The sequence below is a fragment of the Filicampus tigris genome, chromosome 5 (genome assembly GCF_054856515.1).
Source record: "Filicampus tigris isolate MCC_2025a chromosome 5, RoL_Ftig_1.0, whole genome shotgun sequence".
NCBI lineage: Eukaryota > Metazoa > Chordata > Actinopteri > Syngnathiformes > Syngnathidae > Filicampus > Filicampus tigris.
In genome coordinates this window covers 24,041,825-24,185,946 of record NC_141221.1, presented here as the reverse complement: position 1 = coordinate 24,185,946, position 144,122 = coordinate 24,041,825, and the positions used below count along the sequence as shown (strand labels likewise).

General features: G+C 40.5%; 7 protein-coding genes across 9 annotated transcripts in view; 6 read left to right on the top strand and 1 right to left on the bottom strand.

Moving 5' to 3' along the window:
• The first annotated feature begins 28,692 nt into the window (after window positions 1–28,692).
• Window positions 28,693–45,753, top strand: ncaph (non-SMC condensin I complex, subunit H). Its single transcript, XM_086030803.1, has 18 exons — window positions 28,693–28,870; window positions 29,833–30,055; window positions 31,189–31,279; window positions 31,392–31,484; window positions 33,372–33,489; window positions 33,622–33,761; window positions 34,667–34,856; window positions 34,986–35,068; window positions 36,507–36,700; window positions 36,858–37,003; window positions 37,406–37,512; window positions 38,254–38,373; window positions 38,685–38,792; window positions 40,630–40,767; window positions 42,354–42,464; window positions 42,633–42,709; window positions 42,952–43,027; window positions 45,206–45,753. The coding sequence occupies exons 2-18, from the start codon at window positions 29,838–29,840 to the stop codon at window positions 45,263–45,265; spliced, it is 2,070 nt and encodes a 689-aa protein (XP_085886929.1). The 5' UTR covers window positions 28,693–28,870; window positions 29,833–29,837; the 3' UTR covers window positions 45,266–45,753.
• A 4,961-nt stretch (window positions 45,754–50,714) lies between these two features.
• On the top strand, window positions 50,715–63,273 carry LOC147147846 (vesicle-associated membrane protein 8-like). The gene is made up of 3 exons (XM_086031773.1): window positions 50,715–51,052; window positions 60,052–60,219; window positions 61,608–63,273. The coding sequence occupies exons 1-3, from the start codon at window positions 51,038–51,040 to the stop codon at window positions 61,791–61,793; spliced, it is 369 nt and encodes a 122-aa protein (XP_085887899.1). The 5' UTR covers window positions 50,715–51,037; the 3' UTR covers window positions 61,794–63,273.
• A 7,523-nt stretch (window positions 63,274–70,796) lies between these two features.
• LOC147147845 (vesicle-associated membrane protein 8-like) lies at window positions 70,797–81,870 on the top strand. The gene is made up of 3 exons (XM_086031068.1): window positions 70,797–70,936; window positions 76,903–77,070; window positions 80,094–81,870. Exons 1-3 carry the CDS (start codon window positions 70,922–70,924, stop codon window positions 80,277–80,279), a joined length of 369 nt encoding a protein of 122 aa, XP_085887194.1. The 5' UTR covers window positions 70,797–70,921; the 3' UTR covers window positions 80,280–81,870.
• A 7,453-nt stretch (window positions 81,871–89,323) lies between these two features.
• On the top strand, window positions 89,324–95,173 carry vamp5 (vesicle-associated membrane protein 5). 2 transcript variants are annotated; one of them, XM_086030395.1, is made up of 3 exons: window positions 89,324–89,897; window positions 92,705–92,848; window positions 94,582–95,173. In XM_086030395.1, the coding sequence occupies exons 1-3, from the start codon at window positions 89,895–89,897 to the stop codon at window positions 94,720–94,722; spliced, it is 288 nt and encodes a 95-aa protein (XP_085886521.1). In that variant the 5' UTR covers window positions 89,324–89,894; the 3' UTR covers window positions 94,723–95,173. The 2 variants fall into 2 exon arrangements, with proteins under 2 accessions (XP_085886521.1, XP_085886522.1); XM_086030396.1 differs by having other exon boundaries at window positions 89,328–89,897; window positions 92,708–92,848.
• A 1,455-nt stretch (window positions 95,174–96,628) lies between these two features.
• Window positions 96,629–126,320, top strand: gcn1 (GCN1 activator of EIF2AK4). The gene is made up of 57 exons (XM_086030394.1): window positions 96,629–96,706; window positions 97,368–97,470; window positions 97,575–97,638; window positions 97,738–97,869; window positions 98,624–98,732; window positions 99,065–99,163; window positions 99,269–99,403; window positions 99,491–99,668; window positions 99,753–99,827; window positions 99,991–100,119; window positions 100,207–100,257; window positions 100,333–100,431; window positions 101,209–101,382; window positions 101,458–101,610; window positions 101,705–101,797; window positions 101,886–101,961; window positions 102,390–102,549; window positions 102,664–102,853; window positions 102,969–103,093; window positions 103,258–103,436; window positions 103,508–103,601; window positions 103,674–103,787; window positions 103,883–104,081; window positions 104,179–104,331; window positions 106,862–107,040; window positions 107,148–107,228; window positions 107,576–107,719; window positions 108,055–108,179; window positions 108,392–108,581; window positions 108,691–108,761; window positions 109,758–109,923; window positions 110,039–110,233; window positions 110,778–111,024; window positions 112,109–112,230; window positions 112,362–112,476; window positions 112,551–112,730; window positions 113,439–113,659; window positions 113,773–113,841; window positions 113,918–114,056; window positions 114,135–114,331; window positions 115,552–115,694; window positions 115,792–115,909; window positions 116,055–116,270; window positions 116,379–116,543; window positions 116,631–116,792; window positions 116,919–117,011; window positions 117,092–117,235; window positions 117,332–117,601; window positions 117,689–117,802; window positions 118,111–118,341; window positions 118,431–118,624; window positions 120,734–120,848; window positions 121,560–121,656; window positions 122,434–122,582; window positions 123,509–123,619; window positions 124,624–124,845; window positions 124,943–126,320. The coding sequence occupies exons 1-57, from the start codon at window positions 96,689–96,691 to the stop codon at window positions 125,066–125,068; spliced, it is 8,013 nt and encodes a 2,670-aa protein (XP_085886520.1). The 5' UTR covers window positions 96,629–96,688; the 3' UTR covers window positions 125,069–126,320.
• A 936-nt stretch (window positions 126,321–127,256) lies between these two features.
• Window positions 127,257–137,712, top strand: rab35b (RAB35, member RAS oncogene family b). Its single transcript, XM_086031283.1, has 6 exons — window positions 127,257–127,622; window positions 129,349–129,399; window positions 131,451–131,574; window positions 134,871–134,995; window positions 135,905–136,029; window positions 136,101–137,712. The coding sequence occupies exons 1-6, from the start codon at window positions 127,571–127,573 to the stop codon at window positions 136,227–136,229; spliced, it is 606 nt and encodes a 201-aa protein (XP_085887409.1). The 5' UTR covers window positions 127,257–127,570; the 3' UTR covers window positions 136,230–137,712.
• Window positions 137,713–139,162: 1,450 nt separating this feature from the next.
• bicdl1 (BICD family like cargo adaptor 1) overlaps window positions 139,163–144,122 on the bottom strand; it is a 25,686-nt gene continuing 20,726 nt past the window's right edge. For both annotated transcript variants that reach the window (XM_086031074.1, XM_086031076.1), the window contains one exon: window positions 139,163–144,122. This exon is cut by the window's right edge. The gene's annotated coding sequence lies outside the window, so the exon portion shown is untranslated.

Genomic DNA, 144,122 nt, shown 5'->3' with positions numbered 1-144,122 from the left:
TGAGCCAGGAATGGAGTCCAGACAGGAGCTGCTGATAGCGAGCCTTGCGCACACCTACCACGGAACATCAGTCATGTTGAAACGGTACTTGGACTTAATGTTTTCATCAATGGCCCAAAAATGCTGCTTCACATTCCTTCCTTTGGCCGGCCAGCAAACGCCCCAGGCGGACCAACCAGTGTGATGCATTGGTCAGCCGGACGTACGGGCTGAAATATGTGCCACCAACAGGGGCGGAGTGGCCATCAGGAATTTCAGCATTATATATGTATTTTCCCGAATGGCCGGTGTATTTCCGGGCCAGTCCTGGCTATCACGGCCGCCAGCAGCCGTGTTACTGTTACCAGTTCCAGTTACTGTCTCAGCCTTTTGACCTTGCTGTCTAAAAGACAGACCTTTTACATTGCTCAAGGTCAGCTCACCCACATGAATGCAGTCAATGTTGGTAGGTCCGCCAGCTGGCCAGCTTGCTTCATTAAACTTACATCTGCGTAGCAGACTCATTATTGGATTATTGATTACTGCTGCAAAATTTCTTCAACAGTCAATTCGATATTGCAGTAGTTAAATTGTCTTGCGGAATGTATATATTTTCTTCTTTGTCATACCGTCTCACTGTTAAACATTTTCAAATAAAAAACTGAAAATAATGGCCGTCAAAAATCACTCCTTCGGAAAACATTTCCACCATGAAAAGCACCAGCTCCGAGCTACAGAGTATACATAATACAAAAAAACACAAGACAATTTTTAAGAATGAGGTTATTTTTTCGATAGCTTTGAATAAATGGAAGCCGGAAGCTTGAAGGCCTCCGTAATAAATTTTTATTGTTCAGTCGGTTGGACCTCTGAAAGAGGCTTTTTTTTTTTTTTTTTCCTTCTTCTTCTCCAGTGACAAATAGGTTTGATTTAGAAGTGCAGCGATGCCTCGCAGAACCCAACATTGGCAAAATTGCTCATTATGAATGAACTAATAACTAAAAATTAAATTTTAAAAATAACATACAATCCCCTTACAGTAAGGCAAAAATGCATATAACAAAGCCATTACAGGAAGAAAAAACGTTCTTTTTAACAGAAAACGGCTGGGATAGGCTCCAGCACCTCCCCGCGACCCTGTATAGGATAAGCGGTTCGTAAGATGACGACATGACATGTAACAGTCAGTTATTGTGGTATGGTGTCTCACCACACGGTGGTGCCTCGTTGGTTTATTATGTCAGTTAGTCACTTCTTTTTCCCTGAACTTCAGTGCACCTTTTGTCATGGACTCGGTCGGGTGTACCCGACTGCTGTGCTCTTAATAACGCGTGGTATGCTGGGGAAGTATTGTTTTGTTGCAAATTAAACAACGGCTTGTGGAATATCAAGAAGTCTTTGCTCCTTCGGCTATCCAAAAACACCGGTTCATGACTAATTATCCCCTCAGCTCACCACCACTCCTTACAACTGGCTGAAGTTTCTAAAAAGTTTAACATGTGGCTTTTTGACTAACACAATTTGAAGCACCAATTTGATTTTGTACACTGGTAATTTACTCTCTCTGATTGTCCTCTGAATGGATGAGCTTTGGGAAGTTCGTTCTGATTCAAGCCTCGCAGTGGAGCTGGCCAAGCTGTGAAGACAGGAGGTGGCAGGAGGAAGTTGGAGGGGAAAACAGTTTATTAATTTTTACTACCAATTTTATCAACATCCGTCGCTACTCAAGTCCAAATCTGTAATGGCAGCAGGCGACTGAGTCAGAGAATGTTCTCCAAAAGTTTTAAATACTGTTTTAAATAAATGATCAAAATCACACGTAATCTAAAAAAATCTTTGGTCCAAACGAAGCGATTACATTTGGTGCCTTTCTTTAAATCAAAGTTTGAAAAAATAAAAAATAAACATTAATATAAATTAGAGAATGCAATTTCTGTAGAAATTGCGTGTGAAGGCGAAGGAAGCTAAAAGAAACTGCGGAATACGTTACAATGAAGCTGACTAAAGTGGAATAAAGTTGAATGAAGATGAATGAAGTTGAATGATACTGAATGAAGTTGAATGACCTCGAATGATGTTCAATGGCATGGAATGAGGACATAAAACACTTCACTTCTACACTACCATTTTTTGCCGGTCCGGCAGCGACCCTCCACCCTTGACTTGGATACCCTTCCCGCCCGCGATCGGCCTTAACATCTTAATTACGATTGGTGAATTATGACATTACAGCCGCACGGTTTGATTGCACAATGCGCATAACCTGCAAAATATCAGAAACACAAAAACACTCTTATCATGCCTCAGACCAAAAGATAATCTTAGGACAATGTTATTAAACATAAGATAGTTGAGCATTTGATGTCCTTGGTCAGGAAGGGAAATAATCGGGACAAAACAGCCAGATTGAATTCATGTGCGTACCAGGCCTAAAACTGGTGATTACACCTGTTTAAGGACACCACTCTGAGTTTTGATAAAATTACCTTGACCAAAGTGACTCAGCAAAAAATCTGGAAGTTGAATTTGAGTCCCTCCCTTCGTCTGTACATTAAGAACCAGACTAGAACTGCATTTATTTCATCTTCGCATTATTGCTAAGATACGGCCCATTCTACCCATGAGTGACTCTGAGACAATCATTGACTATCGTAATGTTTTGCTTTCTGTTTTCCCCATGTCTAGTAATCAAGCACCACATATAAAGGGAATGAGTGGAGGCGCTTTGATCGGATGATTGGAATACAGGCCTTGGAGTCAAGGGTACCCAACAACAACACGGATTGCATAGGACAAGTGCACTCGGAAAAGCCATCCAATCACCGTGGGGACTAATTCATATATGCTGACCAAGTACATTTAAATGGCTGGAACCAAATGGCTCAGGTGATATAATGGAAGATTTCTCTTGGTGACCGCTCATTCCTGTCAAATGATCCTTTCATAAGATAGTCAACTGCCGTTTACTTTTGTTGCTGTGTCATCAGTATTTGAATGTACTTTTCTTCCTTAGCTACATATGCCACTATTACTTTAATGAATAAGTGAATGAGGTGACATAAGTAAATGTTTCAATGGGATCATCCAGCCGGGATGGTCCATTTTTTCAGGAACAAGCTCAATTTATGTTTTGTATTAGTTTGCAGTCAGACTCGCTGACGGAGGCTTATAGGCGGGACTATTTTTTCCCCCCGAAAAAAGGCGAGTGACTGAAGACGGATGATGAATAACGGATGCTCAATTTTCAATTTTTAGTACAATGCCCAGCTCTGGTAATTGTAAATACTTCGCTAATATTGTCAACATAATGGGGATCAACTGGACCTAAAATGTGTGTGGACGTCTCTACTTCTCCAAAAATTACACGTCGGATGCGGCCACACGCCGCTGTAGAGTCGGCCTCCTTGCTCGATGAAGTGTTCATGCGAAATTGACACCCACTCGTACCGCGACGCTGAAGCGGTGGCGGACACGAGTGTACTCGACGGCATGGAGCCGCAAGTCTGGACGGTAAGAAGCTCTTTTTGTTGCGTTCACCTCATCTGTTTAGCGATGGAAAGCTAATTGCTACCTTGCTACCAAAGTGGGCCGAAGCCCGCTACCAGTCCGCGGCCCGGTGGTTGGGGACCCCTGCATTGAATACAATACCACTGAGTGGTGTACAATTGCCATTAACAGGATGTGACTGTAGGTGGAGGAGTTCAACAGGTGAGGGCGCTATGCACTCGGTTATGAATTAGGTGGTACATATGTAGAAGTTAAAGGGATGCTTGGGTCGGGATGGCCATGTTTTCACTAACAAGTTCATTTTAAATATTTCTTGATCAGGAAAATGAAAAGAGTTGTCATTTTCTATTTTATCAATTCATGTTGGAGAAATTTGGAAATAAGTAACTCCATGAATATCGCCCCTTGATAATGAGCATAATGGCCGCGCCCCCTACCGTTCTATCCACGTTCGGTCGGAGTCACTGGAGGAACTGATTACAAACGCTCCATTGGAAATCATTGTACTTTCATTGCTCATAACGTCGAAAACGGTGATCAATTGGCACCAAAATGTATTTGGACATCCCTACTTATGCCTACTTCAACATATCAAAAGGATTCACCTCTCACCACAAAAATAGGGCACTATGTATTATCACTAATTCTATGATTTAGTTGAACATTTTGGCGTTTAAATAAACAATCTTAAATTCCCTTTTTTTATGTGTCACTTTAACAGTGAACTTCAAATGTGACAAACAGCTTGAAGCAAGCAAGCAAGCAAGCATGCTTTGTCTCTTATTTTGAGAACTGTGTGAGTGAGAGTTTCGGACACATGCAGAAACGCCAATTAAAGACACAGAAACTGCAATATGTTGAGTATTTTGTATACCGGTACATTATGCTTGCAATTTTTTTGATGCTCAGATACATTTACAATGTGTGTAAAGCATGTGTTTAAAGCAAGTGGGAGGGTTAACACTAGTTTTTCTTTTCAAATGGTCTCTCATCATCATCATCAAGGACCTTCACCTATACGGGGCCAGGATTTTTTTTCCCTCCTGCGGATTTGGAGGGGTTGACTGATTCTTGTTCAAATTTCTTGTACTCCCAAACTAGAATAGTACTCGTAAATCATGAAACATCTTTGGTATGTGTGCATTCAACTGCGGCAGACCATTCTCGCTGATGTCTTTGACGGGCGGCCATCACAACCTGACCAAGGAACGAGAGACAAGCAAGAGTGCACACCTCTAGTGTATGAAAATTTCATATCAAGCAATGCTCACAATGTAATTGCAGATGAGTACCAGAGGTCAGGTAGAGGAAGCTTGATTGAAGAGTGTACTCTCCATGTGAGTAATGAAAGGGCACTGAGATTTCACGCATGATGAGGAAATGATTAGTGAGAAGATGAGAGTTCAGGAAATCAACCTATTGAGATGTTGATGAGGTGACCATGTTTTCAGTTTTCATTTCGGCATATCTAAGTGATCTGGAAAAGCATATTTGGGGATATGTTGACATGCAGCTGTGAGAGAACAGATGATGTCTTCTATCTAGAGCGTTTTTTCACAATTTAACTCTCAATTCAGACTTGGCAGTACTTAAAAGTTTAAGTTGTTACTTTTGGTATTTGACCATACAGAATTCTGTGACAGAATTTGAGTTGCTTTTTGCTCTACACAAAATCATTTGTCACACTTCCCTATTCCCCTGCTAAATGTCAAGACTTTCTGCCTTGAGTCTTGAGAAGACACTGTTGTTAACTAAAAGACAGTCACATTAACTGAATAATGGCAGCATAATTCTTGGCCTGTAAACAAATCCAATTAAAGTGGAAGTCAACCCTCTTCTTTACAAGAATATGATCTATAGAGGCCCACTAGTCAAAACACGGCATTCTGATTAATATTGCGTGTATGAATATGAGTTAAGTAGCAAAACCAAACAGTTTTTGTCCATCTCAAGGGCCGGCCATACCTGAGCCCTGTGAGTGACCATGATGTCATTTTTAGTCGACAGAAGTGACAAAATGGCCGCATACATACCAGACCGTATGCGGGGGGTTCAGCGAAACGATGCTGGCGAGCAACTTTCACAGCAATATTAATTTTGATAAGATATTTTAATTCAGTTTTAGTTATAGTCTTTTGACTAAAATGAATGAATAAAAGTTTTAGTCATAAATTAGTCATCTGATTGTATTTTAGTTTTAGTCCAATTTTAGTCGATGAAAATAGAGCTTTTTTTTATTCATTCTAAATTAATCATTAATTTAGTCAATGTTTTTCCTTCAGCAACATATCCAATGCCAACGGTGTCAAACTGCTGTAATTTACCAGTGTAATGCACGCAATTTTTTTTCAGTTCTTCACAGTTTAATGCTACAACAACGTCAGCAAATCCAGCAAATTTACCTTAAGAGAACTTCTTGGGATGTACATTCTGTTTATGTTACTTCAGTTCAATTTCATGACTTTCTTTCCACGAATGACCGTTCCACATTAGTGTAGCGACCTTGTACAGGTATGTTGTTCATGAGTTCTGTAGTTTCCGACCATGAAGGCAACAGGAGGGTGGACGTGAAAGGGCGGGAGAGAAAGGGAGAGGAGAAAGCCAACTGCTGAGCATCGCACTAGTGAGCATGTTGCTGTTGTTGTTCTCTTGTTGTGGTTACGGCCAACAGTAACCATTCTGTTTTTCATTCAAAGATAGGCGGTAGCTCACGACTTGGCTTGATATTTTGCAACGCTACATTATTTAGACTTTGTGTTTTTTCTTCAGCATTATTAATATTTATATATTTATTGAACATACAAACAGATAACAGAGGGAAAAAACAGTAGGAGAAAGAGGATACGATTCAAAAGAAAAACAATAAAACAAAAGAAAAACACTGGTTGCACTTATACTTTTGCATACATATGCCTACATACATGCAAAACATAGGCACATCTATCATTATACTCTCATGCACATTGTTGTCCGTTCTCAATCTTTCATTACATTACAATCAATCTGACATATTTCAACACTTATGGAGCAATTTACTAACTTATAACTGATTTGTCTAGTTTTTTTTGTACTTCACTTTTGAATCTGTTTTTGAACACAGCCAATGATTCACCCCATTTCAAGTCAGTTCCAAAATTATTCCACAAATTAACACCTCTTACTGAAACACACCTTTGCTTAATGTTTGTTCTTAATATACTATGATCTATAGTATCAAATGCTTTCTTTAGATTTATAAAAATCCCAACGGTAAAAGCTCCATTACTGCCATTGAGGTGGTTCGTTTTCCTCTGAAGCCAGATTGATTTTCACTGAGAAGCATATGTTTCTGAATGAAGTTATCCATAATAGAGAAAGTTTTTCAAAAATCTTTGAGAACTGTGGTAATAGTGATATTGCTCTATAATTTGTGAATAGATGTCTCACCATTTTTATCAATACTAATAACTTGCAATTTTCATTTTTGATGGAAAGATACCAGCTTTGAATGACAAGTTACATATATTTGTGAAAGGTTGCACAACATCTTCTATAGTAGTTTTTACTAATGTCATGTCAATATTAAAACAATTTTATCAATAACAGTATTATCTTTTATCAAATATTCTGGATAGCCTATTTTTTTAAATCCGATTTTGATTATGTGATTTAGTATTTTCCAGGTTTCTTGTGTATTGCTTTTATTCTGCTCTAATAATGCATGATAATGTTCTCTCTTGTTCTTATAATATTTACTAATTTATTTTTGTAGGTCTTATATTTGATTCCAGCATCTTTAGTTCTCAGTTTTACAAATGTTTTACATAACATTTTTTTTTTTTTTTACATACGTTCACAATACCTTTTTTCAGAGCTGGCCATCGCCTTACTGCCACCGCATTCTGTCCTGCATATTTAATCGACCACGTGGTCCTGGTCCATCCGTCGTCGGCGACAGCCAGTCTCCGTCGAGAACGTAATCTTCACGTCACAAGCAAGCGCCACAAAAGCAGACATGCCGCCAAACCAAGAAAAATATCAAAGAAAAACAACTGACACACACACACAGCGCAGTGAAATAAAAAGAATATGGGCACATTTCATTGCCTTTGTGGGACCGCAAGTTACACAACGCTGTTTTATTTTTATTCTTTTCCTTACTCGGCCGCGGGTCAGGAGTGCGGCACCTGCGTGTGTCGTGGTACAAGTTAAGTCCGCTGACTCGGGCCGACTGGGAACATGCGGGTCGATTAAAAATGCAGACAGGAAATAGACGATGCCCAGCTTTGCCTTTTTGTATATTTGTCGACTGATTCCGGGTGACCGGACTCCCTTGACCGCTGAAGGTGCCCTCTGATTGGTTCTCTTCTTCACTTCGTTTTGTTCAATTTTCGGAGTGGTTGTTTTCTCCTACCCACATATGTTTCCTTCTTCTGACTGGATTTCGTGACTGAGTTTTTTCGTTTCGTCTTTTAATTGTCATTGTAGACTAGTTATTGTTATCGCCTCAATGAATGACTTCTATTTTAGTTTCCGTGTCGTTTTCGTCTGAATAAAAATATTTGTGGCAAAATGAATGACGAAAAATTTGAGTCAATGAAATTTACATTGTTTCACAGTTGTCTGGTGGCTGTAATATCTTTATCAAAACCTCAATCATATTCAATAAGATCTGCCCTGAAAGCCAATGCAATCAAGCAAAACAGTAACAGACAACTATGTGGCGTTTCCTGCAAAACAATTCCTGATGAAATGTGAAAAACTCAGAAACTGAAGGTTAGACACAGAAAGCATATTGCTATTGATTCAATTTGATGCAATTTTCCTGCTGTTATTTGTATTTCCAGTTACTGTGCAAACAGCCCAACAGTCAGTGATCTACCCTATGCTACAAAAGAGGAGACTGTACTGAACTCAAAAAGTGGACTAGTTCTTTGTGAACAGAGAGATTGATATCACAGCTAGCGGCTGGGATATGACAGCTGGGTGGACAAACATTCACTCCAGTTCTATTGTATCATCACTTGTTAAAAAGCAGTGGTGGGCTCTGCATGCTCATTGACATTTGTTCCACATGACCGACAAACACGTTGTTGTTGTAATACAATAACGGCGTCTCCTGCAGGGAAATTCAATTTTCCTCGAGAACCCTTGTCAAAAACACTAGCCTTTTATTTCATCGCTTCGCAGTCATTTCCTTTCTTCCCGTTCCTGTTTATTTCTTCACCAGCACTAACCCCATGGCTCTTACTGGAAATGTTGAGATGGATTGGCAACAAGTTATTTCAAAGCCAAATGAAAGTTTATTGGTGCTCAAACATTCACTCAAAACATGTAAAGTTTTCACTTGCCCACTTTTATTGACAGAACGCGTATGATGATTGAATCTATGTTTTTAGTGTTTAACAAAATCACCAAAGGGTAGCTCATTCATAATGACTTTGGGTACTGCTGCAGGCAAAAATAAATAATAAATAAATAAATGCAAGTACTTGTTGGAGAGATGCTAGTCTAGATCATGTCTACTGTCATGATGCCCTTGAACAAGGTACAGAGTCACACCAGATGCAGCTCAGGGTTTCAAGTCCCCATTTGTGTGCCCATTCACTCCCTTTGCCTTTACCCTGTGTGTGTGCGTGGTCTGGTTCTCTGTGGTGTGCAACAAAAATATAGAGCAGGATGTAAATTCAATCATTTGCGGCATAACAAGTATAATCAATTACAATTTTATTCGAAAATAAATCAACTGTTTGTAAAAGAGCATGAAGTGCATCCGGCTTTTTATGCGCTATCCACTTTCTAGTTTACTAATCAATGATGTTGACTATTTGGAGTTACAGCCAGTTTTTGGTGCAATGGCTCTAGCTAATTTACCATCCTTGGTCATCTTCAGTATTTTTGACCTATAAATAATTCTCTAGTTTTCACTTTGGTTATACAAAACCCCGTTTCAATGAAGTTGGGATGTTGTGTAAAAAGTACATAAAAACAGAACACAATGATTTGCAAATCCCTTTCAACCTACAGTGTATTATATTGAATACACTACAAAGACTAGATATTTAAAGGGCCGGCGGGGCCGGGATGGCCATGTTTTCACTAACAAGTTCATTTTATATATTTTTTGATCAGGAAAATGAAGAGATTTGTCATTTTCTATTTTATCAATAAATTTGGGAGAAATTAGGAAATAGGTGACTCCATGAATAACGCCCCTTGTTAATGAGGAGAATGGCCGCGCCCCCTAGCGTTCTATCCATGTTCGGCCGGAGTCACGGGAGTAACCGATTCCAAACTCTCCATTGGAAATCATTGTACTTTCATTGCTTATAATGTCCAAAAACGGCAATCAATTGGCACCAAAATTTATGTGGACATCTCTACTAATGCCCACTTCAACATATAAAAAGGATTAACCTCTCCGTGGCTGATTTATACGAGAATGAGGAAATGTGGAAGTGAGCAGAGCTACATAGGCTTGGACCAGCGCACAGTGCTTCTTTGCTTAAAAAAAAAAAAAGGCAACCCCACGACTTGAAGATGGACGCAGGCTGGACGCAGAGTAAGGAGCTAATGTTGTTGTGCTAACACCTTTTGTTTTAACGACCTGAAGCTAGTTGTTGCTATTAGCCGTCCCATTATCCTACCTTTAGCGGAGGGAAGAGGGGGGCGTAAAGCTCCAATCTGTTGCAAGCAGCCGTCTCTCTTCTGAGAGTTGACATGAGTTTAGCGTCGCTAAATGTCCGAAATACAAACCAGTCGGGGTTCATGTGCGCATTCATGCTCTTGTCCGCTTCAGCTTGTGAATGTAGAGGAGCAATCGCCACGGTATTTTTTGAGTTTGTGGAGGTGATCATGATGACATTACGTTTTATGTCAATAAATCCAAACTACTGTGCAGAACACTTTTTACTTTCACAGGTTTAAGTGGACAAGAGTAGTATTGTGCATTTGCATTTTGGTGATCGGTCACCGTTTTAGACAACAGAACTGACAAAGCAGCAATATTACCATGCTTGGCTCCCTCCCGCAACTTTCAAAGAAGATCTGAAACAAATGAAAGTCAAATGGGCTGACATGTGATCGTTAGCAACGAATTGGATGAAATGGAGAAAACTTACTGCCCAATACAGCACTGAGGCTGGAAGAACTAAGGTCTAAAGTAAGGTTTGGCCTTTTTAGGAATGAAAACAGGGAAGGAAAAATTGGGTTTTAGTTTCATTCACACCAGCCTGGCATCCCAGTCAGCATCACTTGTAAGTGTGAAGTGGCAACCTAAACACCAACAGCAATGGGAGCAACTCCAAGGATCATTAATTTGAATTCATGGTTAATCGTGTCGATTATGTTGGCAAAAGTTAGGAAGTCAAAACGCATGGTTTGCACCTCACGAAATGAATACAACAACATCCATAGTCTAACTTCATTCGTTATTACAAAACTCCCAGACAGGTAAGTTAACGTCACAATTTAGCTGGCGATACAAACACTGGTTTGGGACAAGTAAAAAAATGTGCGATTGTGAACATTTAAGTACAGCTAAGTAACGTAATTCGGGGTGGGATGATTTGTGAAAACTGCCCGAACCGTTCGTTTGACTGTTCCGTTTCAGTTTACATGAACATGTAAAATCTTCATTACCTAAATCTTTTGTTCAGAATCAGCTACTTATCACAGGTAACTGACCCGACGTCCTTTTCATTCATCTCTGAGGCGCCACGGCACTTTATTACAAAATCGGACGCTGAGCGCCTACTGCTTCGATGGGGAAGCGTAGAGTGAGTTGTTCCAGTGCTCGAAACTGGACGGCCATTTCTTAAATGATGAAGGGCTTATCCTGCACATCGGACGTTCGGCGTCTCTGGGGGTCTTTGGGGCATTCGGCTGGCCCAGACGCTCTGCTTCTGCATGATGATTGGATGATCTGTCTGAGGCGGAATCCTTCTTTGATTAACAGAAAAATAAGCAAATCAGCAATCATGCAGTATAAACCTCCACCGAATACTCATTCCGTTGTTCTGAACTAATCCAGAGACTTTGACAATCCCCAGCTTTATCTTTGTTAAAAAAAACAACAACAACAACTAGCATTGTATTAGTTGTATGAGGCGACTCATTTTCTTGAAGGAACGGAGGAAAGAATTGATATGTAAATAAATAAACACATTTATGATGTAGGCCATAAATAAAATGAGCTTCCACTCCTTGAATGACCATTAGCCACCATTGATTTGTATACAGTGGACCCCACTATTCGTGAGCTATAAGGACCGAGCTGGCCCGCAAATAGCAAAAATCCAAAGCTAAATGGATAGATAGATCAGTCATTCTCAACCAGCGTGCCATTGCTGGGGTACATTTGTGTAAGAGCTCTTGAAATGATCAAATTTCACTTAATTGGCCCAAAAAATTATTTATAACGAAAAAATGTATCTTTCTTCATCCATCTATGCGAGTGACTTATACAGGCAGACAGAACAAATTAATGATCTTCTACTAGATGGCAGAAAGTACGAACAATACTGATGATCAGTCTTCTGGAAGTGAATGTCTATAGGTTGGCAGCTGTGGTTCTTTAACAAAAAGAGTATAAACTAAAGCTACCTAGATGTCAGTTAACACTCAAACAATTTTGTGACAGAACAAAGGAAAATACAAATTCTAACTCAACTCAAGCGAATGGACTAGAAATGACCACAGGCCAACGGCCAACACATGGCCACAACTACTGGGAACAAGAGCCCAGCACAACATCCATCCATTGTCCAATCCGCGTATCCTCACAAGGGTCACGGGCGTGCTAGAGCCTATCCCAGCTGTCATCGGGCAGTAGGCAGGGTACACCCTGAACTGGTTGCCAGCAAATCGCAAGGCAAACAGAGACAAACATCCGCACTCACAATCACACCTAGGGGCAATTTAGAGTCAACAATCAACCTACCATGCATGTTTTTGGAATGTGGGAGGAAGCCGGAGTGCCCGGAGAAAACCCACGCAGGCACGGGGAGAACATGCAAACTCCACACAGGAAGGCTGGGGTCGGAATCGAACCCACGACCTCTGAACTGTGAGGCAGACGTGCTAACCAGTCGCCCCACCGTGCCGCCCCCCAGCACAACATTATACCTCTTAATAAGAATAGTTGAATACGTATATCAATCCTGTCTGTCAGCCTGAGCCACAAAAGGACAATTGGAATATTTCACTCAGCTGCAGATGAACAACAAAGACAGTGCACGTGCGGAGACTGACTGCTAACATGAAATAACACCCGAAACAGCACGAAACGCAAATAGTAATTTTTAAACTAAGTAGTGACAAACAAGTGCAGCTGGTGGGTGGAGCAGCTTCCTTGGCTGCGATCATCCATCAGCCCATCTCCCTTACCACTGATTCAAATCGGGAACAAGGGCCACCAATAAGGGAGGAGCAGTCAGAGGTGGCAGCACATCTCAGCTGAGCATCAGCACAAACAGATTTACATACACAAGCACTTTAGCAGTGCAGATTGACAGCCAGACAATATTATGGGCCGTGACACACTCAGTAAGCATCCTCAATTTGTTTTCCTCAATGACAGCCTCATCAGTCAGGAGGAAAACTTTAATACCTTGTATTGCTAGCACACGGGACACAAATATCACATTTACTGTCTATGCTGTTTTGTTGTTGTTGTTGTTGTTGTTGTTGTTGTTGTTGTTGTTGTTGTTGTTGTTGTTTAGCAGGACTGAGCTCATTCATTTACGATTAGTATATGGTGTTTAAATAGTAAGGCTCTGGGTGATTCCTGACGGGAATGAGAGAAGTATTTACTTACAAGTTGCGGGCGTAGGGCTAGCATTCTAACTCTTAGCCCTCCTCCGTGATAACAAGCAGTCCAGATGGTTTTGACCGTTCACACATTTCTTTGTAAATAAATGTTATTTAAAATGAATAAGTCCTTCCTAACCCTATATGTAGAATAACCATTGAGCTATATTGTGACCAATTATCCACTTAACTCCGCAAAATCCTGCTTGGCCAGTGAGCGGTGAGGACTCGACTGCCCCATCTCTCTCCCTACTAAAATGAATGTAACTCTGCAAAATAATCCACATTTTTAATAAACGTATCTGTAATCTGATTACGTTTTATTCTGCAGTACATTTTTTTTTTTTATAAATAACCTGAATATGTAATGCCGGTACATGTATTTCATTACTCCCTGAGCATGTGCATGCATGACCTGAGCACTCAATGATGTCACAATATGTCCCTACGGACGAGATGGTGCCCCCCACGGACGACGGTGCCACACGCACTGTGTGTGCTGTGTGTATAGGGGGTGGCGGCCCTGACAACAGGACATCGCGTCCGACATTCTATCAGATGCACATGGTAGCCTGTGGCTGCTAACTACAGTTAGCTTCCAGACACGACTGACCCTATGGTTGCCAACTCCCTGAAAAAAAAATAAATAAGGGACACCTAGGGGTGGGCGATATGCGTTGACGATCTCATAAAGCCGAAAGGTCGTTTGATCGTCTACAGGGCACATTCTATACAGTTTAGCTCTATGGTGGCTCAAAGCCGCTGACGCATACGTACCACTCCCTGCCTCCTGTTTGTTTGTATCGCGGCAAGCTGTAGCGGAAAGTCACCATGAAGCAGAGTTGGTCCCGAAAATAACCGCCACATCCATTGTGTCGATTTGGTTTGGCTTTTCCTCGGAGGAGAAAGTGTAAACCAGTTATTTGCAAAGTTTGCAGAGACTCGGTTCGGAGTCAGCGCCGACAGCCAAAGCAAATGGAGATCAGACACATGGTAGAGGCAGCCGCTAGCTCCAAGCTAACACAACCCATGGTAACACAGTCATTTAACGAGAGCACTCCATATGAAAAAACAAGCAAGCAGTGTAAAGAAGCCTGATAATGATCCTGATCATTTGAATGAGATGTGTTGGAGGAGAGATACAGTTAAAACATGCTGACTAGGGGCCCTCGAGGACTGGAGATGGCCCCCCCTTCCAGGAGCCATTCATACAGGTGGTGAGTCCATGGATAGGGGGACCCACATTGTCTCTCCGGGCTGCGCTGGGCCAGGCCCCATGGGTGCAGGAGCTCACATAGACAGGAGGGGAGCTCCAGAGGGGAACCCTAGTGACCCATGCCCCGGAGAGGGAAAAAGTCCATCCATTCATCCATCCATCCATCCATCCATCCATCCATCCATCCATCCATCCATCCATCCATCCAACCATCCATCCATCCATCCATCCACTGTCTTACGCTTATCTTAAGTTTTTTTTTAGGTTATGTAATCTTGGGCAAGAATGCAAAATTATAAAGAACATATCCAAAAAAAAATACTTAAGACTTCCTATCATTGCATAGAAAACAAAATCACATCAGTCTCTTTTCTAAACTCTTGCTATTCAGCATAGCTGCGTAACAATGACCCCACATTGCCTGTGGTCTAAAAATACTACCTGAATATGAGCAGGCTCTTAGTCTTTGGTCTAAAACATTCCCTCCAAACATGACAGGTCACATTGGGACAGGTCACACACTATTAAACTCACGCTTAATAGATCTTGAGGGGAGAGCATCGTTTTTTCTTCGTTTTTGTCCCGAGTGTTGAATGCAAACCACCATTCTGTGACACAATAGATGAGTATCTCCAACTATAATACAAACATGACATTTAGTATCAACTGCACAGGAATTATTTCCATGATGGGCTGATAGTATATTATGAAGAAGAATAACCTTCACACGCTTATCCTCTATTGCAACAAAGTGCTGACAGTTATTGTTAGTCAACATGCTGAAGTTAATTGCCACTGCTTTGTCTCTGTGTAATGAGAGGACTGAGGAGGCTTGGTTGGTCTGTATGGATCGTGCAACCAGTTGCACATTGCGTTTATTAAAAAACGATGAGGATTCAGGTTCTTAGTTTTTGTACAATGTATTCTAATGTGTAATATATTGATTATGTGAGTCATTGTATAGGTCACTGTTACTAAAACCATTTTTTCCACACTGCTGATTTAAAAATAAAATCTGAATTTATTTAAAATTTTAAAAAGCATGCATGTCAAGACATACTAACAATAATTGGCGACTACATCCCTTAAGACCATTATAGGCAATCAGATGTATGTTGAAAAGAAAAAGTAAAAACAATGGTGAGAAGAGAAAAAGGGCAATCATGTTAGTCGAGGGATATTGGAGCTGAATTTTACATTTGTTACAACATTGCTCAAGCGGCACAATCTTCTGAGATCCAGTGCAAATATCAAAGATTATGCTTTTAGAGGAGATGTATCTATTTATTTATTTAGCCTTTATTTATCCAGGTAAGGCAATTGAGAACAGATTCTCATTTGAAATTCCACCCTGGCAGCAGACAGTTCATCAAAGCAAAGCAGAAATAAAACCAAATACAAATAATTATGCATCTAGACAACAAACTACATTGTGATCTAATAACATAGTTAGATAATCTATTACAGTACATCATAGCACATAATGAATAAAAGGTTCTGAATTGGAAACGGGTACAGTGATCATGTAAACTATCCCGCACTAATTATTTAAACAATGATATTGAAATGAATGAGGAGATTTTTATTTTTTGTTGAAGAGTTTTCCAGTCATTTAGGGCAAAAGCTATTTTATTACTATAGATTTAAATTAGATGGACCAAAAGTGGTGCGGACTTTGGGATCAAAAACGCTAATAAAATTGTTAAAACAGAGAGTGTGGTATGCATAGTGAGCAGAGATCGAAAATAAGGTGGAGTTTTACTAATATCGATCATATAGATAATATGGCTCCGTTGTGATTAGCACTGGCAGGGATATTAATTTAAAATCTCTTTATTATTGTGATTGCCTGTTTTTAGTAATATAGAATTGCAGTGTAAAATGCCGAGAGGAGTTTCTAACTAGGCGTGTCAAATTAGTGCATTAATTGCGATCAATTAATTACAGTCAGAGTAAAAGCATTAATTTTTTAAATCCCGTTCATCTAGTATTTAATCTCTAACTTGACTGTTTCTGTATGATGATGAGATCCGTTTTAATGCATCGGGCTTGTGCTTGAGTTGTTGTGGGTGTAAAAAACAATGGTCAATGTCACAGCCTGAAGTGGACACTGATTGGCTGTCATTGTTTTTGGCATAACCTGATAGGCTCCTGTTAGGTTAGAGCGCAAGTTCAGGAGCAGAGAGAAGACGTGAAAATGGAGGAGCATGTGATAGTTATTGGTCCGATGAATGTTAATTTAAAAAAACGCCCTGACAGCACTATTGATAAAGTCAGAGTGATATGCCTTCTTTCTAAGAAGAACTTTGCTTACTAAAGAAGCAGTTCAAGCCTACCACATAAATGCAAAGCTGCGACTAGAGCTACAGCTAATGATAGCAACGGAGGCGCTAATGTAGCGAGCCATTGCAAAGATCTTCGCCAAACTAAACTCCAGAACAGCCCACGTATGAGCAAGTCTGCGACCGACGGGCTGACGAATGTTCTTGCCAAGTGAATAGCGATGAACTGCAGGCCGATCAACATCGACAAGGGATTAATTGAGGTGTTTCAAACAGCGTCCAATGACGCATCATACAAACCACAGTGCAGGACTGCAGTGATGACTAAAATCAGCAAGATGTATGATGGTGAAAAGAAAAGTAAGCTTGATGTTTTTGTGGGGTGGGACTTCAGACAAATTTGCTATAACCGCAGATCCCCGCACCTCAACTCGCAACCACGGTTATTTGGGTCCTGACTGGAGACTTGATGGTGAGTGGAACTTCAACTGGTTTTACACTGATCGTCGTGAAAACAGAAACCGGGACTTGGCTGGTAAATGCAAAAAACAGTTCCTCAAGGTGGGAAATGACGGGGTAATTGTAAAAAAGATATACACCATGAATACAGATAAATGCATACAGACAATGGGGGAGCTGTGAGGCTTTTTCCAGCAATTGTTAAGTGAGATTAAAACATCTATTAATTAGATCAATTCATAACAGATCATAATTAATTTCTCATTTTTTTTAATCTATTGACAGCCCTATTTCTAACCCTAGAATTTTGTAATGTAAGGTTTTCAGGTCTCCAGCCTCTCCATGTTGAGCCCTTCCCCTTTTTCACCACAGCTCTTCATGGTCAGTTATTGTCCAATGTAGACTGGCAGAGAATGCCTGTCTCACTCCAGCTCTCTCGTATATACACTGTATGCTGAGGTAATTAGTTTTTTTTTTAACTGCCCTCAAACACCCTTGGGTGCTTGGGTTACCCTGGCTTTAAATACACAACCCTGATACTGATTGGAGTTTACTGCATGAAGTGTTATTTGGTCACAATGACTGTTTGAATCTGTCCTAGTACCTACCAGTTACATCAAGGAAGGAAACCAACACGATCTCACCTCTGTCACACAGTGCTACCATGACCTGATAAGTCCTCAGCAAGGATCGTGGCGTGGACCTACACCCCACCGGCCATGTGATTATGCCATTGATCTCTTGTGTTTGTCTATCTGGAGGACATTTTGATATTTTTTTAAAGTCCCCACCTCAACATAAAAGTCATGTATGACTAGTGCTCCGGAGGCTCTTGGAGAACAGGAGTGAGAAATGTGAGTTTCACGCCTCCATCTGAACAACCATTTGCGATGTGGACAGATCACAAGAACCTTCAGTATCTAAATATATGTATATATTTAAATATATACACCTTTCAAAAGTTTGGGGTCACCCAGACACTTTTGTGTTCCCGATGAAAAGACCTAATTTATCAAATGAGTTGTGAAATGAATAGAAAATATAGTCTGACAAGGTTAGAAATAATGATTTTTATTTGAAATAATATTTTTTTTCCTTCAAAGTTTGCTTCCATCAAAGAATCCTCCCTTTGCAGCAAATACAGCGTTGCAGACCTTTGGCATTCTAGCTGTTAATTTGTTGTGGTAATCTAGAGAAATTTCACCTCAAGCTTCTAGAAGCCCCTCCCACACGTTGGATTGGCTGGATGGGCACTACTTGCGTACCATACAGTCAAGCTGCTCCCACAACAGCTCGATGGGGTTGAGATCTGGTCACTGCACTCGCCACTCCATTTCAGAAAGAATACCAGCTTCTCATCTCAATAGTTCTTGCACAATTTGGAGGTGTGCTTTGGGTCATTGTCCTGTTGTAAAATGAAACTTTTTCCAATCAAGCACTGTCCATAGGACACGGCATGGCATTGCAAAATTGAGTGATAGCCTTCCTTATTTAAAATCCAATTTACCTGGAACAAATCTCCCACCTTACCAGCACCAAAGCAACCCCAGACCATCACATTTTCCCCACCTTATTGACAGATCGCGTCAGGCACTCCTCCAGCATTTTTTTAGTTGTCGATTCGTCCGTCCATAACACTTTTTTTTCAATCTTCCTCTGTCCAATGTCTGTATTTTTTGCCCATATGAATCTTTTTCTTACATTGGCCAATCTCAGATATGTTTTTTTCTTTGCCATTCTGTCCTGAATGTCCCGGAGTCGTCTCTTCACTGTAGATGTTGACGCTTCCGTTGGTCCATCTATCCGCCTATGACGGACGCCTGTTTTGCTAACAGTTGACAAATTACAGGTAAAATTTTATACTAGACAGACTAAGCCTAGTCGGAAGCAAATGTTTTTAAACCGTCTTTCGTCTGCAGTCCGTCTTAGGTCTATTTTTCACGGCGAGGCTTCGATGGCCGCAGCGAGCGCAGCGAGGAACAATAGTGAGTTGTTGTCGAGTTGTTGTTGCTTGGGGGACAGATCTGAGTGATGGACAAGGCTGTGAACAGGCGTCCACGGCGCAGAGAGCCATTGTGAGTCACTCTTTCTATTCAAATATCGGCCAGCGGGGGTTGGCTATTAAAGTTTGCGGTCGGGAACGCTGACGGAAGCCCATTTAAAATCAGAGGCGGACCGGCCTATACGCGGGTTCTATTTTTTTACCCCCCGAAAAAAGGCGATTGACGGACGACGGAAGGGTACGTTGCAGACAGATGACGAATAACACACGCTAAATTTGCGAGCCGCTTGTTGATAGGCAGGTTTCATTGGGCTTGATCCGTTGAAAGCCCTTTATTAAAACGCACCAGTCAATAACAGTCCATGACAAATTGAGGCAGCAGTGCCTCACACAGCAGGCAAAGGAAAGGAACAGCCAGCAGGAACACACTCAGACAAAGCCAGACACACACATTTTGGCTCCAAAAGTAACACTGGGCATTATGAGACAGCTTTATTTATACACACATAGCAAATTCACTAACTATACTGTTATAGATACACCATAGGAAGAAAAAGTTGTTTGTGTGTGTGCGTGTGTGTGTGTGTGTGGGTGTGTGTGTGCGTGTGTGTGCGTGTGTGTGTGTGTGTGTTTAGCCACATCTTATCCACCACAGTCCAAAATCAGTACAGCTTTAAAGCAGTTAATATGCAATATGTATTTCATGGGTCCATGTACTGGTTACGACCCTTTGAGGACAAGCGGTATAGAAAATAGGTGGGAGTAATGCATACACAATTACAGTTTTAAATCAAGAAAAGGTGCGGCAGGTGGATGATGACGATTTGCTTCGTTTGTCTGATGTTGTTTACGACATACTGGCGGATGATGTGACCAGCCCTCACCTTTGCGAGGGAGTATACTACCTTCATTGTCAAATGTATTCTGGTCTAGACACAGTTGTAAATGGGGGATAAATAGTATCGGGGGGCAGAGGACTGTTTAAGAGATTGTTGCTTCATTCTCCTTTCTCTGATGCCGTTATCCATATAGTGTAACTGCCTAACGCATGCTTGATTTCCTAAGCACCTCCCTCCCCTCTCTCGGCATTATGCCCATTTTTCGGTGCAGTATGGATCACACCTGATGAACATATACTATGCAGTCACACTTGTATTTATGTTTATTTTGTCAGACCACATTCCAACCACACATTTCCGAATAGTAGCAGATCGGAAATGATACTATAGTTGGTTAACAGGTGGTGTTTATACAACAGCATAAAAGTGTCATGGCAGGACAGTGCCTGGTGCATGCTCTAATCCTTCCGCTTTCCAAATTAGACATACGGATGGCAATGATCTGGATTGAATTTGATTTCCAGGAACAATAAACACGTTTTCCAAATAACGAAAGTAAGCATCAAAATGTGCTCAGTACAGTGAAACACGTCCCACAGGTGGATGTCAACTTGTACAGTAGTTTAAAAAAAAAAAAAAAAACTTGTCTTGTTCGAGTGAACATCTGTTTAAGGTGTAAAACCAATCACTGCAGCAATGAACAAACACACTTGAATGCTTGTATGAAGGCATCACCAGTGGATGGGAGTCCATAGGTCATGCCTGCCTTGATTACAGCATGAAGCCTCTGGAGTCCATGTGCACGCACATACATTTGTAAAGACATGATAATAATGACTTTATAGAAATGGACACCGTAGCAAGTCACACTTAAGGAATCTTTGTGTTGAGTTTACTGGATGAGAGAACTCACATTCCGCGATTTATAACCGTGAGTTATAGGGGAAGTCATCCACCCAAACCCCCCAAAATTCTTTGCAATAAATTATTGCCAAGATTTTTTTAACCAATAATATGTTGTCTGTGCCTTCACTGGACTAAACATGGCATTTTGATTAATATTGCATTTGTGGAATATGAGTTAAGCAGTAAAATCCACCCTTTTTTGTCCATCTCGGGGAGGTCATTTTTCCACTAGCTGTCAACTGAAAATGACACCACAGTTGCTCATTGCTCAGGTAATGACCAATCACAGCTCACCTGTTTTCTGAAGCTGAGCCATGAGTGGTCATTATCTGAGCCCTGCGCAACTGTGATGTCATTTTCAGTTGACAGAAAGTGGAAAAATGACCGTCCCTCTGAGATGGACAAAAGCGAGTGGATTTTACTGCTTAACTAATATGTTATCATCTTTTAATCAACAAGACTACATCGCTGGGGACTTCACCCTTTGGGGGCAAACTGTGTAGTACACAATTATAGTTTGAACGATGAATAGGATTATTACAGTTCCTTGCGGTGAGAGGCTGCACAGAAAAACTCTTATAATGTTCTGTCTCCCAATTTATACATCATGAGATCAAAGACATTACCAAAGGGCTTTGCTATTATTTGTATTGTTTTCCTTAATGTTGCCCTGTGACTGCCACATTGCTGCTCTATACAATTTTAATATTATTTCGTGCCACTGCCACCTCCTGAGGAGATGTGTACATGTAAACGTATAATCCTTTGATTACCCGAACAACATAAGAACAGTTAAGTGCATAATGAGCTAGTTCATTTGGAAAAAAAAAAGACCCAAGTACAAATGTCAATAGGCTGCTGGTACTATAAGCAATACAAGGCAGACAGACATGTCATTGATTCCGAAAGCACGTCATATCATAGAAACTAACAAAGCTAAACAATTGGAGTACGAATGAGGGCACCTTGGTGCATACTTTAAAGCAGGGAACCCAGGTTGGATGGTAAATAATTTTACATCAGTCTTGAAAATTAAAAATGATTTCCCTCTAAAACAATAGATCAAGGAATCAGATCAATATTTGGAACTCTTCCACTTGTTTTATGGACATGAGCCATCAGCATTCATGGGATCACTTGGGTCATTAAAATGGGGTTATTCAATGGCGTAGGGCCATTACGTAGTCTGTTCAATGTATTCTCAATATGTTGTTGTACAACAACATATCTTTTCATCGGCATAATTTTCACCTTGATTTCCACCAAAGTGAGATGGATTGTATTTGTTTGTTTGTTTGTTTGCTTCACTTCACTTGATACATAAACCTGGACGTTTGTAATCCATCAAGAAAACTAATATGGAAGGTTTTTGAACATAGGAAGAAGACAGATTACCCTGGAGAAAACTCCCGCACCATGCAAACTCCACACAGTTGGACCTGAGTCAAGATTGGAACGCAGAACCCTTAGACTGTGAGGCAGATGTTCTAACCACTATCACACTAAGCTGTCGCCTATTCATCCTCTTTCTGCTTGAAGGGAACACACAATTTCCAAACAGCAAGACTGGAGCCTAAATTCATTTCATTTGACGTAGATGGCAGAGTTTCAATTCCTGGTCAATGCCCCAATACCCACCCACTGCTAGTCCCAAGCACATATAAAAAATGGATGTATTGTGTCAAATCATGACACACTACATTGCCACCCTTAGGACATTATCTAGGGGAATTACAATTAATCAGCTAAGAACACAATGAGCTTGCTTATTTCCATCCATCCATCCATTATCTGTACCGCTTATCCTCACAAGGGTCGCGGGGCGTGCTGGAGCCTATCCCAGCTGTCTTTGGGCAGTAGGCGGGGGACACCCTGAATTGGTTGCCAGCCAATCGCAGGGCACACAGAGACAAACAAACAACCGCACTCACAATCACACCTAGGGGCAATTTAGAGAGTCCAATCAACTTACCATGCATGTTTATGGAATGTGGGAGGAAACCGGAGTACCCGGAGAAAACCCACGCAGGCACGGGGAGAACATGCAAACTCCACACAGGGAGGCCGGAGCCGGGATCGAACCCACGACCTCTGAACTGTGAGGCGGACGTGCTAACCAGTCGACCACCGTGCCGCCCTTGCTTATTTCCCTGCTTGAAAAAAAAAATATTATTAATACTTTTTTCATTAAATAAGAAAAATGTAATTTCTTTAGGTATATTCTAAATATCGCAATAATATCGATATCGCCATCATTAACATCCATATCTCATATTGCATATTTTTCCATTATCGTGCAGCCCTAGAGTCTGGGCTCTTCTTTAGAGATAAGGTGATATGCTTGGTCATCCCGGAGGAGCTCAGAGTCGAGCCGCTGCTCCTCCGCATTGAGAGGAGCCAGATGAGATTGCTCGTGCATCATGATGCCACCTGGTGAGGTGTTCCGGGCATGGCCCACTCCGACGTGGCCCCGACGACGACCCAGGACACGCTGGAGGGACTCCCACCTGGCTTGGGAATACCTTCAGTCCCCCAGGAGGAGCTGGATGATGTGGCTGGGGAGAGAGAAGTATGGGCTTCCCTGCAGCTGCTGCCCCCCGCTACCCGACCTCGAATAAGCGGAAGAGAATGGAAAATGGAGAATAGCGGGCAATTTAAGATGTGACTGGAGAGAAAATTAGACAAAACAATGCTTCAGACACAGCTAAGCAGGAAATGTTTGGTAGCGTTCCATATCTAATATAATAATATTGAGGATAAGATATTCAGAAAATGGATGGATAGAGGATAAGTTGTTCATATCATGGATGGATGGATGGATGGATGGATAGTATATTGAATACATACAATATTACTAATGAGATTTGTTTTCACAATACAGACCTGAGTTTTGATTTTGACTTTTGAGATCCTCACAAATGTTCTCAAAATTACAGTAGAGTCCAACTGTTTACTTATTTATTTTTAAAATCAGTTTCTGTCAGAAACATTCTTTTTTTTATGCTTCTAATTTAGATTACATCTACATTTGTGCAAAAATATGTAGGCTACTGTGCTTCTGTTTATATTCAATAATTTTAGGACTACTTGATGCATTTCTTTTTTGATACAGGTCTGTTAAATGTCATTTCAAAAATAAAATGAGAAAAGGTAAGCAGTCGTATTGGGTTGTATATTTTTTTACAGAATAACTGAAATACGATGTCGTTATCGTGATATAAAATGGCCTATATCGTGATAGAAGATTTTTTTCCTGATTTAAATAAAACCCTCTACTTTTAGTGGTAGATTGTTGCATTTGCAGCTGTGTTAAGTACCACAGAATTCGAACTTGAAATCCCATTTGTTATATATGACCTCTTTCCCAAGTCTCTGTATCTGATGGCAAAGGAATGATTATTTGGCAATTTTGCTCAAAATTAATTCGGAGACGTTTGCATTAGAACTACTCATTTTGGCACTTTTATATAGCCACTGCAGCTGGGTATTCTGGTTAATTGACTTGATTAGATCCCTGTTCAAGCACAAAGGTATTGGTAAACAGTGTGTCCTTCTTGAGCAGCTAAAGAGAGTAATATTTCTCTGAGGAGATCAATAAAGAGCTCTCTATTGAGTGGATATCGACCTCACATTCATCAAGAGGGAAGAACCACGGTCTCAAAGGCATAGGGCACATTTTCTATGTCACCTCCTCCACAAGGTAGTTTATATTTTAAACCTCCTTCAGTTGTCTGCAAGTGGTTAAAACTGAATAAATATATCTAAAATAGTTGTGATAGTTGGCATTTATAGTAAAACACCAATATTACATCTTGCGACATTTGATGTATTGTATGCAGTGGTCATTCATTGGTATAGCGTGGCGTGGTGGTTCACATCACTGCCTTTCATGCAATTGACCTGGGCGTAATTATTGGTCAATGCCCCATTCACAATCACGCCTTGATTGACTGGTAATTAGTTCAGGGTGCACCCTACCTCTCAGGTGACCTGGAATAGGACAAAAAAAGAAACAAAACTGGATGAACAGATGGCTATGTAATTATTCTCTCGCTTCGCTCTTACCCTAAAACCTGAATTCCTTTCAAGGCTAATTGCAAACAATCTGTATCTTATAGATCGTATAGTACATATCTACTGTATGGTAGTATAGCTTTCCTCATCCTAAAGGTGCAGTGTGTAGAATTTAGTGCCATTGAGTGGTGAGCTAATAGAATGCATAGACCTAAGCTCGAAGTGCGTGCATCTTGTAGCACGTGCACTACGGTGCCTCAGAGAGAACACACTTCGCAAGCCTACCACCAATTTCTTCAGCAGAGGTGCAAGCGAAATATGATCACAAATGACTTCTAGTATTCCCTTAAAGGGGAAGTCAACCCAAACATATTTTTTTCCAGAATATGTTCTGTGCAGGCCCACTAGTTAAGACAAGGCATTCTGATTAATATTGCTTTTGTGGAATATGAGTTAAGCAGCAAATTCCACCCGCTTTTATGAGTGATTTTGTCACTTCTGTCGACTGAAAATTGTATCACAACTGGTCAGGGCTCAGGTAACGACCAATCACGGCTCAGCTTCAGAAAACAGGACATCCTGACAACGGAAGGGTACCCACGCTGCAGACAGATGACCAATAACGGACACTCCATTTTTAGTAAAATGCCCAGCTCTGTGTATGTGTGTATGTATATATATTAGGGGTATAACGGTACACGGGGGTGTATTAATACGTTTCGATATGGTATACGTTTCGGTTCGGTCCACTTGCGTTCGGTTCGGTCCACTTATTAGCGCGAGCTTATGCACAGGCACTATTGACTGTTGCATGCGGGAGAGGAGAGTGGCGGCACAACATTGAGAGCCAGAAAAGAGCCAGAGCTCGAAGGTCCCCGTACACTGCGGTCTCCTTTTTGGGAACATTCTGGCTGTCCTGTTAAAATCGCAGATGGGGAAAGGTACATGGTTAAGTCCCAAACTTGTGTGCCGACATTGCTACATGAGATGGGCGGCAGGTAGGACGTCTAACATGCACGGCATGATCCGACTGTGAATGTTTCTTAGACGAGGGAGCAAAAACGTCAAACTTAAATAACGAGATTTATCATATTGTAGCGTCTTCCAGGAACATGCCAGACGTAGTTTAATTATCACGTTTTTATTAATCCAAGTACAACTGCTGGTGCTCTTCTTTCTCCGCTGCTCCACTCGCTTGCCGTACGATGCATTCATGAACCTCAGTAACATTAATAGGGGGCAGGGACACTAAGTGTAGGGAAGTAAAGTAAATTCTGTTACCACGAAAAACAACGGCACTGTTTGGCAGAATTTTGATGCAGCAGATGACAACAAGGTCGTTTGTAGGCTTTGTAAGCATAAACTCGCTTACAACCACTCTCTCGGATCGATGAGAAACCACATCCAAAGTAAATCTCGATGTGAACCTGCAGGTCGATGGCGGCGGGCCCAGTCAGACGAGCATGAGAGCGTTTATATGTATGAGAGCGTATGTATCAGACATGTATTTCTCTTTCAATTGTTCACTTTTATTCAATCAGTTGTTGTTACATCAATAGAATTTAAATTAACAAACTGTCCTGAATGTGTGGGCTGAAATAGCCCCTACTGTAAATACACAAAACATTTGCATTTTGAATTCAATATGTATTAAATTTCAAGTTTTCTTGCTTGTAAATTTGCGACTAGTCGGCGGACAAATTAGTCGAAATTCCCATCCCTTATATATATATATATATATATATATATATATATATATATGTATATATATTTTAAAATGTGACATAGACCTGCTAGACCTGGCCCGCGACATCATTTTATGTGGCCCGCGAAGGCAAATCATGTGTGTTGACTTGACATATTTCTTTCAAATTGTCTTAACTTTTAGCACTACATATGAGATATTGCAAACATTTGTTTCCAATCCCTACTTTAAAATATCTTGAATAATAGTTGAACAAACTATTTACTGGCTTCTGATTTCAAAATTAATTGTCCAACAATTTGTTGTGTGTATGTGATAACATAAGGCGATCAAACTTTTCTACGGGTTCACAGTTGTAACGGCCCTCTGAGGGATGCTATAACTATGATGTGGCCCACCACAAAAATTAGTTTGACACCCCTGGTGTAGAGGTACACTAGACTGAGTTGTGTGCAGGCAGCGTGGGATCGGTTGACTCTGTCTCTAGCCCCTTTCAGACCGAACAGCCCCTGAACTTTTTCTGAGTGTCCCCTGCGACTGGCTGGTGACCAGTTCAAGGTGTAGTCTGCCTTTCGCCCATAGACAGCTGAGATAGGCTCCAGCATGGTTGAATATGGATATATATGTTCATCATTTTGTTAAATAATAAAGACCTTGGTCCTTCGTCATTTCACATACAACTTTTTTTTTTTTACAATTTTTTTTATTTTACACATTTTTACCCCCAAAAATCTCATAAAATACAACCATTTGATATGCCAAATATGCTTTTACTGTAGTGTAGTCTATCTTGTACGTTGCTTTATCTTCTACTGCCATCTAGTGACTGAGTTATTTTAAAGGAAAGAGTTGATCATAAACCATTCTTATTTGTATTTCTATTTACAAGATTTGCCTCCTATTTCATCCACCCATTATCTGAGCCGCTTTATAAACCTTGCCTTTCAAGGCTCCCACGAATTTAAGATGGTAAATTGAATTTCAAGGCCTTTTATGGATATCACACACACAGGCCTGACGTTTACAGCATGTGAGATCCTAATCTCGCTGTAAAATGCTCATAATCCTTCTAGTTTTAACAGATGAAATATACATTTTGGATGACTTGTGGATTGAAATTGATTTTTAAGTCAGGAGTCTGTGCATTAAATAACTAAAAATAAACATCGACATTGTCCTAATGCCAAAAAGAGACGTTTGTTAAAAGAACTATGGAGGGGTGAAGAAAAAAAAACACATAAAACGTAAACGCCACCAGTGTCCCACCACAAAAAAAGGCAGTTAAATCGAAAAAGTCCCAAGGGTTAAGCACTTTTTTGAAATCCCTTATTATTTGTTGATGACGACGGGGCATAATATGGTGAATCTATTTCAAAACTGCAAGAATTAATCGTATGGAGGTCTTGGAATAAAACATGATGTATTTAATTATAGTTGACTTTAATAATAATAATAATTATTATTATTATTATTACTATTATCATTATTATTATTATGTCACATTTTAAAATCAGGTCAAGAGACATCAAAGACAAGTGAAGTTCATACATAATCCTTTTTCATTCATTCATTATCCATACCGCTTATCCTCACAAGGGTCGCGGGCGTGCTGGAGCCTATCCCAGCTGTCTTTGGGCAGTAGGCGGGGGACACCCTGAATTGGTTGCCAGCCAATCGCAGGGCACAGAGAGACAAACATCCGCACTCACAATCACACCTAGGGGCAATTTAGAGTATCCAATCAACTTACCATGCATGTTTTTGGAATGTGGGAGGAAACCGGAGTACCCGGAGAAAACCCACGCAGGCACGGGGAGAACATGCAAACTCCACACAGGGAGGCCGGAGCCGGGATCGAACCCACGACCTCTGAACTGTGAGGCGGATGTGCTAACCAGTCGACCACCGTGCCGCCTCATACATAATCATGTTACTGTAATCATAAAGTGTTTTCTTTTGGCAGGCGACATTTGCACGTTGTTCCACATCCGGAAGCACAGTGGACGGATGTGACGTCATTACGCATTGTAGTGTAGTGTCACGTAAACGGTTCGGCGCAAAATTCAAACATTCTACAGCAAGAACGCGCTGGTGTTTTTTTCAGCTTTTGTAAACCTGTACTGGATTTTTACAGATTTTAGCGTGCTTTGAGCAAATATAACACATTTTATGGTAAGGTTTATGCATGAAAGTATGCCCGTTAACCCACCAGCAATATTTCAACTGTGCGTTCTTGTTTGCAATGCTAAGCGCAAGCAATGTTATGCTAACGTTTTTAACGTGTCTCCGAAGTCACTATGCTAGTTAGATCACAATTACTTTGTCGTAGTTTCCCATTATGATGGGTTAAATTAACACCACAATAACCCTTTATAATCCCGTTTCACAAAGTTTACGTCGCTTTCAACGACCGAATTGTTTTGTAAATCGTTCTGTGCACTGATGGGTCATAAGGTTAACCTTTCATTGTAACTTCGAGGCAGACATGATGCTTACCTGGTTGCATACCCATGCAAGTTTGAGTTTGCATTATTGTTCAACATTAATATGTTAATTGTGTAGGAGTACAAATGTATCATATCAAGCATATGTCTTGAAATACTAAAAACTTTATCGATTAAAACTAATGTAAAATGTTTGATGTCCCTGGTTGTTGCGTCTCTTTGTTAGAAGCTAGCAAGCTAAGATAGCGTGAAAGGCTTCGATGTACAGCAAGACGAGTTTATCCGGATGCAAACGATGAAATGAATGCCGTTTTATTCACAGAAGAAAAATTCTGTCAGCCATGCAGAAATTTAGCGTTCACAAGTAAATGTAAACATTTTGGCTGCAACACACTGATAATGCATTCTAAGCATTATTATAAACATAGACTTAGAGAAATTGTGTCTGAGAGGGCATATGAGGGGATTGACTAGGATACAATTCATATCGAAAAAGGATTTTCCATTCATGTACTTCATGACAGTAGAACAGCCACAAGAGTGCGTCATAAGTATTGATGACTGCTATCAGCAGCATTCGTGAGTACTCAATGCATTGAAATAAGGCCAGAATTGGCCCGATATGAGACGTGGTATTGGTACTGGCCCATCTAGAAAAAGAATAGTTTCTAATTTGCCCTCTGTCTTTAGCCAAGATGAGTGCGGCCACCACACCTGTCTCCCGGGTACGACAAGGATGGACATTGTCATCTATGAAGAACAAGGGCCTATCACCAGCAGCCTGTAGCACACCTTTGCTTGCAGCCTTCCCTGGCAACGATGATGAAAAGGAGCGACATCAGCGCAGACGGTCAAGAGTAATTGACCTTCAAATTGCTACGGATTCCTCTTTAAACGACTCTGCACCTCATAGGTATATGATTTTTTTTTTTATAACAATTAGAGTGAAGGAGTCTCTTTTCCTCAGGGCTCAGGGTGTTCTACAAAACTCAAATGAGTTTATTCTCATTTTAGGAAAACCGGGTTTTCTCCATGTATGCTGGCAATATTTTATGTTCCCAAAACGGTCATGTTAGGTTAATTCAGCGCTTCTTAATTAATTTCTGTTACACACCCTGAGGAGGAAGAAAACATTTTGCTGTAACACATAACTGTAGCACTAACCGCGACTATAAATAGCGTAATTTGTCTAAAAAATTGAGTAAACAGTACATCTGCATAACATTATTTCTTTATTAATATTAAAGAAAAGAAATATAGATTGACCAAGGAATAACTTTATTAACATTGATTATAAGTCTCTTTCAACCTTTCTTTTCATCCCTGTTAAATATTTTTCAGTTGTATCTCTTATGAAGTGGGGTTTGATCACTGCACTTCATATCTCTTGTTCTGCGCTGTGTGTGCGCACGCTCAGTGGGAAAAAAAAATCTTGTAGCTAATACTCCCTGCTCTGCTAGTATGGCAAAAAAAAACATGTTGACAGTCACATGCTCCCACGCTCCAAGTAGTCGTTTGAGAAGGACTGGGTTGATTCAATACTCTAAATCACAAGCGTCGAACTCAAGGCCCGGGGACCAGATCCAGCCCGCCACATCATTTAATGTAGCCCACGAGAGCAAATCATATGTGTCAACGTCCGTGACGTTTGCTAAAATCTGTACCAAAATGTTACATTGTCAGGTGTAATAAATAATAGTGTTGAGATTTTACAAAGCCTATTTTGCAAACAATATGGACGAATGCTATCACCCATACTAAGCAATGTTTACTGTAGCTACTTTTGTATTGCCCAATAATTCCTTTGAGCAATTAACCCCATTGCTTTTTTTAACATACTTTTATGATGCAACAAAGTCATGATCAGAAAAATCTTACTTGATCAGCTGTACTTTGTCTTAATCAGAGTCCTTTAGTAATTGTAGCACATTAAATCTTTTTCCAAAACCATGTTTTTGCTCTTGTTTGGATTATTGGTTGCTATCACATGAGTTGCAGAGAAAGTGTAGACTGTACACTAATTGAAGAGATCAAAATTGTGTCCAGTGCCGCAGGGACACCCGCTGCTGTGCCAAAGTTGTCCAATGCTCAAATCTCAGAACATTACTCCACTTGCATCAAACTCTCCACTGAGAATGTAAGTAGAACCTTTTTTTTTTATGCAGACCTTTAAAATGTCCACATTGAGTTGAAATCTCTGAGAATTCATGTTATCATCACTAACGCACAGTTTGTCTCTTTTTTGATAGAAAATTACAACAAAAAATGCATTTGGTCTACATCTCATTGATTACATGGCTGATATTCTTAAACAGAAAGATTCAGAGCTTACAAACTTCAAGGTACAGTATGTTGGAGGTTTGGCTTCTTGTGTATGTATGTTCAGAAAACCCCTGGTCTTTAATTTATACAATGGTATGTGTTAATGGTCTTGGGCCATCTTATTTATCTGATTTGCTTTTATCATACCAGCCCTCGCGGATCCTGAGGTCCTCTGGCGCCGGCCTTTTATTTATTCCAAGGGTGAGGACCAAAATGCATGGCGAGGCTGCATTCAGCCATTTTGGTCCTCACCTTTGGAATAGCCTGCCAGAGGATGTCAGGTCTGCAGAGACTGTTGATATTTTTAAGAGGAAGCTCAAGACACACCTTTTAAGTTTGGCTTTCAACAACTTTTAAATAATTTATCTTTTCTTTTGATTGAAGATAATTCTATGTTTTGCTTTGAATGTTTTAAAGCACTTTGAGTTGCATTTTTATGTATGAAAAGTGCTATATAAATAAAATGTGATTGATTGATTGATATATTTATTTTTTGATTATAAAACAAAAAGCTGATAAGAATTTAGTTAAATCTGCTCCAAAAGTACCGTAACACTATGCTGCTGTATTTCTCAACATTTTTACAAGCACCCCCTTAAAAATACATAGCACTCCAAGTTGGGGGCTGCCAGTTGTCCATGAAAAACAGATACATAATTTAGACTAAGAGTTACTTTGAAGTTGATTTTAATTTTGACAGACAAGCGGAAAGTGAAATGAATGAAATTTGATTTTTAAAAAAAAGCAAATTGGCCACTTACCTACAATACATGAGATGTATGTCCCACATGTGAAAACGTTTTTCTTTTTGGCTCCATATTACATACGATACCGATTTCGATACCACTGTGAGAGAAAAAAAATCACCTTATTAGTGAACATTTTTAGGTCGGAATTTTAAATAGGTAACGCTCATCAATTCAACAATCAAGATATGTTTATAACAATGCAAACAAATGCAATTTTATTGTCTTACATTTTTGTAAACATTAACTCATTCACTGCCAGACATTTTTAGACCCTCTTTTACACTAACGTTTGAAAGAAATATAAATAAATTCCTCGGATTGAATGGCTGGACTGTGAAATTGGAACAAATTGGAACTCTATTTGTGGAGTAAGCTTTATTTGCGGGTGTACTGCTTTATCAGACCATGTGTAACTTTAAACTTCTCTGTGTGGGCTTGACTCTGTCTGATAACAACAGTACAACATATTGCGTGTAAAATGGAGACAAGATTTGCTAAAAGTGCCACGATGGATGCAAAAATAGACGAAGCTAACCGTTAGCTTCAGTGTTCCGGATATGTTCTCAAGTCGCAGCTACGCCAAGCTTTTACTGTATTTGTTGGTGCAACCCAACATATGCTCACTAGTAACCAGCCCCAATAGATGTAAAAATAGACGAAGCTAACCGTTAGCTTTAGTGATATTTTAGAGGAAGCAGCTTCTTCTTCGTCTATTTCCCCCACACTGGTGTACACAGCGACACCATTGGCATCTGGAAGGACCATGCATGTCAGCATAATCAGAACGAGGCTGTGAGACTCAAAGGTATCGATACCAAAGCAATTGAATATCTTGAATCGATATTACATTTAATATCGATTAATATTGAGGTATCGATTTTTTTTACAACCCTAGACAGATGTAATTATAAACACAATTTGGTGCCTCAGTGGCGATAAAGCGGCTGTATGGGTCACACGAGTTTTTCTTAAAGTGATACACACACTGACAAGAGTTAGTTTTGCACTGTGAGCTCGCATCAGTGTTGCCAGACGCATTATTACGATTAAGCAATTTTACATAATTGACAGAATTCTATTCATTTTATTGTGCCCATCACATGTAAATATGTATGATACCCCAGCACTCTTGTCAATCTCGTGTGTTTTCGTTTACAGGTGGCAGCTGGAACACTGGATGCCAGTACCAAGATTTATGCTGTCCGCGTGGATGCAGTTCATGCTGATGCCTACAGAGTACTCGGTGGCCTTGGGGCTGAAACCAAACCCGGAGAAGGTCAGAGCCTCATTGTTGTGATAGCATGCATTGTAAATTGTTTTAAATAACTATTCCCATAACTGTCTGCTTATAATTTTCCCCATATTTTAAAACATAAAACTTTTGACCGGTCTATGTGTGCAACCGCAGACAACGGACTAAATGAAGAAGTGCAAAATGATGATGCTGAGGTAACTGCCAAGCAGCCAAAGAAGAAGAGACCCCCAAAAAAGACTGTGGAGCAGAACCTGAGCAACTTAAATAGTGCTGAGTCCGAAAGGAAATGTGAGGTACTGTCATTTCTACGGAATCTGCTTTGCCTTTCTGCTTTTAAATGATTATTGGTACAGAACGGCCCATTCACACGTACACAACAAACACTCCTGTTGTTGCATAAAATTATTTATTATTTAGCTAGCTTTTGCCTGGCTTTGATTTTTAGCGATAATCTCACTTTGCTTCTTTTGGCCCCTCATTTTTTGTGCGCCTCTTTTTCTGTTTACCGGTAAGTCTGCTAAACGTGATGATGGTATGCACTTACAACCACTAGCTATCCACTTGTTTTTGTTTTTTTTTCGCTGAAAGAATAAACAACTCGCGTCACGTCATCGAGACTCATCGTGACTGACAGGTGTCAAGACGATTGCACAAATGATCATTTCCCCCTTCCATACAAGCCACTCAGTGTGACTGACCCACCCCAAACTATTCTGTTTACAAAATCTGTGGGGATTTCTGACAGCTTTTTTTTTTTTCCCCCTTCATGGGCCTGTAATGTCATCTGGACAAAAACGTTTCACTGAACCCATATTAATATCGTTACTGTGGCATTATCGAGATATCTGGCCTTTTCGCCCAGCCCTACTATGTATGTGTTTTGACAGCCCTGCTTTAGTGATTTCTAAAAACACTTACCGGTAACTGTTGTTGTTTTTTTGTTACTACTAGAACGTTGATTTATACCTAGCTTGACAACTTGTAATCCGTTTCCATTTTTCGAGCAAGGCATTGTTCCTCGGATGTATTGTATGTTTTGTAATGACACAATCTAAAAACAGAAGAAATATTGTCTCAAACTAATGACAAATAAGTTCTTGTTTCAGTCATAAATCACCTATGTTTTTTAAATTGACCTTGTGGTTCTGTGCATCACAACGGTTAACTTTGTTTGGCTTGGCTGTTTTTTGCCCTCCAGGTAGACCCCATGTTTCATCGCATGGCGTCATCCTTTGATGAGAGTAGCACAGCTGGGGTCTTCCTGCCTGTTCTCTTCAGTGAAAACAGTCGCTGCGAGCTGCTCTTTCCATCCCGCATGACCCTCCTGCAGTCGACATCCTCCTACTCTCCCCCACCTGCTACGGCGGTCCCTACATCCCCGTTCATGGGTAAGAAAGAAGAAAAAGAACTAACTAGTACCCTAAGCATGTCTTTGCTGTTCATGTATGTGTTGGATATGTTTCAAATGTCGAGCACCCTGTGGTTCAAACCATATGTCTGTGATGCGATTCTGACAGCTGGACTGCAGCGGTCTCAGGAGAAAAGCGACATCTGCCCCTCTCTGCAGGACTTCTCCTTCACTAGCTGGAACCCTGAACAGGTCAGAGAATAGTTTGACTTGGATAGAAGTGCCGGTAAGCATTGGCTTGGCATCAGACCATTGTAGTTGTAGTTCAACTTCACAGTGAAGTTGAAGTCCACTGTAATAATAAATATTGTTGTCATCCAATCGTTATTTTCTTTGTTTATTTGGAATGGATTCGATTGTGCATGTACCTCATTTGTGACAGAAATATAAATAGGAAATTGAAATAATGAGTTTGGCTGTCACTATAACAGCATATTCCAAAAGGTTTTCCAGAGAAATTTTACTATACGGCCAAGTCAGCAAAACAATGGCTACAGGAGAAGATGAGAGTTTTTGAATTGTGTTGAAAATCTTTGGGTGACCTGAAGAGTTTTTTTATACATGAGATTCTCCCACAGTATCTGAGAAAAGCGGGTGAGGAAAAAAGGCTACGAACACTCGTAACACGTCGCGATTGTTCTGAATATTTTTTTTTTAATTAATTACAGTGGCCGCCGCTACCGAGGGCTTTAGTTTTCCCTCCACTCCCTCCGTGCGGGACTCGGGAGGCGGGGAGTGCGGCAGCCCCGGTGGGTCCCTCATAACCCATCGGGGAAGATAGGCCCGTTCGTGTGTGAGCCTGCGTTTGCACTCAACCGAAGCATATTACTTCGACTTACAAATGAAGTGTCGATGCTCCATGTTTTGTGCAATTCACATTAGTTCTTGCTGCTACTAGCTGCCACGAGCCACTAATAACAGTTTGGGCCCGTTTTCATGTGCGCTTGGCGTAAAAATTGGCGACGGGGGAAAGTCTAGTTTATTCTTCTTGGGAATTTGGCAGACCACGTTGGGCCATGCTGGGCGGACTGTGGTTGTTTTATTTTACACGCCCTTGGCGCACCTGACAATTTGGTGACTGGCAGCAGACTAGGCTTCAGACCCGGTGAAACCAGGCAGTGAGTTGCAATGCTCGGACAGTGCTCAACTTAATACAGCGGTCCCTCGCTATATCGCGGTTCACCTTTCCAGGACTCGCCACATTGCATATTTTGTATTCTACTAGTCGGTTAACGCGGCATTAAGTATCGCGCCTCGGCCTCTGTAAACATGCTGAGCACCAAGAGAGGGAATTTCTTTCTTTCTCTCTCTCTCTCTCTCCCTTTCTCTCTCTCTCTCTCTCTCTCTCACCCTCCCCTCTCTCTATCTCTCTCTGTCTCTGTCTCTGTCTGTGTGTATGTGTATGTATATATATGGATGTATATATGTATATATATGTATATGTGTGTATATATATATATGATTGTGTGTGTATATATATATATATATATATATATGTATATGTATATGTATGTATGTATATATTATTTTTTTTTCCATCCTAATATTATCTGATTACTTTTGGAGTGGAAGTTTATACATCAAACCTTCAGACCTGATTCAAGCATCACTGGCATTTTTCCTCTTTCAGGCAATGAACCAACTTTTGGAGAAAATGAAGCAGGGTGATCACGCTTTTGACATGAATGCTGAGCCTGAACCCGAAGCTGATGAAGAGGATTACCCTGAATTTGATGGAGACTACGAGGAGGGGCTGGGTGACTGTGAGGAGAGGCTAAAGGAACATAAAGACGATTGTGGGACCTCAATCTCTGGAAGAGGACGGTGAGAACAACAAGCAAGCATTTTGTCTTCCACGCAATATACGTAATGTTGATGCTTGCAGAATTCTGTAAAAGTCGCCGGTTGGAAGGAGATCATTTCACCGGCGTATACATTTCTTCTATGGAAAAATTGTCACACACTTTCAATGGTGTTCTAGTGATGTGATACCAATTGGAGAGGGAGATATCGCCACTATGTGTCTGCAGCTGTCATCTCAGCCCAGGGAATATTCGTACTTCAGCCCAAGGACAATGGCCACGTGGGCTGGACCAGGCTACTGGCAGTTCAAGCCAAAACACAAGTGTAAGTAGAATTGTCCCCATGATCTTACAGTTACAGGACCAGAAATATTCACACCCTAAATACATCTCTGATAAAACCATCTTTCTTTGGCGCGAAATTAGCTTGTTGAGGTAGTGGTGTAAACGTGTCCTTTAATATAGAATGGCTTGGCTGGCCACAATCTGTTCATACTGGTGGATTGCAATTGTACAGTTGTGCAAAGGTCACACCAAGCGTGGATAAATAAGATAACAATATAAGACAATCCTTTATTTTTGTGTGCTTATCAACAAGCTTGTATGCTGAAGTAAATTCCTAATTTCCATTATCATAGAGCTCCTTATTACAAGAGTTTGTTACTTTTAAGGATAATATGTTTGTTGACAGCAAAAAATTAACTACTGGTACTTTTTTCTTCTTCAGTGGACCATTTGCCTGACAAGGAGACACGGAAAAAGAAGCCCAAAAAGACCTTTGAAATAGACTTCACCACAGACGTCAACTTTGATACCTACTTCCGCACTACAAGAGTAACTGCTTTCTTTATACACAAAATGTTTGCTGTCAAAACTTAAACTGTTTGTCTCATCATCAAATCGTGAGTTCAACAAGAAAATGAGGAATGCTTAAATGCTGTGGATAACGTCATCCCCGTTATCCTTATAAAATGCTCTAAAAACTACATTGACGAGCTGACCACATAGTCAGTTATACACTTGCAAAGAAATAGGTGAACTCGATGGAATTGCCTGGATTTCTGTATAAATGTGTCACTTCAATAGACAAACCTTCTTCAACTAATACCCCGCACATAATTATGTTTCTATTTTTACTGAAAACAACATGAAAACATCAGAGTGCAGGGAGGAAAAAGTTGGTTAATATAATAACACCTTGACCAAATGTTTATTATAGTTCCACATCAGACCTGCGCAACAGTCAATCACCCCTCCACTGTTAAGCTTCCACTGTCTGGCAGGCACATTGTTTTAAATTCTCCTGCAAAGTGTCTTCATAAACTTGTGATTTATTTTTTCTCTTGACGATTGCAAGGCGTCCTGGCAAATAAGACCCAAAGCATGATAATCAGTCAAGATAATCTTTCAGCCTTTGTTGACTTGAATTGCAAGGCAGGTCAAATGTTCAAATTTGGCGCTGTGTCTGCATGTGTGCATCCGGCGTTCGCAACTCATTATTCAACATTGCAAATAGATTTTGTTGTAACTACAGCAAGTGTTGACTGTGAATCTAACATCATCTTGCCTTTCTAGGCTGCCACCACCATCAACAAGTCTGCCCTCAGTTCCAGCAACAAGAAAACAACCCTCCCAGCAGACTTCCAGTTTCCCCCAAAGACTCTCTCCCAGCTCAGTCTTAAACCCTCCATGTCGGTGAGGCCAAACTGCCTGCCTCAGCCAACGCGGATATCTTATTTATATTCAATAAGTACAAGTGAAATGTGTGTGTGTACTGAGTGGATTTTTTTGTCTAGATTGAATTTCTTTATGTTTTACTCCTCCTGTGTTCTGACATACTGTTTGACTCTGGAATCACATTGCAAAAAAAAAAAACAGTTGCGTTTTGCCATATTTAATATCAGTTTTATTATGAGCATCATTCAGCAATATCCCAACCATCTCTGTGATGGATTTGAATTACAATAGTACCTGAAAATAATGCATTGAGTTTTGTTTTATTGTAGTTATGTCAAGAAGCGCAGAAGAGGCTATCAGGAGAGCTTGGAGAGGGCATTGGCGACTATGACTACAACAATCCCAACGATACAGCCAACTTTTGTCCAGGTCTTCAGGTATGACGTTCCATTTGGAGTTTGCTTCTCTAATAAAAATGTCAAATTAGGAACGAAGGCCACGACTTTTTTCCCCTCGCATCACCTTCAACCTGCAGGTCTTCAAGCTCCCAGGAGCATCATATCCTCGTCTATTTTTACCTTCTCTTGAGCACAGTGCACACCCAAGACTTTGCTGGGAATGAATTTTCAGATGACCTCCATGTTGAAGTGTAAACATTTAGATGTTTAAATCAAATCTTCACACATTGAAGCATTCAAATTGGTATTTGTTATTACTGTTTTAAAGCGCACACCCTCATCATAAATGAAATGCATATTTTGTTGTGGCACTCGCAGCATAGACATCTGGCTAAGGTAAAGCCCCTCCATCAGCACTTAGAAACAGTCATCCATTCCTTTGCTACATCTCGGCTAGATTACTGCAATGCACTTTATTTTGGAGTCAGCCTGTCCTCCCCCAAACGTCTCCAGTTGGTCCAAAATGCTGCTGCCCGCCTACTAACTGGAGCTCGGAAGATGGAGCACATAACACCAATTCTGGCCTCCCTTCACTGGCTCCCATTGTATTTCAGGGTTCAATTTAAGATTCTCCTATTTGTCTTTAAATCATTGAATGGTCTCGCCCCGGCGTACCTCTCCGAGCTCCTCCACTCCTACGCACCTTCCCGCAGCCTCAGGTCTGCGGACCAGGCGCTGCTCGAGGTGCCGAGGACCAAGCGGAGCCTCAGAGGGGATCGAGCCTTTTCTGTCGCTGATCCTTCCCTCTGGAATGACCTGACATTGGTTGTTAGGCAAGCCCCCTCTCTGTCCATTTTTAAAACCCAGTTGAAGACACATTTCTTTGCTTTTTGATCACACCTGAATTTTTCGGCTCTTTTCCGGTGTCAATTGTATATAGTGTTTTGTGTCAATTTATTGGCTTTATTTATTTATATTGTATATATTATTTGTCTATATTTATTGATACATGTGCCACACCCTTTTATTGTTTTTGTTTTATTTATTGTATTGTAAAGTGCTTTGTTACAGCCCTAGCTGTTATGAAATGCGCTATATAAATAAAATTGTATTGTATTGCATTGTAATCTAAACTTCTACTTTACTTCATGCCAAAAACGCAACATAGTTTTTTGTACATATTTTGTTGTGGCTCCAGCAGTGTATTTATTTTTATTTTACTTCATGCTGTTTCTACTTTAGTGTTTTACAGTGAGGTTGCAGTTTTTATTTTGTATTTGTAATATGTATTATTATTTTGTATTATTCGTGTATTCCACATTCCCTGAATGTGTTCAGCAGATTACTAACAGTTTTGCAAATGAGAGGAAAGAGTTCTTGCTAGTAGCCACTTAACGTATGTATCATAAATATTCATTCAAAGTACTTTGAACATGGCATACTCCCTTCATCAATATTACCTTGGAAACAGGTAATGGAAATTGGTATGGCATTTGATCCACCATTAAACAATTAAATACCTTTTACTTTAGCATAAACACAGCAGTAACACATACAAACATACTACAATACTCAAAGGCATTTATCTTTGCTTTCCTAATTAATCACACCATAGTAGGTAGTATACTGAGTTATCTGTAGCTTATAACCAGTGCATTTTTTTTTTTCTTTTTATTGTTTTCTCTTTTTTTTTGTTTTTATATATTTGTGGGTGCACCTTTTGTACAGGTTCGCTCAATAGACTGAATTTACGGTAATACAAGAAATGTGACCGTGTGCAGTGATATGTAAATACTCCATGTAAGGGCTGTCAATGTTTGACTTGCTGCAACAAATGAACCTTTGCATTTAAAGTCTTTACCCATCATCTCTTCAGGCTGCAGACAGTGACGATGACATGGAAGGGTTTCCCGACTCTGACAATACCCAACCTTCAGGCGAGAATTTTCCACCGCCCTCACAAGAAGGCGTCTCGACCTATGGCGATGACGATCTTGTACCTGAACCACACAGAGTATGTTGTTATCAAGCATTTTCTCACAATAGCCATTCCTAAGTTTCTTGTTGACCTAGGTTTTCGCTTTACAGAGATGAAATGGTCCAAAATGTTATTATCAGGATCATAATAACCAAAGTGATCACAGGATTATCACCATATCACAAAAAAATATAAACGACTGCAATACGAGCAACCCGATGCAAGCTGTTGTTGGAGGGATTTTTCTTTTTCTACTTTTCTTTTTCCGTTTTTTTTTGTTTTTTTTGGGGGGGGGGGGGGGGTTTGCTCTGACTTGCTAGCACAGATTTGTGCTGTATGGTAGCTAGGACATAAAGGCCTATATGGGCGCAAGGACATCAATGCTTACCAATCAGCCCGCAGACGCAACTTTCATGTTGTCGCCCGAGTGGAGTTTATCGCCCATTTTGCATAACTTGCGCTTGGCGAACAAAGCGTTGTCAACTTCCTTTACCTTGAAGTATCTCCACATGGTCCCTACTGCACCTGCATGGAGTGTCTGGTATGTCAGGCTGATAAGGTGGAATCAGTGTCGTATTATCGGAGCAGTCACACAGATCATACCAATACTGGTATTGAGATCTGTGCATCCCGAGTTGGAATTGGCCTTTTGAAATGTGCAAACCCCAATTCCAATCAAGTTGGAATGTTGTATAAAATGTAAATTTAATTAGAGATGGGACTCGATTTAAAAAAAAAAAATCTAATTGAGCGTATGGGCTACCAAAATTAGTCGAGTTGTCACGGGTCGTTGACGGTTAATTTAATAGTCGACGTCATCATTAGTAAGTTTGCAGTTTTGTTTTCCCTCTCCAAACTGCCTTTTCTCCCGCTGTTCCTGGTGGCCGTCTGCCGGCTTTACTATAAGTAAATAACATTTAATATTTGGTGGCGTAAACCTTACTTGCATTAACTGCATCAAGCCTAATCCTGGTGTTAAAATGATTAGCAAATGATTGTATTTTGTTTTTGTTTGCGTTTCGCACAATGTCCCAACTTCACTGGAACTGGGGTTTGTATTTGCCAGTGACGGGCGGTGTGTTTTGTACCTATACCTTCAGTGGGTGTTTCGTGAGCTAATCCACCTCTTAATAATGCCATCACGTCGCAAAATAATGTACAAAAATATGCTATGTTTACTGCAGAGCGTGCTTCTAAAACAACTTGCAGATATTTTATATAGTCTCCCTTCTAAGCACTCTCACCCACACGCATCCAATGCCTGCCTGTCTGTGTATGCTAACTGTTGCACTTATACATAATTATTCTGAAAGAGCCCCCTGGCTTTCTGGAGGTGAATCCAAAATCTGACTGGCCCCAAAAAAAGACAAAAACAATGTAACAAATCTATATGAGTTTCACTTTTTTAATTGAACTACTGAAATAAAATTTCAGGATATTCCAACTTATTGATGTACCTGTAAAGATGCACAAATCAGTCTAAGTATAACTAATCAAACAGTAAAAGCTTTTTCTTTTTTCTTTTTTTTTTTCCGCCAAGATCATGGGTCCAACTGGTTGCAATATTTGACTGTCAGGTGAAAACGCAATCATGCTGAAATTTGTGTTACATCTCCATGAAGGTCAACAAGATTGAGATCAACTATGCTAAGACGGCCAAGAAAATGGACATGAAGAGACTCAAGAGCAGCATGTGGACTCTTCTAACTGACAGCCCAGAAAGCCCCACCAAGGTAAATTATTGTAATAGATCGCCCATGGTTCACCTTAGTTCCGTTGTGCTTTTTTTCCATTTATTCATTTGTCATGCATGCAACCTTTAGATTTTCAACTGCAAGTGTTTTTCATTCCAGTTGCGCATGTCTGTTCAGCTGGTTATGTTGAAAACATTTTCAATCTAGGAGGTGGAGGTTACAGAGAAACCTGAGGTTTGTGGGGAAAAAGTCTTCAGCCATACAACAAAGACCTTGCTTCAAAGGTAACAGAACTATTACACAGCTTACCTGCTTTAATGAAGGAAAAATACTGACTGACTAGCGGTTCACAAATTACTTAGTCTGTGTCTTAGTCTTAAGTTCTCACTGAGTAATGATATGGATTCATGTTGAATTGTTGTTTTTATAGTGGTAAAAAATAAACGCATTACAGTCAACAATATGCTCTTATGTAACTTAAATTTAAATATGTATTACTAAAGACTGAAACTCTCTGCTGGTCTAGACTACCCAACACAATGGCTCAGAACCTGTCAGTACCTTTGGCATTTGTTGCTCTGCTCCATCTGGCAAATGAAAAGGTGAGTACTGGATGACCTCGTAATGACTTGTTTTATTCATATGCCTTAAATTTTGCAATCTCATTCCTGAGATTACTTTACTGCACTTTGAGGGCAGTCATTCATGTTGCTGCATTAAAGACCACAGATCCCGTTTCTCGCATGGTATTTTCCAGAACTGGGCACTTGGCCCTTTTTTGCCGGTCCGCCCTCCGTCCGCGACCCGGGTACCCTTCCGGCCTCGTCCCTCGTCCTTATTCATAAAAATGATCGGCCCCCGACCCCGTTCCGCCCTGCATTACGGTGTAAATGCAAAGCCGTTGTCATGTTGTGATGAAGATTGAATGTAATTTTCAAGTGTAGCAGGACTAATGACACCGCGACTCGACTCCTTAAAATGTCCCGCTCAGTTGGATAACTAGTGGTGCGTTTGAAGTGTTCGGATGCAAATTTTGTCATTTGCCCATATCGCAGAGTAGGTTTATTTGAACTTTGGTCGCCTTACGACCACGTGACACGCATGCGGGCCGATTAGTGGGCCGGACTAAAATCCACCTCCGCCCTTGCTTAGTCCGCCCCTTTTTTTAAACGTGTCACCCCCGCCCTCCGCCCCAAAAATGGCCGTCCTTCCCCAAGGGCCAGACCGTTCCACCCCCGGGACGGACTGCCCAGCTCTGGTGTTTTCTTCCAGCCCTCAGAAAAATAATTTTCTCAAGACATTTGTCATCTTGTGTTTGACTTAAAGAGGAAGTCAACCCAAACATTTCTTTACAATGATATTTTCTATGTGGCTTCACTAGTTGAAACAAGGCATTCTGATTGAGATTGCGTTTGTGGAATATGCAAAATCCACCTATTTTTCGCCATCTCAGTTAGATAGGGTTTGACCAAATAAAAGCACAGAATAAGCCAAAATGCAAAACCTTCGTGGGGGGTGGTTGGGTTGGTGGTTGTAGAAAACAGGGAAGCCGTGATTGGTCGTGATTGAGGTTTTGGCCCAACGCAGCAATATTGTAAAAAAAAAAAAAAAAATGTAGGGGTTGACTTTCTCTTTAATTTGATACCATAGTCTATATATGCAACAATGGTCTGAACAATGCACAGCCATGCACTCATTTTCATAACTAACAGTTTTCACATTTTGAAATATTTCCAGACCATCATTTAAGAAAACCTACTTAATATGTATAGTGGGGGTCTAATGGGCCCAAAATTCATCCTGGGGTACACCTGGTGACCTGATCATTCTCTGACGGTGAGCTAACCGAGTATCAACCATGCAATGGATAGGACTTAAGAAGTTAAGAGTGTTCTCATTAATTGGAGTCTTACCAAATCATGTTCATAAGAAATGCATCGATGGACTGCTTGGTCTAATATTTCGCAAATTTTCATGTCGTGCTGCTGGATCCTGCCTCGGGAGCATCTTAGATAGCCAAGTCAACCATCCTTTGAAAAGATCTCAGGCAGCAAAGCTCTGTTTTTCATTTTTCCTCATCTTTTGATTCTCACCTGCCTTCTTTCTTTACGACAGGCTGCTATGTTAAATAGACAAGCTGCTGAAACGTGAAATGCAGATGAGCTTGTGCCAATCAATCTCAGCAAAAAGGATGAATCCAAAGTGTTGGGGAGGGTAGGAGGCGTGGGAATGATGTGACGCGCGAGTGGCTTGTTACTCTGATGCTTTGTGGGTCGCACGACAAGCAACGGTCTAACGAAGCAACAACACATGTGCAGGCTGCAGACTGACCTTTTTGTTTTTGTGTATGTTGACTGCAACGTGTTTATGCTTCATCGGATCGGGCACAGTACGACTTTGGCCGAGAGTGCGCTGCAGCCCCTTGGCATGCACGCGGCTTGAGCATGCAGTCATCCAGTATTTGTTGAACAGTAGTTTGAAATGACTTTTGTTAAAAGACGGCTGGATGTTTTGGAAATTATATAGGGATTATATTAAAAATTATATTATATTATAGTATAGAATATTATAGTATATTATAGTACAGTATAGTATATTATGGTATAGCATTGTATATTTATAGTATATTGTATTATATTAAAAATAAATAAATCACTGGGCCATGTCGACCCGGAGTGGACAGGCCGTTCTGGATTTGTCCCGAATTTCGCATTTGCCACCAAAGCCCCCGTTCCCATATGACAAACATTGATGTTTTTCTGTATGTTCTGTTTTTGCAGAATTTGGAGCTGGTGAAGGTTGATGACATGTCAGACATCATCATCAGGCAAGGCCATTGAGGAGAAATGTGTTTTATGCTATTTTTATTCTATTTTGTACCGCGTCTCTTTTTAATGTGTATATCTCATGTGTCTCAGCAACAATGTTGTTTGGTTGACTTCCATAGATTTCAGAGAAATTTAATCAGATTGGATGGCATGTTGCACTTTGGACAAGCATTATCTTAAAACAAAACCTGGGCTACATTATGAATTGGATTAAGTTTCATTAGTATTGTGTTTGAAGGTTTTTTTACTGCCGTTATGGACAAGCCACACTTTGGGTACAATTTGGATGACATTTTCAAGCCTATTTTATTGACATTTCACCGCCGCCACCACCTTGTAAGTAATTTGAGAAAGCTAAAAGTATTCACATCCCAACACGACCTGTATCCTCATCTGACATGTTACCGACTGATTGTGTTTGGAATACTTTGCCTTGAGCATTCAAGCTCCTGCATCTTTGTGAAGAATGGATAAATAATAAAATTCTTTCTTCATTTTAATCTGCCATTTTCAAAGTGGCCTTTTATTGTGGACCAGTAGAAGCACAGTTACGCATCCCACCCATTTTATATACCACTTATCCAGTACTACGTCAAATGCCACATGTAGGTAGTAACATTTACTGCTTTATGTTTACTTAAAAGAGAAGTCAAAGGGCTGTATAAATAAGTTTGACTTGACTATTTCATTTAAGACAATTGTGGTTGCGTCATTCATGTTTTTCAATTTTGTTTTGTTTTGGGTTTTTTTTAAAATAGTTTTAGTTCGTGATATTGGGGGATGGACCGGGACCACGTGGGTCAATTAAATATGCAGGACGGAACGCGGTGGCAGTTAGGGCGATGCTAAAAGTGCGCTTAAATTCTTCATCCTTGGGGTATTTTGACCAGGGGTGTCAAATGAGTGCATTAATTGAGATCAATCAATTACAGTATGAGTTAAAGCGTTAAATTTTTTTAAGCACAGTCTAATTGGCTGTCATTGTGTTTGGCATAACCTGATAGGCTCCTATTTTAATTGGGAGGGCAAGTACAGGAGCAGAGAGAAGACGTGAAATTGGAGGAGCATGTGAGAGTTGTTTGTCCGATGAATGGTAAATAAAAAAATGTAAAAACGCCCTGACGGCACTATTGATGAAGTCAGAGTGATATGCCTTCTCTCTAAGACGGACTTTGCTTACTAAAGAAGCAGTTCAAGCCTACCACATAAATGCAAAGTACGGTAACCAGCCGCCATTAAAGCCACAGCTAATGATAGCAACGGAGACAGTAATGTAGCGAGCCATTGCAAAGATCATCGCCAAACTAGACAACAGAACAGCCCGCGTATGCGCAAGTCTGCGATTGATGGGCTGACGAATGTTTTTGCCAAGTGAATAGCAATGAACTGCAGGTCGTTTAACATAGTTGAAGACAAGGGATTAATTGAGGTGTTTCAAACTGCTGTAATGACTAAAATCAGCAAGATATATGACTGTGAAAAGAAAAGCAATCTTGACGTTTTGGTGGGAGATTTGAACAAATGTATTGCTATAACCACAGATCACTGGACTTCAACTCGCAACCACGGTTATGTGGGTCCTGACTGGACACTTTATTGATGGTGAGTGGAACTTCCAACTCATTTTGCACTGAAACCAGGATTTGGCAGATAATGGGAAAAACAGTTCCTCAAGGTGGCAAATGACTGAGTAACTGAAAAAAATATACACCATAAATACAGATACATGCATACAGACAAAGGAGGGCGTTTGGGGCTTTTCTAAGCAATTTTTTAAGTGAGATTAAAAAATAAATTGATTAGATTAATAATTAATCCCTCATATTTTTAATCTATTGACAGCCCCAATTTTGACAAAAGCATGTCAACAAACATCTGAAACCTTAATTGGGGCACGGGTATTACATGTCTCATTATATGTACATTATATGTATTTACTGGAAAATGGCAAAAACAATTGTTTTTTTGCTGAGCATAATGGCTGCTTTTAGCTTCTTGCATTGCAGAGCAGCCTGTAGCAGTCATTACAGGAAACTACCAGTAGTGAAAAGATCAACCAGCACCTTCTTAAATAGGCGCAACCGGTTTGCCTGGGCAGGTGCTGTTAGCTGGGTGGAACACGGAATGACGTCAGTGACAGTTTGTACACTTACAGTGGCTGCTGTAATGAATGTCAGACATTTAACAAGACAAAGCTGGGAGAGACAACAGAACCTGATGTTGGATCATTTTTCAATTTGAATCAAATTCACTACAGGGTGAAAACATGTACCCCTTGGTGTGGTTTTCACTTATAAAGATACATGCTACTAAACAGCAAAAGAAAAAGAAACCTGTAATAGCAATGGGATGGTTTACACCAGCGGTGGGCAAAGTGCAGCCCGGTGGGCATGTATGGGCCAATGTTATTTTTTAATCACACGGAGAGACTTTATGCTATCAAGAGTCTTGTATTTGTTGCATTAAATTTACATTTTGTTGGGACTGTTTTTTTTTTTTTAATCTCATTAAATGTGTCCATCCCATTGAATTTTGAATGATAAACTCTAAGCAAGTAGTCGCATGTCCAACAAAGACCTCATATAAAGTGTTTGACACCTCAAAGAATGTCACTGATTAGTCTTTTGGTCTAATTCTAGATAAGACTTCACACAGATCTGATCGGCTGGATCGGGTTGGCAGATATTTGGCATTTCATGCAAAATCGTGATTGGTTGTAATGTCATAATTGCTGGTTGATCAATGACATAATTGATTGAGCGGATCTGAAAAATAAGACATAACAGTAAACACAATCTCGTTTACTCCATGGAGGTTCTATGCTGCCATCCTTAATAATCCAAGGCAGGGATTGGCAACTGGTGGTCCAGTCCTTTTATTTTCTGCAAATAACGCTGATAAACAGTCCATATTTGTTTTACACAGATCCTGGACAAAACGGGAAAATACGAAATATAAAAAAAATATTGAGAAAAACAAAAAGGAATAAGAACTGTGAAGATATGAATCCGCGGGTTTTAAGTTGTAATAACACCACTAGATGGCAGATGTCTTAGGCTTGGTTCACACCACAGGTCTTATGCTCAATTAGGATTTAAAAAAAAAAAAAAAAAAAATCAGATTTTTTTTTTTGTGTGTGTAAGTGTTCATATTATATTATAAATGTGATCTCTGTCTTGTCTGCTGTATGAATACATGCGTCCCCAAAGTGACCCGCATGCGCAGAAGAAGAGACAACGTCACTCATGACTTATTGTTTACGGAAGTAAATGTGGTCCAGCGTGTCCGGGCAATTCTACAATGAAGTGTTTAGGTAGGAAGAAGAAAAGTATTTGGGAGGGATTATGAGGCATTTCGTGGAGACATCACTAACGATGACATCACATCATAACCGTGCGAAAATAATGAATCGATTTGAACCATGGTTGAATTACGACTATCACCACTACTGTCCACTTTATGCTTCATGTTTCAAGTGGGATTGAATTGAAGTCAAATATAAAGTCAATACTGTTACTTAAAACAACTTTGCAGTTTCAATCCCCCTGCTGCCAGCACTTTCCCTCCGCCTGCACAGAGCACATTTTACGGGCTATGGATGACGTCAGTGTCGGATATATGCGACCTAGCCGTTCAAACCGCGGTCTCATTGCAAAAAATCTGATACGTATCCCATCTAGGACCACAAATGAAAGCGACCCAGGTAAAAAATCGGAATTGAGCTGGTCGGACTGTCATAACAAAATCAGACACAGGTTGCAAAAAAATCCGATCTAGGTCGCATTTGCCTGAGGTGTGAACCTAGCCTTAGTTGCGCTTACACTGGGTCTGTTCTATACTACGTGAAGTAGGCCTAATATTTTTGTGTGGATTTGGAATATAATATAATATAATTTTGGCTTATTCTGTGCTTTTATTTGGTCAAACCCTATCATCAAAAAATACAGGTTTATCTCAATAAATTACAATTCAAGTAGAGCATAAATCGTTGCATCATAATTGCTGGAAATCATATTTAATCATGTTGAAATTTTTATTTCTTGAAAATATGCATTCCTGTTTCCAGACTTTAGGGACACCGGGTATATAATTTCAGTCAAGAAGGGTAAATACTGTAAATTGTCATTTCTTTTCCCTAATGTATAAAGTCTGAAATGTTAGGGTGCTGATAGACTCAGACCTGACTTTCAGCAGTCATATCAAATAGTGACTAAAACAGCCTTTTGCATCTTAAAGTTATAATCCCAACTGAAGGGTTGCATGCTCCAAGCAGACGAGGAGAAATGTATTGATGCTTTTATCTTCAGCAGGCTTGATTACTGTTACAGTCGTCTGACTGGACTCCCTCAAAAGAGCATCAAAGAGCTGCATCTCATTCAGAACGTTGCAGCTCGGGCTTTTGGTTACAATAAAGAGGTGACAATATATTGCGCTAGTCAGAAAGGCTTTACACTGGTTCCCAATTAGCTATAGAATAGATTTTAAAATTCTTCTGATGGTCTATAAATCACTGAATACATTAAAGTAATTCTGGGTGAATATAAACTCAGTAGGGCTGTGAGATCTGCCGAGTTGGGTCATATTTTTTTCTACTACTTTTATTTCTTTACTTTAAAATGTTTTTTTTTTTTTATATGTGTTTAACCCTTGTATGGGGTTTTTGTTACTCAGACAGTGTTGATGGGTCTGGTGGACCCGCTCGAGTTTTGGTTTTTCAAAACAACACAATCAAATAATTTTCAGTTAAAATACTCAACAGATGTTTACTACATCCCAATTGCGAGTCATATGAACAGCAGCCATTCTTGATATTTGCTCTTTACTTTTGTTAAATCACATTTATGAATTCATGTGCTACTCCTTTTTAAAAAATAAAATATAATCAAAGAAAAATAAAATCCCATAACAGTGTGTTATCACCATGAGGGGAAGGTTTCTGATATTCCTTGGGTCTTTTTTTTTTAAAATAAAAACTGAACACCACGCAAGGATTAAATGTTGTCAATGTACGTTCTGGTAATTTTTTGCAGGATACTTTTGTTTGCTTATTGTTTCTGAATGTTGTTAACAGTTGTGGTTGTAAATGCTTGGAGGTGTTGTGTCTTAGCTTGCGTAGAACACATTGAGTTACCCTGTATATTAAATGTGATATATAAATAAAAGTGCCTTGCCTAATGATAGTCTCTTTTTTTTCACCTAATGATAGTTATACGGGGGAAACGCCCGAGTATGACGTCATCAGGTTGTACCACAACGTCAATTAAGGGGGGGGAAACTCTTCAAAATAAAAATTTTCCTTTATACTTGCTTCCTGGATAAATGTATTTATCATATCGAAAAACATAAGAAGTGTAACAATGAAGCAGGTCATAGAAGAGTATTGATTAATTGATGACTGGAATGTGCTACTAAATACCAATAGTATAACGTTACAACCAGACCTACAGAAAGGGGATACAAACAATATCGAATATTTCATTGATTAGGGACCACATATTGTACACTAAACTGGACTGCGCTGCTTATTTTCTTCTCCGAACAGCGAGCGAACACATGCAACCGGTGTCAGTCAGTGACAAATTAAGCAAACTTGACACCCGGGACGATGGAAAGAAGTTTGAAGTGGAGGGAAAAAAACACAACCAGGAAGTTCAGCAAGGGGAAGCGTACTATTCTCTCGTGTTGTAATTCTCCTGGTGAAGAATAAAGGATTGTACCAACAGTGTCAACTTCGAAGAAAGTCTAGCGGTTGTATTTGGTGAAAACTGCACTTTTTGCCACAAGATGGACTATGACCCGGTAAGGAATATTCGACGAGTTCTCCGGTTAACAAATTGGCTTTTGTGCGTTGACGTCATATGTAATTTGGTGTTGAGAAACACAGTCAATTGTATTTGCCATTAGATGTTGAATGGTTTGTTAAAAACAAGATATAAAGGTCAGATCTCTAAACTCACATTCAAGAGAAAGCGTATCAAAATAACTCTGCTAAGTCCTGTTGAACGTCGTCCCTTCATTTCCTTGTCGAGAACCAAGCCATTTTATCGTGCTAAACTCACACTAAATTCTGTTCTGGATTGGTGTAAGTATAATATAAAGGGTATTGTTACCGGAGTTTCATTTGTTATCTTTATGTATGACGTCTGCGGTTTTCATTAGTTTGTAGTTTGACCGAATTGTTTGTACTCCGTCCGGTACCTGTGCATACGTAGTAGTTAGGCCTCAGGACACTTCTCTACCAACCATTTCTATCAGTTAAACTTAACATTAGTTCGGTCGTTCGATATTAACTAAATTGTTTAAAGATAACTATTACGTAGCTTCCAAGTGGTCACTCTGTCATTGTTTTGTTTTCTTACATTTGTCCAATGGGGATCATTTATGGAACCAAGTGATTGACATCAATTTATTATTTACTATTAACAGATAATTTTGAGTGAATTGTAGTAAGTTACCAATGCACCTTGGGTACGCTCTTGAGGCCATATTTTACATTACATAGTTAGCCAACTGGAGCAGAAGCAATGTATCTACACGAGTTGCATTCCACTGGACCAGTCTAGGTCCCACGGTGCCAATGGATGCTGAGTTGACTGAACAAGGCGAAGATAAAACACTGGCTGGCCTACAGCTGAATGTGATTTTCAAACTCTCAATGCCTTGACGTATTTGCACATCATTGTTAGACCAGCATATGCCATTCAGATTAAAGGGACACTTGGATGATTTTAAGATTGGCACTTATGTAATAGGTTTGCATGTAAAAATGACATCAGTAATAAAATTGTTCAATTACAACTGGTATTTAAATGAGCCTCTTCATCATTCTGTTGGCATTTTGATATGAGATCAAGATGGCAATAAACAATTGATCGACTGGGCCTCTTACATATGGGGTTATAAATCGGACATATATGCGATGTGTCTGTGGTATAAACGCTCATCTGCACATGTCCGACCTATATGTCATCTAAAGCACAAAATGCACTCCACGCGGGCAAAGGGAAGTGCTCTGCAGGGTGACTACTGACAATAATTGTCCATGAATCTGCATTGTTTTAACTCACAGTGTTGACTGAACATCATTTGACTTTAATTTAACCCCACTTTGAGCATGACGCATAACATTGACATTTGTTGTGATAGTAGTAATTCAGCCACATAGATGGTTAATTTATTACTTACGTCAATGACCTGACGTCATCTTTAGTTGATATCTCCATAAAATGATGAGATTGAAAAGCCTCACCTCATTTCCCCAAATATTTTTACCTCTTCCTTCTTTGCTCTGTAGATATGAGATTAGATGAGCCCCTTACACTCTGTCCATATTTACATCTGTAAACACTGCCGCGTGACGTCGTCTTTCTTTTGTGCGTATTACTCAGCGTCGCGCTTTGTGCGCATGTGTGTCACATCGTGAAAGCATTCAGTTCATATTATTCACATTTTTTTTTGTAATGTGAACGAGTAGATAAAAAGATCAAACTTTACAAAAAATCTAGATTGGGCGTCACGCCCTACAGTGTAGCTGTAGCCTTTTTTTGAGTGTCACGGAGTGTTATCAGCCAGTTGCAAAAGAGACACAATGAATCAAACAAGTCATCACATCCCTGTTAAATTGTGGGGTTTTATGATTAAAAAAAAAACAAAAAAACATTATGAAATTATTTGATAATGACTGTCATCACTGCAATTAATTGTAATTTAAAGGGCAAGTCAACCCCCCAAAAATGACTTGCAGTAATATGTTCTATGCGCCTTCACTAGTCCAAACACGGCATTCTGATTAATACTGCGTTTGTTAAGCAGCATGGCTCAGTTTAAGAAAACGGGTGAGACGTGATTGGTCGTTACCTGAGCTCTGAGCATCTGTGATGTCATTTTCAGTCGACAGCAAGTGACAACATGGCTGCCCCCTGAGATGGACAAAAATGGGTGGATTTTACTGCTTAACTCATATTCCACAAACATAATCTCAATCAGAATGCCATGGTTAGACTATTGGGCCTGCATAGAACATATTGATGTAAAGAAAATTTGGGGGTTGACTTCCCCTTTAGTGCCTTGGAAATTTGTTTAGAACCTCCTCCTGACTGAGACCTTTGAGCAATGAAATCGTTATGATGCTGTGAAAGCTCTCTGTGCACCATGCCTTGGGCTATAAAACGTGACTGCGAAAAGGTCAGGATAAGCATACTAGAACATTAGAACTTGACTCAGGGTTATCTGTCTATTAGTCAGAGAGACTAGAAATGGTGGCACATCAGACAAAAGGACTCTTCATAGTATGTGTGCAATCACATTATCTCAGTGTTTTATTTTTATTTACCTTCTCAAATTTCTTTTTTTATGTTGCGTATGATAGATTTTACACAGATCTGATCGGCTGGATCGGATCAGTAGATATTTTTGCGGTATTGTGATTGGTTGTAATATTTGCTAATTGTTCAATGATGTCATTTACCAGATCCACAAAATAAAACATTAGAGCAAACACAATCTCGTTCCCTCCAGGGACGTTCTGTCTTGGATTGTTAATAATTTAGGGTTTCTCAGCATATACAATCAGTTTTTTCCCCCATTACTTAAATTTTTTTTTTTGTTTGTTTGTTTTTGGGCAGGGGGGTAGTTTCCCCCACCACCACCATTTTCTATGAATTGAATGTTTATCAGCGTTTTGGGTAGAATTTGGGTTTAATAACTATATTTCTCCAATCCATTTCACTGGGCATGAATTGCACGCAAATTTAGTTTATTCGTGGGCTGTACCTAAACTAATGACATTTTTATTATCTAATGAAAGAAGGGCCGGTACATGCTGTATTTTTCATGCAACAAAATAAGCATGCTCAATGTGTTCTTAATTAATTTTAATTCCCCTAGGTAATGTCCAACTATTGAGTGGCGATGCGCATTTTAGTTTGCATCTGACTGTGACGTCAGAAAGCGTTTCCAGTAGGAGAGGGGCTGGCAAGCCATTTACTGCTATTTTGACGGACTTATTTACAAGTAACGAGCGTGAAGACAATGGAGGAAGCCTTGATAAATGAAGTGCAACACTGAGAGATTAACATAAACCCTGCATATTGCATTATCGCTATTTTTCCGATATAAAGCGCAGCCCTAATGTCCATGGAAATGTATTGATTGATTAGGTCATAGGTCAAACACCTGTAGTGAATTTTGTCTTGTATAGAAATTTCACCTGGGAGCTGAATATCCCTAACTTTTTGGCAGTCATCTAGCTGCATTTTCTATACAGTAGATGAATAAAATGTTTGTTGTAAAAGCAGTTTGAGCAAATATATGGTGTGACTAGGCTTGTCACGGTACTAGAATTTCAACTTTGATACCGATACCCAGTTCAGTATCGATACTCGATACCATTTCGATACCACACGGAACAAATTAAAGCACAGGCTTTTTTTTTTTTTTTTTTTTTTTTTTTTTGCTGTAAGACATTTATCGCCCAAAACTTAAATGATCATTAATACAATCGTTTTTGTTTAAAGAGGTAGTGTAAAAAAATAGTCCAACTTCAGTATTTAATTTCGACACCCCTCTGTACAGTCAATGCCTGGAACACATTTGAAGTTGTCTGAGCCTGGGGTAATGCAAAACAAAGAAAGATGTAGTGCAAAGAGCAAAACAAACAAAAAAAAACAATTATTCATCTGTAAATTGTCTGAACTAGTGCAAAGAAATAACCATACTGTGCAACACCAATGGCGCATCATTTTCAAGTTGTTTGAGGTAGTGAAAAAGAATAACACCCACCACTTACAGTAACATAAATTGACAACAAAATCTGTAAGTTGTCTGAGTATCCAGACCCACATGTTTATCTATTAAGGCAAGTCAACAAGTCACAGATAATAATAACAATAGTAATGATAAAAAAAATTAAAGAAAATCATTTAAAATACTCAGTTATTGGCTATCCAGAACAGTAGCAGGTAGGGTTGGGCATCGTTTGAATTTGGACGATTCCGGTTCTGATGTTTTGATTCGATTCTGGTTCCTAACGATCACAATTCCGATTCTTCACCCAAAAAAAAAAAAAAAGGATTTATTTTTGGACAAATCACATGAACTTCTCTGTTCTTCAATTTCATGAACCTTCATGACCGAGAGGACCACGGCAGCTCGAGTGGGGGCAAGCTTCCGTGCTATTGCGAGGCAGCTTCGACGGCAGGAACCCGGGGCTGCGCACCGTGCCGTGTGCGCACACTTTTTTTTCTTTTTTTTTTTTTTTAATTGGTCGTACTTCGTTCGTAGCTTTTCCGCGCGGCTAACTAGGGAGTCGACGAGCAGTCTGCACTCGGCAGAGCAGGGAGGGAAGGGCGCACGGGGCAGGCTTCGGCAGTGTGTGCGGTAGCAGCAGACCATTAGAAGCACACGTTGGTAAAGCGCTGTTAGTATTGAAGTCAGTGGTTTGGCATCGGTAATATCGATGCCACAGCAAGCTAGTATTGTATCCCTTCAAAATGTTTAGTATCGAGTAAGTACCGAAGTATCGATATTTTTGACAAGCCTAGGTATGACATCGCATTGTACTGAGGAACCTATGACCAAGCAGAATTGTTCCCCAATAAATTTAGAGGGCGACAAAAGAGCTTGTCAAACTCGCCACAATGACCAATAAATTAAAGGACCTGAAGGAGAACACAATGCAAGTTGATAGAATCATTGAGAAGAAGGGAGGGGAAGAAAGCTGTAGAGGACTCTAAATGATGCAGCAAAACCTGTTTCACAGTGACATACTGTTTTCAATCTAATGGAGACTCATGACTTGGTACCTGTATGTATACTCTAAAAGGCCAGACTGCTATCATATTTCTGCTCTGTAATCCCTCCCAAATTGTGCCTTACCTGCTGTTGCCCTATCCTGAGATGGCAAACACCAACAGGCAAACTTGCAAGCAACTGAAAGGCCTCTGAGACAATAGCCGAGGTGTATTTTTTGGGGGGTTATTTTTTAAGGTATTTTTTCTTTTGGTCATAACAAAGAACGAACATGCCTATTACAAAAGACATTAATAAATAAGGGGTATGTGATTTACATGCAGCACGTACAAAGACAAACATGAACCTCAATCCGTTTCACGATGCTTGCGGTGGTGCTATGTTTTGCTATTCAAAACAATGTACCACATAGTGAATACAGGAAAAAGAAATCATTCGTTCTTGACTCAAACCGTGCCATCAACTCTATGGGCAATTTTGATGGTCTACTTCAACATTCGAAGCTATCATACAAGTGTAAAAATAAGTTAACTAATGTTAGTATTAACAAGAATAAAACACTAAGGGCCGAATTCACCAAGAATGAACCACGGCCGCTGATAGCACCTTTTGCACCAGCAGTTTGCTCAATTTTAGCATCCTCTACACAAATGCGCTAATGATGTGTGACAGACGTTATTGATCGCTTCTCATGTCATTGCGTCTCATAGACCAAAAATTATGGTGAGAGATTTGTCTAAAATAGGGATGGACCGACTATCGGCCAGACCAATTATTAATGCCGTTATTAAGCGTTTTGATGAATATCGGCATTGGCATTTTTTTTTTTAATCTGATTGGCCGATAACAACCCATTTTGAGAGTGAACTTGGTACTCAACGCTTTTTCCTTTGAGCTCATTTGCGTCAAAGTGCATGCGTGAGATGCACGTAGCTGCTACCTCGCTGGCCGAATGTCATCAGTTCAATCGCCGCGTTCGGACAAGCCCTTTAGCATATGCGCAACAGCGTGCCCATATTTGGAAGTGCTGATGTAGCAGCCGACCAGGAAGTAAAAAGTGAGCCTTTTCCCACCGGTTTAGATGAGAAATGTATCTTTCATTGTTATGAAAGAAAGCCCAGTCTTTGCTCATTTTAAAAAGGAAGAAGAGAGAAAAGATGTATCTTTCAGTATTAATGCAATATTTATTATTTATCAAGGCTTCCTCCGTTGTCCTCATACTGTAACTTGTAAATAAGTTTGCCAGAATAGCATTTAAGAGCCACATGAAACCGGGCAAAGAGCCGCATGTGGCTCGCAAGCCGTGTGTTGGTCAGGCCTGTTACAGCGCCTCCGTAGTGGCGAACGCCGCAACTGCAGTTAAAATACGTGCTGCCGCAGAGGAACAGCAATCGCGCTGTGTTGAGCAATGTCAATCACTCTGGCTGGAGGTGGGCACAAAATTAGCTGGAGGCGTACACCTCGCAATTTTCAATGCAGGAAAAACCCTGTCACTGAAATGTTTAGAATTTTATAACAAAGATGTGTATTACATTGTCAAAAATTTGGAGTAATAATAATATTTTAAAAATCAACATTATGCAAGTCTGAAAATGGTTCAATAAACATGCTTAAGTACCTTTCAACAAGGATTTTGATGCCAATATTTTCCTTTTTACTGAAAAAGAATGTCGGCTCCAAATATCGGTTGTCGACCTGCTTGACTACTAATAATCGGTATCAGTATCGGCCCTGATAAAAAACATTGGTCTATCTCTAGTGTAAAATCTCAAGATGATATTCTTCTGCTATGCACGGTTCTGATTTATTTATAAAATGTTGACAACCTAAAGATGAAAAACAGTTGGCCTTCCATTTTTAAGTGGAAATGTGTTCGAGGTTTATTTTGTCCTTAGTATAACCAAGAATTTTTTCTATTTTTATCCAAACCCGATTACTCAATAGAATTTTTAGTAAGATATCCAAATACCAATATGTTCGATAGCTGCAGCCCTACAATGACAGTAACACGCTGCCATTGCGGTAGGAAGGCCATCTTCAAAATACATCTTACATTAAAAAATAATATATGGACATCAATGCCTTTTACTCATATTTTGAAGTTGTTCACCGCAGCATGTTGCGGCATAATGGTGGACTTGACCCGTCTTCCGAACTGTGTTCGGGGCGTTTACAACTGCCGTCACAAGCTGTTGCTACCGACGTCAACAACCCAACGTAACCCTGAAATATCGCTCATTTAAAAAACGTAATTATGCTGACACTGTATTGGACGGCGCCTGTTGCCAGCGTTCAGCGGCGGCTCAAGCGCTAGCGGCTAGACACATTCAATGGCCCCATATGGGCTGGCCATGGGATTACTTTTCAAAGGCAGCTTAATAGACGTAAATGACTCTGCACAGTTGAATGCTGACAGCCTGACACGGTTGTCGTTCCAACTGATCACTTTTTAACAAACCAGGTTTACTCGAGTGTGTTGTTTTTGCTGGCAAAATAGCTACTGTGGTTCTGATGTCACTTCAGAGATGTATCTGAAGTCTCACTAATGTTTCTAGAGAGGACACAGTTCAAATTCAAGCATAAAATGTTGATTATCTACAAGTAAAAATTAAAATTAGTTGGCCGCTCATTATTAAAGGTGGAAGTCAACCCCAAACATATTTTTTTCGAGAATATGTTCTATGCAGGCCCACTAGTTGAAATAAGGCAATATGATTAATATGAAATATGAGTTAAGCAGCAAAATCCACCTGCTTTTAGCCATCTCAGGGGGCGGCCATTTTGTCACTTCGGTCAACTGAAAATGACATCACAGACCCTCAGGGCTCACCAATCACGGCTCACCTGTTTTCTGAAGTTGAGCTATGATTGGACGTTATCTGAGCACTTGTGATGTCATTTTCAGTCGACAGAAGTGACAAAATGGCCGCCCCCAGAGATTGCTAAAAACGGGTGGATTAACTCTTATTCTATCTCCTTGTTTCAACTAGTGGGCCTGCATAGAAGATATTCTGGGAAAAAATATGTTTGCGTTGACTTCCCCTTTAAGTAGAATGTGTTTTTGGCCCAAAATTAAACTTTTGGGGTAAAATGCAAAACATTATGTTTGGTGAAAAGGTAACAAAAAGGTCACATGACTATCCCCACTGTCAAACATGGCCACATGCTTTTCTTTAGCATGGGCTGGGAAGACAGAGTCGATGGCAAGATGAATGGAGCCAAATACAGGGCCATTGTGGAAGAAACCCTGTTGGAAGTCTGCAAAAAGACCTGAGATTGACCTCCCATCAAGACAAAAGACAAGAACAAAGCAAAATCTACAATGGAATAGTTCAGAACAGTGTTTACATAGTGTCAACAAGTCAAAGTCCAGACCTGAATCCAATTGAGAAAGACCTGAAAACACAAACGCTCTCCATCTAACTTTACTAAGCTGGAGCTGTTTTGCAAGGAAGATTGAGTAAAACACTCCGTCTGTAGATGTGCAAAACCCGATAGAGATGTACCACAAAAGACTTGCAGTGGTAATCACAGGAAAAGGTGGACCAAATAATTTTGCACACCCCACTTTTCATGTTTTTATTTCTAAAATAAAAAAATTAAGAGAAAAAATACTTGGGCTACCCACCGTAAATTTGACTATTGTTGTTGGACAGATACAAAGCTGTCTATACATCAACAACTCAGATCTATGCAATATGTTGATGACAGATTGAACTCCCAAGTATTGTGAGACTTTTATTCCCGAAAGTTTAGGTCAGATTTCAGATTTTACGACTTCAGGGGGCATTTGACTTCAGAGGTTCTGTTGTGTTGAGAGATGCTTCTTTAGAAAAATGTCATGCACATCAGCAGCACCGTTAAATTGCACCATAAATGTGAGTAACCATGACCTAATTGGCTGCTAATGCCAAGGAGATAGTGGAGCACTTAAACACAATTAAAGAATTCACTCAAAACGCGATGGGACGAATTTAATTTGACATTGTCATTCAATAATCATATTTTACTTAACTTGTCAATGTCTTTTTTTTTTTCGTTTTTCTTAGGAGCGAGGAGGTGAGGTTTTAACACCAGAGGCATTGACTAAAATGGAGTCTTTAAAGAGTGAAGTAGATGGCGTGAAAAACATAATGACACAAAATGTGGACCGAATCCTGGCCCGAGGGGAGAGACTGGATGATCTCATGGGCAAGTCGGAGGATCTGCAAGACGGGGTTAGTCTTTTTTATGTTTATTTGAGGAATAAATGTGATTTGCTTTGTGGACTGTGTATTCACCAACAAAGAAGCCAGTGACTGATTACATGCTGTCAATATTCAGGTTAAGGTCAAAATTCCCATTTCTTAAACATTTGGAATAACCATATTCCATTGGCGTGAGCGGACAGTTTCTATCGCATTTGAATAACACGATATAAGCGGCGGCGTACGTACGTCGTGACGCAAATGGACGTCATTTCCGCTTGTTACTTGTTTCCGTCAATAAAACACATTATATTTATGTCAATCACCGCAAGAATGAAGCAGAATGTTTCTTCCTCACACCAAAAGTGTAGTGTCGTACTTACTCTAGCTTTCGCCATGTTTTGTTTATCATTAAACGTGGATTGCGTGCCAAACAAGCATGCAAAAAAGCTCTTCCTGTACGACAAAGACCAAGATTCCTTACAGTTGAGCCTGCGCGGAGTGCAATCGTTCTATTTCGATCCGCGTATACATGCACACTAGGGATGTAACGATTAGTCGAAAATGTATTTTAAATCGATTAATCGGGATGAATCGATGAATCGATTTGATAATAGGATTAATTTCATCTAGAAAATGATGCCTTGAAATGTTTTTCATTCCAGATGCATAGCACATTTTGAATGTGTAGATCAAATTATGCGCTCGCACCAAAAATCGTTGCATATTGCGTTTGTGGATGGCTGCAGAACCACACTAGTGCACAGAGACAAAGCATGGTGGCAATTTTTTAAAAATCGAATCGAAATTCGGGAGCCGAAAATCGAATCGGGGCTCGAGTGAATCGTTACATCCCTAATGCACACATCTTCGAGTTAGAAAAGGAGTAACTCAGGCATGATGTTTGGAATTTTAAAAACCCGAATAAGTGCATATTTGGGTTGATTACATGACTTTTAAAAACCTGAATACCACCAATATTCAGGTTTAAAAGGGTTATTGACTGCATGTAAACGTAGTCAACGGCATCAGCGATTCTTATCAAGTGAAACCTGAATAACAAGTCAACAGACCCACATATGACTGAAACCTTCGTTGGTTGTGTTATCAGTCAATCAATCAAACTTTATTTGCAGAGCACTTTTCATGCATAACCATGGAATTCAAATGGCTTCACCTTTTTAAAAGCCACCCCCCCAGTTCCGGTTTCTCATACGGCCCCTTTGCCAAATGACTTGCCCACCCCTGCTATAGTCCTGTAGCTTTGTGCGTCCACTTTTGTGACATCCTTGTCATGCCCACCGCCCATCAAAGGAGGCTTATGGGTGTGTTCATCCGCGATGATGTCGGTCTCAAGTGACCGCCCCTAGTTTGGTGACCGTTTGTTGAGCTGACGCTGTCCTCTTCCCTTTGTCCAGGCTAAGCACTTCAAGCACACGTCTCATAAAGTGGCTCGCTCCTACTGGTGGAAGAACGTCAAGCTCGTTGTGGTCATCGTGGTGATCGTCCTCATCATCGTGCTCATCATTATCCTCCTGGCCACTGGTGTCATCCCCGTCAGTGCCCCTGTGCCGCCGATTGTCGAACCCACGCCCGCCCCATGAAAACATACATGAAGTCATTGTACATACAGATATAATTTCATCATTGGGCACATTCCTGTTGCACGGTTACAAATTGATAGGACAGGTTTAGCAAATTGCTGTCTGTTGACATGTTTGTTTTTTTAATCCAAATCTTACAGTTACTTTCAGTTTTTATGTGATTGTTTTTTCATGATTTGGCGTTAGTCACTTTATTGACTGTTCATCTTATGTCGCCCTTTCGCAAATGTCAAAGCATGGTGGAGGCGTTTGAATAGGTTTAACACACAAATTGTTCAGGCCTGAATGAGCGTCAGCCACATTGTGTATTGAAATATCAACGGGGAGTGCTTTGCGCTCGCTTTCGTAACGGATGTGAACTTGCTGGATGTATGGATGTCATTTTACTGCAGGGCACTGTCAAGAAAGGCTGAAATATTTTAGGTTTGCCCAAAATGTTACAATTTGGTGGTTCTGAAGCCAGACAATTGACAATTTGTGTCTCAAATATTATAGAGTACATGTTTTTATTGACAGAACTAGCTCCTCTGGTAGGTCAAAGGCATGACGTGCCAACGATGCTATTGGAAATATCACATCATACAGTTGAACGTTGTATAACTTTCCTTCTTACTTTTCTGCAGACATCTATCCATTCTGGTAGTCGTAAATTTGTGCTTTGACGCTTTGCAGTGTCGCAAGCCTTTTTACGCCCTCATTCCCGTTGCATTTGCACGTCCTCTGTCCACTCTGCTGCTTTGTTTCTTTGCCTTCTAACCAGTGCAAGGCTGAGGTTTTCACCTAGCCTTGCAAACTTGAGCGTCATCACGCAGAAGAGCCCCAAACATGGTTGACTGTGTCAATCGGCAGACCAGCAGGGTCCACCGTTTCGGTTTTGTGGCGCCTCTTGCTCTGCATTTGCTAAACCAATATCCGTTTGTCTTACTGCTTCTAGTAGGAAGATTTGTGAGAGATCATGTAACGCAAGTGTGCAGATCGAAACCTGCCACCCCACTGCACTCTTATCTCAAAGGTCAATTGAATTACCTTTAAGTGTATATAGTAGAAATGTTCCCATTTGTGTGTACAGTATATACCTTTGTCTTTCGGCTTGATGTTAATGAGTGTCTGTGATTTAGGGATAATTTATTAATTGCATCTAGGCTTTTTTTTTGTGTGGTTTTTTTTTTATCCATTTGTAGCGAAGACAATTCGGGTCATACGTCACATTTATTTTGAGAGACGTCATATATGCTTTTAAAAAAAAGTTTTTCTTTTTACCCTTTACATGCTTCTGGTCCAAATTAGTTGTAATCGTCCTATAATTTTACCTCTTCACCTGATTCAAAGTGCTGTAAGGCCGCAGCTGTTACTGTCATAATGACTTCTTGAGCCTTGATCAGCTAACTTATGATTCAGCGTTTTCCAACTCAAAATGACTTGTATTATGTATTGCTTTTAGTTTTCTCACATGAAATAAATTCATTTTCTTCTCCTCTAATCTCTTATTTTGTGTCTTTGTTTCCAAACGACCACTGACTTCCAGAAAATCAATCCAGCTAAAACTTGCTGTTTTTCTATTGAAACAATCTCAGAGCTGATTTTGACAGACTGGACGAGCTGGTTCATTTGCCAACTCCGTGTCAACAATTAGGCTTGCCGTGGTCTGTGTCGTTGTTTACATGTTGAAGTCAGTTGTACGGAAAATGTGTACTGTGTACAGTACATCACCTCTGGATTAGTATTGCTGATAACGATTTTATTGTATCCATCGTTTAGTGCTTTTTTTTTTTTTCAATTATTATGAAGAATATTGTCACGTCTTCCTGAAATTCACTGGCTAAAATACAGTACTCTTAATTATTATACACACTGAAGACCAAAAATGCATGACAAGCCTCCACCTTGCACTCCAGTAGCTCCTAGTGATGCAATTTCTGAGAACTTTTAATTGACTGTTGACAATACAGCATTGCCACATTATGGCAGCATTGCTGGCTTTTTAAAACACGGCACTTTGTTTGTGAAATGTGCAGGTTGTAAAACAACCTTGAAAATTCAATTGGTATACAGTATATTCTTAATACCATCTATTTTCCCTAATACTTGCTAGCGGCTGGTCTTTCTACTGCCTGTAGAGAGACTTTTGCAAAGAAGGCCGGATTTGGTGAGAAGTGGGGGCCGACTATTCAGCTTCCATTTACTTTAATTTTTCTGGGCATTCGTTACCAGTCACCTTCTCGTAGTTTTCAGGTTTCATCTGGTAGTGACTCTTGATATTGAATGCCTTTAAAACAGCCACCGTCTCTTAGCAAACTAGGCAGACACGGTTCAGTGAAAAAATGGGCCAATTTCCGCTTGTTCTGGAAGCAACCGCCCTCTCTGTCAACTTGTTTTATCTTCACTATAGTCTCGAAATTAGTCTTCGAAATGGACTGGAAAGGGCCACAAGGTCATGCGGCGAGGGGTTCACTCTTATACGACTTCGAGAGTGGTATGTTTGGAGAGGCAAAGCACCGAGAGCACGGCCACAGGTCTGCTACCATCTTCTGGTGAAATGTTGAATAGCTTTTTTGTACACGTGTATCTTCTACTGTGGTCAAACCACCGCTGGAAATTTGAACTCCCGGGCCGGACTTTGGATAAGTGATGATGCAGCGTGTTCACTTGACCTAACTTGCATGTTTTTGGAATGTGGGTGGAAGTTGGAGTATCTGAAGAAATCCCTGGCAAGCATGGGGGAGAACATGTAAACTCTATTCAGGACATTCAAACCTGTGAGGTAGCAGTAGATAATCACTCAAAATGCTGCCCATTTTCATTGAATCAAATTTTGAAATGATACTGTGAAATATGCTAAAAAATCTACAGTGTTTTTTGCTATCCTAATTTTCTGTTAATGCTTAGCCAAAGAGTAATTATATTTATTTCATTAAATCAAGAGCAATTGATCTGAAATGAATCGATTTTTTTCTGTATGAGAGGTGAGAAGTGATTTCTAGTGTTAGAATTGTTTAGCTTTTACTCGACACAAGATGGAGACAGACTCCAACTGAGAAGACTCGCCACTGAGCCAGATGACCAAGCAGGAACCAGGAAGGAAGTATGAGGAAGTATATTTCACACAATTTGTGCTTTTTGTCTAGAGCTGCAAAAACTTATAAATCCATGTATTTGCCAACAGCACAAAAAAAGACTGTGTATCTTTGCACATACAGCATTTTAGAAAGGGTATTGTATTCATATGAGTGGGAAGGTATAAAATAAAAAAATAAAAAAGTGAGGTGGCAGAGGTCCGGGTGTTGCGCAAGAAATGCGGCCCACTTTAACTTGGAGCCAACATGCCTAAACGGTGAACTCATCGACATGTATGTTCAAACTGAGATAGATTATGTGAATGTTATTTTTTTCTTGAATGTTTTTTGTGGAAAAAAAATTCATAAAACTATCAATGATTTAGTGTACATTATCTTATTTTTTCATTTTCAATTCACTATTCTCTTGCGGGGAAAAACGTATAAAATCACAGAAATTAACTGCTTTAGAATATCTCACATATCAAATTATTATATTTGCCCCACTAAATAAACGATATTCTAATACTAACCAGACAAAGGCGGATGAATTTACCTCACTTTGAAACCGGTTACAACAGGCCCACCTGTTCTGTTGGCTCAACGGTGAACCGCTATGTCCCAACAGTGCGAACGTGTTGTTTAGTCAACAAATGGTCAACTTAAGGTTTTAGCCAATGACAAAACATGAGTTTTTGGAAGAACGCAAGCTCTTGGAGAGGGGAAAACAGCCCTTTTGTTTCTGAGAGAGCTCAGATTGTCATGCGGATGCCAGTCGACTACCCATGGATGACAATTAGGCAATTATTGGAAAACATGGTGGTCGGAATGCTGACTAAGCCTTTGTATTTCTGTTGCTTTTCCCAGAAAAAGGCTTTTGTTTGCCGGGTCTTTGACCTGGTCGGTTCGGGACAGACTCATGTTCTTCTTCTGTTTGAATGATAATCAGCCCCTGATGTACTACGATGACTACGCTATATTGCCGCACGAGAGATTAATACAATTAACTTGTTTATTAAAGTATATTCAGTTCTTTTTTTCTCACTTATGAGTAGTATATCATGTTAGTATCTAATTCCTCTTACAAACACTGCGTAACAGGTTCAGCAGAGATAAACTGTTGTTCCAGTAAATAACTACCATTTGCTTTTGCTTTACACATTACAATTAAACCAGAAAGGCGGTGCATACGTAATTCTGACTGTCTCAATTATGCAGTAAACAGATTCAGATTCAAACAGTCACACACAAAAAAAACATCCTCCAAAATGCATCATTGCAATTAAGAGCATCAATGATATTCTTGTACAACAAATATTTGACAAGAAAGGGACATTTACAGCATTTGACAATGTGGTAACATGTTCCTTTTCATTCTACCAACTTGTATTGGCTATAAATGTATTTCTACATTTCTATTTATAGCTAGGCTATAAATAGAAATGTAAAAAAAAAATACATATTCTCAAAATGTTTTGGGGGTGGGACACAACACAAATCCAATCCAATTTTGGCGCCTTTCTTTTCCAATAAAGGGAACATGTAACTGACTTAACATACATACATACATACATACATATATATATATATATATATATATAGTTTTCTTTTTTATAAAATAACTACAATGCAAACTTTAACAGTATAAAAAATAACAACTGTTTCAGAACAAAAGTCAAGAGAGTCAAACCAAAAAAAGCAGCAATGTAACGAAAATACAAATAATGTCAGCATGACAACTAAAATACATCTCATTGCAAATTGTTTGGAAAATAAAGTCAGTAGTTCAAATAGTGTAAACAAAACAATGTCAAAACCTTTAACAGTAGAAAAAAAAAATACTTCTACTACAACTGTTTCAGAACAAAAGTCAAGCGAGTCAAACCAAAAAATGCAGCAATGTAACGAAAGTACAAATATGTCATAATATATACAGTGTATATATATATATATATATATATATATATATACAGTTAAAAAAAAAAAATATATATATATACAGTATATATATATTGTCAAGTTGACAACTATAATACCTTCCATTGCACAAATAGAGTAAACAATACGATGTAAAAACCTTTAACACTATAAAAAATAAAATACTTGTACTACAACAACTATTGTTGATTTTTTGGGGGCTGAAAAGCCTCTGCCAGAGTACGTTGTCTCTGTGTCCGCGGGGGTGTTCTGGCTTGGGGATCTCCCCCTTCCTCCTCCTCCCTCAACTTTGCTTTCAGCTCGTTGCTCTTTGTAGGGTGAGCTTTTTTCATATGTTTGTGGAAATTCGTGGTGTTACCACAATAGCGGAGCACTTTATTACACAAAGCACACTTGGCACTGTCCTTTTCTGTTGTTGTAAAAAAAAGTCCACACCGCGCTCCGCTTCCTGTTTGGCTCTGCCATTGCTTTAGGTCCCGGCCGCTCTCTCTCTCCCGTTGCCCTCTCTGCCAGGGAGGGGCTAAATGTGTGCCTGAGTCACTCACTCAGGCAGGGACTCAGGCCTTGTCTACACGTAGCCGGGGTTTTTTAACAACCGTATACCCGTAGACCCGGAAAGAGAAAACGAAATGTCAACAGGAGTATCAAAACAAGTGTCATCAGTGTCATCATTACTCTCAACTGTACGATAAAGCAATAATGGATAGACATCATTCAATTTGGACGTCGTAGGTGCAATAGCTGTAGTGATCAACCGGTTGAGCGGTGCTCTAAGACAAGGAATACAACAACACCCACAGCAACAAAAACCAGGACAGAGGAAACCAAGTCCTTATATTTACCAAATGTTCTTTCCCACCACTCCGCCCAAAGAGACATCTCCACACCAGAGTGCTCCTTCATCTTGTGGTTGAGAACGCGGAGGCCATCGACGGCCCTGGTGAGGGACCCCTCCGGGGCCGTGTTGTTAGGTGTGAATGTACAACGCTGGTCGCCAAACATGGCGCATACCCGACCCTTTTCCGCCAGGAGCGTGTCAACCGCTACGCGGTTCTGGAACGTCATGAGAGAGGTGGCTGCCAATTGTTCTTTGAGAGCAAGAAATCCTGCTTCAGTATAGTTACCCAGTTTCTGTACATTGTAGTGGAGGTAGTTGATCCTGTCAACATTTTCATTCGGCGTGATCCAAATAAAAATGGACTCCCAACCAGCTGCAATCTGATCAACCAATTTATACTCATCTGGTACACCTCGAGGTACGCCAATAGCATCAATATAGGTCGGATCTCCATCCCTCCGGGAAGCACTGCGCCAACCCCTAAAGAAATTGTCTTTAGCTGCCCTCTGGATATCCTCTGCAGTAGATGGAAAAATAGTAACAGGTAAGAGCAATGACACAAGTGCACAAACTTCTGAAGCATTTCTCATTGCGTCATATAATTGTTTACCAACGCACCACCACCACACGTCATTGCCAGGTGGCGTCGATCGACCCCAAATGTGGGCCTGCACCGGTGAGATTCACACAGGAAAAGTTATTTTTTGCGACTATTGCAGACAAGATAGGTTTATCCCACACAGCCTTTGCCGGCGGATAAATTGAATCCCAGGAAATGCAAGTGTAAATTGGATTTGTTTTGGTCATAACTTCCATAAGGCAATTGTGATCTATTTTCGCAGGTATGATACGCAATAACGGTCTCGGTTCTAGACACGTAACGCAACTAAAATTGACTCGACTTGCAGCGTTTTCTACCAATAACATTCAAGAAAAAGAAGAGTGTTGACATTGAGACTTTTTACGCTGGGGCAGACGTGTATTATCGGGGGCGGGGCCGAGGCAGAGGTAGAGGAATTGGCAGAGGCCGTGGCACAGGAGAAGCAATTTGGACAGGGGAAGTAAGTTGCTGGTGCTGTGGCGAAAAAGGTCACATTTCCCGTGACTGTCCTAAAAATGCTTTGAATAAGGCATGACTAGGCCAGCCTGCTTCCCAACATGACAAAACGTATGAAAATGATGAACTTGATGACATTGAACAATATGTTGGTTTGGATTTACAGGACATACTGGCATTTGATAGAATAAAACCAGAAATTCAGCTAATAGTAAATGGAAACCCAATGACATTCCTGTGTGACACAGGCGCATGCAAAACAGTATGCAATGAGAACATTCCCGGCTCCAGGTTGTCCGGGGCTAAAGTGTTTGTGAGAAACGCACAAGGTCGACTGTCCACTGTCAGTGAAACAGACCCCGTGTGGGTACGAGACCCACATGGAAAATCATGTAAAATGCCATTGTTGGTAGTGCCGGAATGTCCTGTGAATTTGTTGGAAAGAGATGACTTGTTGAAATTGGGTCTAGCTTTGATTCCCTTTCCCGAGGGGAATCTTGTAGTAAAAAGGAGGAGGGAGTTGCAGGCTGGACAGCTCCCTGTACTTCAGGGAGGCCGTCCGTCTTTCTACTACTACACGTTAGATTTACCAAACAACCCACCTGCAACTCAGAGTGACATCCTATTAAAGGTGAGCCGTGATTGGTCGTTACCTGAGCCCTGAGCAGATGTCATTTTCAGTCGACAGAAGTGACAAAATGGCCGTTTGGATTTTGCTGCTTAACTCATATTCCACAAACTCAATGTTAATGAGAATGCCATATTTAGACTGGTGAATGCACATTATAGAATTTGAATATTTGGGGGTTGAATTCCCTTTTAAATGTTGATCCTTGGGGTATTTTGACAAAAGCATGTCAACAAACATCTGAAAACATTTTTTATGTGTGTGTGTGGGGGGGGATACGGTTGGTATTATGTCATCTTTAACACTCTAATTTGAATGAGGCAGTTTGTCAACAGAAAATATTAGTATTGACTGGAAAATAGCAAAAACAATACTTTTTGTTGTTGTTGTTGTTGTTGTTGTTGTTGTTGTGCATAATAATGGCTGCTTTTAACTTCTTGCATTGCAGAGTCATTACAGGAAACTGCCAGTAGTGAAAAGATCAACCAGCACCTTCTTAAATAGGTGGAACCGGTTTGCCTGGGCAGGTGCTGTTAGCTGGGTGGAACACGGAATGACGTCAGTGACAGTTTGTACAGTTACAGTGGCTGCTGTAATGAATGTCAGAGATTCAACAAGACAAAGCTGGGAGAGACAACAGAACCTGGTGTTGGATCATTTTTCAATTTGAATCAAATTCACTACAGGGTGAAAACATGTACCACTTTGTGTGGTTTTCACTTATAAAGAAACATGCTACTAAACTGCAAAAGAAAAAGAAACCTGTAATAGCAATGGATGGTTTACACCAGTGGTGGGCAAAGTGAGGCCCAGAGGCCAGGTACTTATATGGCAGATATTTGAGACTTTATGCAAAATCGATGATCGGTTGTAATGTCATAATTTGCTGATTGATCAATGACATCATTGATCGGAATAAGACATGAACAGCGAACACAATCTCATTTGCTCCAGGGATGTTCTGTGCTGCAATCCTTAAAGTGAAAGTCAAACCAAAAATGTTCTTTTCAATAATATGTTCTATGCGGCTCCACCAGTCTAAACATGTCTTTCCCGTTGATATTATGTTTCTGGAATATGAGTTTAGCAGTAAAATCCACTCATTTTCAGCCATCTCAGACCATTCTGTCACTTCTGTCGACTGAAAATGACATCACAACTGCACAGGGCCTGTAAGGTCCAAACACGGCTCACCTGTTTTCTGACGCTGATTAACTGATGTCAGGCATAAGCTACTAAATACCAATAGTGTAACGTTACAACCTACAGAAAGGGGAAAACAAACAATATTGATCATTTCCTTGATTAGGGACCACATATTGTACACTAAACTGGACCGCGCTGCTTATTTTCTTCTCCGAACAGCGAGCGAACACATGCAACCGGTGTCAGTCAGTGACAAATTAAGCAAACCTGACACCTGGCACAAAGGAATGAAGTTTGAAGTGAGAGGGAAAAAAAACACAACCAGGAAGTTCAGCAAGGGGAAGTGTACTATTCTCTTCTGTTGTAATTATCCTGGTGAAGAATAAAAGATTGTACAATGTCAACAGTGTCAACTTCGAAGAAAGTCTAGCGGTTGTATTTGGTGAAAACTGCACTTTTTGCCACAAGATGGACTATGACCCGGTAAGGAATGTTCAATAAGTTCTCCGGTTAACAAATTGGCTTTTGTGCGTTGACGTCATATGTAATTTGGTGTTGAGAAATACAGTCAATTGTATTTGCCATTTGTTGTTGAATGGTTTGTTAAAAACTAATTAGAAAGGTCAGTTCTCTAAATTCACATTCCAGAGAAAGCTTAAAATACCCAAACCCATATTTTTCCAAGAATATGTTCTATGCAAGACCACTGCTTGAAACAAGGTATTCTGATAAATATTGCGTTTGTGGAATAAGAGTTAATCCACCTGTTATTAGCCATCTCTGGGGGCGGCCATTTTGTCACGTGCTTCGACTGAAAATTGCATCACAACTGCTCAGGGCTCTGGTAACGACCAATCATGGCTGACCTGTTTTCTGAAGCTGAGCCGTGATTGGTCGTTACCTGAGCCCTGAGCAGTTGTGATGTCATTTTCAGTGGATAGAAGTGACAAAATGGCCGCCCCCGCAGTTGGCTGAAAACGGGTGGATTTTGCTTTTTAACTCATATTCCAAAAACTCAATATTTATCAGAATGCCTTGCTTCAACTAGTGGGCCTGCTGAGAACATATTCTTGAAAAAAATGTGTTTGGGTTCATTTCCACTTTGACAAAATGACTCCGCTAACCCTCCTGTTGAACGTCGTCCCTTCATTTCCTTGTCAAGAACCAAGCCATTTTAAACTCACACTAAATTCGTGTTCTGGGCTAGTGTAAGTATTATATACAGGGTATATGTTTCATTTGTTATCTTCATGTATGACATCTGCGGTTTTCATTAGTTTGTCGTTTTGACCGAATTGTTTGTACTCCGTCCTGTACCTGTGCATACGTAGTAGTTAGGCCTCAGGACACTTCTCTACCAACCATTTCTATCAGTTAAACTTAACATTAGTTCGGTCGTATGATATTAACTGAATTGTTTAAAGACAATTATTACGTAGCTTCCAAGGGGTCACTTTGTCATTGTTTTGTTTTCTTAAATTTGGCCAATGGGGATCATTATGGAACCAAGTGATTGACATCAATTTATAGACTAACAGATCATTTTGAGTGAATTGTAGTAAGTTACCAATGCACCTTGGGTACGCTTTTGAGGCCATATTTGAAAGAAACTGTCATTACAGTTGCCAACTGGAGCAGAATCAATTTATGGGCATTTTACTAAAGTTTGCCGGTCCGTCATTCGTTATCTGTCAGCAGCCTAGGTACCGGTCAGTCATCCGTCAATCCGTCTATTTTTCAAGCCGAACCAAACTGTTATCGACTGGCGGTAACTCCGTCAAGTTATTTTAAGCGCACTTCCGTCACTAAACATCAAAGATCCGCCAGTCCGTCAACCGTCAATCTCGAAAAAAAGGTCCAGCAGATGAAAAATCCATCCATCCATCTATCCATGATCAGAACCATTTTTATTAAAATGGTAAATGGAGTGCACTATGTACTGTACATCATAATATGTTGGCTTGCTGCTTAAGCAACTCTACACTTACAAGTTTAACTTAAGTTCAAGTTTTGCTTACCTTAACCCATTAAAGCCTAAAGCGCCTGGCTCAACAGCTCCCCAAAACCTAAGGCCGTCTTTGAAATTACCCTTAAAAACCTTGAAGTTTTCCCAGAAATTCAACACCTACAAAATAATTAATATCTCAGCCCCTGTAGCAGACAGAAACAGAAGAATTTGAGAGCTTAGGCAGGTGGCTTTCACACAGGCCCAAGTTTATTCATCTTTACTGTTTCAATCGAAGATGTAAAAATAAAGTGTCAGTGCAAGAGAAGCACTATTTTTACTGTAAAAATATCGAGTGGTAATTACCATCCTCTATTCGGTTACAAAGACGTCGATATTGTCATTTTCTACAAACATACATCTTAACCATATATCACGTTCAACTGATTCTACTGGTTCAAAGTCCACAAGCGTGTCGTCTATGTCACTGCGGTTACTCATTTCAGAGCTCCGGCAATCGACGGCGTCCGCCATTAAGACTCGAAAAAATTCCGGAACGTCCTCCGCGGCACCGTCACGTGTATATTCTGATGCATTTCATTGGTGAAGAGACAGAGAATTGGATAAAAAAAAGAAAATGACATATACGCTCTCCAGGCTTTTAAGGATAGAAAGACGCAACAACGCTCCCGGCCGGCTCTAGTGGTAGAAACACGGTTATGCACTCCCGGCCTTAATGGGTTAACCGGAATCCTGTGTCATAGGTACAATCCTAGTGGATTAAAATGTTTCCTAGACCTTTTGCAAAGTGAAATAAATTACAATAAAATAATGTTTTTTTCTTTAAATGCATCTTCTTTTTCTTCCTCTTCTTCTTCTTCTATTTCATCTTCTACTTCTTCTTTTTTTAGGTGTTAGCAAACAACTAATCCTACTTTTTCCTGAAATAAAAATAGAAATGTAAAACTTCACTCACAAGAACTTCTCTGTAAAACTGTATTCGTATTCAAAGCAACTTTATAACTATTTAGTCGTCCCGAGGAACTAATGATTCTCTCTTTGGTGCATACCACCACCTGCTGTACATATACAGTCAATGCAGTCTGGGTCGCGTTTCCATCTCTCTTCAGCTCATTCAGATGTTGAATGTGAGTGTCCTGTGGTTCCACAAACAGTATGTGCCATCCGTTTTGTTGTGTTGCCTTTTGCAGGCTATGAGGAATGCGTTTTGGATGGGTGGATGTTCACATGCACTGTGCAATGAAAAAAAGGTGTCCAATTGCAAACACTGACAAATTAAAACAAAATAACGACATTTTGGGCATTTGCTTTATCCGTATAATCAAGTTTGTAAAGCGCTTGTCCTCATAAGGGTCGACTCGTGAGTGATCTGGAGTTTATCAATGTTGCTATTATGCTCATGCACCATCTATGTATATTTAGCATGGCCGTTATAAATTACACCCAAAAGTTAGTGATACTTGTATTGCAGGATGAATTTAAAATGTCCTATCACTTTTACAGAACCTAATTTGACACTCTTTAAGATTTTGAATGCACATGTCCAACTGTTCAATGTTTTTTTTTTTTTTCATAATTTTCTGTTCTCTAGCAAGGAGCTCAGTCGATATGTACAACAAGGTGACAAGATTCATGAATTGACCAATACATTTCCTTGTTCAATTACAACTGGTATTTAAACAATCCTCTTCATCATTCTATTGGCATTTTGATATGAGCTCAAGATGGCAATAAACAATTGATCGATCAAACCTATCCAACACAGGATATAGGATTCAAACAGGATATTCTCACAAGGAAGTGGCTACTGATCTTAGGCTATGTTCACATTGCTGATCAATTCCAATTAGTTTTTTCCCCGGTATGCGACATGTATCCGTTTTGTTTTTGTTTTTTTGTCATTCAGTGTGAATATGAGAATTACGATTTTTTTTTTGTTTTGTTTTTTTTACAAATACGACCTGAGACTCTTACATATGTGGATATAAATCGGATATTTATGTGATGCGTCTGTAGTATAAATGCTCATCCGCACACGTCCGATCTATATGTCATCAAAAGCCCAATATGCACTCCGCGAAGGTGGGGGAAAGTGCTTGGCAGGGTGTCTACTGACAATAATCGTCCGTGAATCTAGTCAAGTCACGTCAAGTCAAATTTATTTATGTAGCCCTAAATCACAACAAAGTGGCTTCACATGCCCATAGTTGAATTTGCATTGTTTTGACTAACAGTGTTGACTTAACATTTGACCTTAATTTAATCCCACTTTGAACATGAAACATAAAGTTCACATTTGTGGTGCTATCACCACGGTTGGTTGGCTGGAGTTGAGTGTAAAGTCAATTGGGGGAAAAAAAATACGATGGCAAATGATGAGGGGGTGAAAAGAGTAAATTATGAGGTGCCTTCATTAAGTTTTGAGACTATTTTCGTAGGGACACTTTTTTCCCTCAGACAAGCACTAAACTCTAGTCCCCTTCAAAGCACTCCCCTCCATCTGCAATGCACTTGTTATATCATTCCAACAATTTCTGGAAGTCCTCCGATGTGAACGTGTCCATGTATGACCCTCGTCACAGCCTCTTTCATCTCCTCAATTGTCTCCAAACAACTGCTTCTGAGGTTTTCCTTTAGCTTGGTGAAGAAACAAAAGTCACAAGGAACAAGGTCTGGACTGAAGGGAAGGTGAGGAACTGTCTTGATATCCATTCTCGGTCAAATAGTTGGAAACACGGATGGACTTGTGGTTTGAAGAGGCCTTTTGCCTTGGGACAAACTTATCTCCTGCAGATGCTCAATTCATCGTGAATAATTGTGTGCACAGTTCCCACACTGACTTCAAACTGTTTACTTATTGTCTCTATTGACATTCAACAGTCCTTATCCATAAAAGTATGAATTTTCTCCACCCGCTCTGGTGTTCGGACTTCCCTCCCCCTCCCACACATCTCATCGTCTCTCATAGTTCTCTGCCACCCTTCAAATTTTTGTTCCAACAGAACACGGATGGTTTGCACATTCAAGTTACTCCAGGAGCAGTCTGAAGCAGTTCATAAGTCAGCATAACGTTCTTTCCGAACTTAATGCAAAATTGTTGTTTTTTGCATGATTTAGTATAGGGTTGTCCCGATCGCGTTTTTTTCAGGTCCGAGTCTGAGTCTTTTGATTCTGAGATTTATGATCTGCCGATACCCCGGCCCGATACCGATTCGAGTTCCGATCCAATACCTCGGCAATGCATTCAGAAAAAGGGTGTGCATGCGATTTTTCATGCATCACCATGTATATGTTGTTATATATTTATATTTTACAGACCATTCCAACAAATCAGTCCCACTTTATTTTTGTAATACTCAAAATAAACTCCAAGTTCTATATTTATTTTCCCTTTTGTTTTTGAGCACAAAATTGAACATACTGAACAACTCCATGTGCATTGGTTGGTGGAATGGACTTACAAGGTGTAAGTCAAATAAACTTACAAAGCAAACGAAATATGCTTACACAATCGAGTGGCACGATTCTGATGATGGTCCCTGTCAAATCGCTATGCCAAAAAGTAATAAAAATGAATATGATTAACCGGCCAAAACTGTGAAAATGGACAAAAAAAAAATGGGTGCGGTAGATGCAAGCTTATGAGCTGGGAAATGCCAGAGCTGGACATTCCACCTATGTGACGGACTGGTCCGTCTATCTGCCTATGACGGACAGCCATTTTGTACCTTAAAAAAATAAATAGATTAAGCATAGTCGGAAGCCCATTTTCTCCGTCTGTCATCGTCTATGAGGCTTCAATGGCCGCGGCGAGGTTTCCGTTTCCTGTTGCCCATGGCTGAGGTTTCTGGGTCCTAATAGGAGACGCATTTAGTCCAGCCACGGTGAGGCCTCCATGCCACGGTGAGTCTTTCGTTACAAATATCGCTCAGTTGGGAGGGGGCGTTGGTTCGTGAGTGGACGTTTGTTGAAGTTTGTAGACTGAAACGCAAACGGAAGCCCGTTTAAAATGATGGGCGGACCGGCCTATACTGTACATTATTACCATTTGTTCCGGCCGGACAAAAAGGCGGTTAGACGGATGGCGGGAGGGTACCCCAGCTGCAGGCGGAAGGCAATAAATGGACTGGTCAATTTTTATAAAATGCCGACCTCTGGTAACAACCAATCGCGGCTCACCTGTTTTCTGAAGCTGAGCCATGATTTGGCATTACCTGAGCCCTGAGCAACTGTGATGTCATTTTCAGGTGACAGCAAGTGACAAAATGGCCGCCCCTTGGGATGGACAATAATGGGTGGACTTTACTACTTCAGTAACTCATAATCCACAAATGGGGTGTTTTGACTAGTGGGCCTGCATAGAACATATTCTTGTGAAGAACATTTTTGGGATGATTTACTCAAAACATGATGGGCCAATTTGAATTCGACATGAAGTCGTTCATTAATTTGAGTTTTTGAACTTGTCTTTTTTTGTGCTTAGGAGGAAGGAGGTGAGGTTTTAACACCAGAGGCACCGACTAAAAGGGAGTCTTTAAAGAATGAATTAGATGGCGTGATAACCATAATGACGGAAAATGTGGACCGACTTGTGGCCCGAGGGGAGAAACTGGATGATCTCATGGGCAAGTCGAAGGATCTGCAAGATGGGGTCAGTCTTTTTTATGTTTATTTAAGAAATAAATGTGATTTTCTTTGTGGACTGTGCATTCACCAACAAAGAAGCCAGTGACATCAGTGTGCTTATGGGTGTGTTCATCCACAATGATGTCCCTCCCCTATTTTGGTGACAGTGTCACAGCATGAGACGTTTGTTGAGCTGATGCTGTCCTTGTTAAAGTTATTCTGTAGAATTAAGAGATATTCCCAAGTAAACATGCACCAAATTCAAAACAGGAGACAAAGAACACAACCAGAGTCAGAACTTGCCTTTTGCAAAAGGGGAGACAGTCGCTTTCACCGCACCAAGGTCATCCAACGTTCTGTTTCCCTTCTGCTCCTTTTATTACAGAATGGTGGTGTGTGCGTGTGCGTGTGTGGGGGTGTGCGTGAGTGTGTGTGTGCGTGCGTGTGTGTGTGTGTGTGTGTGTGTGCGCGCGCAATGGGCATGGCAGTACTTTTTGTTTTGCTTTTGTTTCTGTAAGTACTAATAATCAAGAGCTTTAAATAATTACTGTTTTGCCAAAGGCGAAGAGGTGAAAAAAAACTGAGAATCATAGAAGACAATGAAAACTAATCGTTCAAACGTAAGATGGAGCCCAACGTTAGTGTTGGACCCTAATGCTCCAAACTCACTGCACTAATTGGCCATTTCAAAACAGGTGTCTCTCATTCACAGCAGAGGAAGAAGCGCAGGGACGCTTAAAGGGACATTTGATTGGGCTGAACGTCAACACTTATATAATAGATCTGTATGAGAAAATTATGCCTAAAATAATCTGTAGTGATTTGTCATCTTTTTTGTCATAACTGAAGCTGCAAATTGGCACGCCCACTTTTGGTGTTTTTTTTGTTTTTTTTCCGCCATCTCAAGATGTTTACGTCATCACGGGGAAGCAAACGTTATCCGTGTTGTTCCTTATTTTGGTTTGTCACGTTCTGTTGTCACCTAGAGTCTGAAAGTGATTAATTGCCACTAAAATTCATTTGCACATAACTACTCTTGTCCTTTTCAAACTGTGAAAATACAAAAGCGGGCGGCGCAGTATTTAGTTTTTATTAACATCAAATGTGAGCTCCTGTTCCCCACACCCTTTAGAATAGCAAATTCCATTTACTGTATACAATTAGGGACCACCCTAAGACATAAAATAAAGAGAGAGGAGGCGGAGGGGCTGATCAGAATGTTGCGAGGAATTGTTATGGTACAGTTCCCTGTGCTCTCCTCGCGAGCAAAAACACAATATGTTGAGTGTCTTCTCTCCTCATTGTGTGCGTTTTCTACTATTGTCTCATTTGGTGTGAACCTGACAGCTCCTTTGAGGAACAAAACACCTCCACAAAATCAAAAATATTGTGCTCATCGTTTTTTTCTTTCCTTTACCGGTTAGAGTGGACAATACCAGGAATGTGCATATGAATTTTAGTGACAATTGATCGCAGTTTTCGGACATTTAATGATGCAAACGTTTTGTTATTTTCCCATAGGCAGCCAAGCAGCCATGGCTGTTGGCTCGCGATAGCTCCCGCGGCTGGTCGAGGCAGAATTAGCTTTCGATTGCTAACAGTCAAAGTTAGCAGAAGGAGAGCGTCTTCTTACCGTCAATACATGAGAGTTCGTGTCTCGGACGAGCTGCCCGCTCGAGTAGAAGTTAGCTCCACGCCGCTACCAGTCAGCCAGTGAGTAGTTCCGTGTTTGCTACAGAGGAGGTCTTGTTGCGGCGAACGCTATAATTCTGTCCAGCCCGAGATACAGCGGCGTCGCCGTGCGAGTGGGCCGGCCCGTGTGCGTCAATTTCGGATAAATGCAAGCCCCGGAGGTTGGCTTGTCGAAATGTCAAAGTTGGACTCAGATTCAAGGACTTCCAGCGAGGCCGTCCCTGAAGCCAAATATGGCCATTTAACGCAATTCATTTTCGGAGGCGGCGCAGGGGTGGACCTCTGAGAAAAAGTAAGTCAAGCTAACACTTTAAATGTAATCTATAACAACCTATGAGCAATTCAGCTAACGAAAAAGCTTCTTGGAACGCAATGTGTTTGAGTATCTTGGTGACATATGGCATAAAACGACGTATGTGACCTGAAGTGCGCCTCAGCTGCATGTAGGCTGCTCATTTCTTGCTCTTTTTGGTCACACATGGAAAGGCTAATCGTTTTGTGATGTTTTCAGAGGTTGAAGTAGGCCTAAGTAGAGATGTCCACATGTATTGGGGCCGATTGATCCCTGTTATTTTGACAATTTTAGCGACGTTATTTACAATGACTTTGAATGACAAAATGTAATCGCTCCCCGTCGTGACGTCACACAAGGCATGAAGGGAGGGGCAGGGGGTGTGGTCAGATTGCTCATTTCTCGTAGGCGTTTCTGAACACGTTAGTTTTGTACTGATTTCTCCAAAACAAATTGATAAAAGTTCAAATGCAAGCAATTATCATTTTCCTGAAAAATATATAACCTGAGCTTGTTATTGAAAAATACACCGTCTCGGCTCTCTGATCTCTTTAATATTCAGCTCATAGCTCTTTAGGTGGCCATCTTAAGTTGCTTCCTGCCTCTGTTTGGATTTTAAATTAGTTGAATGTTGAACTGTTTAATACATGATGTTAATTTGATATTTAATAAGTTAAGATGGAAAATATTCAGTAATGTTAAAATCAAAGATATTATGTAATTGATTAACTACTTTGTTTAGTCACGATTTCAATATACATTCTGTGGCATTTCTTAGGTGATACATTTTGTTTAGACTGAGACACACATTCCAAGAGGTCCAATTAACACTATAAGATTCCTATTTAATTTCTTTAATTTCTTCAAGGGAGTCAATCTGCAAAACTGCAGAACTACAAACGTTCAATAAATGTTTGAAAAGCTGAGTTGGCCTCGTGTCCTACGTTCTTCCTGTCCATGAAGCTGGACCAGCATTACACATGGAAAAGCTTGACAGTTACAGCAAGCAATGTTTCTATATGATAACATACAATTATTCCATCAGTCCTCTCCCCTTTGTCCAGGCTAAGCGCTTCAAACTAACGTCTCCCCAATTGGTTCGCTCCTACTGGTGGAAGAACGTCAAGCTCGTTGTGGTCATCGTGGTGATCGTCCTCATCATCGTGCTCATCATTATCCTCCTGGCCACTGGTGTCATCCCCGTCAGTGCCCCTGTGCCGCCGATTGTCGAACCCACGCCCGCCCCATGATAACATACATGAAGTCATTGTACATACAGATATAATTTCATCATTGGGCACATTCCTGTTGCACGGTTACAAATTGATAGGACAGGTTTAGCAAATTGCTGTCTGTTGAAATGTTTGTTTTTTTAATCCAAATCTTACAGCGACTTTCAGGTTTGATGTGATTGTTTTTTCATGATTTGGCGTTAGTAACTTTATTGACTGATCATCTTATTTAACCCTTTCGCACAGAACTGGGCATTCCGTCTGTGACGGACAGGTCCGTCTATCCGCCTATGATGGACGTCCATTTTGCTGATGGTTGAGGAATGACGGGAAAAAATTAAAATATTGGGAAGCCAATGTATTTAATCCGTCTGTAGTCCATCTTTTAGTCCATTTTATGTGGCGAGGCTGCAATGGCTGCGGCGAGGAACAATAATGAGTTGCTGTTGCTTGGGGGACAGATTTGAGTGAGGGACCAGGCTGTGAACAGGCTTCCATGGCGCAGAGTCACTGTGAGTCACTCTTACTGTTCAAATATCGGCTAGCGCTATTGAAGTGTTCAGTCGGAAGCCCGTTTAAAATCAGGCGAACCGGCCTATAGGCGGGTACAATTTTTTTTCCCCACAACAAAGAAAGTGAACTTACCCACGCTGCAGATAGATGACGAATAACGGATGCTCAATTTATATTAAAATGCCCAGCTCTGCTTTCGCATATGTCAATGTATGGTGGAGGCGGTTGAATAGGTTTAACACACAAATTGTTCAGGCCTGAATGAGCATCACACATTATGTGTTGAAATATCAATGGGGAGTGCTTTTCAACTTGCTGAATTTTACTGCAGGGCACCGTGAAGAAAGGCTGACATTTACGTTTGTCCAAAAGGTTACAATTTAGTGGTTTTGAAGCCAGACAATTGACAATTTGTGTCTCAAAAATACAGAGTACATGTTCTTATTGACAAAACTAGCTCCTCTGGTAGGTCAAAGGCATGACGTGCCAATTTATACTATTGGGAATATCACATACTGTCTCAGTTTTCTTCTTTTCTGCAGACATCTAGACATCTACAGTTTATTCAAATAGTTGAAGTGGGAAATGAAAAAAAAACGGAGAAAACTCCCCATCCTTGGGAAGTTGCATTCTATTTGCATTCACACACCTAGAATGGTTCTTGAAAAAGAAGTGATGTGGCCACACGGCCAGCAAGCTCACAGGGTGATTTGAATTGAAATCCGTTGAGCGACAGCACAATAATAAAATCGGGGGGGGTAATGAAAACATCTGGACACACATGAATTGAATGCCTGTTTATTAGCGTTCACACACAAGTGGATTTAATGTAAATGCGTGTCTTTCAGCAGTTCATCCAAGAGACTGCTGCACTTATTGTACTTCCTTATACTGAATGTAATACTAAGAGTTTTACAGTAAGTACATTCCGGGAATTCAATATGATCCATATATGTCATCACAAAGCTGCTCTTTGTATAAACTCATATCCCCACTGTGTTTGAACGTTTGAATATTGTTCCTTTCAGTCAGAGACGGTTTTATTTTTCTTCTTTTATTGCTTTTTAACCTGGCCTGTATCGGCACACTCATGAGTCGTGGGAAACTCATCTTTTGGCCCTTCAAGCTGAAAGAGATCCTTTTCACCCCACCATCATGCACTGTGATAATAAAACAGGTTTAACCCAAACCATAATACACTCATGCAGTGGATAATGTTCATGTCAAAGTGTCCACTGAATGCCAAGTTTATGATTGCCCACAGTGCTATTTTTTTTCTGTTGATACAAGCTGAGATTCTACTTTTTGTTCCATACATAGACAGGAGATACTTATAAAAAAAAAAGAATGCACACCCCTGTTATTGCCAGGTTTTGGGTGATCGAAAAAAAATACACCAAGACAAGGATCATTTTAAAATCTTTTCAGCCTTATTGGTACCCAGAACATACAACTCAATTTGGTAAGAAAGAACGAAAGGAGGAAAGAACATACAACTCAATTTAGTAAGAAAGAAAGAAAGATGTGACCCTTTAGCACAAAACCGATCTCTTGGGTCAAATTTAAGAAATTGAAGCATATACATTTTGTGAAGGGCCATTACGCTTTCCATTGACGTATTGATTGTCATTTTATATTTGGTGAAGATTTGTCGCTTTTAAGATCAAGAATTAAGTAGCTGCAAAATGGCGAAATTCTGTGTTGCTGAAATGTACTCCTTAGCAATGCATAATTGCACTTGCCAGAAATAAATTAAATTAATACCACTCATTGTCCATAGCATAACCTTAATAAACGACATTTTCATACAGGTAAGATATCCCAACAGGAACTTGTATACAATTGATATTTTCATTTCATTTTTCAAATGTTCAGTTATTTCAAGAAATCATCATCATCATCATCATTATTATAATTATCCATCCATCCATCTTTTATCCAAACCGCTTCTTCTCACGATTATCATTATTATTATTAATATTAATATTATTATTATCCATACATCTTTTATCCTAACCGCTTAGCCTCACGATTATCATTATTATTATTAATATTATGATTATTATTATTATCCATACATCTTTTATCCTAACTGCTTATCCTCACAATTATTATTATCATTATCTGCATATAACGTGTTTGTCCATATGTCTAATGATGTAGATTTCAATTAAATCCGCGGCTCCAACCCCAAGCTTTCTGTTGATACGAGACATCATGTGGTTTTGCTTGTTTTGTGCGCGTCAGCAGCCAATTAGTTTTGTTGATTCACCGATGTTTGTCATGGAGATTGGAGTTATTATTTCAGACGCTGTTGTAAGACTGAAAATAAAGCAATCACACAGTTCAAATGACGATCAAGGTTTTGGCCACCAGGGGAGGTTGTGTGAACGTGAAGCCTCACGAGCTGAACCTTTTTGTGAACCAGTTGGATGGAAAAGTTCAAAGGTTCAGAAGGCTTCATCTGCCCATCACTATTTAAATGGAACTCAGCACACACCTGCAACAATTTAAAGTGCTTCTAAGTAACCCCAAATAAATTTCATCTGTTCCAAAAACCTGCCGTTTCTACAGTGCTGTGCACGCTTTTCATATTGAGTTGAATTTTTTTAATTTAAATGTTTAAAAGTTTGTTTTTCCCTGCATGTTGCCCCTAACTGTGCTTACATCTATTTATTGAACCTTTATTTATACAGGTAATGCAACTGAAAACCTTTTTGCAATGCTGACCTGGCTGCGACAGCAGAGTAAAACAAAGCAAAATCAAAGCAAATCCAAATACATACATTTACATCTATAATTTATTTTAGAATTTCACAAATGGACAATTCAGATGAATCCATTGATCTTCTATACTGCTTGCCCTCGTTATACATGTAATTGCTTGGCTGCAAGAGACAGGGTACACCTTGGAGTGGTCACTAGCCAATCGCCAGGCACATTTGGACAAACAACCGTTTACACTCAGTCACACCGACGGTCAACAGGTCTTCGCTTGAACTAACTTCCATGTTTTTGGAGGTCCCTGATAGTGTAGTGGTACACACGCCTGAGTTGTGTGCGGGCAGCGTGGGATCGATTACCGCTCAGTGACAGTGTCTATGTGTGACCTGCGACTGGCTGGCGACCAGTTCGGGGTGTAGTCTGCCTTCGCCCATTGACGGCTGGGATAGGCTCCAGCAACTCCCCGCGACCCTATATGGGATAAGCGGTTTGGAAGATGACAAGATGACATGGCATGTTTTTGGAATGTGGATGGAAGTTGGAGTATCTGAAGAAATCCCTGGGGGAGAACATGTCAACTCTGTTCAGGACATTCAAACCTGTGAGGTAGCAGTAGCTAATCACTCAAAATGCTGCCCATTTTCATTGAATCAAATTTTGAAATGATACTGTGAGATATGCTAAAAAATCTACTGTGTTTTTTGCTAACCTAATTTTCTGTTAATGCTTAGCCAAAGAGTAATTATATTTATTTCATTAAATCAAGAGCAATTGATCTGAAATGAATCGATTTTTTTCTGTATGAGAGGTGAGAAGTGATTTCTATTGTTAGAATTGTTTAGCTTTGACTCGACACAAGATGGAGACAGACTCCAACTGAGAAGACTCGCCACTGAGCCTCAGATGACCAAGCAGGAACCAGGAAGGAAGTATGAGGAAGTATATTTCACACAATTTGTGCTTTTTGTCTAGAGCTGCAAAAACTTATAAATCCATGTATTTGCCAACAGCACAAAAAAAGACTGTGTATCTTTGCACATACAGCATTTTAGAAAGGGTGTTGTATTCATATGAGTGGAAAAGTATAAAATAAAAAAATAAAAAAGTGAGGTGGCAGAGGTGGGGTTGTTGCGCAAGAAATGCGGCCCACCTTAACTTGGAGCCAACATGCCCAAACAGTGAACTCATTGACACGTATTTTCAAACTGAGATAGATTATGTGAATGTTATTTTTTCTTGAATGTTTTTTGTGGAAAAAAAAATCATAAAACTATCAATGATTTAGTGTCCATTATCTTATTTTTTCATTTTCAATTCACTATTCTCTTGGGGGGAAAAACGTATAAAATCACAGAAATTAACTGCTTTAGAATATCTCACATATCAAATTATTATATTTGCCCCACTAAATATACGATATTCTAATACCAACCAGACAAAGGCAGATGAATTTACCTCACTTTGAAACCGGTTACAACAGGCTCACCTGTTCTGTTGACTCAACGGTGAACCGCTATGTCCCAACAGTGCGAACGTGTTGTTTAGTCAACAAATGGTCAACTTAAGGTTTTAGCCAATGACAAAACATGAGTTTTTGGAAGAACGCAAGCTCTTGGAGAGGGGAAAACAGCCCTTTTGTTTCTGAGAGAGCTCAGATTGTCATGCGGATGCCAGTCGACTACCCATGGATGACAATTAGGCAATTATTGGAAAACATGGTGGTCAGAATGCTGACTAAGCCTTTGTATTTCTGTTGCTTTTCCCAGAAAAAGGCTTTTGTTTGCCGGGTCTTTGACCTGGTCGGTTCGGAACAGACTCATGTTCTTCTTCTGTCTGAATGATAATCAGCCCCTGATGTACTACGATGACTACGCTATATTGCCGCACTTACTGACGTAATATCCCACTAGCAGTGACTTAGGAATGGTGATAAAATTAGGTCCAAATATATTGGAACATGGACACAATGCTCATCTTTTTGGCTGTAAACACCAACTACAATGGATTTGAAATGAAACAAACAAAACATGCTTTGATTGCAAACTTTCAGCTTTCATTTGAGCAGATTTAAATTCAAATCTGGTGAACGATGTCTGAATGATAAGAGTTTGTATGCGTGTTAACTGTTAATGGACCAAAAGTTTGACTTTTTCATACTTTGCTGCAAATCCTTTACAATGAATTACAGGCTGAAATCTGGCGCGCATAGACATCCCCGGGCGCTGGATTTCCTCCCTGGTGATGCTCTGCCAGGCCTCTACTGCAAATGTATTCAGTTCAGTTCCTGCTTGTTATTGCTTGCGTGTTTTCCCTTCAGTTTTGTCTTCAGCAGTCCCATTCCGGTCAGGTGATTGACTTGGCCGTTTCATAACATTCCAATTCTTTGCCTTCTTGATGTATAAATGTATCATGCATTGAACCTTTTATTTTTTGTATTTGTTGTATTTCATTGCCCTCGTTCAAATCCAGCTCCTGTTATTTTATTATTTGAGTCCAGGCACACGACAATCGAAATACAAAGGCAGCGCAAACGGCCTCTTAGAATTGCTGTTCATTATCATTCTTAGAACAAATTAATCATCTTTGATGGGGGCTCATCATGCCCTAAATCTCACCATTTTTTTTCAAGTGTGAGTATCCTGGGGGCAATATTTGTATTTTAGGGGTCCCCAAAATGACCCCCACTCCAAAGCCCACTCAGTGACACCCCCTGGAAAGTAAAAAATATATATATAAACCCTGGTCACCAGTTTCAACAATTGACATGAAATTCGGTGGATGTGTACTGTATATCATAACAGGTCACAAGAGAAAGTCTCAAGCACCAATGCATCAAATTGAAAAGGAAGTTGGCTACTTTGGTTTGAAATTCTCATTCCACTGCAGGTACTACAACGTAATCAATCAATCAATCAATCTTCTGTACTGCTTGCCCTCATAAGGTTGCAAGTGACCTGGAGCCGTGCACAGCTGACTTTGGGCGAGGGGATTTCACAAGCACGGGGAGAACATGCAAACTAGGAAGGCCAGAGATGATATTCAAACCCAAATCCTCAGAACTGTGAAGCAGATGTGCTCATCACGAGGCTACCATGCTGCCACTTTGACAAACCCAGATGAGTTGCTTGCTTGCTTGCTTACATTTGAATGATTTTCTATCACAAAAGTGAGTGCCAGAACCCACTAATCCCTGCTCACCGCTTTATTGTTGGATTCACAATGACATTCCATAACAGTACCAAAGTTGTACTTGATAGCATATGTTTCTGCTTATCCTCGTACAACCCGTATTAGATTAATTAGATTAAGACAGCAGGAAATCATTTGAATTGCTTATATGAGTGACAGGGGTGTTCAGGGGCGCTAGCAGGGGTTTCGGGCCCCATGACAAAAATATCACTTTGGGCAACTTCACTGCCACATATTAAAAAGACAATAGTTAACAGTATTTTCTAGAGCCCTTAGAAGCAACATCATTTTAGTCCTGCTCACAGCACTGCTGGTTGAATTACAATTGAGTTGTGTCTAGATGCTAACTTCTAGTCGTTATTTTGAAAAATGTGGTGACATGTTGAGTCGAGACAATAAGGCAGCTTTTTAATAGTTCCTGTATGGTTATTGCAAAGAATCCCACACATTCGTCAAAATTAAAGCTCAAAACGCACACAGTGTGTGTCTCTGAAGTATAGCAATAAGGTCAAAGTGAAGTCATGATTTTTCTACCATTGACACAGTGGGTGTTTATATAGGGATTTTATATGACTCTCAGGGAGGATAGGCAGCCCCCTTTGGCAGTCTTGCACTGCACAAAAGTGGGGAACACCCATTAGTCGTCAGTCATCATGCAATATTCTGCAGAAAGTTAGAAATATGTCTGTTGCATTTCAAGGTTCATGGCATGTTTTGGAGGTTTTAAAAAATGTGTATTGCCTGGATAATGTAAACATACCATGTTGCATGTACAATGGGTACGGAAAGTATTCGGACTTCTTGAAATTTTTCACTTTCTGTGTCATTAAAGCCATTTGCCAAATTCAAAAAGCTTAATATTATTTCTCATTAATGTACACTCAGCACCACAGCTTGACAGAAAAAAAAGAAATGTAGACATTTTTGCAAAAGCAAAGCAGAGCTGGGCAGTCCGTTCCTCCGTCCCGGACGGACGCCCGTTTTTGGGACGGAGGACGAGGGGCGATAAGTTTTAAAAAAGGGTCGGACTAAGCAAGGGCGGAGGTGGATTTTAGTCCGGCCCACTAATCGGCCCTCGCGCGTGTGACGTGGTCATGGGGCGGCCAAAGGACATCTCAACCAACTCTGCGAAATGGGCAAACGGCAAAAATTGCCTTGGAGCACTGCCTGCTCTTTATGTGCTTACCAGTAGTCACCTTGCACGTGCATATTCTGCCCTCTAGTGGTTCAACACATGTAATACCATGGATAATGCCACAGGAGTCAGCCATTTCACCCCACTGACAGAAACACGACCAGTCTGTCTTGTGTGGACAATTTCCTGGATGTGCACAGGAAATTAGCCAGCTAATTTCCAGCGGCGGAGGACGGAGGACGGACCGGCAAAAAAGGGTCCAGCTCTGGTCACAAGTATTCAGACCCTTTACAGCGACCTTCATATTTAACTCACATGCTGGCCATTTCTTCTGAGTTTCTGATTACAGTAATACCTGTAAAAAAAACAACCAAAAACAAAGAAACTTGAGACTAAAAAACATTTTAGTGTACAGTACATAATCATCTACCATAATATTACATATTTTGATTACTTTATCTGCAATTGCGCCTGAATTTGATTGTTATGATATATCAACAAATTGAATTTAAAATCAGTGGTCATAGAAACTATGGAAAAATAGTGTTCAATGTATGTTAAGAAAGGATTTGAAGGGGTAATTGCTCATGTTTTTGAAACAGATATTCTGCCCAAGTAAAAAAAAAAAAAATCAGTTAAGCAAGAAACAAAGTAGACACACTTTATTGTCTTTAAAGTGCAAGTCAACCCAAGTAATTTCTTTGCAATAGGATGTTCTATGCGCCTTCACTAGTCTAAACATGCCATTCTGATTAATTTTGTGTTTGTGGAACATGAGTTAAGCAGCAAAAGCCACACATTTTTGCCATCACTGGGGGCAGCCATTTTGTCACTTCTGTTGACTGAAAATGACATCACAGTTGCTCAGGTAACAACTAATTACGGCTCACCTGGTTCCTGAAGCTGGTCGTTACCTGAACCCTGCGAGCAACTGCGTTGTTTTCAGTCGACAGCAAGTAGCAAAATGGCTGCCCCCTGAGATGGACAAAAACGGATTGATTTTACTACTTGACTCATATTCCACAAATGCAATATTAACCAGAATTCGATGTTTGGTAGTGGGCCTGGATAGAACATATTCTTGTAAAGATTTATGGGGGAGGGGGGGGGTCACTTCCACTTTATTTGGAAAAAAACAAAACGATGGCCTAAATTTGATAGCCCTTCTGCTGAAGGAATGTCAGATTGAGCACTGGTGCATTCAAGTATCCTTGGAAATTTTGAAATCAACTCTTGTTTTGGATTAAGTATCAGTTCAATGGCACAACAGTGCGGCACAATTAAGGACATCACAGGCCACCAAACTTTTTTCTGTGACACGTTCGTTTGGTCAAATCTTGATGCGTTGGTTACTGGGGTACTTTATAGTGTTCATCATCAGTCATGCATCTCTCTCTCTCTCTCTCTCTCTCTCTCTCTCTCTCTCTCTCTCTCACCCTCCCCTCTCTCTCTCTCTCCCTCTCTCTCTCTCTCTCTCGCTGTCTCTCTCTTTCTCTCTCTCTCTCTCATGTCAGAATGCAGAAATACTCAGCAGTGACAGACATTTTAAAATTAAGTCTTTACTTCGGGTTACCTATTTTCAACCGATATTTGAACTACATCCAGCTACCTCGGGTATCTTCGGCGTATTCTAAAAATACAAACTACACCAAGTACTCTTTGTGTTACAAAAATAAGGTCCAATTATAAAAAAGCAAGACAAACGAACAAACAAAGATCCTCGGTTGATTGCTAATTTAATCGGGTCGGGGTGTTTGGTCAATCACTTGAGCATTTCATAATTTCCGGGGTTACTTGAACGCATCTGTCGAACAGCGCGTACTAGTAGTCTCAGGTGTCAAAGGAGCTCCTGCAGTGCCGCCCGAGCAAAGTGAAAGAAGCAGACTTCTTGAAAGAAAGCAGAACAGAACGAAGGGAAAGTCCTCAAACGTCGCGCGGCCTTCGTAACGCGGAGTCTTTCTTATGTGTTGCTTCCTGTTCCCAGGGCTGTTATAAAGCTGCTGGCGAGCAGTAAATGCAGTGGATTCGGGACAGCTGTTGCACTACCACAGGCAAACAGAGACGCCAGCGAAATGGTGAGTGGCTGTTAATCGGTAACAGGTACTTGCGCTCTACCGTACCTGTTGTCTCACGCCAAGGGCACTTCGTTTTGTTGTGGAAAACTGTCAGGCATCCCAACTCCTTTTAATGTTGATTTAAATCTATTAATAGACACTAAAGTTTCATTTCGTATTCACTGTAGCATCATCGTTTGGTGTTATACAACTCGTTAAAAACGAGGACTTCAAAAGTCACTCTAACTGTACGCCTTGTATTTCCGATCTTAAAACTGGTACCACCTAAAACAACAACAACAACAAAACATAGCCCTTCAAGTACCATACTGGTCACCAGTGATGTAGTTGGCCTAAGTGCTCTGCAGAGGTTTTATTCCTAAAAACTATATTATTGTAAGCGACTGTAAGATGAATACAGCGCTAACATATAGGAACATAAAGAACGGTTCTGAAATTGTTCAATTGAAATGTATTGAATCTAATTTGTACTTAATAAATAAAACAAACCAATGTTAAATGCAAATGAACTCTTCTTTAAAAATAATCCATAATAATAATCCAGCACGCCCGCGACCCTTGTGGGGATAAGTGGTATAAATAATAGATGGATGGATAATAATAAATAAAAATACTGTACATTGAAAATTAAATAATGTTCTCGATTTTTTTATTGAAAAAAATGAAACAGGCTGTATTTCTAGCTACAAGCTTCATTCTAATATGTTTGATTGTATTTCATGTTTTGAAAATTGTACATTTGATTTGAATTTAACCCATACCATTAGAGAGAGCCCGTGATTCACTAGTGATACATGTACCACACTTTGAGAATCAATGTTCTAAAGTAAAAGAAAATATTAAAAAGTTGGCTTGTACGTATTGTGTACATACTTGCTTTCATTTATAATTTCAGATATTTGTACTTGATTTGAGTGTTTATTTTCCGATTTTCAGAATTGTTTTTTTTGCCCTTTTACTCGCTACATTTGAAATCACACATCTGTTCTTTCTTTTCCTTACTTTCATAACAGACTTGTTGTGTTTTTCAACCGACACAATGGGAAAACAAAATATGTAAATTGAGAGATGTAAAGTCAAGCCTGGTTGAGGTTTTGATTGCTTGCATTTGAGTGATGAAAATATTGGAAGCAAGGCAACAGATAGAGAGCGAAGCAAGATATTCCCCATTCATGGCCTTTTTATGAGAATTGTTTGAAGTTGTCAGCGACAACAATTATTGATGACAAACGCATTGTATGTTGTGCCAGACTAAAACACAAGCAAAAATGTTTGAATTGGAAAGAAAACGTACAAGTAAAGTGTATTTTTGTCACTAGCTAATTTAGCATTGTTTTTGTTGCTCAGTTCACAACGTTAGAAAAGCTATGAGAATGTGTTAAGGATGACAACACGTAACATGATGTTTTTTCTTCTCAATATCAAGCTCTATAAGGTTTAAAAGAAGGAAACAATTTTGTGTGCCATCAAGGTTACAAAATTGAGTGTTGTATATAATTGACAGTAAAAAATTCATTTGTACTTTTTATTTGTGCACTTTTTATTTGTGTAAGTGTACATACAAAGTTTTTTTTTTTCTTCTTTTTTACTTTTACTGAACAGGAGTTGACTCAGTACTTGTACTTTGACCAAGTATTTATACTTCTAAGTCAAATAAGTCGAGTGTGAGCACTTTTGCCTCCTCTGTTTTCATTCAACATTGATTCTTATTACTATTAGGTGATAACACTGATGATATTGGTGATGGCACTAGGATAGCAGCATTCCAGACTGTCACGGGCATGAAATAACATGATGCGGGTGTGGTTTCCGTGGACACACAGCATTATATCAGGTAATGTTGGCAGTAGGGAGGGAGGGAGGGAGGAAAGGAAGGAAGGAAGGAAGCAAGGAGGGGAATTGGAATGGGCAGCAGTTCCTATGTTAAGAATCTGCCAGCTTCAATTAAAACATACCGGTACTATTGTTCTTTTATTGCTGCCATTTGGCTGTGGTAACATAATGGAGAAAAATGGCACCATGTATGCTTCAGTTCACTTCATCCTGACATTTATAAGCGGCAGGTTTACTCGTGTGGGCCGATGCCGTTGGTTTGTGGCAGGAAATGACACTGAATTATGAACTGTTTTGCTGCTCGAGTTTCCTGTCACTGTCAACTTCTAAGACGTGGGCTTCCTCTCTTTCTCACAAAGCAAATGTCAAGGGGTCGTCGTACTAATTACACTTTCAGTGCTCCCATCGCAGCATAAATGTATGTGGAAACAATCTGTCATGAGGGGTTGGGAGATGGAGGGAGCCTATCATAGTGATGTCATTGTCGGGAACATTCTTGAACTGTTGAAGAATGAAGTCCATTTTATGCTTGGCACATTGCATGTTTCAAAAAGTCTGTATCGCGATCAAGAGGTCACAGGTTGGAATCTCTGCTCAAGCCCTCGTGTGTGTGTGGAGTCTGCATGTTCTCACCGTACTTGTGTGGGTTTTCTCAAGACTCACCACTTTTGTCCTAACATTCCCAATGTCAATTGAAAACTCAAAATGGTTGTTTGTCTGCTGTATGTGTATGAAATTTGGATTTTGGGTGAATGTTTGTCTCAGTTAGCGGTCTTTGCTAAATTTCCCCAACCTAAAACACTTTCTTGGCCCCAAAATATCAAGTACCTGTTTTATTAAGAGACACATGGAAGAAAGAAGCGAACAAACCATTTTTTCCCCCATCTCAACTACTTTAGTAGTTAATTCATTTGTCAAGCGAGCTGAGTAGCTAACCTACCGTGTGTCTCTCTCCGTGCTGTGTGTTTGCGAAGCAGAACGGGAAAAGCCGATTACAGCAGGCCCAGGAGGATGCGGAGGAGGTGAAGGACATCATGTTGGATAACCTCGACAAGGCGGATGAGCGATCTGGAAAACTGGCCGACCTGGAAGACAGAGCTGATGAGCTGCTAAGAAAGGTTGGCAGGCATTGTTCCCAAAAGTCGCCACTCTTTGTATTCTTCTGCACCTCACTATTTCCACATTACATTGGTGGAATCCTATTGGTTAATGACCTAATGAACCCCTTCCACAGGGATCCAAAACCAGACATGTCAAATTGATTGTTTATAAATACACCTTAGGTGGAGCTGGAGAGGAAAACAAATATACAATTTACATCCTGATTGTGCTTTATGGTGCTATTTTGGGAGCGGTATTTCCTTTTGTTGAGATGAATGAAGTGAGCTGGTCTCCCTGGGTATAACCGAGCGAGTGCAGGCAGGACATGCCATGAGGCCAGTGCTTGTCCGGGGGTCAAGATGGGGGTCACACCATTCCCACATCCCCCGATGGATAGTGTTATGTCACAATATAGGACAGGGTAGATGACAGTTTTACACTTTTTTTTTTTTTTTTTTTTTCTCTCGAGTTTTTGAGATCACGCGGATGAGGAACACAGCTCCCGGGGATCACGGCAAAGTTTGTTATTCCCCCTCAATTTTGCAGTGGCTCCAATCACGAGTATTATTGCCTTACAATAATCTCAACAGTAATCCGGTCCTGCCTCATGTACCTAATAAGCGACTTGTCCTTCAGCAGCTTCTTGTGGGTCTTCTCATTTTGTATTTGTTTCTTTGACTCTAAATGCATCAGCGACTGTGGCTCTCCTTGCCCAAAGGTGAGGGCATTGCACAAGCGAAAGAATGAGAATTATTGTTTAATAGTTTGCTCAAAACCTCACTTTGTTCTTTGAGCACATTATGATGATGATTTACCTCAAACTGTATTGATTTCTCTGTTAACTTTAAATGTGAAGATAAACTCAGGTTAGTTTTTAATCTATCTGTTTGAGATTTTACTGTGAAGGCAAATCTGTTATGGCCCATTTTTGTCTTTTTGTAAATCCTCATTAGAAACGATTTGAGTAAGTTTGACAGAAAGTCATCTAACTGAGTTCATACATTAAGTCAGCGATTCTCAGAGTGCCGTGGCACATTAGTGTACCGTGAGAGCTGTTAAGGACCGCCACGGGAAACTTCACTTAATTGGCCCATTATTTTTTATTCATTTATAACAGATAATGTATAATCCATCTATGCAAGCGGCTTATAGAGACATACAGAACAAATAAATCATCTTGTATTGGATGGCAGAAATGTATAAAATTGATGTGTAACTACTTTTTTTGTTTGTATGTGTGCCTTAATATTTTTCTAACGTAAAACGTGCCTTGGCTCAATAAGTGTTGGGAATCACTGCATTATCATTGTCCATTGATATGATTTGTACGATGAACATTTCATTTCCTGTATGGGTGGCTCGATTGTTGGCTCAAGATGCTGCTGGATTGCAGTTGGTGTATTGTGGCGTAGAGCTGAAAAATCGGCATTGTTATCGATGCTTTTTTTTAATGTATTGCATTGCACTGAACCTGTAGCCTATCATCTCTCTCAACTGCTACGTAAGCAAGTAAGAACAAATCCCTGGTGTGAAAGATATTTCATAAAAGTTCAATTTGATTTCCCTTAAATTGTGTCGGACTGTTTGTGGTTAAATGTTGCATCATGAAGCCATATTTGCTCAAAAACCCAACTTGTGTGCTTTCACAACTCTTCCAGCAACAGTTGTATGTTTATTAGCCAGGCTTACATCATGGTGAAATGCGACACACTGTAAATGTAACATTCTGTCTCTCGTTGCTTTTTTCCAGAGTAGAGCCTTTGAAAAGAAATCCAACCAAGTGAAGGAAAAAACAAGATGGAAGAATAAGAAGGTGAAAATAGTGTTAATTGCAGTTGCAGTTGTCGTGGCCCTCATCGTAGTTGGACTCATCATATACAGTGCAACATAGCACCTGCCTGCCTGCCTGCCTGCCTGCCTGCCTGGATGGATGGATGGATGGATGGATGGATGGAAAGTGAGACAATGGGATTGTACAACCTGATGTGGACTAAAAGGAAAAAGTCCAGGAGCATTTTCCCTGAATGGTGAAGTCTGTACTTACTCTGCGTTTAGGTATATTTATGGGACTATCTGTCGGTCTCACTCATTGGTAAGAGATTATGGTACCATTAATAGCTGCTTCTTTTCTTTTTCCCACAACTCCTTCTGATCATGTTGCATCCAGCCCACATTCAAAAGAAAGATGCCAACTCTCATTCGACTACTTTAGGTGTAGTTTGTTACAAACCTGTATCAATTTTCCACATCTTTGTAGAAAACAGATTTGTGTTTTGAAATGAACACACTTTACTGACTTTGTAACTTATCAAGTGAATCGCTGCATAAAATGTTGACACCAACCTGTAGAAGTGTGTTTTATTTTATTTTTTAAATTATTTTATTTATAATGTATGTTATAATGTTTACAATGTATGATCATTTGTGAGTTTCGAGGACAAACCGTTTTAGGGACAGTATGACAGTGACCCCTGCTGGCTGATTCAATTATGAAAAATCAGCATGTATCGTAAATTCGAAATGTTTTTGAAGAGTGGCTTGCTTGGGTGTATGCAGCACTAAAACAGTTTGATAAACCAGGTGATCGCCCATACCCATTGTTAGTTTCAATTTCAGAATGCTTAAGATACATAGTTGCCAGCCATCTAGTAGCTGGTAGAAGCTGACAAAAGTATTATGTACATTTCTAAGTGATAAAATAACTTCCCCCGACCCCTTACTCCCACACTTTTCTTTTTACTTTAATCCATTGTCTTCATATGCACCACGCTTGGGTGGAATAAACAAAGCATTGATGCCATAAATGGTGATACTGCATAATAACATACAAACAATTCGCGCTGATTCAATAAGTTTAGTTAAAAAAAATAAAATAAAGTAAAATGAATAAAGTGTTGTTCCAGTAGAATAACAGGCACACAAATCAACCCTTTGCCATTCCACCTGGCAGTTTTACCTGAACGAAAGGTGCAGCAAAGTAAATTTGATGCTGTACTTGAACCATTTGGAGTATCGGCATAGTTTTGTGTGTCTTTTTTAAGATAACACTTTGAATTATTCTCCTCAACTGTCCGAATCGTGTTACGTGCTACTGGCACTGAATTATGGAAGTTTGAATACATAAAAGAAGGCCGACCCACAGAAAGCCCTGGGTCGTCCGTGGGTCGGCCTTCTTTTATGTATTCAAACTTCCATAATTCCTCACAAAGTGTTATCTTAAAAAAGAGACCAAAACTATGCGGATACTCCAAATGGTTCAAGTAAAACATCAAAGTTACTTTGGTGCACCTTTCGCGTTCAGGTAAAACTGCCAGGTGGAATGGCAAATGGCTACTGGATTTGCATTTCAAATGAGCAACACTTAATTTTGTTTATTTTATATATTACATTAATCATGGATTCTCAAGTTTCATCACTGGTTATTCTATTATTAGTATAATAATAATAATAATAACAATTATTATTATTATTACAGTGAACCCCATTTATTGTGAGGAACACATTCCAGACCCACCCACAAGAGGTTAAATTCCACAATTTACATAATTTACATACCATATAACTCTGTCTGTCTGTCAGATAGATAGATAGATAGTTTATCTAACCTGCTTTGAACAGTGGTGTATAAATATTTTTATCAACTGTATATAAAGTTGAATCCTAACCGAACATTTTATAATAATAATCATTATTATTATTATTATTATTATTATTATTAATTATTATCAGCAGCAGGAGTATTTTTTTTAATTGCACATAATAGTACAGTAGTAGCGAGGAGTCGAGGAGCAACAGCTACATCGAGTTCTCACCCGGTAGTGACGTCACCCACAGCTTCCGCTGGCAAGACCGGCAACATGGCAGCGGACATGCAGGTATGTGTGACTGGCTTTTTGCAACACGGTTAACTATTCTAAAATGAATTGTAAGTCGTTCATCCGCCACGTTCGATATAGTCCCAATACTGTCGTCAAACTTAGAGGAATGTGTTCACTCTGAAAGAGACACGTGGCCAGAGTTTATTTAGCTTAATGGCTAACAGCAAAGTGCTACGTAGTCTGAGAATGCCTTTCGAGTAAGTAGTAACAATGGGTAAGTATTGTCGGCCAGGTAGCGTTTTTTAAAAGACTAAAATACAAAAGCAATCTGAACAGGGAGTTAATGAATTCTTTTTTGGAGCAGTGTCTGAATGACTGGACGGCAGTCTGATTTTGACTTGTATGAATCCCACACACCACTGTCGATCAGATGATGATTATGTAAAGCATGCCCCGTTATTTGTTCGAGCTTGGAGTTATTTAGCCCCACAAACTTGTCGATGCAGAAACAGGAATTGTTCTTTCAAATTTCAATTACTTCTCTCGCGATTAGTAGTTCATTTCACAGCGAGGCCTTTAGCATGAACATCCGTTTACCATTATTGAAATTTGTGAAATACAGATGATCCTTTATCGTGTGAATTTGACTTTCCACCCACAAACGTGTTATTTTTACATGATATAGCACAATAAATGTGTAATGTTATTTGTCCTCCAGGTTTCCGAGACGCTGAAGAAATTTGCTTTAAAAGTGACAACAGCCAGTGTGAAAGAGCGTAAGGAGATTTTCGGAGAGCTGAAACAATGTTTAAAGGGTAAAGGTGAGTCTGTGGGTGCTTTTTGTTGTGTAGTAATGTTTTAGTTTCGTTAAAAAGAGATCAAGTCACCGCTGATGTTTTGTGGTTTGGGCTGCTGTTTATTTTAGAGTTACCAGAGCCTGCCATTAAAGGCCTTTGCAAGCTCTTCTGCCTCACTCCTCACAGATATAGGTAATTGCATGTGTTTATTGTGCTCTTATGAAAGACACTTGCATTGTATTCTTGGTTTTATTATTTTTCTGTTAACAAGCCATTGTTTGTATTTGTCAGGGATGCTGCATCCCGCAGAGAGATCCTCTCCGCCATTGCTCAACTGGCCGAACGCCAGCCTGACATTCTGGTGATGAGCCTCCTTCACTGTCTTCTCAACAGTGGCGTTGTCAGTAAAAATGGAGAGCCAGGGTATGTATGTCATGTAACTGTTAATTGATTGTTGGGTAGATGGGTCGATGAGGCCTCATGAAGTGTTGTGGCACATTGGGCAAACTGTATTGGCACTGTGTCAGTACAAGTGTGTCGCTCTGTTGCTCAGTAGGACACCTGCTGGATCTTACATTATTGCATTGTAGGCAACCTATATGCAATATTGTTTAGTTATGTTTGTATTGTGTGTTATTTCGGGTGATTTCTGTTTTAAAATGTCTTTGAAGTGTACAATCAGCAAATAATGTAACCAAGCGTCAATGTGAAAATTGGAGTGAACGCATTGTGATTGTGAACAGATGATGCTTATTTGACTTTGAGTTCCTAAAAATACTTTTATATGTACATTTTTATTGAAAAAAATAGGCAGGGACGCAACCCGCTGACAGATGTGCTTCCTTTTAAAGTTTGGCGCCTCAGTAACTGGTAGCAATTGAGCAAAATGGCGACTGTACTGGTTACATGACTTTTTCTCTGAGCGATATGTGCACCGACACGGAGGCTACGCTCTTAATAACTCTACGTATGCGCCGACGTCTCGATGCGCAGGACCCATCGCTGCTTGTTACCGAATTGCCACTTGTGTTTTGTGAGTTGCAGCACAAGATTGAACTCTACTGAGCACAGAAATACTGACTACATGATGTTAACAAAATTTGTTTGGGAGTTTCAAAGGCTGAATGATGGTGTGTTTGTTTCTGCATACTCACAAACCAACTCGTACTTTTTTCAGGAAAAGCACTGGCTCTGCTGCCTTCATTGGCCTGTCTTGGACCTGCCTTTTAGTCCCCGCTGTCTTTTCCGCGCCGGAAAAAAGACAAGGACCAACCTGGAATAAAATGGTAAATAACTCAAGTTTTATATTTTTCGTTTTTATACAGTTAGCTCTGTGTCATTTGTTGTGGAGGATACATTTTAGATCCAATCACAATATGTAAATTCAGCGATATTTAAAGTTTTACCCCTCCAACACACTTGAAACAAATTTAAGCACTTATTGAATCACATTTAAACTTAATAAAAACACATTTTCAAAGTATTCCTTTGTGAAAGATAAACCACGATATAGCAGTAGTTCACTGTGATGTTTTTCTGTGAATAGATTTGCGTGACTACATTAACAGCCAAATATAACTTAGTCACTTGAGTTGATGTAGTGGCGGTTGTCACTCAGGTTCACGTTCAGAGCCTGCTTGTGGCCGAGGTGGTGGGCGGAGCCAAATCTACTGCTCAGAAGTCAAGCCTGAAGAATCTCACTCATCTTTGTGAGGAAGTGAGTAGGAGACTCACAGACAAGTCAGCCGAGTCAGACATCATTTCCAATGATAAGTACAAGTCCGGCTCCTGGACAGAGCTGACATCTTGGCTTCTTTCCCAGAATCCAGGTTTAGTTGATCAGTACATCAGCGCCCTGTTGAGTCTGGACCCAAGCCCTGCAACGTTAGCTATGCTGGGTGTGTGTTTGGACTTCTGTACAGCTCACAAGGACAAAGCTACAATTGACAAACATAAGGTAAGTTTTGCATCACATTATGAGCTGTAGATTCAGTGCTCAGTTCCACTTAAACTGCAAACTAAATCTTGACTCACAATCTTGCAGAGCGCCATGTTGGACCTGTACATAAAGTCGGTCCTTATGAGCAAGACAAAAACACATCGACACATTCTGGACAAAAGTGGCTCCCTGTTGCGCCACGTCTCTCACTCTGAGTTCAAGGAGTTGCTTCTCCCCAGCATTCAGAAGACAATGCTGCGAAGTCCAGAGAATGCCATGCAGGGTGAGCTGCTTTTTGGAGTCTCATGGGTGTGATTAATGACCGCTCAATTCCTAATGGAGAGTCTCCTAATTGATCTGTCACCAGCTATTTCCTGCCTGCTGTCTGCACTGACTATTGATCTCAGTCAGTATGCCATGGATATTGGGAAGGCTATAGCAAGTAAGGGATTTTCCTCAAAATGTGTACAAAGTACATGGGGGGTGTTTTTTTTTACATTTGCCCATTTAGAGTTTACCCAGGTGTATTTTAAACATGGGGAAAAAAAACATGAAGTGACCAGTAATGTCTCTCTCTTTCTCTGTCTCTCTCTTTTTTTTTTTAGGCCAACTGAAAGCCAACAACGCTCAGCTCATGGAGGAAGCAATCCAGGCATTGCGGAACTTGGCCCAACAGTGCAGTGACACCAACGCTGTAGAGGACATTGTCACACACCTTTTCAAGATTCTTGGAGGTGAAGTCTCGATATCACGCCAATTTTCTTCCTGGTTTTATATTTGATGTAATAATGTTCTAATGTTGCCATTTACAATGGTTACAGGATCTGAAGGAAAACTGACAGTTGTCACCCAAAAGATGAGTGTTTTGTCAGGTATGAGACATGGTTTAATTGATCAAGTACAGAAGAGATTATTAATCTGTGGTTTATCATTTTTTCCGATTTTAGGGATTGGGAGCTGCAGCCACCATGCAGTGTCAGGAAGCTCAAGCCAAACTCTGAGCTCTGCAGTCACAGTGATGTTCATCCCTTACTTGCAGCAGGAAGGTATCCCTGATTCTTTTTTTTCTTCTCTACTCCTTTGTCATTCTGTATTAACTTAAGTGAGATCAAAGTCCCTGGAGTTCTTGCAGTAAATATTTGTTTAATCATCATCAGGACATTGCCAGGACAGTGTTGAGTGCGCACTGGCATGTGATGGACAGAGATAGAAATGGCTTTAAGTTGCCACAATAAAATTGAGTCGACTCATTCAGTGATTTAAAATGTAAAATGTCTCTGTGATGTGCAGTATAATTTTGAATTAGAAATGTTGTATTCATTAAGAATTTCCGCTTTCCTTGATTTACAACGGTACCAAACAACACGCAATGAACTTTGTGCATAAGAAGGCACTCTGAATTACTGCCGTCTTTCATTAGATTTTTTTCAAACAAGTTTTGCCCGTGAAGCTTTTTCATGCAAATATTTAATGTGATTATGACTTTACTCCTGTGTTAGCACAGGTTAGTGATGAAATACGGGGCATTCTGCAAAATAATAATTAAAAAAAAAAAAGGTTCTGCTCCCGCCATAGGAACTTGACTCCGTTGAAAACCAAGGATCTCCTTTATAAAGTTATTTTCTTTTCATGTTGATTTAGACCCATTGACAGTTAAATCACATGACACAGCAAATGCAAATTTTATGGAGCGCTACCTTTGGGACTCTGCCATTGAAGATATCCCAAACACACACACATACACCAGTTAGGTGAAATTCAATAATGGCTCAAGACCCCCCAACTCCCATTTCAATCTACTTTTTGCTACCTGCTCAATTTAGTTCACGAGGGCACCTTGGTGCACGGCGTGTCAGTGCTCTCCCAATGGAGCAGTCGCATCACTGTGCAGATTCCCAGCGCTCTGCTAGATTGGTTCCAAAAGGCATTCACCCTCAAAACCTCCACTTCTATGGTTCGCCACGCCTACATCCAGGCCATGCTAGGGGCCTTCAAAGGTCAGTTCTCACAAGGCAAAACCCCTTTACAATGTATAGATTCTGATATCATACTTAGTTTTTGCCCTTTTACAGGTGACACTCTGTCTCAGGCAGCAAAGCTGATACCCTTGCTGCTCCAAACAGTGGAAAAGGCTGCCGCACAAAACTCCCAGCATGCTCTGCTTTCTGAAGGCGTGGCAGCTTCGGTTCTTTTGAGTCGACTGTCCTTGCTTGACACAATGACAGGTGGTGTTCACATTTTTTAGTAATTACATCTTACTCATGGGGACTGGTTAAAAACTATTGGCTGTAGGGTTGACAGTTGACACACTTTCTACAGAAGCAAAATTCTCCAGCTTTTGGAACTTGGTCTTGGATGACAAGAAACCACTTTTCACTACAGAGAAGTTCATCTGCCAGTCCAGTGATGAAAGTGAGGCAATTTTTTATCAATTATAAGTCATCCTCATGAGTAAATTCAACATATAAAGCGGTGTTTCTTTTTATTGGTCTGTCTCTAGCTCAGCTGACTGTGCTGCTGCTCTGCGAAAGACTATTCTTGGATCATGGCCACAGGCTTAACACCAGCAAAGCTCAGTGAGTTTATGCTCTAAAGCATAATGGATGAGACTCCCCTTGACTTTTACTTCTCTGTGTGTGATAAACCAATGGTTCTCAACTGTTGTCATTTTCTATTCTCTTACAAAGCCGTCCATATCGTCAGTGTTTACAAACATATATCTTAAAAAAAAAAGAAAATTGACGTATGAGCTTTCCCGGCTGTAAAGTTAGAAAGACGCAACAGCGCTCCCGGCTTTAGTGGTAGAAATGCGGTTATGTAGTCCCGGCCTAAACGCTCTATTCACTGCAATTGAGGGCTAAAGATGGCAAAAGCATCCATTTTAACTGAGCTGTCTGTGAGTGAATTAACATCAGACCTAATTAATTGAAACTAAAGCCTGTATGCAAGAACACGATTCTGAAAGAAAGGAGTAACAGTAACAACCATCTAACTACTCTTGCAGGATGTACCACAGTGCCACTGTGGCGGTCTTGGTGTCTCAGAGTTGGCGTGTTAGGAAGCGGGCAAAACAGACAGTCAGAAAGCTGCTCTCTTCCTTGTCTGGCTCCAACCTTGCCCAGGGCCTTCTAGGTGAACTCCGAGCTGTCATCAACAAACACAAAGTGCGGGCTACAATTTTTAAAAACATTACTTAACATATATCGCTTTGCTTCGGTGAAAGCGTAGAAAAGGTGTGACGTGCTTTTTGTGTGGTTTTTCTTTTGTTTTGTTTTCAGGTTATGCCTCAGGATGCCTTGGTGTTAGAGTCCGGAGAGCTGACTGAGCTTGGTCGCAACTACATTCGCCCACGTGTGCTGTTGGATGCACTGCATGTCATTTGCGCCTCGGCCAGTCAATGGGGGGACCCTATTGAATCAGAGAACTTGGCTATGGAAATCCTCATTGTTGCTCATCATCCCTCCCTAGGTACAAGAAGGGGCAGTTTCATATTATTTAAACAACTGTCCTTTTGGTAACTGTCTTCCACTTTATCCATTTCTAGTGTTTTACATCCTGACTATTCTCTATGTATCTTTCTAAGTTGAAACTCGCAGCGGTCTTTGGCCATTCCTGCTGTCCTCCATGAACATAAAAGCAGAGGAATTTATCGAAAAAAATCTTGAGGCTATTTTGCCACATTTGTTGGAGGTCAACACTGATAACCAGGTGAATCCCTAATATTCCTATTGATGGCCAGATTTTGTTTTATATAAAATAATGAATTATGTCACCCCAAAAAAAAAATGTTTAAGGGGACCATAAATACATAAATAACATTAATTTTAAAAATATATGTATCCTGAGGGAAATTGTGATTCATTTTTCTTCAGGCAGTGAAAAATGCTGTTGGTGCCCTCTGTGGCCTTTCTCCTGACAAGCTGTTACCTCGCGTAATCAGTCACGTAACAAAGGAGCTTTCCCAACCTGCTCTAGTTCATGTCACCAAGGAGGAATACGCTATCATGCTGACTCCAGAGGGGGAGCTTTATGACAACTCTATTATTGAAAGGTAAAATATACATTCCAATAGATCTGTCATGCCATTGGCCTGCGGTATTTTAATTATGTCCCTTTTCCCAGTGCACAGAAAGAGAACTTCAAGAAGGGCAATATCAAAAAGGAGAACAAGGTCTACTCCTACAAGGAACAAATATTTGGACTTGAGTTACAGGAGGTCATTTAAATCCACTTTCCTATGCTCTTTTAAATTCCACATCTGGGGCTAAATTTTCATGTGATTTCACAGGAGATTAAGAAGAAAAGAGGCATCAAGGATGACGTGCAGCTCACCAGCAAACAGAAAGAAATGATTGAATTGCAACGTGAGAGAGAGCAATCTATTCGCAAAAGACTTCAAGCGGTATGGAAGCAAACCAATTTCTCAAGAAATACTCAATATGTGGATTTTATTCTTTTCACCTTGTTGACTGGTGACACGGTTCTCATTTTCCTCAGCTGAATGCAGAGTTCCAAAGTGTGGTGGGACTCCTCGTAGCTACTCTAAAAGAGAGACCAGCTCAGATTACCAGAGAGCTACCATCAGTCCTCCAGGTTCTTTTGCCCCTTTTGCGCTCACCTCTGGCTGCTCCACGTATCCAGCAGATCTTCTTGGACATTGGAGTCTGCCTCGTACCCCACCAACTCCATCATCTCGGTAACCGAGCTGCGTCATAGTTGTATCCATAGGCACAGCTGTTCCATTTGTTACCACAGTATTGGGATTTAAGCTTTTTTTTTTGTTTTTTTTCAAGGTCTTCTTGTGGGACATGTGACTTTACGATTACTGAAGCCTGAGTGTGAACTGGATGTGGCCTGGGAGCAGGAGGACCTGGACAAAGCAGTTACGCGCACTGTACAACTGCTACATCACCACACTGTCCCTCAGAAAGCTGGCAAAACCAGTGGTAAGGACAGCTATGATCATTATCAGTCATATACTATCCAGAAAGTGTTTTTCATCCTGTGCATTTTTTACATTGTCTTGTCACAGACACATTTGTTTAATTTTTAACATTTTTTGTACAATACGATTAAGATTCCTTGCCTAAAACAACTCAAATGTATTGTAGCTTATAGTGTTGCACGGGATAACATTTTTATTTATTTATTTATTTATTTATTTTTAACACCAGTAATTAAAAAAAAAAAAAAAAACGCAGCTCACCAACTCTCTTAACCCATTAAGGCCTAAAGCGCCTTTCTCAACAGCTCCCCAAAACCTAAGGTCACCTTTGGAATTACCCTTGAAAACCTGAAGTTCTCCCAGAAATTCAACACTTACAAAATGATTACTATCTCAGCCCCTGTATTTACCTTGTAACTTATTATTTACTGTTTCAATCGAAAATGTAAAAATAACGTGTCAGTGCAAGAGAAACACTATTTTAATTTTTAAAAAAATCAGGTGGTAATAATCATTACCTCTATTCTGTTACAAAGACGTCAATATCGTAATTGTCTACAAACCGTATCATATCCCGTTCGACTGGTTCCACTGGTCGTGCACATCGTCTATATATCACTACCGTTACTTACTTTAATCAGAGCTCCGGGCGATCGACGGCGTCCGCCATTAGCCTACTTGCGGCTCAAAAAAATTCCACGACATCCTCCGCGGTCTCGCGACACCGTCGCGTGTATATTCTACGGAGAATTGAATTAAGAAAGGACAGTGACGTATCCGCTCTCCTGGTTTGAAAGGTAGAAAGACGCAACAGCGCTCCCCGCTCTACTGGTAGAAACGCGATTATGCGCTCCCGGGCTTAATGGGTTAAAGGCAAGTACCCGGTATACATACGCCTGTCGCCGTCTGTCTATCATGTGAGAAACGCCTTAAGTGGCACGCCTCCCTCTGCATGTGGAAAGGAAGATGGCCTTAAGCAGTGAATGAAGCGCCCGCTGCCTCGCTACTCATTGTTGAAAAGCATGACGTGCTAATACAGGTATATGGAACTTTTTTGCTTACATGGCCAAAAGCCATGGCAAGCCGACCAACATGACAGCGCATTTGGAAAGCTTGTTTTAAAACTACTGTGGCTCAAGGTGGGAACACGTACAATCTAGCCAAGCACCTTGCTGATTGGCATCCAGACCACCAGTTTTAAGAATTTCAGGTTGTGATGCATTTCTTACACTTCCCTGAAAAATAAGTAGTGTGAATTATTTTGTTCACAATTTGTATAATTTGACGAGACATTCAACTAGCTGTGAGCGGACTAGAGAAGAGTAGACACACACGCATGCATTACGTTGAGTCATTATCAATTAAATGAACATATTTGCTTGACCGTAACTGCAAATGTATTGTCCATATCAACAGTGGATGGCATGAAATGTAGTCAAATAGGTCAAGAATATGGAATGTAATGCAAAAGATTATAGTATATAATAAATATACAGGTATATATATATATATATATATATATATATATGTACATACAGTGTGTGTGTAAAGTATTCAGACCCCTTGCAATGTTTCACTGTCTGTGTCATTGCAACCATTTGCCAAAATCCCAAAAGTTCATTTTATTTCTCATTAATGTGCACTCAGCACCCCATCTTGACAGAATAAAACCAGAAATGTTGAAAATTTTGCATATTTCTGAAATAAGAAAAACTGAAATATCATATGTTCATAAGTATTCAGACCCTGTGCTGAGTATTGAGTAGAAGCCCCCTTTTGAGCTAGTACAGCCACCAGTCTTCTTGGAATGGTTTGGCTGGACGGCGAGGTCTAGGAAGAGTTGTGGTCTTCCCAAACTTCTTCCATTTGACGATTATGGAGGCCACTGTGCTCTTAAGAACCTGAGAAATTCTTTTGTAACCTTGGCCAGATCTGTGCCTTGCCACAATTCTGTCTCCGAACACCTTGGACAGTTCCTTCGACCTCATGATTCTCATTTGCTCTAACATGCACTGTGAGCTGTAAGGCTGTATAGACCTTTCCTAATCAATCAGTTTAAGTAAACACAGCTGGACTCCAATAAAGGAGCAGAACCATCTCAAGGAGGATCAGAAGAAATGGACAGCATGTGAGTTAAATATGAAGACCGCTGCAAAGGGTCTGAATACTTATGATATTGCAGTTTTTCTTTTTTTATAAATTTGCAAAAATGTCTACATTTCTGTTTTTTTTCTGTCAAGATGGGGTGCTGAGTGTACATTGAGAAATAAAATGAACTTTTTTTATTTTGGCAAATGGCTGCAATGACAAAGATGAAAAATTTCAAGGGGTCTGAATCCTGTCCGTACCCACTGTATGCATGGATACGACATGTATATTTATGTGTGCTAGGACATGGGCATTAAATGTTGTTGTTGCATTAAAAAGTATGAAATTGGATTTTCTGATCCCTGCAGAAACCCAGTTGTAATACTGGCTGTGATTTTGGCAGTTCCCATCTGTGTTATTTGTATTGTATTTTTCTCTTCCAGGTGTGGCCCCACTGCCTGCCCCTGCTTTTTGCTTCTGCTTTCCTTTCCTGAACGCCACTCTCAGGGATTCCTCGGGCAGTACAGAGGAGACGGAGAGCATGATGACTAGATCTTTGCAAATCATCCATGAGCATTGTCAGCTGCGGGCTCAGACAGACGAGGCGACCGTTATAGATGAAGTACAGTTTGCTTTTCGTACTGAAATTCAACACATGATCTATTTTGCTTCTTCTTGCGTACAGTTTTGGCAAGGCTACTTTTAAATGTGTTTTTTTTCTCTACTCAGAATGGCCCTGAACTGCTTCCACGTGTCGACATGCTAATGATGCTGACCAGAGTTATTTCCACTGCTACACCAAGACTGCAGGTAAACTTTGTTAATGCAGGTAAACTTTGTTAATCCAAGTGTGGTCTTTATTCCTAATTACTAATGTGTACTAAGAGAGAGTCTTTGGTTTAAGACAAAACGCTTTTGAACAAAATAATCACAAAATAGCGACTGAAAAAAAACACAGTAATGGAAAATCTGTTGTTGTACAGCGTCACAGTTGTGTTTGTAAAACGTTGCCTTCATTAGTCAAATTCTGTGCACGAGTTGACGTTTATTCAATATTTTGAGCCAAATATGACTTTTTTTTTTTCAGTGTCTGTGTAATCATGGACTGTACAGTATGAGCACCACAGTTTGACATCCCATTCTTACTGTTGTATTAGGTGTTGGCGTCTCAGTGTCTAACAGCACTCTGTGGCAGTGCTGGAGGAGGCGAGGGCTGCACAGTAGCAGAGCAGTCAGAGATAGATGTCCTGCTCAACGCCCTCATTTCACCTTGCTTCTCTGTCCGTGACGCTGCTCTCCGGGTAAGTTTCAAAGAAGTTAATTCGTTTTTGTGGTTGTTTGCTCTTCACCTACACTTTGAATAAAGTAGTTCAATCATTCACAACAAAGCCCACAAGAAATGAACAAATCGTCGCTGTCCTGCGAAAAACAAATATTTCTATTTTTATTATTATTTTTTTTTTCATTTTTTACGTTAATGGGGTTTCCGCGTTACTAAAAATGTTTTAAAAATGACAAAAATGGACATGCGTTGTTTTCACAGGACAGCGATGAGATGTTACATGGAATAAAAAGAGTCTGTATAGTTTGTCTATATGCTTTATAATTTTTTTTTTTTTTTAACTCCGGTGTGCAGGGATTGTCAGAGATGGAGTTTGCTTTGTCGACAGATAGTACAGAGCAGAGCGGACTGAGTTTGCTGCGCAGGCTCTGGGTCGCTAGGTTTGATGTTGAAGAAGAGGGACGAGCCTTCGCTGAAAAGTACGTACTATGAGGTTCTTATATGTATCATTTTTCTGTTTGCTTTTAGAATCTTGATGTTAAATATGTTTTTTTTCATAGTATAATACAAGTACTTACAAATGGAAAGCGGTATAAAGAATTACTAATGTGACAGTAAAACACGTTCAACATTGTTTTAAGTGGGCAATTTTGTGAAACCGAAGGGTAAGCAAATATTTTGGTCCTCTAAGACTTTGGCAGTCTCTTGATCTGGAGTTGGTCCCGGAGCTCTGTTCCCTACTCATCGGTGACATCACTCATCATGAAGAGGCTGTTCGTTCTGCTGCAGCTGAAGCACTGTCAAGTGCTGTTTCTCACTATAGAGACCAATCTGCCCCAGTCCTAGGACAACTAACTGAGCTCTACCACAAAAAACTTTATGTGAGAGCCTACAATACACTATACCAATTATCTGAACAGATTATTTGTGGGTGCTGTTCGCTTCTGAACCAAACAAACAAACCTGTATTTATCTTTATCTTTATTTAAGAGACCACCTCCTGTGCTGGATACCTTGGGTAGAGTCATTTCAGAATCTCCACCGGATCAATGGGAAGCAAGGTAAGAGGGAAGAAAACTCATCGTTGTTTGGTTCCAATGTTGGAACAGTGGTCATTTTCACAAGATATTTTAATTTTGTTTTAGTCTTTTGACTATAATTAATTCAAGTTTTAGTCATAAATTAATCGTCTGATTGTATTTTAGTTTTAGTCCACTTTTAATTTAGTTGTTTAGTTAGCAATTTTAGTCGACAAATTATTAATTATTAAGTTTTCCTTCAGCATCCGTTTCTAATTTTATTAAAATTAAAATTAGTTTTCGACTAAGCAAATGTAAAAAAAAAGGGGGGGGCTTGGGAAGCTAGCATTTTCAACAGATCCAATGCTAATGGTGTCAAACTGCTGTAATTTACCACAGCGTAATATGCACGCAATTTTTTTTCAGTTCTCCACAATTTAATGCTTCAACAACGGCAGCAAATTTACCTTAGAGAACATCTCGTACATTATGTTGGTGTTGCTTCAGTTTAAATTTGTCGTATTCTTCCCGTGAATAACCTTTCCACATTATTTACACTTTTTTTTCTTCATCGTTGAAGGTGAAATGTGTCCAAAAATCCTTTTGTCGCATTCTACCGTCATTATTTTTATATAATGGATATTATCTCTGACTTTCACTATCGAAGCTGTCTCATATGTCGACTGCTTCCGGGTGACGGGTGACCGCTGAAGTTGGCCTCTGATTGGTTCTCTTCTCACTTCCTCATGTCCCGTCCGTTCCTGTTTTCTGTTTTCTGAGTGGTTATTTTCTCCTACCTGCTTATGTTTCCTTCCTCTGATTGGATTTTGTGACTGGTTTTTTTTCCATTTCGTCTTTTGATTGTTGATGAGATCGTCAAGTTAATGGCGTTATCGTCTCAATGACTTCTATTTTAGTTTTCGTCTGAATAGAAATATTCGTGCCGAAATAAATGCAGAAAAATTTTAGTCAGTGAAATAAACACTTGTGTAGAACTTAAATACTCCAACTCAGATTGTTTGTCATTCATGGCTATAGGTGTGGCATTGCTCTCACTCTGAACAAGCTGTCCCAGTACTTGGACGAATCCCAGGTGACTCCCCTCTTCCTCTTCTTTGTTCCTGATGCGCTGAATGACCGTCACACTGAAGTACGGCGCTGTATGTTGGACGCAGCCCTCTCAGCCCTCAACACACATGGAAAGGTGTGGCTCACTTCTTTTTTCACCATCCCCTTTAGTTTTTAGTGCATTATAATATCTTACAATCTTTTGTGTTACTTCAAAGTTCACGAGTCTCTCTATGTCATGCGTGTTACAGGACAATGTTAGCTCCCTGCTGCCTGTGTTTGAAGAGTTCCTGAAAAATGCCCCTCAGGATGCCAGCTACGATGCTGTCCGTCAGAGTGTGGTCATTCTTATGGGTTCCTTGGCCAAACATCTGGACAAAAATGACCCAAAGGTCAAACCCATTGTGGCCAAGCTTATTACAGCCCTTTCTACACCAGCACAGCAAGTAAGAAACTTTGGCAAAAAACTATTTTTTTCCGTTTTTTTGAAGAAACTATTTTTGCTTATATTTAGTGTCGTTCAAAAGACAAGTGAACAGTTTTACGGTGCAATAACATAACCAGTATCCCAGTGGGATGCTTCATGGTCGTCAACCATGTGCATTTCTTGTTTCTTCTTGAAACAAAGAATGAATTGATGAAAACAAGCATGCTTCTTTCAGATTTTGTGTTGCCTGAATTGTTCACCAACAACTTTGGCCTTTGCAGTCGTGAGTCAGACGCATGATCTACCTGGATATTTATCGCCTGTTGTGTTCATTTACACCCTTCATGGTCTTGACATCACAAGGACTTTGTTATTACTAAATGAACTCTTTGGACAGAGTGCTCCCAGTAGCTCCCCATTCGCTTCAAGGGCAACACACCAAGACTTTAAAAACACAAATTAATAAAGGAAAATAGTGATCAGTTGCTATTGAATCTTTCAGATAATTAAGGCGCCTTAATGTGTTCCAATACACGATGTTTTTGCTGTCCTTCCTTGTGTAGGTTCAAGAGTCTGTGGCCAGCTGTTTGCCTCCTTTAGTGCCTGCCATCAAAGAAGATGCTGCAGGGATAGTAAGGAATCTGCTGCAGCTGCTGCTGGAGAGCGACAAGTATGCTGAGAGGAAGGGAGCGGCCTACGGGCTTGCTGGCCTGGTCAAAGGACTCGGTATCCTAGCTCTCAAACAGCAGGACATCATGGCAACGCTGACTGATGCCATTCAGGACAAGAAAAACTTCAGACGTAGGGAAGGTGAGTAATTACCCCGTAATCAAACTCACCACTCGACAGGCTGCTGAGCCTCAACCCCACGAAAACTCCCAATAGCACAAAACGTACTAGTTGTTAAAATGGTCCACGGCTTTTACTATTGCTTGATTGTTTGACAAGCGATTTTCTGTCCTTTTTTCTTTTTTGACAGTCTTCAACATTTGTGACCTTTTCAACTTCCATGTGTAATTAATATGTATGACCTTATTTTTTTTGGTGCACAATTTTAGTGAATATATTAAGCCTTGCAACTAACGATAATGTTAATAATTAATTATTTGCAATATCAATAAATTGGAGGAAAAACATTTCCATCCCTTTATTAAAAAACAGACAATTATGTCAAGTTGACAGTGCAGAAATGCACAGACATTAATCAATTTATGATTTAATTATTTGTTTGGTCTGTTACCTCTGTCTCAGAATATAAGCATTGTTGTTTTTCCAAAGTAAATGCAGATGTTTGCAAATGTCTTATTTTGATTTTACTCGAAGATAATGGAATCATGCAAGACTACGGAAATAAGGGTATACAGTATTTATTGTTGAGAGGCTGAAATTCTGAGGATTTGCACCATTTTATATCAAACCATATCTCTGCCGCTGGTTCTTAACCTGAGTTCGGTCAAACTCCAGAAGTTTGGCGGAGGTGACTGCACGACACCCACAGTGTGTGTGTGCATGCATCCGTAAACTTGAAAGGCCTTTTCACATTGCACTTGTGGGGTTGAACATTGGGTCTCGAGCAAAACACCGACTTCAAGGGCATGTTGACAGAACATTGCATGTTGTAAAACTCAAGGTGGGTGTCTAACATTGTGTTGCCGCACCTTGAGTAAAAAAAAAAAACAAAACAAAACAAACAGATGGGCACTTTATACTTTTTTGCCGGTCCGTCCTCATCCCTCTGTCCTTATAAATAAAAAGTTATCGTCCTCTGACCTCGTACGTCCTCGTCCTTAAGTGCTTCCGTCCTTACATTCCGTCGTAATTTGTTAATCAATTAGTAGTTGATTAATGCATTAATTGTTGCATCTTTAGAATATTGATGTTTCATGTCTTCCAGGGGCACTTTTTGCTTTCGAGATGCTGTGCAACATGTTGGGCAAACTGTTTGAGCCATATGTTGTCCATGTGCTGCCACATCTCCTGCTCTGCTTTGGAGATGGAAATCAGTATGTAAGAGAGGTGAGCAACAGCATTACTTCACAATGTTTTTTCTTTTTTTAACTCCTATTTCTCAAATCAGTTTGACAAATAATTCGAATGGATAGAGTTTGTGTGAATAGCTTTGTAATGTTGCCTCATCCCTACACCAGGCTGCTGATGACTGTGCTAAGGCAGTGATGAGGAACTTGAGTGCACACGGTGTGAAACTAGTTCTGCCTTCTCTGCTAGTCGCCCTGGAAGAGGAGTCGTGGAGGACTAAAGCGGGTCTGCACAAACAACACACAAAATGAAAGCATGGTCATTTACATACGTCTAACATTCCAACTCTCCTGTTCAAGGCTCTGTGGAGTTACTTGGTGCCATGGCGTTCTGTGCACCTAAGCAGTTATCTTCCTGTTTGCCAAACATTGTTCCCAAACTGACCGAAGTGTTGACTGACTCCCATGTGAAGGTGCAAAAAGCCGGTCAGCAGGCTCTCAGACAAATTGGCTCGGTCATCCGTAACCCTGAAATTCTTGGTAAGAGAGACGTTTTATTTCTGTCGACATTTTGAAATATACAAATAACTTTACAGTAGCTAGTTCTGCAATCCTCGAGACTAGCTCTGATTTGACCTGCACAACATTTTAGGCTTGGCACTTTGCTTAACTGTTACTGTTTGGAAGTATCAAATGAAGATATAGTTTCTTTACTTCCGAGATGACTTATAAAGCTGATGTATGTACAGTGTGTTAGGCCATGCAGAACACTTTTGTATAAATAGCATAAGACAAAGGAGGTCTCCAGTTTGATGTTGCCAATTCAGTTCCAGCTTGAAGCCTGTCAGTGTGGATTTAACATGTCACCAAAGATAACGTGAATTTCATTCGGGTTCTCTTAAGTTAATATCCAGTAAGTTCCCTTAACCAAAGTCCAGTGGTGTTTCAAGATCAGTACGAGGTGCCACATGGTGGCGCACTGGTCCAGAGAAATGGCTTCAAAGCTGACAACATATTTCACAGTACACTTGCATGTGAAAATTAAAGTACTCTATCCTTACGTTCTTTACAACGAGGGTATGACAGTTTTTTTCTTGAAGTGTTGCATCTCTTTAGGTCGATAGGTAGAACTGTCTGCAATTGGCAGGACACTCAAGATTGTTGATATTGAGTATCTGCAACTATGTCTTGATCGTTTGGGATTGCATAATACCTCATTCATAATGACCCTCGTTAACCCTTCCCCAGCTATAACGCCCATCCTGCTGGATGCTCTCACTGATCCCTCCCGAAGGACCCAGACGTGTCTTCAGACCCTTCTGGACACCAAGTTTGTACACTTCATTGATGCCCCTTCCCTCGCTCTGATCATGCCCATTGTCCAGCGAGCCTTCCAGGATCGTTCCACTGACACTCGCAAGATGGCCGCTCAAATTATTGGCAATATGTACTCCCTTACTGACCAGAAGGTACTGTTCTTTGTAATGAAACAACGCTGCATAACATTTTGTTACGATTGTCAAGCACTATATATATTTTGTGGACCAATAAACCACTGTGGTTTGTTTATGTTGTGTGCTAGGATCTTTCACCGTACCTGCCCAGTGTTATTCCTGGACTGAAGACTTCCTTGTTGGACCCAGTGCCTGAGGTGGGATCACTGATAGACAAGTAGTGCGTTTGTCTGCGTGTCCGAAACTGATACTGTAGATTTTTTTTCCCTCCAGGTGCGTACTGTGTCAGCCAAAGCCCTGGGCGCCATGGTGAAGGGAATGGGTGAATCCTGCTTTGACGACCTTCTGCCGTGGCTCATGGAGACTCTGGCCTCTGAGCAGAGCTCAGTAGATCGTTCTGGGGCAGCACAAGGTCACTAACGTTGCTTATCCTATCAAGTAAATAAAATGACTCAAATTGCTGACCGAATTCAATTTCTGGTGTATTCAGGTCTGGCTGAGGTGATGGCTGGGCTTGGTGTTGAGAAGCTGGACAAACTAATGCCAGATGTGGTGCAGACCGCTAGTAAGGTGGACATAGCCTCCCATGTCAGAGATGGCTACATCATGATGTTCATCTACCTGCCTCTCACATTTGGAGACAAATTTACTCCCTATGTCGGGCCTATCATCCCCTGCATTCTCAAGGTAATTGCTTCTCTGGTTGGAATATTGGGATTGGTCATTACATTCCTAGTAGTGTGATGAGTAGGGTTGGGAATTGAGTCTTGAGAATTGTATGGAAACAGCATTTTAAAATTGTGATTCCCCGTTTCAATGCCCTGTCCATTGACCCGAAGAAGAACCCACCTTTATCCAACAAAGAAATGCACACGCGTGCACATCGCGCTGATCAAAAGTGTGGCGTAACTTTCGCATAGTTTATGACAAATTTCCTCAGTGCAACACTTACTTGCCCTGATACACCAAAACAATGTTCGCCATCAGTGACAGACGCTTCCACCCGTGGCGTCCGGCCGTCGGCACGTCACGCTGGCAAAACACACCGCAACGACAGACAGCGACGCTGACCATTAAAGTACCTTCTGCGCATGCATAAGATGTAATACCCTTCCATACCATCGGCGGCGGTAGTCACCATTTCTCATTGTTTGAAAACAAGATGAAGATGTTGGCCGGGGGCTGATTATAACAATGTAAACAATGCATTCGGCTCTATTCTTCCCTCACGATGAACTCCCACGCGAAGTAAACCATCACGTTCTTGACACGGTATTGTGAAATACTTACATTGTCAACCCTCGCTCTTGTACTTGTAAGACGATTAAGACAGCGGAGGCGTGCTCACTGTTTTTCCGCCTTTGTCACTTCACGTTGGTGTTCCCTTTTGGACCCTCGCCCCTAAAAAAAAAAATCGGAATCGAGACTCGTTTAGAACCAGAATCGTTCAAATTGCAGCAATTCTTAACCCTAGTGACGAATGAGCAGGGACTATCCTCTTCATGACATGGAGTTGTAGTTATGACCTCACTTTTGTCTTAGTTTGTTAATCCACCGACTGATTAAAACCATGGATGTCAATTTTATTTCACACAGGTGTTACTGAATAGATAAAAATCCAATAAAGAGCATACGTTTGCAAATTAACAAAGGAGGTCAATTTTTCTATTCAAACCCAATTGCAACTACCCAGTCACTTGCAACACATATATATTAATACTTGTCCTGTTAACCGTGCAATGCCATATGTAAAACCTTTACTCCTTTACCTCCCTATAAGCTTATATATAGATTTTTTTTAAAAAAATTTTATGCTAACACATAATGAAGATTCAGTCTTTGCACAATGCTTTTAGTGTTCCAGTATTTGAATAGATTATCTTCACATTTGCTCTTTGATTAACCAGGCCCTGGCTGATGAAAATGAATATGTAAGAGACACTGCGCTACGAGCTGGCCAGCGCATCATCAGCATGTATGCAGAGACTGCAATTGCACTCTTGCTTCCTGAACTAGAGCAAGGGCTGTTTGATGACCTCTGGCGAATCAGGTCGGCAAAACTTACTCTCAGTATAGTGTGGAGATTGGGTAGATCTAGCTTGAAGATCCGTTTTTAACCATGTGCCCATGATTGTGATGCTCTATAGGTTCAGTTCGGTCCAGCTGCTTGGAGATCTGCTATTCCATGTCTCTGGAGTGACAGGAAAGATGACCACAGAGACTGCATCAGAGGATGACAACTTTGGAACTGCTGCATCAAATAAAGTAAGATCATGTATTTGAACCGGTGAATGATTCCTGGTGATAAAGATGGGAACAGATAAATGTGTTTTGTATCAAGAGGGGACCATCTCTGTCATTAACATTTCAAGTGTTTACCAGTGGCTAACTTTAATTGTCTCACTTCTAGGCTATCATTTCAGCTCTCGGGGCTGAGCGGCGTAACCGTGTCCTTTCCGGCCTCTATATGGGACGTTCAGACACCCAGCTGGTTGTTCGCCAAGCATCTCTTCACGTGTGGAAGATAGTGGTGTCCAACACACCACGAACCCTTCGAGAGATCCTCCCGACCCTCTTCACCCTCCTGCTCGGCTTCTTGGCATCCACCTGCCCTGACAAGAGAACTGTATGTATCTGATGATGATTCTTTCTCTTTTTTTTTTGTTGTTGTTGTTTTTCTTACCTTGGTTGTTGTTGTTTTTTTTCCTCATCGTATCTATCTGTGTGATTTCAGATTGCTGCCCGGACACTGGGTGATCTGGTGAGAAAGCTGGGTGAGAAGATTCTTCCAGAGATTATTCCCATCCTGGAACAGGGTCTACGTTCTGACAAGAGTGATGAAAGGCAGGGCGTCTGCATTGGCCTCAGTGAGATCATGAAGTCCACCAGCAAAGACGCGGTTAGTTAGCCAAATGCATTTTCCTCATTATGGGTCGAGCTGATCATCACTATTAAATCGGACTGACCATATGTTATTATTTCATAGGTGCTAGTCTTCTCCGAGTCGCTGGTCCCCACTGTACGGAAGGCCCTCTGTGACCCACTGGAAGAAGTCAGAGAGGCTGCAGCCAAAACATTTGAGCAGCTCCATGTAACCATTGGTCACCAGGCGCTGGATGACATCCTGCCTACTCTGCTGAAACAGCTTGTAAGTTGCTGAAAATGTTAACATTTTAACCAACATTAACAGTAGACTTGCTATGTGCTGATTGATTTTTTTTTTTTTTTTTTTTTTTTTTTACACATACTCAAGATGTGCTAAATCTTTTTCCAGGATGACGAGGACACAGCAGAGTTTGCCTTGGATGGCTTGAAGCAAGTCATGGCAGTGAAGAGCCGATCGGTGCTGCCTTATTTGGTGCCAAAGGTAGCAGTTGTTGATGATAATGGCTTCCGTAAGACGAAGAGTAGTAATGTGACTAAATTAACCAAATCCTGTTCTCCCAGCTGACTGCGCCTCCTGTGAACACTCGTGTGTTGGCCTTCCTGTCAGCTGTGGCCGGTGATGCCCTGACCCGCCACCTAGGTGTCATTCTCCCTGCCCTTCTCTCCTCACTTAAAGGAAAACTAGGAACAGAGGATGAACCTCAGGTAACACTTGTTACCAAGCTATCATTTATGCTAATACTGCTGGGTTTTTTGTTTTACTTTTATATTTCTGATGAATGTTTTTTTACTTTGCATCAGGAATTATGCAGTTGTCAAACAGTGATCCTCTCTGTGGACGATGACGTGGGCCAACGCATCATCATCGATGATCTGTTGGAGGCCACTCGGAACTCTGACGCTGGCCTCCGACAGGCCGCTGTTACCATGCTCAATGCTTACTTTGCCCGCACACGCCTAGACTATAGTGCCCATACACGCAACCTGCTGTCAGGCCTCATCCACCTCCTCAACGACACCAACACTGAGGTTCTGTCTCAGAGTTGGGACACAGTCAACTCCATCACTAAGGTGTGTTCACGTGAATAAATGTTTCCAGTATCTTCTGTTCTTGAATCAGCTCACTGTTTGCTTTTTTGTTGTTGTTTTTCCCCAAAGAGACTGGACGCAAGCAGCCAGCTGGCTCTAATTGATGACCTTCATCGAGACATTCGATCAGCAGCTGCTGATGTAAAAGGTCAACACCTTCCTGGTTTCTGTCTGCCCAAAAAGGTAAGACTGTTTCTGTTGCACAAGCAATGGTCAAGTAGATGACTTGCAATGATGTCGAAAATCTCAATGCTCTCCCTCAGCGTACTGTAATTCTCCATTGCTATTGTCGAGAGCAGTGTCCCCCAACATTTACTGAGCCGAGGCATCGTATATGCATTAAAAAATGGAAATATATTTAGTAAACATTGTGACCCGTGCTCGTCGGAGAATATGTAGTTTTATTTTTATGTCAACGCTACAGAAATGCATTGAAATGGGGTAAAATTGAAGCAACTGTAACCCTTACTCATCATCTTTGTAATTTACAGGGTGTTACTTGCATCCTGCCTGTCCTGAGAGAAGGTGTCCTTACTGGTAGTCCTGAGCAGAAGGAAGAAGCAGCCAAAGCATTAGGAGGGGTTATTAAATTGACATCCCCTGAGGCTCTGCGGCCCTCTGTGGTCAACATCACCGGGCCCCTTATTCGTATTTTGGGTGACCGCTTTGCCTGGACAGTAAAAACAGCTCTGTTGGAGACTCTTACCCTTCTCTTGGCAAAGGTTTGTTCAAAGGTTCTCTTCTTGGAATCACCACTTCATTGAGATGAGATGCAGAGTTTCACTCTAGCGTCTGGTGTTCCATCTTCCAGGTGGGCATCGCGCTGAAGCCCTTCCTGCCACAGCTGCAGACCACCTTCCTAAAGGCCCTGCAAGACTCAAGCCGTGCGGTGAGGTTGAGGGCTGCTGAAGCCCTGGGCCAACTGGTTTCTATTCACAGCAAGGTTGACCCGCTCTTCACGGAGCAACTCTCTGCCATTCGCAATGCGGAGGACTCCGGAGTCAGGTGTGTGCACTTAGTGGGGATGACGGTTACTTAAGTCTTCATTGATTCCTCATATGTGACAATAAGTTCCTACTGTGCTTTTATTTAGCTTCCAAGTTGCATGCATTACTGTAGTCCACCAGAATACTGTGGATGTACAGTGTAGTCATACGCCCTGTTTGCACGGGAGGATTTTTGTGTGATTGTGTTTTAATTTGAAACATCTTTATGTTCATGAGAGTATTTAGGATCCCAGCGTAGTTCCCCCCCAAAATCTTACAACTGTCTTTTTTTTTTTGTCAGAGATGAAGGGTAAAGGGAAACTAATCCCCAAACCTCGCCACCAGGTGCCCCGACTACACTGTTTTCTTTTATTTACCGGTAATTACCGTTGGTGTCCCCCCCTTTTTTTTTTCTTTATTTTATTTTATTTTTTTTTTAATCATTCCACCGATGAAAAGGACAAAATGGAACATGGAAATGCAGCGCAACGAACAATCAATACAGTATGTCATTTGACCTATATAAACTTGCGCAATATGGATTTTACCATGCATTGAAATTCATAGCTATGATGTTTCAGAAAAAAACCCCACCTGTTGCTGAACTTAATTCATATAATAGAAAAAAAACAAGGCCAGATTCACAGTGTCTTTGAAAACCTGGAAAACGATTGACCAATTTTCCCATCATGGAAAACACATGGAAAATTAGAGGGGGGAGCTGGCGAGTAAAATGTCCTGGAAAAGCTTGAGTCGTTCTGGAAATATGTTTGTCCCTATTCTGCTTCCGACCGCCTTGTGGGTGAACGCAAACAGTTCAAACAGTCTCTTTTCAGCTGCCTCAAATGAGCAACCCTGAGGTGTAGCGCTTTTCTACTTAATCTCTGCTTCTAGCCAGAACCGCGTCCCGCGTGACACTACCAACCAATCAAATTGCATACTCCTTTACAACAGTTCCGCTGCCCATTGTTTCCATACAACTACCGACTTTTCAGACCCAAGTTAAGAATTTATTTTCCCCAAGGAAGTGGCAAAACTGGCAACTTTTAGTTCAAGAGTGTTGCTGTAGCGCTATATATCGAGCTCGGGGGTTTTCTCCCTCTCTCTGTTTCCTCTTGAGTGACAGAGAGCTGTTGCGGGCGTGCTGTCACATTTCATAATTTTGGGTGTGGAATTTATTAGTGTATGTTGACATCGTTTGACTCTTACTGTAACAGATTAAATAATCCTGAAGAAAAGAGTGGGAACCAAGATTCGGAATCAATTCAATCTGATTAAAACATTTAGTAAAAAATGTGTTGACCAGTGTCCTTTATGCAGTTAAGTAAACTTTACTGTACGTAAAGGATCATCTCAGAGTCTCATGTCGTTTCGAGAAACGGTTAGGTATTGTGCAATTGCTTGCATCTCTGCAAAGCTAGGTTGTCAACTCTGCTAAGTAAATTGCTGTCCGTCAGCGACTGCAGTTAAATTGTCACCACATTATTACATAGATGTACAGTAAGTAAGTAGCCACTCGGGAACAGTACAACTTAACACCAACCCTTCATGTAAAGCTGTAATTTTAATTTGTGAATATGCAGGAACCATTTTACTAGCTTCATTGTAGAGTTATCTTGTCTGCTACGTTTCTACTGGGAAATTACTATTCAGTCAGTGAATTTCTTTGCATGTTCTGTGGTGCAGTGATGCTAATTTTAGCAGGATTATTCTGCGATGACTGTACCTGTTGTTCACACTTTGAGCACACTCGGCCTTAAATAGAACAGCAAACTGAGACACTTCAAAATAAAACAAACCATGATCTTACATTTGCTCGATGCTTAGCCGAAAGGAAAGTAAATTAAATGAAATCGTATAACTGCCAAAAGCAAAGAAAATATCTTCTACCAAAAGCATCACATATCAAACTAACCACAATTTTTTTTTTTTTTTTCCATTCGACTTCTTTCTGAACTACAACATTGCTGGCAGACAATTTAATAAGTGAATGTATGCTTTCCCTTAAAAAAATGTTTTTGGTAACACTGCATTCAAACACACAAATCCATCTCCCAGCACCAGCTTGTGATTTGTATGTTTTGGTGGCATGTTTTACGTTTGTTATCATCACACTTTGTCTTAATAGGGAGACAATGCTGCAAGCTTTAAGGTTCGTCATTCAAGGGGCTGGGTCAAAGGTGGACCCAAACATCCGCAAGAACATCACCACCACATTGCTCGGCATGCTGGGACATGATGAGGTATGACATTGGGAGCAGGGCAGATAAGTTGAAGCATTAAACAGGGTTGGGAAGATTGTCTGTCGTCAAAAGTCTTTACTTTCTGATTGAACAAGTCAATCAGATAAAGCGCAACTTTAGAAGCTTTTCAGAACAGTGTTTTCTGGTATTGGTCTTTTCCTGTGTGTACTGTGATGAAGCGGAAGTCTGTGAGAGAGGATGTGGTTTGCAAAAAAGGTGGTTTAAAGTCTCTTGATCAGTAAATAGAGCAACAGTAGCTCATCTTGGGCTTATAAACTACTGTTGAAGTCCCAATGCGGACCAAAAGAAATGGCAAGTATTTGAGGGAGAGCTGTGAGTCTGCAGGGCACAGGAACCCCCGAGCATCAGCTCAGGGATGTGGGCGCCCTTTTAAGGGCCACGTCACTCGGACGTCTCTCCTTGCATGCCAGCATGTATGGTGTGCAACTAAAATATACACAATCAATCAATCAATCAAATGTTATTTATATAGCACTTTTCATACTTAAAAATGCAACTCAAAGTGCTGTAAAACATCCAAAGCAAAACATTAAAAAAAAATTAAAAATCCGTTCACGCCCTACAGAAGGTTGAGTACAATTTGGTTTGAAGGATGTCATTCAGCATTATGTATTTTGAGTTTAAAAAAAAAAAGGTCAATGACTTCTCATGTCTGCCTTCTCACCTCTCTGTGCGTGCTTGCACAAATAGGATGCAACTCGGATGGCCTCAGCTGGCTGTATTGGTGAGCTCTGCCCTTTTCTGTCAGACGAGGAGCTGAAGAGTGTGTTGCTGCAGCACATCTTGGGTTAGTATCGCCTGTAAAGGCAAAGTGACCATCACATGATTTTCTCTGAGTTTCTCTACTGTGGTGTATGTTTGGTTGCTTTAATGTATTATGTATGATGTATTAACATCGTTTTTCCTTAAAGAACATGACTATCTGATCAGGTGCCGATAGCGCGTTTGGCTGTGTTGTTGTGTCTGGCCTGTACGTGCATATATACATACATACTGTACATATCTTTATACAAGAGGTGCCAAAAAAGTTATTTAACCATAGATATATCATAAACTATGATCCCTAAAACGCTGTAATATCACTTGAAACTCATCTTTCAACCCTTGATAATATATGGCCTACAAATGGTTTGATTTCTAATGCACTGGGAGCCTGCATGTACATGCACATGCAGCGAAGACTCTCCAACTTCCAGTTGCAAACCAGGCTAAACTAAGCTCCTCCCTGGCATACAAAGATCTCATTCGGTTAAGATGTATGACTTCAGCAATACTTTCTTGATCCTAATTATTACTTTCTTACTCGCCAGGGCTTTGGTGCCATCTTGTGACATCTTAGGGAATTACGAAAAGAGCACAAAAATATGTGACTGTGGTTTTTTCAGTGAATAGCGCAGGATAGGTTCCACAGGAAAAAACGCAAATAGGTGAATTTGTGAATAGCAAACTGCAAGTAGGCAAAGGTTCACTGTATTGTACAAGCGATATATGTCCATTTTGAGACTGTTTCATCAGCAATCAGGTGTTTGAGAAAGCTGACCCCTGTGCTTGTCTCTGGATGCAGCGGATATGTCAGGAGTGGACTGGATGGTGCGTCACGGGCGTAGCTTGGCGCTAGCCATAGCTGTCAAGTGTGCGCCTGAGAAGCTGTGCGGGAAGGAATACTGCGACACCGTGATGGAGACCATTTTCACCAACGCCACCGCTGATAGGGTGAGCAGAAAGTTACTCTCATGTGTGTGTCTCCTCTGCTCTTGGCCTACTGCTGTTTTGAATGTCTTTTGGAATGTTGTTTCTTTAAATGGATAATCAAGAATTAAAAATATTCACAACCAGGGTTATAGTAGTGTTGGATTTTTCAATATTGTTTTTATTTGGGTTGGACTTTTATTTTTTGTTTTAATTAGTTTTATTAGTTTATTTTTTTCAATAATGCTTCGTTTTACTTTAGCTTTTATTAGTTTTGGGATACCTGTAGTTTTTTTTTTGTTATAACCATGGATTATTTATCTAAAATACTATTCTCAAACAACTGTTCAACCTTCCTTCATCTGTACGGACGGCCATACAGAAATACCGGAATAATTTCATTTAAAATGTATATTTTATTACTTGACAAAGAGTAAAACAAAGGACATTTCCGCTATTAGTTATTTTTCGATAGTTTTATAAACGTAAGATGGTGTTTCAGTTATTTATTTATTTATATTTTTTTTGAAGCACTCGTTTTTGTTCTATATATTTTTACTTTAAATTTTGTTCTTGTTCTCGTCAGGTAGTTTTCTTTCCCTCTTCCTTACTTTTCACTGCTTATAGTGCTTAATAGTAACATGTATTTAGAAAGAAATTACAGATAATGCCACGACATTTAAAATCTGAAATGCTGTGAAGGATGTCATGATGTATTTGAGTCTAAAAGTATTTTCAGAAAACATTTTGTTTTCATGGCAAAAGAGAAAATTGTACCATTACTACTGAATATTTGTGATAATTGATTTTTTTATTTTTTATAAAGTTACGGTTTTGTGATAAATGAAATGTGGTACTGTATTGGTATTTAGAAAATATCTTGTATTTAGAAAATATACAATACCAGCACATTGTATGAGTAGATCATTTTGACTTGGCTCTTCTTGCAGATCCCCATCGCGACCAGTGGGATCAGGGGCATGGGATTCCTGATGCGATATCAGCTCAGTGTGGGTGGAGGCAGTAATGTTTCCCAGCGCTTCATCACACAGTTTGTCAAGGTTTGTTGTGCAGTACATAATCAGTCATCAGTTTGTTAGTGATGATCAATCTCAAGTCTTTTCAGCTGGATTTACACTGCAGGCCCAAGCACCCAATTTAATGCCAACACAGTGTCAATTTTTTTTCCTTGATTTTTTTTTTTTGTTTTTTTTTGTTTTTGCTATTTGCAGAAATTTTTTAGGTTGGCTTCAATGATCAACATACCCCTAGCATCTGATGACCATTCCTAATGGTCAATGCTTTCACTGTAGTTTTAATTTAAAGTTCCGGTATGTTTTGTTATGTTGTTTTGTGAGACCCAGGTGTGTAGATTGACCTACTTTAGTGACATCATGCTCGCATTCACAAGGTATATGCAATCGCTCAATTTATTATGAGTCCCACTGGCAAATATCCAATACGAATCTGATCTTTATCCACATTTGGAAGAGGCCTTTATGTAACCTTTAATTGTCCCAAAATGGGGAAATTTCCTAAATATTTTCAGGATACGTTTGACTGTTTATCCGGTTTCTTGTGTTTTTTGGGCTTTTATGCTGTCATGAATGCATCTCACTTGAACCATGAAGTGTAAATCCAGTCTCAATGCCCACACTTTACCACGCATACAGTATAACACATTTGACCGAGCCCTGCCCGTAAAGGTGAAAATCCACAATTGACGGCCCCGGAGGGGTTTTTAATTGCCTATAGATGCCACAAGATGGTGGCAAAGGACTACTTTAATCTCAATGAAGCTTCCCAACTCACTTCAACCTCAACAACTAAACTCCACGTTTGAATATAGAGACCTGTATTATCAATAACCTTGTCAGACAGGCTGTACATTTGTGGAATTATTAACCCAGTATATTTTATCATACAAGTTCTTTATAGACAGTTCTGTGTACCACATCATCTTTACGTTTTCCACAAATCATTAACACATTTTCCAATCCCATTATGAACCTGTTGTAGTCGATTAGTGTTCCCTGTGACACCTGTTGTCCGTGTGACCCCGCAGTGTCTTCAGAACCAGTCCAGTGATATTAGGCTGGTGTCAGAACGGGTGCTGTGGTGGGTCTTCAAAGAGCCTGTGTCACCTGCCATGGAGTCAAATCACATCAAGCCTCTGTTGAAGACTCTGTTGGACAACACTAAAGACAAGAACACCAGCGTCAGAGCCCAGAGCGAGCACACCATCGCCAACCTATTACGTCTCCGCCAGGGAGAGGAATGCATGCAGGTCAGACCACAGACTGGCAGTATGGTGTGTTATAGATGGAAATCACTGACGCGAGAGGATACCCATGGTGTATTTTTTATTATGTTGTGCGTTTCAGATGATGATGGCCATTCTGGATTCCGCAAGTAACGACCTTCTATCAGAGTGTCATCGCCGCTCTTTGAAGAAGATTGCCAGTCAGCAAGATTCCAATGAAGAGATAGATGATACCATACTAACGTGATTGAAACGGACTGAGCTATTGAATGATGTCAGCCCAAAAATGGATTGACTCATGTGATCTCCATTGTATGAGAGCTCCACACACAATCACCTGCTCATGTTGCTCTGTTTTCCAGCACAGGAACTCAGGATACTTGCCAGCTGGCAAACAAAACAAAAAATTGCAAGACCAGACCTGTAGTTCACACTCAACTTTTTACCGCCGCCCCTTTCGTCAGCAGATTAACAATTTGAGAACGTGATTTTGCAATGGCATCAATTTGACTTTTTTGTTTCCATCTTTGATATGGCGTTTTCTAATTTGGCAACTCTGAATTTACATTTATTCATCTTTCAAAATGTTTTACAATTTGTTATTCTGGCTGTAATTACTGGGCTACTGAGTAGTATTTTTCAGGCCCTAAATGGTCCGATGTGGCGGTGTCATACATAGGGATGTAACGATAACTGTGATATCACGATATTGACATCATGTTACGATATTGAAAGCATCATTTCTGTCAAAAACATTACTTTTTGCCAGCTTCAGCTGAACACATCATTGTGAACTACATAGACCATGATACTTTGCGCCGCTGAGCCAATAGGAACACATCACAATAAAATGACTGGCCAAGCCTATTTCTTTATGACTGATATGTAGAAAAACACAATATTGGGGAGGGGGGGCAGTTGGATATCATGAGGTTTTTGTTTAACAGTATTGTGACTTTTTATACAGTATTGTGAACTTGTTTTCTATCGCCAACCCCTCAGAATATTGTGACACTTCTCACATTGTGATGTTCATAGCGTGATATCGTATCATGACGTTTGGATATTATTACATCCCTAGTCCCCTTATAAGGAATGATACAAGCCGTATTTGAATGTGCCAGTTCCTATGCTGAGAAACAACTATTGGTTAGTATTTCATTCCCGAATCCCCTAACCAACAAATCTTAGTTCAATTGTTTTAATGGCATTTAAACCCCAAATTAAACATTTTAATTTACCACTTTTTACAGGTTATTTTTCAGTTGTGTGATGAAAAGAAGGCCAATTCTGTTCAGAATTACGCTATTTTTTTTCAATTTTTACAAAAATAATTTGTGATGGTACATTGCACAGATCCCCTACGTTTTGCTTGTTGATTGATTTGTGTAAGACGTTGTGGGGGGGGGGCGCAATGTCGACCACAGCAAAGATTCTTATCCCATTGATGTTGTTGTAAAAAGGCAATACAAAATAAAAAAAACATCTTGATTTCATAATGTAGAGTGAATTATTTTAAAGCATCTTTACTCCAGGCCAGGTTGGTTTTGCATGGTCTTTGATTCATTCATCAGCTTCAGTATGAAAATTAACATTAAAGTAGTATCAATCTGAATGAAATTTTTGTAATCGATAAATCAGTTTGCCATATTGCTCCTGTATCTTAAATTTCGCATTGAACAAAGACATTTTACACAATTCCATTTTCATTTCCAATTTTGTGCGTGCAATTGCACATTTTACTGTTCCAATATGACGACATCACTGTGCCCCTGAGCACAATGTAAAGGCTGAACATATATGGTTGGGTGAGCCTGAGAAACTTGAGAGTGCTAACCTCAACCCCATCAAACACCCTTCAGAATGAAGTCGAACAATTGTGAGCCAGGCCACAGTGTTGTGAATGAGTTGACAAAACCTCCTTCAGACACTCAAAATGATCTTGTCGAAAGATTAGCCAGAAGAGTGGCAGCTGTTGTAGCTGCAAAGGAAGAGACTAAGCATCAATGCTTTTGTCTATACAGCAGTGTTAAGAAATAATGATGTGCAAATACTCAGTTACCTGAATACATGTTTCAGTTATCTGCGCTTTTGAGTATTTTTCTGACATTTTACTTACATTTTCTATATCTGAAAACAAGATATGTACTTTTTACTCCTTTGTAAAACATTTTTTTCACAACCTCTCATGATGACAATGTAAAAATTAAATTAAAAACAAACAAAAAAAGACAAATAGAGATAAAGTCAATATAGGTTGATATCTTAATTGACTGAGATCTCAAAGTCTTATGAAGTGGGCAACGTAAACGTTTGCTGCTTATCGTAAACCGAGGAAGTCGTATGGCTCCTCTTCACGTATGTATGATCAGCTTCATATGACTGCATATATTGTAGAAAATGTGGGGCAATATTTTTGAATGTTCCGGGGCGGGCTGGCTGCTGGAGCCTGCGCAGTGTGGCCGGATCAGAGCAAGTCGGATGCAGTTCCACCAGCAGAGGAGGAAGCGGAGTTTCCGGCCGCTGGCAGCAGAGGGACAGAACCGCTGCTGAACCCCCGAGAAAAACACGCCGGCTCGGGGTAAACGGTCTCTAGCGCCGGTAGTGTTGGTTTTTCCCAGCAAAATTGGGGGGGTCCGGGGTCGTGGTTTTTTTCTTTCTTTTTTTTTTTTTTTAAGAAACAAGGGGCTTGAATCACAACCCGAGCAAAGAAGTGGCACAAGGCGGGAGTGAGCCACGATCCACCGGCATGGCCAGGGACTACGATTACCTCTTCAAGCTGCTCATCATTGGTGACAGCGGTAAGTCGACGTCGGGGATGTGGCACGGGAAGTGGGCCTGTCCCGTATTTACACGAGTAAATACCTCGAATCCACCCTGTACCCGCTATGCCACCAGGTTTCGCTTCCTGGTCCGTGTGTATAGCTTTTGGAATGTATTTGTGTCGTGTATTGTACCCGGCCGCCATGTTACACTGTTAGTGACAGGGCGGAGGTTGTGTGTCAGGGCTGGGCACGTCTGTAACTGTAGATGAGGCCGGATATCGCCTCCACAACTGACGAGTTTGTCCGTCGAATATTTTCTTGTTTTGGTCACGTAACAACCCAAATACGTGTAACGCCTAAAGTCAACCACACGCGAATCACTGAAGTGTTACAAGAGACAATTACACAGTTTTCCGCCTGTGTTTATGTGTTTTAGCTGCGGCAGCTAGCATGAAATTAGGCTAGCATGTTTTTGCATGCCTTCTGAAGCTGTTGTTTGCTAGCACAAGCTGCAGGCTAAGGCGATATTACAACAAGGTTAGCACAACGCTAAACAACTGCTGCTACAACTACTTATTTGGAACAACGAAATGTAATGCCGATCGCTAGCCCGAAAATGCTCGCTATATGGGGGTAAAGGGTTGCTGCACTGCAGTCTGATTAGCATCTCTAAGCAGTGACGTTTAAATGAAGTGAGACTATTTTACCGTAACTCAGTGAAATTCCCTGTTAAATGATCCAAGGTCAGTGACTATTTTTTTGTAATGTTGTGTTCATTTCATCCATAAATGACCAAAATCATGCTATGCAACCCCAAATGTAATAAAACCCTGGAACACTCGACTCGACTTAACTCTGAATTGGAGTAAACCCTCAGTACTGTACTGCTTTGTGGGGTCTGATCCCCACATCCATTGTGCATCCTGACACTGGCACAAGTCTATCAGCAGCAGCACACTGGTTGCCAGTGTTTCTTCAGCTGTACTGTGGAACCACGACTGACTGTAAACGCCATTCTGTGCTAACCTTACCAAAATGCAATAGAGACACACACACTGGTTTTGACAAGATACTAGTTACGTGTTCAACGTCATGATTAAATACTACTTGGTTAAAGTGGTGGAAGTTAACATTTAAGATGTTGACAAACATTTTCAAGCTTTACAATATCAAAACACATTCTCCTTTTACTTTAGGCCTCTTAATGTTTGAACCAAATAATGTGAGGCCAAAGGAAACTGATAACGTTTAAAGATTAGAGCAATAAAACACCGTTTGATAATGCACAATAGGTAGGTGATACCTTCTGTCCCACCCCAGATTCATCAAAGGAATTTCATGGGTGACATCTCATTTTCCTTACTCTTCTTCACTTTCACTTATAGACTTATAGCCCTACATTCTCTTCTCTCCTATGGTTGCAACAATTAATGACCTCAGCCCATTGATAATCAGTTTGTATGCCATAAACTCGTATGTATTTGTTTCTTTTCGTTTTCAAACATGTTTTAATCAACACGAAAACACCCATTGTACAATGTTTACCTTTTGTGTTTATGACTTTTAAGTGCAAGAGTTAATACTATACTATATTATATTAAGTATTCAAGTTGACAATGTGTTTTGGGTTTGTATTTGTGCTATATTGTTGTGCTTGGATTAATGGATTCCCAGCCAATGAGAAAAATGGATGTTAGTACCTCGCAAAAGTGGTGTCATTGACTCCCTTGAACCTCATCCTGTCCCTCTGTTTCCTCGGCAGGAGTGGGGAAGAGCAGTCTCCTGCTTCGTTTTGCAGACAACACATTTTCAGGTGGGTGTTTCTAACTCTTAAAGTGGAAGTCAACTCAAACATTTTTTTTCCCCAGAATATATTCTGTGCAGGCCCACTAGTGTAAACACGGCATTCTGATTAATACTGCGTTTGTGGAATATGAGAAATCCACCCATTTTTAGCTAGCTCAGGGGGCGGCCATTTTCTCACTTCTGGCGACTGAAGATGACATCAAAGTCGCTCAGGGCTCAGATAACGACCAACCATGGCTCATCTTCAGAACACAGGTGAGCCGTGATTGATCGTTATCGACAGAAGTGACAAAATGGCCGCCCCCTGAGCTAGCTAAACGTGGGTACATTGCTGCTTAACCTATATTACACAAACGCAATATTAATCAGCATGCTGTATTTCAACTAGTGGGCCTGTATAGAACATACAGTATTCTGGGAAAAAAGAGGTTTGGGTTGACTTCCCCTTTAAGTCAAATACAGCGTAACTTCCAAAGTTCACCACACTCTATTTTTGTCACTAATCAACTGTTGATTTTTGTTGTTTTGGATTATATTTGAATTCTAGCCCCGTTGGATAGGCCCTCTTAAAACCGTTAGTCACAGTACATTTTAAAATGAACTCTTATGCTTGCATAAAAACAAGTTAACCATTGTATGTTATGGTAAGAGTAAACGAAACTAAGATAAAATGACTCACTCTATGATGATGCAGTATAGATAGAGTAAACATGCAAGTGAGGATAGGATCTTTCTGAAGGTGATTCAGCTTCTTTCGTTGTGCTTTTTAGAATTCTAAACTATCGTGTAAGTGTATGAATAAATAAGTCAACCTAAAGTTTACAGCAGATTATGTACTCCCCTATATTGGATGGCGAGTGGTGGACTCTATGATACAAATGCAGAGGAGGTTTTCTGCTTGTGGCTCTTGACATCAACCCATTAACCTCCTAAACTCAGCTGAATTTGTGGTGTAATTTACTCTTTAGCAATCTGGTAGTGGACTGAGTAGCCAGGAATCTTTTACTGTGTTTCAGATGCTCACTAAACTAAGCCTCATGAGATTTGCTGTCTTGTGTGTAGATTTTTTTTTTTTTTTTTTTGCAGTTGAATTTAGGGGTGGGCGAGATGACGATATTAGATCGTTAAGCGGTTTAACGTGTTCACGATCTCATAAAGCCGAAAGATCGTTTGATCGTCTACATGGCACGTTCTAAACAGTTTAGCTCTATGACGGCGCAAAGCCGCTGATGCGTACACCTGACCAACCATTCACAGCGCACACAGTGCACCGTACGTGACACTCCCCGCCTCCCTGTTTGTTTGTATAGCGGGAAGCTATAGCAGAATGTCACCACGAAGCAGAGTTCCCGAAAAGAAACTCCACTTCCACAGTGTCAATTTGGTTTGGCTTTTCCTCGGAGGAGAAAGCGCAAACCAGTTATTTGCAAAGTTTTCAGAGACTCGGTTCGGACGTCAGCGCAGACAGCCAAAGCAAACGGAGATCAGACACATGGTAGCTAGAGGCAGCCGCTAGCTCCAAGCTAACGCAACCCACGGTAACACAGGCATTTAACAAGAGCACTCCATATGAAAAAACAAGCAAGCACTGTAAAGAAGTACCTGAGGCAGTGACTTGTCACCTTGCCGAAGACATGATTCCCATTTAAACAGTGGAAAACGAGGGCTTTAAAAGACCCTTTAAAGTACTAGACCTGCGTTACGAGCTGTGTTTTTATGTTTACGTTATGTTACCTTTTATGTTTACATTCACTGCACATTTTGATAAAAAATTGTCACCATTCAAATTATACACATTTTAAATATGTTTTATATGTTTAACATGAGGACAATTTCAGAAATGTGCAAATTAGTCTTAAAAAAAAGAATCGTGATAAAATCGTGATCGTGATTTTTTTTTAAAAATCGTGATATGATATTTTTGCCATATCGCCCACCCCTTGTTGAACTCCAAATTGCATGACTTTTGAAGAATTGGAAGTCAGAAGCTCCACTGTGTTGTGAGCATTACTGATGCTGGTTTTATAATCTGATACCAAGTTATATTCATTTTTGTAGGTAGCTATATCACCACAATTGGAGTGGACTTCAAGATCCGGACGGTGGAGATAAATGGGGAGAAGGTGAAGTTACAGATCTGGGATACAGCAGGACAGGAGCGCTTTCGCACCATCACATCCACGTGAGTTGATGAATACACAAACAAGGACATCTCCGGTGAGGCTCTTGTTTTGAATAAGAAACCAAGGAATGGTCTTTGTGGGTTTGAGATTTAGTCGAATTAAATGAAGCAGACATCCCATTGAGCCTAAATGCCTGCAGGATGGAATTCCCCTTTTAAAATGTCAATGTGGAGTACAATATGTCACATCACGTGTTGTGGTCGTGACCATTTGGCTCCTCTTACAGAATTTATTAGAGATAGACCGTTATGTTATTTTCAAGGCCGATACCGATACGATTATTAGTAGTCAAGGAGGCCGATAGCCTATATTAGGGGCCGATATTCATTTTCACTACAAAAAAGTCATTATTATAAATGTTTGCCAATGTGGCCATCTTTGTTTAAAATTCCAACAAAAACAGATATTGTATTGTATTGACTTCAAATAAAAACAAAAGATGCATAGTGTTCCCAGCGTCAGTAGAATCTCTTATAAAGTTCACAGAAGATTGAAATTAATACTTCTTTGAAGTTAACACTGTTTTAAATTGATTTATTATCGGCCACCCAAAAAAAAAAAAAGGTTGATACCGATATTCGTCAAAATACTGAATATCGGTGCCGATAATCGGCCCGGCCTCCAACATGTAGTTAGGATACACGTACACATTTAGCTGGGTGCCTGTTTTATGTGGGTCAGTATTTGAAAGCAAAATGACTTCATTACATTGGCTCATGATTACTATACGCCTAAGCAAACATCTGTTTCTGAGCTTTGTAGTAAGTAGCCTGCTGTTTTCTCAAATGCATTTGACCACATTAAAAAAAAAGTTTTAATAGTCCTCTCTCAGTCTCCTCAATAGGGGCTCTGATGAGACGCTCTAACAAATAAGCCGACGAGCGAGGACCTAAGAAGTTGCAAGTAGAGAAATGAAATGAGCCCTCTTCATGCAGGACCATATTTACTACTGTAAACATTGCGCCGCACGAGACGTGTTTTGTGCGCACGCGTCACTTCACAGATGCCTTCCGTTCACATTGGAAGTCACATCTGCTTTTGTAATGTGAACGCGTACATAAAAAATCCCAATTAGGGGCATCACGCTACGTAGGGCTGCTCGATTATGAAAAAAATATTAATCATGATTATTTAGGTAATAATTGAAATCACGATTATTCAAACTATTATTTATTTTTTTGCTACAAAACAAGAACAGGTTTAAACATGTAAAAAATATTAAGACAAAATTCTTTGAAACGCTATAATAATTTAAATTTGTTTTGGACCCAACAACATTTATTAAATTAATTATTTAAAAAAAAACATTTAAAGTGCAAATGTATAAATTAAAGTCTGGTTTCCTTGTATAAACAAACGAGTTAACTTGCTATGCACTTGTAAATTGCCAAAGTAGTAAACTGCTTGGAGTAAAATGCCAATTTTGACAGAATAACAGACATGCTATTCATCTATACATTTCGACCTTTGTCTGGAGCCTTTTTTGTTTTGTTTCTAAAGTAATATTTACACATAGTAAACAAAGTTAAAGTAATTTGCTTCTGATAAATTATAAATTTAATATGCTGATTGCGTCAAACTAATTTAAATGTTGACTGTTACATACTAGTACGTAATCTACACAATCTAAATTACAGTAGGCCATATATAAACCGTATTACAATATAATGACCATGTTATGTTTGCAAATTGCATTTGAAGTAATTTGAAACAAAAATGAACACAAAAAATTTGACTTCATATTATAGACTGCACAAGAAATTTAACTTAAGTCACAGTAATAATGTTTCCCATGGTTTCTATTTTTGTGCTCGTAAAAGTAGTGTATATTTGCATAAGATATGTTATTTATAATAAATCCCTCGTGCCGATTGCGAAGTGGAGTCTGTGCCCTAAACATTTGGAAGTCTTGTCCGGGCATTAGATTCTGTTATCTTTTTGTGTCTCCGATGTTGATGGGTGGGGGTTGCTGCGTACAGTGTTCCTACGACTGAGAGACGATGCCAAATCTAACTCTGTGTTTTCTTGCTTTGGTGTATCATAACATCATGGTTGAATAGATTTGTTGTGTTGCAGGTGGATGCAGCGACAACTTGCACTTTATACGTCTTTGCTCGCCGTCTTCCACGGCAAACCCAAAATGTAACCAAATAAGCGATTTGCCTTGCCTTGCTTGTTTACAAGTCGTTCCTGTGGCGGGTCTTGTGACAATTTTAGGTCTGTTACTCTGTTTAAACGTTGAGTAGGAGCGTGTGCAGTGTGACTTGCGGGGTGCGGGCTGGCTGGCTAGCTAGCTAGCTAGCTAGCTTGGAGAGGGCGGCGCAGCGGAGTAACTCGTGTGCGCATGCCTCAAAACAACTCCAAATTAGTATTAATAATTGTTTTTTTACGATTATGCCAATTTTGTAATCGTGGAGTGTAATAATCGAAATCGTAATTGAATTTCGATTAACTGCACAGCCCTAACTACGGGCGCTCCGGTTCCTTAGATGCGATGTGCGCACTTTGAAGGTCGCCACAAGGGCAGTCCTGTGCGGCCCCGCCCCCTTCAACTCTCAGGCCAGCTGCCACAGCGGGGGAATTTTGACTCGTGCCAAGGCACCACCTTCACTCGGTTCATCACAACATCCTGTTTCGGACGTGCCGTTTCGGTGACAAAAGTCTTTTGGCTGCAAACAAAAATGATTTCGGTGGCTGAATTTGAGATGATTATGTTTCTAGTTTAAATAATGATAATAATGTAACTTGACAGTGCATGGACAATAACGTGCCCATGCAAAATTTGTGTGTCTCTCAGTGTGTGCGTGTCGTTGAATGGTTCCCTATTCACGTTGTTCTGAACAGGCTGACAAACCCCCAGTTCTCCTTCCGCGCCGTCGTCTGCACCACTCCAGCTGTACATTGCGGGCATGTTCAGACAACTCTGTGTGCCCTCCGCCGCTCGAACGCCACACACATGCACACAAACATACTGTACGCATGGCGAGGCGGACAAAAGGTTCTTTGTGTTTGTTTGACGCCGTGCAGCGACAGTGGGGGCCGCCTGCCGTTTGAAGCTCCAGCTGCAGGTTGACTTGCGACTAAACTCCGCTCCGACCTTTTGCGTACGATGGACGCCGTTCCAAAAGTCCTCGCGTTTTTTCCGAGCAAATACTTTTAGTTGTTGCTAAACACACTACGTGCGATTCGTATGTGCACCGCTGCCTCTTCGTGAAGTATGCAGCCACTGTAAATATTTGATTTCTTTCATGTTAGATTTAGTGTTAAGTGTAACTCTCCTTGTCTGTGTGTTCAGGTATTACAGAGGAACGCACGGCGTCATTGTGGTGTACGACGTCACGAGCGCAGAGTCCTTTGTCAACGTCAAGCGATGGTTACATGAAATCAACCAGAACTGTGACGATGTGTGCCGAATATTAGGTGAGTGTCGGCATTCAGGAAAAAAAAAAAAAAGTTCTCTGTGTATACACGTTTGTGGGGACCGCATACCCTCATTGGCCATGACATTAAGTAATTAGCTTAAGATGGCCAATACAGGAGCTGTGATATGAATTCTTCATCGCTTCCTCCTACTTTGCAGCCAATCAGTTGGTTGGGACAGTATTAATCCTCGATCATTTTAAATTTCACATAGTGAAAGCAACTTTGACGATAATATGGAGGACGATATGTATTGGCCACCCTTAGCAGTTTCACTGTCAAAGTTAGATTTTGGGCCTCAACTTTCAACGTGTACTGTTTACAGTGAAACGTAAAACTGCCGAAGGGCATTTACGTGGCAAACGCAGAGCTGCCAAACGTCATGGAAATCACTGAACGCTAACTCGTTGCGCCTGTAACATGTGTGTCATGTTTCTGAGACACTCGTGTCACAAACACTGAACACAAGCAGTTGCTTCTCCGTGTTCCCAGGCGGTTTCCTAATTGGCTATTGTTTTGTTTCACGTCACAATCACACACAGCGCGTGACTCGGCCGCGAAGTCACTGGCGACAGAAGGATATTGTGATGTGTTTGACTCGAAAGATTGTCTGCCCTGGGTGTGTTCTGAGCAGATTGCGCGAGGCAAAAAACGTTTTTACATACGACAGTATAACTCTTCAGGACATCCAATAATTTGACATGTTCAACTTTAAAGTGAAGAAAATGTCTTGTGCATTTGACACACCAAAGAGAAGAGTGTTTTTAACAAGCTTGCCAAATTGGAACCAAGAAAAAAAAAATGGCAAGTACGAAATCAGGCTTTAAAATTTCGGCCCGGTGGGCGAAGAATGTTTGGCATGTCGCGAGAAGGCTTGTCATGGTACACTTCACTGCGTTGTGTTTTCAGTGGGAAACAAAAACGACGACCCCAACTCCAAGGTGGTGGAGACTACCGACGCGCAGAAGTTTGCCGAACAAATGGGCATCAACCTGTTTGAGACGAGCGCAAAAGAGAACATCAACGTGGAAGAGGTAACGAACGGCGTCGGCAAAGCTTTGTGGGCGGCGGCCCCCGCTCAAGCGCGCCTTTGCTTTTCGCCCAGATGTTCAACTGCATCACGGAGCTGGTGCTCCGCGCCAAGAAGGAGGTGCTGGCCAAACAGCAGCAGCAGCAACAGAACGACGTGGTCAAACTCACCCGGAACAGTAAACGGAAGAAAAAGTGCTGCTAGCGAACGTCGCGTCGCGCCTTGACCGCAAGAAGGCCGGCGGCGGCGGCTCGCGTACGCGCCGGATGGGACTCACAAAGTCGAAATTAAACATTTCAAAAATAGACGCGTAAGATTCAAGACAAAAATATGCATCCCCTTTGGACTAAGTAATCATGAAGAAATATATGTACAGATTTTATTATTGATAAGGTCGGATCAAAAGTCTTATTTGGAAACGAGCGGCAGGTCCTCCTTTTCTTAAAGGGTCTGCGAGGTGACGACTGACTGCCGCAACGCTGCCGTATAGATCCGCTTCATCCCTCCGTTGTCATACATATACCTGTGTCTCACCCTTCCCCTTCCTCTTCCTCACACCGCACAGGACATTGAGCGCTCGAGGAGATGGGCCTTTCTTTCAGGACCTTTTTCTTTTTTTGTTTTAGTTGCATTTTGGGCTGCGGGGGTATTTGGAGACGACGACGACGGGAAGGGGAACCCGCTTTAGCACAGCTCACGCCAAGAGATCAAGATGAAATTCGAGCACGTCTGCTTAGACGTGATGACCGTAAACGCAAATGATGATTGCTAGTCTAATCCATTGGACAACGCTGCTTTTTTTTTTTTTTTTTTTTTCTCTCTCTCTCTCTCTTTTGCCAAGCTTCTTTCTAACATTCAGTAGTGCTGAGCCAACAATCTGTTAAATTTGACTTCTAAAACAAACAAACAAGATTTTGTTTTAAGTGCAGCAGAGGTGTACAACTACTGCAGTCTTAATACACTTTCGGCTGTCCCTTTGGACCCCCCCCCCTTTTTTTTTTTTTTAAAAACCGTGATACAGTTAAGCGGCGGCAGCGTGCCTCATTGTTGCCATAGTAATGCCTGGGCGAAGGGTCCAATGGCAAGCAAGTTTGAGCATTATTTAACATCGGAATGATCCTACACGCTGTCCACCGTTGTATGACAATTTAGCGCTTTTCGTCCAGGCCTCCGCTCATCAGCGCCTCCTGTCGGTCCTCCGGGGGACAACGCGTCCGGGCTCTCAATATCCCTGCTTGCTGACCGTCCCACCGTGGTTGGGTGGGGGGAGCCAGTGCTACTTGCGCTTCATCTTAGTTTTTGGGAGACGAACGGTGGTGCAGCCGTCACATCACATTCATTTGAGAAAATGTTCTCAAAGCCCCTCACGCTATGCTTCCCGCTTCATTAAGTGTATGTATATATAAATATTAGTGTTTCTATTCGACACATCACGGGCATGCGCTTATGCATGCCTCGTGTGTGTTTTTTGAACACACCCATCAGCTGTGGTTTGCTGTACACTGGAGAAAAAAAAATGTTCTATTCAGTTTGCCCTCAATGAATTTAATCCGTAATAACCATTTGGAAAGGAATACATATTTGAAACGAAACAACTGAGCTCATTTGTCATTGACTTGTGGCCTGACTTCATTTTCAACCTGTGTCTATTTTTGGATTCTGTGAATAAAGTGTGGGAGGAAGTGGACACTGCTCTCTTACCGGATGATCATTTCTTTCTTTTGTTGTCCATGTACATGTTTTACACTCTTTCCATCACTTAAGTATCCACTGTAAATAGTACAGTGTGTAAGCATCAGTAATGTTCACAGACACATATTGAGCTAACCTAAAAATATCTTATTACATACATCTGTTCTCTCGCTGATGAGCTGATCATTTGAATCCCGTGTTGGAGGAGGGAAGCATCTAAAACAGGCAGGATAGGCACTCTCGACCAGATTTGGGTACCCCTGCGTTAGAGGGTGTCCCAGATGACTGGGTGAGAGGTGTGGTACACCCACCCAGGACTGGTTGCCAGTCAGTCACCATGGGAAAATTAAGGCTTGGGGGTCACAAACAGCCCACTTTATTCTTTAATCCCGCCCACCAAGCATTTACATTATCAAGAATTTTGGAACGTTCATACATAGCATCACAAAATTCACCCACCCCATAAAACAATTTACATACTGTACATATATACATATAACAATAGTGTAAGAAATTATTTGTTATAAAATGACTGATTTACTATTTTATTACAATTCATTTTAGTAGATAATCGCAGTTACGATTGTATGGTACATGCTTTATTTTTTAAATTTCTCTTCAAATAACTGATCTAATTACAAAAAAAATGAAAATGTAAAATAATTCAAAATTACAATTTATTAAACAATTGGTCGTAATTTAGAAAAGTAGCAGGAATAATTTACCTAACTCATTTTACAGGGTTTATGACTACAGTTATCTACGAATGATCTGGCTTGTCTGTCTGTTTTAAAAATCAAATGTAGCCCTGGGGTGCTTAAGTTTGCCCGGCCCTCTTTTAGGGTTTCAATTAGCCCATAGCTGAATGTTCTTGGAATGTGGGTAGGCAAGCAAGCAAGGAACGATTTGAACTTGTGACCACCTCGTACGCGACTGTGAAGCAGTCTTGTGAATCACTAAGGCATCTGTGCTGCCGACCCAATTTCAGTATTGTTTAAGTCACTTGTCAAATGCAGCCGATTGGCTGGCGACCAATCCAAGGGCTCCAAGTCATCAGGGAAAGCATCCAGCGACGAGGGCAAGTGGTCCAGAAAATGGATGAATTTCTCTGAAAAGTGCATGAGAAATATCTGCAATAGTTGGAAGTGTTCTCTAAGTGCTGTTAGTGGGTTGTGAAAGGAACGTCTCAATAGGCCGCACAATAGGCCCACCAAAAACACCAAGTCGACACACAGGCAGCAGAAAACAAACTCAATGGTGCGCCTGTGTCACATTCACAATTGCCCAATTGGTTATTCATCACACAAACTACTCTGTAAACAGCTTTTGAAAATTATAAAAATGCTTTCAATTGGAAAATGACGCAAACATTCTCCAGCGTTGTAAGCAAAACACAACCGATTCAAATCGAATGGAGTTCGCTGCTTGAAGAAAAGAAACACATGACAACGTGACTGGCATTTATTCTTGGAACATTTCACCCGATGTCACATGTTCAATGTATTGTAACATACATGCCCATCAACAACAGTGTACTTGTTTTGTTTTTTTCAAAGGGCAAGTCAACCCCAACATTTTCTTAACAATATGTTCTATGCGCCTCCACCAGTCTAAACACTGCATTCTGATTAATATTGAATTGGTGGAATCTGACTGAATACGTCGACTGAAAATGACATCACAGTTGCTCAGGGCTCAGGTAACAACCAGAGTTGGCTATTTTACAAAAAATTGAGCATCCGTTATTCGTCATTCGTCTGCAGCGCGGCTACCCTTCCGTTGTCCGTCATTCGCCCTTTTTTTCAGGGGGGAAAAAATAGTACCCACCTATAGTCCGGTCCACCTGATTTTAAACAGGCTTCCGCTAAGGGTTTCCGACTGCAAACTTCACTCATCTTCCGCAAACACAATATCAATCAAAATGTTGTGTTTAGACTAGGGAAGGCACATAGCACACATTATTGCGAATAATTTCTTGGGGTTGACTTAGTCTTTAATAATAAGGCACTCTTCATAAAGAGTCATCATGAATGGCTTTATCAATATAAACAGAGCAGACAGAAACCAATATTCCATAAGGAGGATGCTACCATTGTCATTCTCAGCCACTAACATCACATCACACCGTTAGCGTAGCACACTAAAACTACAACATACAGAAAAAGGACAAAAAAGCAAATGGAAAAAAAAATGCAGGGTGATTGTAGCGCAAATTACATTCAATTTTAGGCTCATTTCTCCTTCTCTTTTGTTCCCCAGCACACGTGTGTTCCCAGAGCACCTTGACCTCAATGCACATGATGACTCAAGGAGTCAACAAGCAGCTTTTGCTAGCCGACGAACAAGTCATGGCCCAGCCTAAGCACTCAGCTTTTTCAAATACAACACAAGACCACTGGTCAGCAAATTTTTACATCAGAGATGCAAGTGAACTTTTCATGATGAGATTTAGTGCTAATCCCTAATCTTCCCTCACCTTTTCTCCTCTAGCACATCAGGTTCGCATAATAATAATAATAATATGTAAAACATTTTTTTATCATATTTATGAGTTAAGAGTTAGGTTCAGCAACAGGTGGATTTTTTTTTCCTGAAATGTCCATCCATCAATTATCTGCCACTTATCCAAGGTCGGGTCGCGGGGGCAGCAGCTTCAGCGGGGAAGCCCAGATTCCCTCTCCCCAGCCACTTCTTGTAACTCTTCCGGAGGATCACCAGGCGTTCCCAGGCCAGCCGGGAGACATAATCTCTCCAGCGTGTCCTGGGTCGTCCTCGGGGCCTCCTGCCGGTGGGACACCTCAGCAGATAGGCGTCCAAGAGACATCCTAATCAGATGCCCGAGCCACCTCATCTGGCTCCCTGGTTACTAAAATTCATACCGCGCAAGCTTTTACAAGTCAAACCTAAAAACAAAAAATGAAAATATCTTAAAAACCTGATGTGCTAGAAAAAAAAGGAAAATACCTTTTTTTAAATCCGCGTCCAAAATACTTTTAGGGACAGATAAAGCCATCTCTGATTCACATTTGCTGTTGACCATTATAATCAATCTTGAATGCAAAGACTGTTTTGACACGACACTGTTAATGTCTTTTTTCTTAAACATTGACTGGCGGCCAGTGCAGAGTGACTAAAATGATTGACATCATTTGGATTGGCATTAAAATATGAAATATTTATGAGGCCACGTAGGTGACTATATTTCCTCTTGCCACATCTCATCAGTCCCTACAATACACACATATACAAACAAAAGAAAAAAAAACAGGTTCATGTCTAAAAAAAAAAAAAAAGAAAAACCAAAAGAAACACATTTTTATTGAAAAGCTATGTATTTTCTCTTTATAAATATTCACTTCATCCAGACCTAATGAGACTTGTTTCATATACTGTATAAAAAAAAACTCCTTCTTTGGGTTTCTCCCTTCAAACAACCGGCTGAGATGACATCTCTGCATAGGTTTCGCACAAGCTGTATAAGCCAGCAGCTCAAAAACACACACGCGCTCACACACACACACAAACACACGTATCGTATGCATACACGCACGCCACCTCAACGGAAGCCCGACAGCTTAGTCAGAACTCAAAGTGCTCATGAAGTATTGAAGCAGTGAAGATGGAGGTAGACCCCCTACCCCCCCCCCCCTCCCTTAAAAAAATAGTACTGTCTACGTAGGATCTGTTTCAAGTCAATCTTCCCATGATATGAAATGTCACATTTTTTTGTCCTCCTTCTCACTCTCATGTAAACATTGGAAGAATTTGGTTACCTAGGAAAACGTTTCAACTAATTTGAGGAGCGTGCCGTCCCATCGATAAGTACATGATGCATGCGTCAGGGATGTGAAAGTTGCGGGTTTATTCGAATGTCGGCGATCAACACGAAGGCCTCCCTCAAAGCGGTGGGAATGGAAAGTATCCGAAGTATCCAAAGTCAGAGCAAAGCTCAAGTGCTGAAGAGCACCCGTTTGGATCGATGAGGACCTCCACCAAGGAAGCGCTATTTCCCAAAACTTGAGCCTCCGCGGAAAGGCGTCGCTGGTCAATGTCAATTTCTTTTGTGAGCACATCAGGTCAAGCAAGAACAGAAAATGACAAAGTGCACGTGTGCTAATGAGAAAATCATTTGCGGAGCTCCCGATGGCAGTGACGGACAGCCAGTGTGTCACGAGGGATCATCAGGTGTGCTGTGGCAAATCCATTCATTATTATTTGTTTTCACTTTCATTTTCACAAAAAACATTATTTCCGACCAATAATTGTTCTTTTTTTTTTTTTTGCCCCCATGAATGCCAGTGATTTATAGTGACAGGCAGGCAATTCAATTCTCTTAGACGACTTAGTAGAAGGCACACTTAAACCAGGGATGGGCAACTAGCGGCCCGCGACAACATTCCTTTTTAAAAATGAAAATAGAGCTGAGCGGTTTTAAGTTGTAATAATAGAGTTCACCACAAGATGGCAGGGGTCGCTCAAAAACACCTCCAACACCAACACTGTACTTCTTCATCAGAGAGGAAGAGCAGCAGCTGTGGCCAGGACCAAATGAGGTCCAAATCATGGCGTCTTTTAGAAGCAGATTATAAATTCAACCAATTCAAACGCAAACCTGTCTGACTTGTTGACTTGGAGACGCTATCAGCCATGAGAGATTGAAACCTAAGTCGCCACGACAACGCCGATCTCCAAAGTACACAAAGAGCAGTCCTCACCCTCAAGAACCGTTGACAGTTCGTTTGAAGTGCATGAAGAGTTACTAAATTTGTGTCCTCCAAAAACATGCATTTGTCCAGTGCTTACAAATGCATAAAGTGGCTTCATTTGATGTACGGCTCTTGTGATAGATTGCGCACCTGTCATCCTATTAATTTGGGCATTCTGAAAGACATGCAGGCCAAGAAAAATATGGTGGTATAATGTAAAATCTTTGAGTGAGTTGCTTTTTTTTCAAAAACATGCACAAAGTAAGTTCTTGCACTTAATGTGCTGTTTTTTTGTTTTTTTTATGCAAGGGAGCCATTTGCACAAAGCCTGCTTAGGAAGTGTGTGGCCCAACGTGGCCCCCCAGTTGCACAGATGAAAAATTGCGCCCCCCCCCCCTACAGCATTTAAGTTGCCCATCCCTGACTTCAGCTGCGCATATAAGCCTGTTGCCATTCATACAATATAATGATGGGTTTGTCTTTGATTAAATAGGCCAGATTTCACACTGAGCAAATTGAGATGAGGTCATCATTTTTACAGGGGACAGTGAACCCCCACTTTTAATACGAATAACCGCAAGTAATTCATGGCCACCTGAAAAAGTTTGTCATTGCCTTTACAAGACGGCGGCAAACTACTTGATTTCTGTTCGACAAGGGCATGGCCTGAAAACGAAGCGCCTCTCCTTGCTTTTTGTTTTGTTTTTGTTTTCTTTTGTTTTTACACAAGACATGGCTGTGGCTTGTGGTTTCCACTTCCAGCAAATAACCGGGTATGTTCATTAATAGAGGGAACCAGTGAAGGCCGAAGCGCAAATATGCTGGGATTCACTGTATATACTTTTTGTATGTTTTTTTTGTTGTTGTATGGTGGCATGCCGTGAGATTCTTCCAATGTAAAATAGAACTCTGTGCGGCCTTGTGTTTTAACATCTCCCAAACAAAAGAAAAAGCTCCTAAAGCAATCAAGTAAGAGTTGGGTGCTGTCACCACGTTCCAGCTGCTCGGCCGCGCCCAGCACGCGTGTGCACGCGCGCGCCCTTAGCCTGACACGAGGCAAAACGTGAGCATTGCTGCAGCATTTCAAGTCCCTGACAGGCTTGGCAGTGGGAGGAAGCCATGGCTCAGAGGCACTACAAGGAAACCTTCGTCAGTAGAAGTAAACGTTTGGACCCTGATCACGTCCTGCAAGTGTCCTTTTCCAAGCGCATCTACTGGATGTGGCCTTGTGAGCCAATCATCACAATGAGACAAGGAGCGTTGGGAAAGATAAAGTGCAAAGTACAAGCCAGCCAAGCCTCACAAACCTCAACGTATGCAAAACCATTTCAACATTTGGCCCATATCCTTGACGATATGCAGCTTGAGGGCCATGTATTACTCTGCTCCGTGTCTTCACTAGTCGGACAACTTTGGCACACTAGTAGGACAACAAATGTTACTGGCAAGGCAAAAGTGAACACTAGTTGTACCACATGTACTACGCTGTGACATTATAAATGTCTACAAGGCCATGCCTAGCCCTTCATTAAAGCAAAAAATCAACGCAACCATTTTTTTTTCATGAATATGTTCTATGCAAGCCCACTAGCTGCAACAGGGCTTCTGATAAATATTGCCTTCGTTGAATAAGTGTTCATCCACTTGTTTTTAGCCATCTCTGGGGGCGGCCATTTTGTCTTCTGTCGACTGAAAATGA

Coding starts and splice junctions, on each gene's coding strand:
- ncaph (XM_086030803.1), top strand. CDS start 29,838: ATGAGTGCGGCCACCACACCTGTCTCCCGGGTACGACAAGGATGGACA. Junction 31,280..31,391: donor TCAAACTCTCCACTGAGAAT/GTAAGTAGAACC, acceptor CTTTTTTGATAG/AAAATTACAACAAAAAATGC. Junction 31,485..33,371: donor CAGAGCTTACAAACTTCAAG/GTACAGTATGTT, acceptor TTTCGTTTACAG/GTGGCAGCTGGAACACTGGA.
- vamp5 (XM_086030395.1), top strand. Junction 92,849..94,581: donor CTGATGAGCTGCTAAGAAAG/GTTGGCAGGCAT, acceptor GCTTTTTTCCAG/AGTAGAGCCTTTGAAAAGAA.
- gcn1 (XM_086030394.1), top strand. Junction 103,094..103,257: donor AGGTCAACACTGATAACCAG/GTGAATCCCTAA, acceptor ATTTTTCTTCAG/GCAGTGAAAAATGCTGTTGG. Junction 114,057..114,134: donor TCGTTCTGGGGCAGCACAAG/GTCACTAACGTT, acceptor TGGTGTATTCAG/GTCTGGCTGAGGTGATGGCT.
- LOC147147846 (XM_086031773.1), top strand. Junction 60,220..61,607: donor CGGAGGATCTGCAAGACGGG/GTTAGTCTTTTT, acceptor CCCTTTGTCCAG/GCTAAGCACTTCAAGCACAC.
- LOC147147845 (XM_086031068.1), top strand. Junction 77,071..80,093: donor CGAAGGATCTGCAAGATGGG/GTCAGTCTTTTT, acceptor CCCTTTGTCCAG/GCTAAGCGCTTCAAACTAAC.
- rab35b (XM_086031283.1), top strand. CDS start 127,571: ATGGCCAGGGACTACGATTACCTCTTCAAGCTGCTCATCATTGGTGAC. Junction 129,400..131,450: donor TGCAGACAACACATTTTCAG/GTGGGTGTTTCT, acceptor TCATTTTTGTAG/GTAGCTATATCACCACAATT. Junction 131,575..134,870: donor TTTCGCACCATCACATCCAC/GTGAGTTGATGA, acceptor CTGTGTGTTCAG/GTATTACAGAGGAACGCACG.